This window comes from Callithrix jacchus, chromosome 14 (assembly GCF_049354715.1).
Source record: "Callithrix jacchus isolate 240 chromosome 14, calJac240_pri, whole genome shotgun sequence".
Lineage (NCBI taxonomy): Eukaryota > Metazoa > Chordata > Mammalia > Primates > Cebidae > Callithrix > Callithrix jacchus.
Window position 1 is genome coordinate 25,328,830 of NC_133515.1, and position 138,379 is coordinate 25,467,208.

A 138,379-nucleotide genomic window follows, 5' to 3' on the forward strand; every position below is an offset into this window, starting at 1 on the left:
AAGATGGCCTGCACCTGGTTCAGCTCAGTAGGAGCTGAGTTCTACCTGTGCTGTGACAGCAGACAAACAAACCAAGTCAAGTCTACTTTTCTACTCTATTAATCTTCACTTTGGTTTCATATGTCATCCATAGTTACATTTCAAAATGCATTTCAAAGTTATGAGTCTTAATTTGATATATATTTAGTCTACCTTTTTTAAAATAACACTGCAGGAAAGGAGAAGTTAAAACAGTAAGACAACATTTATTTATTACTCACTGAGAAGCTGATGATTTCCATAGTTACACTAAATGAAGTTTATCCTTTGCAAAAGCTCCCCAGACCACCCCAAAAGAAAGCACAAAAAAGTGGCCATTTTTTAATTGCTTGTTTTTCTTTGTAATTTACACTCAGTTTACTTTCTAACAAATAAATAATAAAAAGTCCAGATGTGGCAAATTGCTAAAGAAAGAAACCATCAGGCCATAGACATAAATATATTCTCTTCTTGGATTTTAGATCTCACAGAAGAAAATAAACATATGGTATGTCAGAGAAGCCCCAGGGCTTCCACACCTGCCAGAAAAGGGAGTTGCACCTCAGCAGCTAACCCAGGGCTCCGTTCCCCTTCGGTGAGAAGGGTTTTTGTGCAGCAAGACTGTGGAGAGCTCTCACTGTGGTGGACGTTCGGTAAAGGGACCAAGGTGGAAATCAAACGTGAGTAGAATTTAAGCTTTCCTTCCTTGGTTGTCTGTGTCTTCTGTACCCTGTCTATGAAGTGATCTGTAAGTTGACTCTGCAATCAGACTCTGATATCCTTCAGGGAAAATATGGAGATGAAGTCTGTAGGCAAACTCGAGAATTGATTGTACATTTTATATGAAGAGCAAGCAAGATTCAGCCATTGGGTGAGAATAACTTGTCTAAGTGATAGTTTCCAAAATGTCCTGAGGAACATAACATGTTCTGGACAGAGCCTTGGTCAATTGTCAGAAAGGGAGTTTTTGTGTAGGAGGGAGGTTAAGAGGAACCATTGTGTGTACACTTTCGGCCAAGGGACCAAGCTGGAGATCAAACGTAAGTACCTTTTTCGCTGATTCTTCGCTGTTTCTGTCTAATTGGATTGCTTTGTGTTTCTCTGTGTGGATTTTCATTAGTTGGATGTCAGGGACCTAACAAACTTCATTCCCAAGTTAGGTACAGAGGAGGGGAAAATATTCCACAGTAGGCTAGCTTGTGGCTGATTTTTAAGATTTCTAAATCAAAATAACTTCAGTGAGGGAAGGAGGCTTGCTGACCTTTTAGGGAGGTTTTTGTAAGGGGAGAAGTTAAGTTGAATCACTGTGATTTACTTTTGGCCCCGGGACCAAAGTGGAAATCAAACGTAAGTACATCTGTCTCAATTATTTATGACATTTTGGTGCCATTGAATCATTTGTGCAAGTTTTGTGATATTTTGGTTAAATTAACCTGGGAACCTAGAAGTAAATAGCGGGGCACCAGAAAATCAACTTAAAAAGCTGAGCAAATAGACAAATCACTGGATTCATGGGGAAAATGGAAAAGAAATAGCTAGATTTTTCTCTGAATGAGCAGCCTATCTCACATAATTAGCTTCAAGGGAGGTTTTTGTTGAGGGGAGAGGGTAAGATTCATCACTGTGACTCACTTTCGGCCAAGGGACCAAGCTGGAGATCAAACGTAAGTGCACTTTTCTAATGCTTTTTCTTATAAGGTTGTAAATTTGGGGAGTTTTTATGTTTGAGAGATTAGCTCAGGTCAATTCCAAAGAGTACCAGATCCTTTCAAAAAGTCAGATGGATAAGGGTCTGAAAATTAGTTCGTCTTAAGGAACAGCAAAGAGCTAGTCAGTTAAATGAGGCATCTAAATCGCAAGATTTTCTCTGCATCAGTCAGGCTAGTGATATGAATGTCAAAAAGAGATTTTTGTTGAGGGGGAAGTAATTAAGCTAATACTGTGGAACACCTTCGGCCAAGGGACCCAAATGGAGATTAAACGTAAGTAATTTTTCGCTATTGCCTTCTGAAATTCAGGTCTGATTGCCAGTATTGACTTTTAGAGGTTTAAATAGGAGTTTTGAAAAGATAGGTAAATGAGGGCATTTCAGATTTCCCATGGGTTGCCAAAGTTAAACTCAGCTTCAAAAATGGATTTGGAGACAAAAAGATTAAATTGTTCTAAGCTCAATGATGCAAAGCAAAAAAAAAAAAAAAAAAAATAGTGTAACTAAAAAGGAACCCTTGAATTTCTACGGAGCAAAAGTAAATTCATTTTTGTTCACTCTTGCCAAATATTGTATTGGTTGTTGCTGATTATGTATAATACAGAAAAGTAGAAAAATATATTTTTTAGTCTGTTTTTTTCCGTTTTGTTTGAGAAATTATTTTGTCAGACAACTATAAAAATCAATAGCATGCCCTAAGAAAAATGAAGAAAAAGTAAAGTGTACCTATTTGCCATGTAGAAGAGGCAACTTACTTGAAAATCAGCAGCAATGTCGTTTTTAGAGTCTGCATGAGAAATAAACTCAGAACAACACATTCTGTATGAATAAGGGCTTCACAGAGCTCATTTTTTTAAAACTCCGATTTGTACATTAGATTAAACATGAAATTATCTCGTATTGTAATGGTGGAAAAGTGGCTATTCCCAAAAGCTCAAAGTAAAGCATTTAAATGCAAAAAAAAGTAAATACTTGCATTTTTTTTAAATGATCCAGGGTCTGTAAAAAAATTAGAAAGATTTTAAAGAGTATGTTCTTTTAGTACCCTCTGTTACTACTTGTCTACATTTTTATTCCGCCAGGAAGGCCACGACACCACGAGCTGTAGACAGAGCCGCGGTCTTTCATGATTGAATGGCTTTGGTGGCCATGACACCGCGCTCCTGGGGCAGCCGCCTTGCCGCTAATGGCCATGGCCACCCCGCATCTGCTGGATTAACGCTGCCATAGGCGGCTTTCCTGATGCACAGTGATACAAATAATGCCACTACCAGAAATAGAACAGAAATGTAATAGGCACTAAGCTGGGAAAACTAGTGAAAAGACTAACTTATTAAAGACTTCAGAAAGAAAAGCCACATTCATTATGATATCTCATTAGTGCAAATTTCCATTAGGGGGTTGTAAAGAATTTAAAGCTTTTTTTTTTTTTTCAGTGCTATTTAATTATTTCAATATCCTCCTATCAAATGTATTCAAATAACAAAAGCTCAATCCAAAAAAAGAAATATGTAATTCTTTCAGGGTAAAATTCACACCCATAACCTGGCCACTCAGGGCTTGATCAATTCAGTTTGACTGAATCTGGCATTAAATGGCATTAAATATCATTAAGGTATATTAACTGATTTAAAAATAAGATATCTTTGGGACCATGCTTTTAATTTTCAAAAATGCCCATGTATGATTATATTTCAGTTGTACAAAATATCTAAACCTATAGCAATGTGATTAATAAAAAGCATATTTTCCAGTACCTTAATTCTGTGTTAGAAAAATTTTAATCTGAATATTTTAATTTCATAACCTCTAAAATAGCTAAATGATTTGTCATTGTGTTGCCATTGTTTATCCCAGCTGACTTCAAAAGTGATCTTTAAGGAGGATTATTCTGGTGTGCAACAACTCAGACTATTTTAGGGACCTTTAAAAGCTCTGTTAAAACTAGCTTACAACGATTCGAAACTATCTAACTGTCTTAAACTATTTCAAAATGATTTTAGAGCTTTTTAAAAACTCTTTTAAAGACTTTTAAAACTCTATTAAAAGCTAATAAGATATCTTGAAATAATTTTTGTATCAAATACATTAGTTGTTTAATGTTTAAATGCCAGATGAAAAATGTGAAGCTATCAAGAATTCACCCAGATAGGAGTATCTTCATAGCATGTTTTTCCCTGCCTATATTCTAATGAGCACATCATTTTACTACCATGGTTATTTTATACAATTATCTGGAAAAAAAATAGTAATAAAAGTTAAAAGACAAGAAAATATCTAACATAAAAGTTCATTCAGTCTTTCATGTTAAACTGCTTGGCTAACAGTGAATTTAGCTTAAAAAAAAAAAGCTATTCCTCTTATCTGTTGACTTCTCCTGGCAAAAGATTCTTATTTTTCATTTTAACTGCTGCTCTCACACCCAACGGCTGGAATCCCTGTGGAGGGGGATTTCCAAGAGGCCATCTGGCAGTTGCTGAGGGTCAGAAATGAAGCTAGCCATTTCCTCTTAGGCAGGTGGCCAAGATTACAGTTGACCTCTCCTGGCATGGCTGAAAATTGCCACATATGGTTACAGGACTTGAGGCCTTTGGGAGGGCTTAGAGAGTTTCTGGCACAGTCAGAAGGTGGAGAGGCTGGCACCACCAAGGCACAGAGGTAGGGCTCAGGGCCTGCTCTACAGGGAGGTTTTAGCTCAGCCCAGCCAAAGTAACCCCTGGGAGCTTGCTATCACATCATAGTCCTAGAAGAGGCACAGGGGAAATAAAAGTGAACAGGCTTTCCTTGACTCAGCCGCTGCCTGGTCTTCTTCAGACCTGTTCTGACTTCTAAACTCTGAGGGGGTCAGATGACATGGCCTCTCTTTGCTTAAAGCATTGAGTTTACTGCAAGAGGCGGCTGAATGAAAGAAAGGTAAGGTCAGAAAAGCATGCAGATGCCTCAGAACAGCTGCAGAGAGCTCCACCAAAATGATTTAGAACTTTCTTAAGGAAGAGGGGGAAGCTAGAAAGAAACTCAAAATCAAGATTTTAAATATACTTCCTGGCCTTATTGCTATAATTATCCAGGATAAGCATGCTATTTTCTGTCCCTAACATGCTCTGTGATTATCTCAAAAAACACACCCAAGTGCAGAATTTTGTTATTTAAACATCATCCTGTTTGCTTCTTTCCCAGGAGCTGTGGCTGCGCCGTCTGTCTTCATCTTCCCGCCATCTGAGGATCAGGTGAAATCTGGAACTGCCACTGTTGTGTGCCTACTGAATGGCTTCTATCCCAGAGATGCCAAGGTAAAGTGGAAGGTGGATGATGTCGTCCAGTCGGATAACAGTATCCAGGACAGTATCACAGAGCAGGACAGCAAGGACAACACCTACAGCCTCAGCAGCACCTTGACGCTGAGCAGCACGGAATACCAGAGGCACAACGTCTACGCCTGTGAGGTCACCCATCAAAGCTTGACCTCGCCCCTCACGAAGAGCTTCCGTAAAGGAGAGTGTTAGAGGGAGAAGTGCTCCAGGCCCACCACCTGCTCCTCAGTCCCAGCCTCTCCCCGTCCCATCCTTTGGCCTCTGGCCCTTTTCCCACAAGGGACCTACCCCTATTGCTGTCTTCCAGCTCATCTTTCACCTCATTCCTCTCCTCCTTCTTGGCTTTAATTATCCTAATATTGGAGAATGAATAAATAAAGTGAATCTTTGCACATGTGGTATCTCTTTCTTCATTTAATGGTTATTATCCATTGTTTTTCCAACTACTCGATTTCTCTTATAAGGGCCTAAATATGTAGTTGTCCTAAGGCACACCATCATTTATAAAAATTATCTTTCATTCTGTGTTACCATATCATCCTCTACAAGACACTCCTCCCTCAAACCCCAAGCCTCCTGTCCTCACACCTCAGTCTCCTGAGCCATGGTAGGAGAGACTTTCTTCCTTGCTTTCCCCTCTTCAGCAAGTCCTCAAAGTCCTTTTTAACAATGACAGTTCTTACAGTCACATATCCTTTGATTCCACTCAGTCTTCCCTGAGAATCTACCAAAGCAAATTTTCAAAAGAAGAAAACTGCTATAAAGAAAATCATTCATTGCATCACAATAGAAAATAACAACATGATAAAAGCTACCTAAATGAACAAACAATAGGGAATTGTTTAAGTCCATGATGGCACTTAGACTTAATGGAATGTTGTGCCTTATTTACACTTTTAAACACCTACTGACAGACCTCTGCCAAGGGCTTTTTGAGTATTTTCCACAACCTAATTTAATCCACACTATACTGTGAGGTTGATAACATTCATTAAAATGTTACAAACGTTCTATAAAGCTGAGAGATAAATATATTCTGTAACTCAGCAATCCCACTTCTAGATGACTGAGTGTCCCCCCCCACAAGAAACTATGCAAGAATGTTCAAAGCAGCTTTATTTATGAAAGCCAAATGTCCAACAATTGAATGGGTAGTTAAACACTAAATTTTAGTATGTTTATACATTAGATTACCCAATAAGGAGAATTAACAAACTACAACTATACCTACTCACACAGATGAATCTCATAAACATGGTGCTTCAAAAGAGAAACTCAAAGCAAAAGATATGTTCTGTATATTTTCACCCATATAAAGTTCAAAACCAGGTAAAACAAAATTAGAAATTTGGATGGAAATTACTTTTAGCTGGAGGTAGGGTGAGCTAATACCTGGGAGAAGACAAGAAGGGGCTTCTGGGGTCTCCATAATGTTCTGTTCCTCATTGTGGGGCTGTGCAGTTATGATCTGTGCATTTTCTATATATATATTATGCTTCAAAATAACTTCATATAAAGAACATCTTATGCCCAGTTAATAGATAGAAGAGGTGACTAGAAATAAGTAATACATCAAGACCACGTAGCTGGTAAGTGGGGGCCTGGGATCAAATAGCTACCTGCCTAAGCCTGCCCTCTTGAGTCCTGAATGAGGCTGCCTTCCAGGGCTCATGGTGCTAGACAAAACAACAGACCTGCTATTTTCCTGACATCTCTGCCCTGTTTGGCTAACTAGGAGCACATGTACATAGAAATGGAATGAAACAGACCTTCAGCAAGGCAACAGAGAACAGAGTTAACCCTGCCCAGATACTGGAAACCCATGTATGAATGCTCATGTTTGGGAAGGAGGAGGGGCACATGTAATACCAACCTTGACTCTTCCTCATTCTGTGGGGCACTCTGGCCCTGCCCCTCTCAGCCACTCATCCATCCAACACACCTTACTAAGCACCTCTCTCCACCTACACTCTGACGAGGGTTCAGAAGTAATTAACACAGCATCTCTTTACTCAACTGACTGACAATCCCTTTGTCTTGCACTGCTTTCCTTTCCCCTGTCAGTACTGGGACAGTAGGGAAAGCCAGTCATAGAAAAACTGCATAAGGAAGCACCTTGTCTTCCTGCCTCTTGAGAATATTGATGATTATCAAATCTTGGAAACTTTAGAGGTTTGAGTAGGGGTCAGAAAGACCCTATGATGTCCCTTCAAATGACATGAACATGTTCACTCATCCCTGGAGGCCAAATTGAATGATCAAAGGCAGACATAATCCAGTTATGAATTCAAACCTTCTTCTCAGAAGGCAACATTCTGAAGTGAGACCACCCATAACCCAAACAAGTGAAGACAGGTGCTGCAGGTGGAAATGTGTTCTTCAAAAAGGTATGCACAGCTCCTAACTCTTGGTACCCATAAATGTGACTTTATTTGGAAATAGGGTGCTTTTAGAGGTAATAAAGTCAAAACTATGTCATACTGAAATGTTCGTGAGGATGCAGTGAAAATGGATCATTCATATATTACTGGTGGGAATACAAAAGTGTAAAGCTACTCTAGAAAATTATTGTCAGTTTCCTGAAAAACTAAACAAAAGACACCTACCATATGACCCAAGAATTGTAATCCTTGGGAACTTGCCCCCGAGAAATAAAAACTTACATCCCCACAGAAACCCATACATGATTGTTCACATTCATGATTATTTGTTCTGGGCCAAAGCTGGAAATAGCCAGCCCATCCCTCAATAGGCAACTGGCCAAACAAATTGTAATATATCCACACCGTAGAATACTATGAGACAATGAAGAGGAATGAAGTATTGATACAGAGAACAACTGGAGTGATTCCAAAGGACTTTCTACTGGGTGAAAAAAGCCAGTTTCAAAGGGTCACATACCATGTGATTTCTTTTATGTAACATTGTTGAAGTGACAAAATTATCAGGATGAAGGACAGATTCGGGTTGCCAGGGGTTAGAGTGGTAGAGAAAGAAGAGTAGATGAGAATATAAAGGGAGATCTTTGTGATCATGGGATAATTCTGTATCTTGATGGCAGTGGTAGTTATAGACATCTAGACTTCATAAAATGACATAGAACTGTATGCACTTATTTTGTCAATGTCAAATTCTTGGTTTTAATATTGTACTGTAATCACATAAGAAGTAACCGTCAGGAGAAACTGGGTGCAGGACACATCAGACCTCTGTGTCTTTGCTACTTCCTGTCTTTGCTACTTCCTGTGAATCTATAATTATTTCCAAATAAAATTTTTTTAACTTTTTTTTATGCAGGATCTGTGTGGGCCCTAAATCCAATGACTGGTGTCTTCATATGGAGGAGGAGATTGGAGATGCAGAGACACATAGGAAGAATGCCACATGACCAAGGAAGCAGAGACCAGAGGGATGCAACTGGCAGCTAAAGCGCACCAAGGATTGCTGGGAGCCACCAGAAGATGGGAGGTGTGAGACGTCGTCCCCCACCTGTGGAAGTCTGACCTGCAGACCTGACTCAACAACAGATGAATGAATGCACTTTCAAACCATTACAGTGATACAAGTGGGCTAGGGATGGCCGTAGGCTGCTTTCAGAAGACAAAATGCAAGCAATCCACCAAGATCCCATGTACATCCACACATTTATTCATAACAGAGGTTCTAAGTCAACACACTGGTAGATAATTAACATGGTTAAAAGAGTGGTTTTACAAATGATAAAAGCTTTAGGTTCGGAGCCCAGAGAAAATACTATTAACAGGTAATTCCCTTTTGATCCTCCCTGGAGAGGGCCATCCAGCACAAAGTTAACATGAGTAAACAGAGACAAAGGGATGTGGGTTAAACAGACTTAAGCTGGGGAAAGCCTCTTCTCTATCTTCTCCCTAACTTAATGGACCAGCCAGCCGCCTCTGGCCTGCCTTAATAAAACTTCTGGCCTTCCAAAAGATGTGAGACTAATCTGTAACTTTTCCCAATATATCTTTAATATTTTGCCAACCATCCCAAGTGAATTCCAACATTGAGGATGGTTTCTTTTTCAGAGCCTCCAGAAAATGCTAACTCCACCCTTGCCTTGAATTCAGATTTCTGCCTCCAGACCTATAAGAGTATAAACTTCTGTTGTTTTAAGTTTCCTAGTGTGTGTTATTTTGTTAAGGCAGACCCAAGAAACTACTACAATGGGGATGGCGAGAAGAAAGTGTACCTCCCAAAAGCCCCCAGCAAGGGTTCACCTCCCCAAAGGTGGCTGGCCAAATCCACTCACAGAAATCAGGCTCCACAGGCCTGAGAGTTACTCAAATCCAGAAAGTTCAGGTCAGCATGAGTCAGAAGCCAAACAGACAAGAGATCCAGGCTGCTTCTCCTGAGACATGGTATGCTTTTGGCTCCAAAAATGAATTTTGGCCTGAGAATGCCCTTACTCTGCATGTAGAGCCTGTGTGGCCCTGAGCAAGTTTCTTAATCTGCATGGGCCTCCCTTTCTTACCTGTAAGATGCAGATAATGATGGTAATGCCTGATAGGTAAAGAATTTTGAAGATTAAAAGAGATAACACCTGTAAAAAGCTCACACTCTGGGGTTGTATGAAAAGCTTAGTGAGTGCCAGCTATCAAGTGAACACATGTGCTTTCATTGATCTTCAGGGTAGGCTACCTCTTTGGCTCCAAAGCTCCCTGGGTCCCATGGTAGATCTAAGGCAGAAGCAAAGCAAGAGAAAGAAAAGGAAAAGAATAAATCTAAGAGGGAGAGAAAAAGAGAAGGGAGGAGAGAAAAAAATGAGAAAAATATCCCTGCCAAGGAAAACCAGGAAGGCTGTCCCATGACACGCCCCACCTGTGATAGTAAGGGTATCCTTTCTCCAGGTCAGAGATGGCAGTTCAACATACCACGTGGCTCACCAAGCATGAAACAGTGGTCATTCTGAGAGAGAAGAGGCAGGCCCACACCCATAGCACAGAGCCACACGTCAACTGTGGGAGAGGAATGATGCAGGGACATGGGGAGAACAGTGTATGGGTGCCATGGAGACTAAGACACAGTAAGAAAAGTTAAAACCTCCTGATAGTGGGCAGTGGGGTTAGTATAACAATAAATGTTTAGTGTCACAAGATTAGGGTACTCCAAACGCCAACCACCACCTCCACCGACACTCGTATCAGCCACCTATACCATCCCAAGTATGCTTGGATACACAATTCCCCTGTTCCTCCCTCACCCTGTCTGTGAGATAAGGAGCTTCACTGGTCACTTCAAAGTATTTTTCTGGCTCTAATGTCTATACATCAGAGTAGGATCCTCTGTGACTTCAAAAAAGGACTGTAGCTTTCTATTTTTAACTTTTTTTTCTGTGAAAACAAGTTCTTAGAATTTGCCATGTTTCCTAGGGTTGGTGCTGATACATTTCCTCCACAAGTCCCTGAGCAAGTCGGTAAGTTGAACATATTATTTGGGAGAAAAAAGAAAGGGAGAAGAGAGGATGAGTAAATAAATTATAGAACAATAAATGGAAGATAGAAAGAAATTGGGAAGGGAGGGGAGGAGGAGGTGAAGGAGGAGAAGGAGGAGAAAGAGGAAGCAATGGCTGACTGACAGAGGTTAAGAAATGAAACAGAAAGAGGAAGGAGGAAGCCAGATTGATATTTGTGTGTTTCTTTGTCTTTTCACACTTGCCTTGTTCCAGGTATTGACAATTCCAAGATCTAACTCTTCAACTGCGTCCCTTCAACCTATCAGCTCTCTTCGTTCTTTCTTGAAACCTGTGCCCCAGTGAGCTCAAGTGCATGCCAGTTCTTTTCAGCTTCCCATAGAAAGGGCCTCTTGGGCTGGGTGCCTGTGCTGGGGAAGGGGAAGGAGGATTTTTTATAACAGTTATCTGGATGAGATCTAGCATTTTACTAAACTAAATTGTCAACCAGAGCAGCCACTGGAGAACCCAAGCCTGAGTCACTAGGACACAGGCCGGGGGCTCTGCAGCCCTTCCCGCACTGGGGGAGCACAGGTGTGTGGCCACCAGGGGTCAAGTCAGCCATTACCATGAGCATGGAGAAACATAGTGAATAAATCATTGGGCTGCTTTCCTTACATCATCCCATGTATATAATTGCCTGGGAAAATATGCTCACACATCATGATAGCAAGTCACTGCACTTCCGTGCTTCAGTTTTCCCATCTGAAACAGGGTAGAGGTCTTACTTGTAAGATTGTGGTAAGGATTAAATGAAACAATTCACATAAAGTTCTAAGCACCTGGCCTAGGATATACTAAGGAATCTATAAATATTCATTATTAGAATAGAAGGAGTAACTCAATGAAATTTGGCTATTGATTTCCTCCTTGAACTTGCTCTTCAGTCATAACTCTTTCAGCCTCAATGTGCTTGAACCTTGAATTAACTCACATATGTTCTAGACTTGATATCTAATATCCTGCCACTAGCCACACAGAGCTATTGATCTCTGGAGATGAGGTCAGTCCATATTGAGATGGGCTATATGTGTAAAAACACACCCGATTTTTAATATTTTGTACAATAAATATATGCAAAATATTAATATTTTATACTGATTACATGTTGAGATTACTCTGTATATATTGGGTGCAACCAAATATATCATTAAAATTGATTTCACAGATTGTTTTTACTTTTATAACATGGCTACCGAGAATTTTTAAATTGTATATGTGGATCATATTATAACTGTCCATATTCCTGCATAATTCTAGACTATTCTAGGTTAATATCTAGATACCTAGATCATTCTAAACTACTAAACATATCCTTGAAAATGATCCCAAGCTTTACACAAAGGAGTTTTGGATCTTGACATTAAGCTGGCCCATGAAGAAATGAAATAGAGTTCCCTGGACTCACACGCAGCACTTTGGCAAGGATTAGAATAAATTTTAATCAAAGGACTTTTCTACTTCAACAGCCCCACCCCCACCATTGTACAGATAAGAAAAGTGACAAAGAGATTCTCACTTCAGATTATTGAGCTCCTAGAAGGCTGGGCTTGAATATCCTGATAGTTCATTGTCAATTCATTTTTACCACTCTCTCTCCTTCTAGTCAATACTCTCCTGGAAATGCTCTCGATATTTTTTTCTTATAAATATGGGCATAGAAGTTATAACAATGTAAGCCATAATTACATAATTTCCTGAAAATACAAATATACCAGAACTCAAATATTGATATAACATTTTGTACAGAGTAAGAAGGAGGTTGACCTAATATATTTATAAATACTCATATATTTGTAGATATGACATATGATGTAGGAAACTGGAAGGAGGGAAGCCACTCCCAAGTTCCCCCTCACAATGGCAGCAATAGTGGAGGATATAGAACAGAACAAGGTAAAATCCACAGTACTTGACATTAGTGCTCTGACAATCCAATTGGACAGTCAAGCAATGGATAAGGAAATTGAACTCGCCGCATGAAACAACAGCATCAGACAGGAAAACAGTGTCCCCACACATGCGAAACACTGACCAGTCATCTGTAGACCTCAATCACAATTTCCTCTTCTTTTTTTTCTCTTTTCCCTAGGCTGAGTTTTGCTCTTGTTGCCCCGGCTAGAATGCAATGGTGCGATTTTGGCTCACTGCAACCTCCATCTCCCAGGTTCAAGAGATTCTCCTGCCTCAGCCTCCCAAGTAGCTGGGGTTACAGGCATGCGCCACAACACCTGACTAATTTTGTATTTTTAGTAGAGATAGGGTTTTACCATGTTGGTCAGGCTGGTCTCAAAATCCTGACCTCAGGTGATCCACCCACCTCGGCCTTCCAAAGTGCTGGAATTACAGGCATGAGCCACACATCCGGCCATAATTTGTTCTTTCACTCAGTAAGTATGTATGGAATGCCTGAAATGTGTCTTTGATGCTGGGGATATCAGGAAGGTAAAACTCCCTGCCTTTGTGAAGCTTATAGTCTACCTGCGGAGACAAATGATAAAGACTGATAAATTTTTAAAATATATTATTTTAGATAATGATGGGGTAAAGAGAGCATTAAAGCAAGGAAAGAGGGCAGGAATTGTTGGAGGAGCGTTATAAGTTTTGATAGGATCCTCAGAAAAGGTGTCACTGAGAATGTAGCATTCAGGTAAATATTTAAATGAAGTGGGAAGTAAACCATGTGGATAAATAGATAAGAACACAGCAGGAACTCCAAATGAAAAGTCCTGAGGTGGGCGTGTGCTCATGACACAGGGATATAGGGAGGGCAGGTCATGTCGGGTTTTGTGGGTTATGGGAAGCATTTCTTTTACTCTAAGTAAGATGAGGCTGGTAGGCTTTGGGCAAAATAATAATATTGAGGCCAGGCACGGTGGCTCATGCCTGTAATCCCAGCACTTAGGGAGGCTGAGGCGAGTGGAATTTGAGACCAGCCTAGGCAACATGGCGAAACCCTGTCTCTACAAAAAATATTATACAAAAAATTAGCCAGGTATGGTGGCGTGCACCTGTAGTCCCAGCTACTTGGGAGACTGAGGTAGGATAATCACTTGAGTCTGGGGAGGTGGAGAATGCAGTGAGCTGTGATTGTGCCACTGTACTGCCGCCTGGGAGACAGAGTGAGACCCTGTCTGGATAATAAGAATAATATCATCTGACATATATTAACAGGATTTCTCTGGGTGCTCTGATGAGAATAACCCTTCAGGGGTGGGATAGGAACAAGTGCAGAAGCCCCAGTTGGAAGCTGTTATATAATCCAAGTGGGAGGTGAAGCTACTTTGAAAGTAGCTCTGCCAGGAAGCACTGCCAGTGTGGATGTGGGGAAGAGAGAAAATTGAAGGAGGGGGACCTAGGGTTTCAGCCTGATGAATTGGAAGAATAGAGTTTTGTCAACTGAAATGAAGAGGTCTACAGGACATAGGCAAAGGTTTGGGAGCTCAACTTGAATCCATCTGGAATGGCCATTTTTCATTTTTGTTGGAATTAATTTTTGTGTATAGTATGAGGTGAGAGTCAAGGTTCATTTTTTCCATTTGAATGTGCAGCTGTTTCAGCACTGTTTTTTACTTTTTTTCATTTGTATATATATATATTTCATGAGCTGCGGAAATTTCCAGCACTATTCATGTAAAAAGACTTTTCTTTCCCATTAGACTGCTTTGGTGTCTTTGCTGGAAATCCACTGACAATGTAAGTTTGGTCTATTTCTATTCTATTTAATTCCCCTGATCAATTTGGTTATCCTTATGCCAATAGACACAGCTTTGATTACTGAAGATTTAGGAGCTCTGTTTTGAACATGTCAAGTCTGAGATGTCTATTAGACAACCAAGTGGAGACGTTGGGTGGACGCCTGACTATAAGAGTCTAGAATTCAGAAGCAAGAGGTCAGTGCTGGAGACATAAACATAATGTCATCACCACACCTATGGTGTAAAAAGCCCTCAGACTGGGAGAGAGTACCTAACAAGTACACATGAAAAGAGAAACCCAAGCACTGAGCCAGAAGGCCTTCCAGTGTAAAGAAGTTGGCAAGATGAAGAGAAATCAGATAAGAAGATTTAAATGGACTGGCCAGAGAAAGACATGGAAAAAAAAACAGGAGAGTGGTGTTACCCTAGGATCCGAGAGGGAAAATGTTACAAAGAGAAAAAAATGGATCAACGGTGACAATTGCTGTGACAAGTCAACAAAGATTAGGAATGGAAATAGGCCATTGGATTTAGACATATTGGGAATCACCAGTGAACTAGACAAGTGTAGTTTCTACAGAATGTCAAGGGCAAAAGTCTAATACAAATGGGTTCAAAAGATAATGAGAGCAAAGAAATTGGAGAGACAGTGCATGGACAATGCTTTCAAGGAGAGAATTAGAAAAGGGAAGGAGAGAAATGAAGTGGTAACTAGAAGGAGAAGGGGGCTCTACAGATGATATATTTTATCTTTTTTCTTTATTTTCTTATGTTTTAATATTTTGTTTATAGATGGTCCTGCACGATATGCAGGTGAATGTATATTTTAAATGGAAAGAAATGACAGTATTTTTAAATGCTAATAAGAATGATTTGGTATAAAGGGAAAAGCTGGTGCTAAAGGGGAGAAAAGGCTGGAGCAACATTCCTGAGTAGGTAAGAAAGGTGGAGGTATCATCCTTAGCCAGGAACACAGATCTTCATCCACAGAAACAAAGGAAAAAGAGGTGTCCAGGGCACAGATGCAGAGAGGTTCACAGGGGTGCTGGAAACTGTTTGTGATTTCTCCAATAAATGTGGGTCACTTTAGATTTCGTAGGTTTAGAAGCTTGGGAAGACCTTGAAAATTGAAGTAAGCAAATAAAAGCTCTAAGGAGGGTGAAACTAAGAGAAGGGAAGATGGGGAGAACATTGATTCTGACAGGAGAACATCCCTACCACCTGCCATTTCCTTTCTTGTTGGCTCCATTTGAAGATTCTCTCCCTGAAAAGACCCCCCGTAGACACCCCAACAGGCATGCCCTGGTTTTCTGAGACTCCTTGCTTCCCTGATTTCTCCCATACCTGCTGCCTTCCCTCTCCTCTTTCCATCCCACTTGTTCCTTTCCTGTTCTCAGATACACGATGTCCTCCTTTCTCCCTTTCTTTTCCTTCCCTCATCTCTGTCTCTTTCCCCAGTTCTTCTCATCCTTTGCATCTCTCCATTGACCTGCCAAGCTCTTCTCAGGGTCTGAACAGCCCTTACTACCCGTATCATGTGGTTATTGATCTCTGTACAAGAAGGGTCTGTCTTCCCAGCTCTGGATTCTTGCATCCCTGAAGCTAGCAAGATTCTCTGCATGCAGTCAGAAAAAGAGAGGGTCAATGGAGTGGAGAGGCAGAGAAGAAGAGGGGACTGACATTTGCTAGGACTGTCACCTGTATGACCCCCTATGCTGCCATAGTACACACTGAGGTGTTTCTCATTAGCCCTGTCTCATAGATGAAAAAACAGACTAAGAAAGATTGCATAATGTGTTTGGGATTACAGAGCTAGTAAGATACAGAATCACTGCTTAAACTCAGCTTGTCAAACCCAGGCTTCCATACCTTTTCCACAGTTTGCACAGTAAGTTCTGTGTTGGTTTCCAATAACACGGGTTTGTAATAATAACAGTTAGGTCTCAGTCAGCTCTTTTAAAACTAGTAAGATGGTCAGACTGAATGTTGAGTAAGGGCCTTTCGTCTTTATGAATCCCTCTTTAAAAATATACAAGCTTTTATTTCACCATGGGCCTAAGAACAAACAAGAAAGAGCCCCCAATTTATAACACTGCATTAAAATATTGATGATCAAAATGAGAAACAAAATAGGCATAAGGGAGACATATGCAATTGCCGACAGCTCTTCTATCATAGAATAACAGGTTTTTATTCTATGACAGTCATAATGAATACAATGTCTCAACACTGACGAGCATCATGTCACTCAATCTTCCAGCAACCCCTGGAGAGTCACCAAGCCTGAGACAACTAGGAGGAGTGTTGGTCTAATTTGGAAAAATGACTCATTAATCGAAGGCACCTCTTAGTACCCCAGCATCTTTCACCACCACATCCCAGAACTCAGGCCCAAACATGCCCCCAAACAGCCCCACCCCAGATTGGTTATTACAGAGTTTCATGGTTACTAGCCTGAGAAGATTAAAAAAAGTAATGCTACCTAATGAGGGAGAGTCCCAGGGACCAAGATAGCAACTGTCATAGCAACCGTCACACTGCTTTGGTCAAGGAGAAGACCCTTTGGGGAACTGAAAACAGAACCCGAAGCACAGCTGTTGCTTTCGCTCCCATCCTCCTCCAACAGGGCTGGGTGGAGCACTCCACACCCTTTCAGAACTTCCCAAGGCCCCATGCACCTGGGGCCCCCACAGCACCTTGCCAACACTGTGTCCAGCACTGGGATGGAAGAACACCAAACCCCAACCTTGTCTGATATCACTTCATCTAAATGCACTGCTCCATCTCCAGTCCTCCTAGGGTTCTCGCCTTGGAAAACCTCAACCCAGACTAGTTACTGTCCTCTAAGAGTTCTGATATGGTAACAGGTCCCATGCAGACTGCATGTGAGAATGAAGTTGTGGTCAAGCCAGTGCTTCATGAGACCCAGAGGTGTCCTGGAAGTATTTAAGAACATCAAGAAACCATTTATGTTGAATAGTTTGGTCATCTCAGAAAAGAGAGGCTGCAAAGAATAAGGATGAACCATACATAGCAACATTTCAGAATATATTTCAGTAAACTTCCTAGAGCCCATGACAGAAGCATTCTCTTCCACCACTTTCCCTTTCCATCCATGCATATAACCATCTGAACTTCTATTCACCCTTCTGTTGATCTTTCCTCAAGTCATCAGGCTCATTGTCAGCCCTTCTACACCAAACAACAACAACTCCAGAAATTTAAAAAAAAAAAACCTGTTTGTATATCTGGATGTATGAATGTCCACTTTCACTCAGTCCATAGAAATTTATTAGCATTTCCATCTACCTGGCTCTGTATGAAGATTTGCAGATAACATCGTCAACAAGACAGAACTCTTAACCTCAAGGAGCTCCTAGCCTAGTGTAGAAAGTAATCAGAAATTGCAACATGGAGCAATGGAGTTGAGAGGAGTGCCTAGAGAGCTCTATGTAAGCACACAGAAGGAGCACCTAACACATACTGGAGGCCAGAGAAGGTACACCCCTCCCGCCCCAACATTAGTCAACCTGGGAATTACCAAACATCAACAGTGTCTTCACAGATCATTCCAATGCTCCAGCCCTCTAATTGGGATGCCATGTGTTAGTGAGCTTTCACATGGGAATCTATCACCTTTTTAATCCCCTGTTGGTTTGGCATTACTTACTTATAATAAAGCAATAACAATAAACCTCTAACTCAAATCACTGTGAACAGCAAATGAAATATTGTGTATAATTCACTTCATACAGGGCATGGTGGAGAGAAGGTGCTCAATTCACAATCTTCTCATATTCTTAATTATTAACAGGTTCTTGAGTTCAATGGCGGAGCTCAGTGGATATTCTCCCTATAGTAATTCCACAAAGAAACCCTTCTTAACTTTGGCCTAATATCTTTGCTCCTTCCAATATGTAATAATACATTACAATCCTTCCATCCATCCTTACCTACTTAACATGTAAAAGTGAAAAAAGTTTCTCACTTCTGAAACCTGAAGAAACTGAGCCACAAAGTAAAGGCACTGTCAATATTGCATCTAACCCACAGGACTAAGGATCCAGTCGAGTTCATTGTATTTCCCTTCAGCCCATCCTGTCTGATGCCATGATGGAAATTTCAAAATGCTGCAAGATCAGGGTGGATGGTGGATTTCCCAAAAGACTAATATTTCATACTAAAAAAAAAAAAGAAATGTGCATCATCAGCACCAGTCATCAGTATATAATCTAAAGTGGTTCAGTCTATCTTCCCAGCCAAAAGACCAGTGAATTAAGTGTGTGTTTTGTATCTTTGTGGGAAAGGAAAATTCTGGACGAACTCTTTTTTGGCTACATGCCAAATGAGACCTTCCCTCCCAGCCTCTTGGTTCATGGGCAGGTAAGTGACAGCATGTTTACTGAAGTCCTCTAATGACTGGAACTAATTTGGTTTTTGTCCTTCATTGTGCAAAGATACAAATAACAAGAAAAAAGAATCATCACAGATAGAGAAGAAAAAGAAAATAAGCAGACAAACAACTTGAGGAATCAGAATATATTCAACCCAGTCTCTTACAACTTCTGACCCCACATATACTGCTGGATTCTTTTATCCTACAGACATCTATGAGCCCCTGGTCCATGTGCTAGAGACAGGGAGGCAGATGAGGAAAGGTACACAAGGAGGAGGAGGACATGGCAACTCCTGTCCTCATGGTGCTGAGCAGGATTTACAGACACTCACCATGAGCCCTTTTAGAGCTGCAGCCACCAAACCCAAGCCCAGATCTGTTCTTGGACCTGAATAAGAAGGATTTCTAAGCTTATTCCCATTCAATTTTCACTGTACTCTCTGTGTATTCTCAAGGATCCACAATTGAGTTTCCAATATATATTTTCCTTTGTCATCCACCAGACAATAATCTAGATGCAATGAAATTCTGAATTAAGGATCACTAATCTAAACAAATAATCTACCCTGCCCTTCAATATTCCTCCATATTTTTTAATTCTTTCTATGCATTTTGTTGTTTTTCTTGTTGTTAAGAAACAAAATATTCTGTGGGTGTGAGTGTGGGTGTAGACAGCATTTTATTTAGAAAATTGATGTTTATCATTTAATTCCATTGTATATGCAATTGAAGTAAATTTTTCAGAGGACCATGGGGAAGGATAATATACAGACCTTAGAAAAAGAGAAAGAATAATAGTGATGGGAATAATGAGAAAGAAGGAGAAAAGACAGAGAAACAGAGACAGACCAGGCAGGTTCTGAAGAGCATTGTAACCAGAGGCCCTCCCTAGGAGTGTCCTGGCTGAAGGCTTCTGAGAATTGCTGTGCACTGAGATGTTCATCAGCTAGTGTGCCACTCAATGCACCAGAGCTCCATTGCTGAATGATGTAATTTTTATTAGAGGCTCCACTATATTAACCAGAGCAGCCAGAATTTGAAAGATTTCCTCAGGTTGTAGCAATAGCAAAGAGAGCCACTCCAGCCAAAGAGCCACAAGGTTCTGAGGCTTAATGCCCACCCCTCCCACCCATCCTTTTAATATTGTCAGTGCTTGATGGCAGAGGAAGGATCTCCTAAATTGACTATTAATAAAACCCAAAGTCCTTGAAACAGGAGGAGCTAAATAAGTATATGTAGAAAATGATATAATCAACCCTTCCTTGCCCCTGTCCTGGTACGCACGCCGGCCTGCAGATGTGGATGTGTGCTGCTGCCTAGATATCTTCTGCAGATGGCTCTCTTCACCCTCAACCTCAACTTGGTTTTCTAATTGAAAACACATTTCCATTAGAAACTCTGGTGCCTTGTTGCTCAGAAATATAGTAACCCCTAATTATGATGTAAGGAAAAAGAATGAGCTTCTTTTAAGTCTATATTCTGAAGTAAGAATTGATAAATAAAATTAAACAAGTTCTTAAAAGTTGCATTTTCACTAGGAATACTTAATATGACAGTGGCAAATAGCATTGTCACCCATGTTATCAGATTCTTGACATATCCCAAAACAATGAGGGACAAATAGATTGTCAAATGTGACACTAACAAAGTTGTTAGTTTTATAATTCTTATGAGCAATTTACCTGCAGGTATCTCTGAACATGAAAGCCTGGTCCTATTTCCAGTTGACCTAAAAAAAATCCCGCCTCCCCTAAGAGACCGTCTGTGAACAATGAGAATCCTCCTGATTTCACCCAGAATTCACCCTCTCTTTGATTCCCCACAGCACTGTATTCACTACATACCATTCATCATTTATGTATTTAATTTGTCTAAGTTCCAAGTATTTCTATCTTTATTTTCTATTAAAATATATACTCCTAAAAAGCAAGGCCTTTTATCCATTACAGAAACTGTGCACCCAAAGGAATATTTGAGGATCACAACAGTAGTGGAAGACTTCTTTATTTTCACATTTCAGTCTATGATTCACCTACCATTTATTGAGGACCTAAACTAGAATTTTTACATCTTGATCTTTAATTCCTAGTGAAAATGCAACTTTTAAGAACTTGTTTAATTTTATTTATCAATTCTTACTACAGAATATAGACTTAAAAGAAGCTCATTCTTTTTTCTTACATCATAATTAGGGGTTACTATATTTCTGAGCAACAAGGCACCAGAGTTTCTAATGGAAATGTGTTTTCACATTAGAAAACCAAGTTGAGGTTGAGGATGAAGAGAGCCATCTGCAGAAGATATCTGGGCAGCAGCACACATCCACATCTACAGGCCTGTGTGTGTGCCAGCACAGGGGCAAGGAAGGGTAGATCTATTTATTGTAGTGCTTAGCATAAAGCATAGTCCCTTGGTCATGCAAGTATTTGTTGAATAAGTGAGTGAATGAATAAATGAATTGTTGATGATTGATATATATTTATAGGACCTTTATGGGGGTTGTTTTTCTGTGTGTGGGGTTGTTTGTTTGTTATTTGGATGCACCAGCTCACAGAGTGTGACATTACTAACCCAGTTTACAGATGAAGAAACAGGACCAGAAATATCAAGAGACTTGCCCAAGTGGAAAAGTCATCTGTCAGGTACGTGCCCACTGTTTCAAACCTTTTTGCTCCGCACAATCACCCACCTGGAACAACACCATTAGACTTGGTGTTCCAGGCCTCCCTGAAGAGCCCTACTGCACTGGCAATCCACTTCCCAGCTGTGACTTCAGGAAATGATCAGCTCACTCTCCTGCTGTCCTTGTGCAGCACACCCACCCTATGTTGCCCTGAGTTCCAAAGAATGCTTAAGGTAAAGATAGAAAATGACATCTTCCAGAGCCAGCCAGCTAGAAATGAATTTTCATTTTACATGATCCCAGATAATTTAGTCCATCTCCACCAATACCACCCTCACCTAGCACCATGGCCACTCCTGCCAGCTCTGTGTACACATGATGGGCACTTACACATAGAGTCAAGAGGATCAGTCCACTTTATTTGTGGAGTGGTTTGACGAGATGCAAGAGGTCATTGAGTTGTCCAGGAAAGGAGTGCCTAGTTGCCCTGTGTGTGTGTGTCTCTCTAGACAAATTTGGTAAACAACCTCATTTGATTATAAGAATAAATCTTTTTTCAAAAAAAACCATTCCTTATGAAGTTACTTCCAATATGCACTCTAAAAAGAAATATTAGATCTATAAAAATTTCAGGGTTTATGTAAAATATTGATAGTATTTTACTCAAGCTAGGACTTCTATAGATAAGAGAAAGAGTCTCAGAATCACTGAGAAATGTGTTGTTTTGATGAGCGCCCTGAGAATGCAGGACACAGTGAGGAAATACAAGCACACAGATATCACATCTATCCTCAAGGAGCCTGTTAAGAAGAAAAAATACAACCCTTGCCAAAAAAGAAAATTTTTGAAGGATACAAACAAGGGAAAATTCTATTAGTGCAAATTGGGCACTAACGTTCTAAGAAGAGCCAACTAAAAGTAGCAGAATGATGAAGCTAGATTCAAATTAATAAAAAATTTACATTAAAAATGAATTCATAGACTAGAAAGACTGGAGAAAAGGAGTCAGAAAAACCAGACTACCCTCTTTATTTTAACAAATATTAAGACTGAGACTTAGAGAAGCTGACTGACTTTCTCAATACTGTTAGTACTTGGGGTTGAACCCAGACTAGAAGCCACTTCTCGAGGCTCTCTGTCCATTTCTCCTTCCTCTACATTCTCAAGCAAAATTAGACAAGGAGGCCCTGAGAAGTTGGCACATGGAGTAAGAAAGAGCCCCAAGCTTCTCAGTGGCGGCAGGAAAGACGAGAGGTCAGCGTGAGCTATCCTGTCTTGTTAACTTCTAATTCAAGGGAGAATGATTTGATCATTAGATTTATTGGTACAAACACCCAGCATTTTCTGGACTGGTTAGATTGGACTCGTTTGTATCAGATTGGCTTGCATAGGGTTGAAATGAGTGACTTGAATCAGATTAAAAACTGGAAGATCACCAAGGGTCACAGTTGTGTTACATCTCTTCAAATTGTTTTATTTAATGAGAACCCACCTACTCAAGCTCTGGAAAGCCAGCCCTAAGTATATACTACTACCCACAGGACAGGCCACTGCGTGGAGTCCATGTGCTCCAGAAAAGTCAAACACTTTTAAAGGAAGTTCACAGGAAGTTCTGTTGAAAACAAAGGCTCCATCTGCCAAAGTAAAATGTAAATCACCTCTGGAGTTATCTGTTTGCTAAGTTGACAGCTTTTTCTTAAAGGAATAGGTGCCTCCATTAGAGCTGACCCATTCATGGGAGAACGAGGCATTTTCTAAAGAAATGGCAGAACAAATCCCTGAGGCCTAATATCAGGGCTCCCAGAACCTCTCCCTTCCTTCAGATTCAATATCAGGTTACAGGGAACTTGAGAAGGAAGATCCACAGAAATATAAATGGAAGAGAGAGGATTCCATCACCTACTGGATTTGTTATACTTTTTTCTCTTAAAAAAAAAAAAAAAAAGTCATTCAAAGACAGAGATGATGATGAAAACCAGAGGGGAAATTCTGCCACAGAGAAAGATGGAACCTTCACCCAGGGACTGGTATATTATGCAATCCAAGTCATTATTCAATGTGAAATTATTCAAAATGTTTGGCTTATGAAGCAAAAGTCCAATAAAAGGAATGTTTTTGAAATTCATCCATAAATTCATAACCCTAACACATCTATTTTTTAATTTCCCACATTATATTCTTTTCTAACATTTATCTGAATATCTTTATACATAGCCATAGGGTCATTGACACCATTCCTATAATTCTGTGTTCAACTTCTTTCACTGGCTGCTGTTTCACAGCCTTCTTGTTGCTCCTTATGCATCATATGGACCATTTTGGGTGGTGCACATCATTCTCTCTTATTAACAGTGCATAATTCATTTAGCCTTTTCTCCATTGCTGGAACCCAGAACTTGTAGTCTTGACTTTTTCTTAGGATAATCAGCTATGCTGACACTTCACTCTCCAAAATTTGACTCAGAGACAAAGCTTTTAAAAATTTACCCAATCTTCATGGGATACCTTGTCCTAAGTGTAGAAATGGAAGGATTTTCCTGATTTCAGCCATTTTCTGTTTCATACGTATTTATTTTGTCGTATCTAAAATATTGCTAGCTTTTCTTCCTATAGGAGATAGCTTTTAAAAAAGATAAAATGTTGCTAGCCTCTTGAGATCAGAAGACCCATATTAAACTTATTTTTCAGCCTCAAAGCTAATCAATACCTAGAAGTCATGAATGGAGAAAATGGACCTTATTATTTGACCCTAAGTGAACAAGCATTGTCTGAATGCCTAATGTGTATCACTTGCTAAACAATGCTAAATCCCCTCTCATATGATTCACACCATAAGTAAGGTATTATTATTCCTAATTTCCAAAGAAGGAGACTGAGGTTCAGGGACTACGGTCAGAGATGGTTGATGGTATAGAGGAAATATGATGTCAAGATGGTGAGATGATGTGCTTTAACCAAGAATAAGTTTTTGTCCCAGCTACTCCTGCTGGAATCATATTGCTGGGAGAACTAAATTTCTACTTTTATAGAAACTATAAATTTCAAAATGTAAGCCCTAGTCAGAAGCATGGACATAAAGATTATCCAACTAGGAGGGACCCTTGAGATTACGAAGAAAAGTCCTGTATTTAACAAATGAAGAAACTAGAGCAGTCAACTGACAATGACAGGAAGTCAAGAAAATGCCATGATGAGGGAAGAGATCATCATCATTTCATTAATCTGATCAACAGGCAAGGGAGCAAGGGAGTTTCCACTGTGCCACGTCACATGAAAGAAGGGCTTCTATTTTAAGAGCCTGGCTGTGCACCTGCTCTATCCAGATGGGCTTGGCGAAAAAAGAAATGAAAACTGACTTTTCTCACTATGGGCCTGGGGTGAGGGTCCAGGTCACACATTTCTTAAGCAAAATGGAGGAGCCACATGTCACTGTTGTGCTCCCATGGGGGTGAGGAGCCTTTGCTCCTAAGATTCCTGATTTAGTTACTACAGACCTTGTCCTCATACCACCAAGGGGGAGAGTAAGACAAAATCCAGGCAGGGTCTGTCGAACACCCTGGCTCATGTGTAGTCCCACTGTGTGCTGATGGAGCAGGAGGAACAGGAAGCAGGAGAAGGTGCAGCCCAGCCAGAGGGTAGAAGCAGGGCAGTTGAGAGCTCATGCTCCTTGCTCAGCATGTCCAGGAAAAAGAAATGGTTAGATCTTGGAATAAATTGTCAAAGAAAGCAGAAAGTATTTTAATCATAATGTATTTGGTTTAATAATAAATGTGCAATTAAAAGACTCTAAGCTTTAGAGCCAGACAACACTGACTTGGAATCTCTGCCACACCTTGGGTGACTAGCCTTGCTCAAGTTACTAACACTGTCTAAACCTCAGTTTCCTCATCTGTAATTTTTTTTTTTTTTTGAGACAGAGTCTCACTGTGTCACCTAGGCTGGAGTGCAGTCGCCTGATCTCAGCTCACTGCAACCTCCATCTCCCAGGTTCAAGACATTCCCCTGCCTCAGCCTCCCAAGTAACTGGGACTACAGGTGCCCACCACCATCCCCAGCTAATTTTCGTATTTTTAGTAGAGATGGGGTTTCACTGTGTTGGCCAGGCTGGTCTTGAACTACACACCTTGTGATCCACCCACCTCAGCCTTCCAAAGTGCTGGGATTACAGGCTTGAGCCACTGCGCCTGGCCCCTCATCTGTAAATTTTAAAGATAATAACAGAGCACCTCTTTGAAAGTTATTATGAAGGTAGTGACAACATGACAGCACCTAGGGTAGGACCTAGGTAAACCGCTCTTTTGTTACTTTTATCAACCTACATGTGAACATTGCTTTACATTTTCAAAGTTTGGACAACATACTTTACTAATCTGTTTCTTCATATCAGAGAATAAGCAATAAGTCCTATCTTCAGAGTTCCACCAGTGACAGAGGCCACTCTGTAGTATCCTCCTTTTTCCAAGAACCTGCCTCTCAAATTTGAAAGATTTTGTAAATGTTAGTTTTAATCATTCATTATATCCCCTTGCTCTATCAAAACCAGATGATTTAAAATCTGTTGAGAGCAGTTATCAAGATCCACAAACACTTATTTCTTTAGCAGAAAAACAAAAGAAAGAAAGAAAAATACTTGATGCAGAGCTAAGGAAATTGCCAAAATTTGTTAAGTAACCTCAGAAAATTCCATGTTAGCTGCCTCACTTCAAAAATGAATTAGTATAGTTAAAATAAATTGAATAGACTTTAAAAGACCATGACTGAAGTAAGATAAAGCTAGTAGCTCTGGTTTCCTTTTCTTAATTATTTTCTTCCTCTGATAATTCAGAAACCACTTCAGAATCTCACAACAAATTACTGCAGTACTATAAAGGGGTAAAAGTGTTGATGAATTAAAGCTGTATTTCATGAAACATCAAATAAACCTTCTTTTCCATATTCATATTTCTCTCTAAGAGTCTATAAACTATAAAAGACTCTACAACTGTAAGGTACTGTTATGATTATGATTTTTTTTGCCTCTGATTTCTGAACTAGGGTATTTTCCCTTTAGTCAACTCTGTTCCCTTTCTGCAGAAGAAGAGCAAACATTGGATACTCACTATGCAGTCATAAAAACAGCAAACTGAAGTCTTTCTCAGTTACTACCTTGTTAATCGGGCATGTCATTGGGCCTCAGTTTCCCTGTCTGTAACATGAGCGGGTTGGACTGCGTGAATGTGAAGCTCCCTAACACATCTAAAATGCTGTGCTATGATTTCTGCAAGGCAATAAGGAGAACTTTTAAGGTCTTTTCTTTGAACATGATTTACAATCTACAATGTGGAGATAACCACTTCAATATGAAAAGAGGCCTGGGGTCTGGCAGCATTTCTTTTAGAGACGAATTTTTCCAAATGAAAATTTCACCAAATGAAAAAGCATTTAGAGAGGCACTACTCTAAGGAAGATAACTGGCCAAAGAGAAACTGAAATAATAGCTCTGCCAGAAACAGACTGGGCCCATCATGCAGCTTGATCCACAACTCCCCCAGTGTGCATGGCCTTGGGCTTCCACAAGCCCTTTAGGAATTTACCACTTAAAACATGTGCCCACCTTCACAGACACTAAGAATACACCTAGAGAGTCCAAGAACAAGAATAGGAGATGATCCAGATTATTTTGACAATGTAGTCGGAAGGAAACATAAATTAAATCTAGAAATCCCTGAATATCCTGATTTGAGTGGACAAAATTGCCAAGGTAACTGGTCTAGTTTCTCTTCATCTTTGCTGTGGATTCCTACTGAGTGATCGCTACTCCAACATACATGTTTTGAGATAGTTAAGTGGCCTAGGAAATAAAACTTTGGAAAATAGCACTGGAATTGAAAACAAACTTGGTTCTGGTCCTGCTTTAATGCGATTCTGACTGAGTCACATAACGCATCATCTAAAATAAGTCTCAGTATAAAATTGGGGATAGAATCACCTGCACCTTCTACACAATGTTGAGTAATGGTGACACTAACAATGATCAAGAAAACACTTTTTGAGTGTATTGAACATGACCTTCTAAAGATAGCTCCCGGAGATGGTAGCAGAATTTTTTTCATGAAACATGGCATGCCTCCCTGTCCCTGCCAACAACGGGAACCAAAAGTGTTTTCTCTTTGTGTGATGGACTCGTAAGTCTACCTTCCTTCTGACTCCACATTCAGTGTTCACTTAGGACTGTGTAATTAGGAAGCATTTCCCTCAACTCCCTCTTTGAGTAGAAATCTGCAATCATAGAAGCAAAAAGTCAAAGTTTCCACTTTACTGTTCAGGGTTTGTGACAAAAAACTTACAGCATCCGACTATCAAATAGAACAAGCACCAGACCTGCAGCCCAGAAGAGTCAATTATTCTTGTTTCTCAGTAAGAGAATATCTGTAGAATTTCAATATCTGAGGCTTAGACATTCGTAGTAAATGTAAACACACAAGTATATATGTATGCCTATATTCTAATTCACCCTTGAGTACTTCTTTTTCTTTCTTTCTTTTTTTTTTTTTTTTTTTTGCTGGTTGGAGAGGACAGCAATAGAGATGTACGGAAATAAACTGCAAAATAATCCTCACATGGTTGGAAAATAACACTTGTAAAACATTTAACTGGCATTGTAAATCAGTATAATCTTTTGAAAAGGGATTTAGTAACACATAACAAAAGTTGCTAAAATTCTGCTCCCTTTAACCTAATAATTTCAAGAAAAGTAAAAGTCAATCATTAGAAAAATTCTAAATGCTCCATGACAGGAGAAATGACCGAGGAAATAATGGGGAGCCAACTCAGTGGGGAACTTGCAGCCGGTTGAGAGGAGGCCCCTGAAGTCTAGGTGACAACATGGAAAACAATCAATTAACTAGGCATTTATAAAGTACGGAATTCCATACCTCTTACAGTGAGCTGTATGTAGAAACATACGTATTTATAAACAAAGACTGAAAAGAGAACACAGACAAAAATGCTAAGACTATTGCTGCATTATAGTGCAAGATTGCGAATTTTTTCTTTAAAATTTTTATTGTTAAAATATTATTTTTATTATACAGTAAGTAATATTCAGGAATGGGAAAGGAGGCAGAACAACCTGCCAGTGTTGCATAGCAGAAGTAAGAAATAAACCTTCGCCTGATTTTCAGACTGAGATGGAAGCAGGCCCTCCCACGCCAGGCCCTGGGAGGATCATTCCACAGCCCCAGAGACCCTGCTCCTGCAGCCAAAGTAAAATGCTCTCACTAACCAGATGAACATAAGAGCTAACTGCTTCCTAACAATTTGAACTGAATGATCCAAAAGGTAAAAATTCCCCAATACTGATGAAATTTTAATAGTCACACAAACGATTATCAAGAAAACACTGCAAGCTAATTGAACATGAGCTTCTAACAACAGCTTCCAGGAATGGTAGCAGAATTCTGTTTGAGAAAGGCAACATGCCGTGCCTTCTAATGTTTGACTTTGAAATTCACTGAAATTATTGAGTTAAACAGAGTGGAATTTTAGTGGCTTTTGAAATGTGTTACTAAATTCCTTTTCAAAAGGTTGTACTGATTTACAATGCCAGTTGAGAGGCAAATGCTTCTTAGAATCATAAATGATCTTTTATTGTCAAGTGCCATGTAGAGCCATAAAAATAAGTTTAGATATTCTACATTGAGAACTGAAAATACTTTAGATTCTGACAATTGTCTAAAATATTAATAAATTAACAAGGGTGTTCCGGGCACAGATGTATGTTGAAGTTAAAGTCACTTCTCTCTAATTCCTCACTTAAATTCGTCTAGTTCCAGTCTTGAGAGTATGCAAAAAGGCAAAAGTAGGTATAAAAAACTGAAGAGCATCAAATATTTTTGATTTGATTATTGAAAATGTTTCCATTTAACTTTTGGAAAGGTAATGCATGCATTTGGTAAAATATTCAAACAGTGCAAGAGAGTAGCCATGAGAAGTAATTCTCTCTACCAGTCCATCTACCCCAGGCTAGGAAATGTTTAATGAAATATTTTGGCTCTAAAGTAGGTTTTTAACTCCAAAACCGGTATGTTCAAATAGACACAGCAAGAAGCTAGAGCTTAGAGGTATAACTTATATAAACTCTCCTTTCAGAGCCAAATAGTTCTTGAACTACTTCTAAAACCAAAACTTTCAGAATTTGTTTAGAATTATCCTTACTATGAAATTCAGATAATAAACGTGTTCATCATTTTAATTATAGAAAATTATTCAAAAAATACGTTCTAGAATGCAATCTTTTACTTATATGAATATATTTGGGATCATTTACTTATTGTCATTATTTTTACTCAGATACAGGCTCAGAATTAGAAATAATCCAGTAAGCTTCCTATAGAAAGGGGCATACAGAAAATATATTTTGCCTATAAACCGAATTTATAATTAATGAGAACTTGTGTGCATGCAATTAAAAACAAAATCTATAAAGTTACTTAGAGAAAGGATTTTTCCTTTCCTTCTCAAAACTTTTCAAAACAAATATAAAATTTTATATGCACACATGTCCTATGATACAGCAATCTCTTTTAGGAATAAGAGTGTATTATGATGAATTTTTATTGTAAATTTCAATAAAACATAAGAATGTACTAAAAACTCAAGAAAATTGTACTTAAAAAAGGACCCAATCTCCTTTGAGTGTCACCCCAGAAAGCACAACGCTCAGCTCTGACAGGTCCCTGAAGAATGTCCAAATCAACATTTGTAAGCATTGTCAGCCTAGGATAATGCTTATTTACAGCAATTCAACTTGTCTCACCTGCAATAATTTACTTTGATGAAATTCTGCTTCTTCACAATTAAAATTGCATCCACGGCCCTGGTTACCCTCAAAAATTCTATTTTGCTGACACATCTCTTTATTTACATTTCACCTAAGTAAACTTTTTCGTGAAATGATTTTAAGTCATTATCTAAAACAGCAAAGCACAGTTATACAACCTTCTATGTGTATTGGAGGAAAAAATGGTCACACAAATAAACGTGCACTCTCTCGAGTTGGGGAGGAGGCAAGAGGAGGGGGTTGAGAAAGACACACCAGAAAGAATTACATGAAATTATCCTTCCTCCTCACTGGGCCTCCCTTGGATTGTCCAATAATACCCCCCGCCACCCACCCACACACACACACACATACACACACACACACACACACACACACAGAGCAAACGGTGAGGGACACACAGCCTGGGTGGGACTCAGGAGCCGGCTCTTACCCCAGAGTTTCTGCACAGGCAGCAGGTCAGCAGCGCGCACTGTGGGAGCCCTAGTGGCAGCCCAGGGCGGCTTCTCGTAAGGCTGCAGCTGCATTTTGGCCATGTCCAGTATTTGGAGTTTGACCTCCCCCAAGAAGCCTCCCTGCTCCCTAGGATAACCTGCTCTGACCTCTGAGGACCTGTCTGTAAATTTCCAGGGAAAAGCATCTGCCTGAAGGGTCTATGAAGGGGCTTGAGGCAAGTAGGGAGCCCAGCCCAGCTAACACTTGCAGCCATGAGATGGCTTTGTGTACCTAGGGGAGCAAAGATGAGGACTAGGCGAGCACAGGCCCCAAACGTTCACAGTACACATCTCACAGCAAAGAAATGTACTCTGGCCACTTCATAATGCAGCTCTAACTATAGCTGGTGCTTTGCTGGTTTGTGGCCTGGGTGGTCTCCCAGAGCCAGTGGCTTTTGGTGAGATGGCTCTAAGAGACAGCAGAAATTCTCATATACGAAGCCTTGCACGCAGCGATTTGAGTCTTACTAGGGGAAAGCCACGATGGGTTTTATGGAGCATTAACTGTGATACGCCATCTAGGGCTGAGAGCTCTAAGCAGTGACCACTGGCACCTCTGTGCAAGTGCCCTTAGGCGACACATAATGAACATAGTGAGGCTCTGGGCTCAATGGACACCTGCGCCAATCACCAAGGGCCCTCAAGTGCCAGTGGTGCTTGGCTTGGCTTTCTCATGCGTCCTGCTAAGGGCCTGCCTGAAAAGGGAGGAAGGGTCAGCTCTGAGATGGAGGCTGACAGAGACAAACCTCTTGGGGGCAGGAACTAGCCGACAAGGCGACACCGGCCCTAGGGTCTTGCTCTGAAATGCACGGAAATCCCAGCCACAATCCGCCAGTCAGGGAAGGCCTTGTGCTAGTCTGGAGCGCCCCCTGCTGGCCCCATGCAGCCAGGACACCAGCCCTTTTAGGGCCACCGACTAAAGCTGGAAGGAGCACAGGGAGACACAGCATCTAAAACTCGGTTGTTTAACAACATCCCATCCATCCCCACAATACACATTATCTTTTTTTTTTATTATACTTCAAGTTCTGGTGTACATGTGCAGGTCATGCAGGATTGTTACATAGGTATATACATGCCATGGTGATTTGCTACATCCATCCCCCGTCACCTACATTAGGTATTTCTCCTAACGTTATCCCTCCCCAATCCCCCCACCTCCTGCTATCCCTCTCCTAGCCGCTCTCCCCACCCCCCAACAGGCCCGTGTGTGATATTCCCTCCCTGCGTCCATGTGTTCTCATTGTTCAACACCCACTTATGAGTGAGAACATGCAGTGTTTGATTTTCTGTTCTTGTATCAGTTTGCTGAGGATGATGGTTTCCAGCTTCATCCATGTCCCTGCAAAGGACATGAACTCATCCCTTATTATGGCTGCATAGTATTCTATGGTGTATATGTGCTACTTTTTCTTTATCCAGTTGATGGGCATTTGGGTGGTTTCAAGTCTTTGCTGTTGTAAACAGTGCTGCAATGAACATACCTGTGCATGTGTCGTTATAATAGAATGATTTACAATCCCTTGCTTATATATCCAGTAATGGAATTGTTGGGTCAAATGGTACTTCTATTTCTAGATCCTTAAGGAATTGCCACACTATCTTCCACAGTGGCTGAACTAATTTACACTCCCACCAACAGTGTAGAAGTGTTCCTATTTCTCCACATCCTCTCCAGCATCTGTTGTCTCCTGATTTTTTAATGATCACCATTCTAACTGGCATGGGATGGTATCTCAATGTGGTTTTGATTTGCATTTCTCTAATGACCAGTGATGATGAGAATTTTTTCATGTTGGTTGACTGCATAAATGTCTTCTTTTGAAAAGTGTCGGTTCATATCCTTTGCTCACTTTTTGATGGGGTTGTTTCTTTCTTGCAAATTTGTTTTAGTTCTTTGTAGATTCTGGTTATTACCCCTTTGTCAGATGGGTAGATTGCTAAAATTTTTTGCCATTCTGTTGGTTGCTGGTTCACTCTGATGATAGTTTCTTTTGCTGTACAGAAGCTCTTATGTTTAATTCAATCCCATTTGTCTATTTTGGCTTTTGTTGCCATTGCTTTTGGTGTTTGAAGTCCTTGCCTATGCCTATGTCCTGAATGGTATTGCCTAAGTTTTCTTCTGCCACAAACACTCTTTCCATTTATTTAATTTTAATAATATTGTTCAGGTTCTTTAGAAAATACAGAAGAACCTAGGAAAGTAAAAGCCATATATAGCCCCATCAGAAAAAGTAATTTTAATATCATTTAAGATGCATCATGTTTATCTAGTCAAGATAATGCTGTGTGGTGGTCATTGTCCATCTACTCAGATCCATTTCCTGTCCAAGATCCCATTGGCAACTGGAGTCTGGCTGGATATGGCCAGTGGGAGACACCAGCAAGAGACTGGGTAGTGAAAAGAAGGGATAAGGCAGAGTACTTGTCCCTCTCTCTGCTGCAGGGAGAATTTTTGCATCAGTAGCTGCATCACCTACATGATTCTAGCTGCCACCAAGTGCCCAGCCTCTGGGCTCTCCCAATGCTACTTTCTGCAGCCCTGGGGGTGGAGTGGCTTCCTGGTGTGACTCATCTCTGGGCTGCTTCCATGATGATTGGGTCTCTGCTCTTCATCACCTGTGAAGCATTTCCCACAATAAATTTCTGGTTGTTTGAAATGTCCAGGGTGATTTATTTTCCCCACTGGATCATGAGTGATGTCATGTGTATAATTTTTGGTTAATTTATTACTTAACAATGTATCACTCAATATTTTTCCATTAAGGTTTTCCTATAATCGTCCGTTTTTTTGTTTTCGTTTTTTCAAGATAAAGTCTTGCTCTGTAACCCAGGCTGGAGTGCAGTGGCGCTATCTCAGCTCACTGCAACTTCTACCTCCTGGGTTCAAGATATTCTGCCTCAGCTTCCTGAGTAGCTGGGATTTATAGATGCCTGCCACTGCACCTGGCTAATTTTGTATTTTTAGTAAAGACAGGGTTTCACCATGTTGGTCAGGCTGGTCTCAAACTCCTGACCTTGTGATCCACCTGCCTCAGCCTCCCAAAGTGTTGGGATTACAGGCATGAGCCACCACACTCAGCCAATCATCAGTTCTTTAAGACCTTTCTTTTTTTCTTTTTTTTTTAATTTTTTATTGGATTATAGGTTTTGGGGTACATGAGCAGACCATGCAAGACAGTTCCGTAGGTACACACATGGCAGTGTACTTTGCTTTTCTTCTCCCCTTCACCCACATTTGGCATTTCTCCCCAGGCTATCCCTCCCCACCTCCCCCTCCCACTGGCCCTCCCCTTTTCCCCCCAATAGACCCCAGTGTTTAGTACTCCCCTTTCTGTGTCCATGTGTTCTCATTTTTCATCACCTGCCTATGAGTGAGAATATTCGGTGTTTCATTTTCTGTTCTTGTGTCAGTTTGCTGAGGATGATATTCTCCACATTCATCCATGTCCCTACAAACAACACGAACTCATCATTTCTGATTGCTGCATAATATTCCATGGTGTATATGTGCCACATTTTTCCAATCCAGTCTATTATCAATGGGCATTTGGGTTGATTCCAGGTCTTTGCTATTGTAAACAGTGCTGCAATGAACATTCGTGTACATGTGTCCTTATAGTAGAACGATTTATAGTCTTTTGGATATATACCCAGTAATGGGATTGCTGGGTCAAATGGAATTTCTATTTCTAAGGCCTTGAGGAATCGCCACACTGTCTTCCACAATGGTTGAACTAATTTACACTCCCACCAACAGTGTAAAAGTGTTCCTTTTTCTCCACATCCTCTCCAGCATCTGTTGTCTCCAGATTTTTTAATGATCGCCATTCTAAGTGGCGTGAGATGGTATCTCAATGTGGTTTTGATTTGCATCTCTCTGATGACCAGTGACGATGAGCATTTTTTCATATGATTGTTGGCCTCATATATGTCTTCTTTTGTAAAGTGTCTGTTCATATCCTTTGCCCATTTTTGAATGGGCTTGTTTGGTTTTTTCCTGTATATCTGTTTGAGTTCTTTGTAAATTCTGGATATCAGCCCTTTGTCAGATGGGCAGACTGCGAAAATTTTTTCCCATTCTGTTGGTTGCCGATCCACTCTAGTGACTGTTTCTTTTGCCGTGCAGAAGCTGTGGAGTTTCATTAGGTCCCATTTGTCTATTTTGGCTTTTGTTGCCAATGCTTTTGGTGTTTTGTTCATGAAGTCCTTGCCTACTCCTATGTCCTGGATGGTTTTGCCTAGATTTCCTTCTAGGGTTTTTATGGTGCCAGGTCTTATGTTTAAGTCTTTAATCCATCTGGAGTTAATTTTAGTGTAAGGTGTCAGGAAGGGGTCCAGTTTCTGCTTTCTGCACATGGCTAGCCAGTTTTCCCAACACCGTTTGTTAAACATGGAATTCTTTCCCCATTGCTTGTTTTTGTCAGGTTTATCAAAGATTGTATAGTTGTATGTATGTTGTGTTGCCTCCGGTGCCTCTGCTTTGTTCCATTGGTCTATATCTCTGTTTTGGTACCAGTACCATGCTGTTTTGATTACTGTAGCCTTGTAGTATAGTTTGAAATCCAGTAGTGTGATGCCCCCCGCTGTGTTCTTTTTGCTTAGAATTGACTTGGCTATGCGGGCTCTCTTTTGGTTCCATATGAAGTTCATGGTGGTTTTTTCCAGCTCTGTGAAGAAAGTCAATGGTAGCTTGATGGGGATAGCGTTGATTCTGTAAATTACTTTGGGCAGTATAGCCATTTTCACGATATTAATTCTTCCTAACCATGAACATGGAATGTTTCTCCATCTATTTGTGTCCTCTCTGATTTCGTTGAGCAGTGGTTTGTAGTTCTCCTTGAAGAGGTCTCTTACGTTCCTTGTGAGTTGTATTCCAAGGTATTTTATTCTTTTTGTAGCAATTGCGAATGGCAGTTCGCTCTTGATTTGGCTTTCTTTAAGTCTGTTATTGGTGTAGACGAATGCTTGTGATTTTTGCACATTGATTTTATATCCTGAGACTTTGCTGAAGTTGCTTATCAGTTTCAGGAGTTTTGGGGCTGAGGCAATGGGGTCTTCTAGGTATACTATCATGTCGTCTGCAAATAGAGACAATTTGGCTTCCACCTTTCCTATTTGAATACCCTTTATTTCTTTTTCTTGCCTGATTGCTCTGGCTAGAACTTCCAGTACTATATTGAATAGGAGTGGTGAGAGAGGGCATCCTTGTCTAGTGCCAGATTTTAAAGGGAATGCTTCCAGTTTTTGCCCATTCAGTATGATATTGGCTGTTGGTTTGTCATAAATAGCTTTTATTACTTTGAGATACGTTCCATCGATACCGAGTTTATTGAGGGTTTTTAGCATAAAGGGCTGTTGAATTTTGTCAAATGCCTTCTCTGCGTCAATTGAGATAATCATGTGGTTTTTGTTTTTGGTTCTGTTTATGTGGTGAATTACGTTGATAGACTTGCGTATGTTGAACCAGCCTTGCATCCCTGGGATGAATCCTACTTGATCATGATGAATAAGTTTTTTGATTTGCTGTTGCATTCGGCTTGCCAATATTTTATTGAAGATTTTTGCATCTATGTTCATCATGGATATTGGCCTGAAGTTTTCTTTTCTCATTGGGTCTCTGCCGGGTTTTGGTATCAGGATGATGTTGGTCTCATAAAATGATTTGGGAAGGATTCCCTCTTTTTGGATTGTTTGAAATAGTTTTAGAAGGAATGGTACCAGATCCTCCTTGTGTGTCTGGTAGAAGTTGGCTGTGAACCCGTCTGGACCTGGGCTTTTTTTGTGTGGTAGGCTCTTAATTGCTGCCTCAACTTCAGACCTTGTTATTGGTCTATTCATAGTTTCAGCTTCCTCCTGGTTTAGGCTTGGGAGGACACAGTAGTCCAGGAATTTATCCATTTCTTCCAGGTTTACTAGTTTATGCGCATAGAGTTGTTTGTAATATTCTCTGATGATGGTTTGAATTTCTGTGGAATCTGTGGTGATTACCCCTTTATCATTTTTTATTGCATCTATTTGGTTGTTCTCTCTTTTCTTTTTAATCAATCTGGCTAGTGGTCTGTCTATTTTGTTGATCTTTTCAAAAAACCAGCTCTTGGATTTATTGATTTTTTGAAGGGTTTTTCGTGTCTCAATCTCCTTCAGCTCAGCTCTGATCTTAGTTATTTCTTGTCTTCTGCTGGGTTTTGAGTTTTTTTGATCTTGCTCCTCTAGCTCTTTCAATTTTGACGATAGGGTGTCAATTTTGGATCTCTCCATTCTCCTCATATGGGCACTTATTGCTATATACTTTCCTCTAGAGACTGCTTTAAATGTGTCCCAGAGGTTCTGGCACGTTGTGTCTTCGTTCTCATTGGTTTCGAAGAACTTCTTTATTTCTGCCTTCATTTTGTTGTTTACCCAGTCAACATTCAAGAGCCAGTTGTTCAGTTTCCATGAAGCTGTGCGGTTCTGGGTCGGTTTTTGAATTCTGAGTTCTAACTTGATTGCACTATGGTCTGAGAGGCTGTTTGTTATGATTTCAGTTGTTTTGCATTTGTTGAGCAGTGCTTTACTTCCAATTATGTGGTCAATTTTAGAGTAGGTGTGATGTGGTGCTGAGAAGAATGTGTATTCTGTGGATTTGGGGTGGAGAGTTCTGTAAATGTCTATCAGGTTTGCTTGCTCCAGGTCTGAGTTCAAGCCCTGGATATCCTTGTTGATTTTCTGTCTGGTTGATCTGTCTAGTATTGACAGTGGAGTGTTAAAGTCTCCCACTATTATTGTGTGGGAGTCTAAGTCCTTTTGTAAGTCATTAAGAACTTGCCTTATGTATCTGGGTGCTCCTGCATTGGGTCCATATATGTTTAGGATCGTTAGCTCTTCTTGTTGTATTGATCCTTTTACCATTATGTAATGGCCTTCTTTGTCTCTTTTGATCTTTGTTGCTTTAAAGTCTATTTTATCAGAGATGAGAATTGCAACTCCTGCTTTTTTTTGCTTTCCATTAGCTTGGTAAATCTTCCTCCATCCCTTTATTTTGAGCCTTTGTGTATCCTTGCATGTGAGATGGGTTTCCTGGATACAGCACACTGATGTGTTTTGGATTTTTATCCAATTTGCCAGTCTGTGTCTTTTGATTGGTGCATTTAGTCCATTTACATTTAGGGTTAATATTGTTATGTGTGAATTTGATACTGCCATTTTGATGCTAAGTGGCTGTTTTGCCTGTTAGTTGTTGTAGATTCCTCATTATGTTGAAGCTCTTTAGCATTCAGTGTGATTTTGGAATGGCTGGTACTGGTTGATCCTTTCTATGTGTAGTGCCTCTTTTAGGAGCCCTTGTAAAGCAGGCCTGGTGGTGACAAAATCTCTGAGTACTTGCTTGTTCGCAAAGGATTTTATTTTTCCTTCACTTCTGAAGCTCAGTTTGGCTGGATATGAAATTCTGGTTTGAAAGTTCTTTTCTTTAAGAATGTTGAATATTGGCCCCCACTCTCTTCTGGCTTGTAGTGTTTCTGCTGAGAGATCTGCTGTGAGTCTGATGGGCTTCCCTTTGTGGGTGACCCAACCTTTCTCTCTGGCTGCCCTTAGTATTCTCTCCTTTATTTCAACCCTGTTGAATCTGACGATTATGTGCCTTGGGGTTGCTCTTCTTGTGGAATATCTTTGTGGTGTTCTCTGTATTTCCTGCAATTGAGTGTTGGCTTGTCTTGCTAGGTGGGGGAAATTTTCCTGGATGATGTCCTGAAGAGTATTTTCCAGCTGGGATTCATTCTCTTCGTCCCCTTCTGGTACACCTATCAAACGTAGGTTAGGTCTTTTCACATAGTCCCACATTTCTTGGAGACTTTGTTCATTCCTTTTTGCGCTTTTTTCTCTGATCTTGGTTTCTCGTTTTATTTCATTGAGTTGGTCTTCAACTTCAGATATTCTTTCTTCTGCTTGGTCAATTCGGCTATTGAAACTTGTGTTTGCTTCACAAAGTTCTCGTTTTGTGTTTTTCAGCTCCTTTAATTCATTCATATTCCTCTCTAAGTTATCCATTCTTGTTATCATTTCCTCGAATCTTTTTTCAAGGTTCTTAGTTTCTTTGCATTGATTTAATACATGATCTTTTAGCTCACAAAAGTTTCTCATTATCCATCTTCTGAAGTCTATTTCCGTCATTTCGTCACAGTCATTCTCCGTCCAGCTTTGTTCCCTTGCTGGTGAGGAGTTTTGGTCCTTTCTAGGAGGCGAGGTGTTCTGGTTTCGGGTGTTTTCCTCCTTTTTGCACTGGTTTCTTCCCATCTTTGTGGATTTGTCCGCTGGTCGTCTGCGTAGTTGCTGACTTTTCGATTGGGTCTCCGAGTGGACACCCAGAATGTTGATGATGAAGTATTTCTGTTGCTTGGTTTTCCTTCTACCAGTCTAGCCCCTTCGCTGTACGACTGCTGAGGTCCGCTCCAGACCCTGCTTCTCTGGGGTGCACCTCTAGCAGCTGTGGCACAGCGAGGGATGCTACCAGTTTCTTTTTCTGCTATCTTTGTCCCAGGATGATGCCTGCCTAATGTCAGTCTTTTGGCTATAGAGGGGTCAGGGAGCTGCTTGAGGAGACAGTTTGTACTTTATAGGGGCTTAATTGCTGAGCTGTGCGCTCTGTTGTTCCTTCAGGGCTGTTAGGCTGCTGTTTGATTCTGCTGCAACAGAGCTCATTAAAAAACCCCTTTTTTTTTTTCTCAAATGCTCTGTGTTGAGGGGTTTGGGCTTTATTTTTGGATGTTTGATGAGGTGTCCTGCCCAGCTAGAAGGCAGACTAGCCACTGTTTGGCTGCCGAGGCTCCGCCCTGCTGTTGTGTGATTCGCCCTGTTCCTGCAGGCTCTGCTGTGGTCTCCGCCACGCCCTGCGGCGGAGTCTCTTCTTTGTAGCGTGTCGCCTCAGCAACGGCAGGCTGCGTCAGCAGTGGGCGTGTAACTCAGTAGGGACGGGTTGCCTCGGCAACCGCTGGCTGCGTCAGCAGTGGGCGTGTATCTCAGTTGAGGCGGGTTGCCTCGGCAACGGCTGGCTGCGTCAGCAGTGGGTGTGTATCTCAGTTGGGGCGGGTTGCCTCGGCAACAGCTGGCTGCGTCAGCAGTGGGCGTGTATCTCAGTTGGGCCGGGTTGCCTCGGTAGTGGTGGACGCCCCTCCCCGACAGAGCGTCTCGGACCGTCTGCTCGGGATAGTTTGAAATCGCGGTTTTGTTCGTCCCACTGGGTATCCCAAACGATCTGTCCCTGCAATCCCCTGTGCTGGGCTACTGTCCAAGTCTCGTTCAGTCTCAAGTCCAGCCCTCTCAAGTCTCAGGTTGCCAGTTCAACAAGGCACCCGGACAAGTGCACCCTGTGGGGATTGCTGGGTAGGGCTGGCCGCAGCCGCCCCGGCTGCCTGGCGTCCCGTGTCTTTTTATACTTGGGAGTTTCCCCGTTCTGTGGGCAACAAAGATCAGTCTGGAAATGCAGCTCTGACTCACCGTTTGCGGATTCAACGCGAGCTCCAATCCTGGGTTGTTCTCATAGCGCCATCTTGAGTCCTACTCTCAAGACCTTTCTTAAGGGTTGCTTCTGCTTATTATCTTATTATGTCACATCTTAATTGTCTCGTTTCATTGAAGTTTCCAATTTTTACTAAAATATGAACATCTTTGTGCACAAATTTCTTTGCTTACACTAGATTCCTGAAAGTGACAAAGAATGACTCATTTTAAGATCTTAGTACATATGGCCAAAAAATCTCCAGGAAAAAAAGGTTACATAAATTTACTATCCCACTAGTGTTTCTTCTGCCACAAACACTTTTTCCATTTATTTAATTTTAATGACTTGTTCAGGTTCTTTAGAAAATACAAAAAATATAGGAAAGTAAAAGGCATATATAGCCCCACTAGCAAAGAAAAGTTAAAGAAAACTTGTCTCACCACACTCTGCAGGTCTGATTAGATAAATTTGCAAATTGTAAAGGCAAAAACAAAAAGGCATCTGGTTGTTACCATTTTAATTTAGATGTGTTTTGTTTTTATTGTGAGATGGAATATTTTTCAGGAGTTTATTACCCACCTGCATTTCCTCTTTGGTACATTATCTTGTTCATTTTACTGTACAGTCCTCAGTGATTGTCTTATTGACCAACAAACCAGTCAGCACCCTTAGAAGCAAACAACAGAAGCTACCTCTGGCTAAATTAAGCAGAAAGAGCATATATTAAAAGGGTATCATGCAACTCCAAAGTGAATGGGAAGTCTAAAAAATTAGGCTCAGAAAACAGGTGAAAACAAGGGTAGCTGGTAAGCTGGAAATATGGCCAAGGTCCTACCCTAAAATATTCTGGGAAAAAATGTCACTATTGATGCTGCTGTCTAAATGCTATTCCTGGCACTGCTGCCATCCACCACTGGATTGGATGCCACCAGCTGAATGAACTTTAACTCTTCTTGAATATTTGTCTTTCCCTTCAACAGACAAGTTGCAAATCCTGCATTCATTCCTTCCCTCATCAGGAAGTGGAGTCTATTGCACCACCTCTTTGAATCTAGACTGACATTTTTGCCTTACTGTGAGCAACAGAAATGGTAGCAGAAGCATCTCTCACAACCAACCCTTGCTGTACCTTGAATCTGGGAAGAAAACATTCCATCAGCTTTAAAGAAAGTCCTAAAATAAGCTGGGAAGCCTCCCTGAACCATTTCTATAGACTCCTAACTGATGCCCTGGCCCAGACTCTGTCTGCCCTGTTCATCCTAGCCTCCACCCCGCAGCCAGCAATGGCTTTGATCATGCTACTCCACTGCCTAAAGCCCCACTGGCAAGTTAAGTCCAGAGTCCTTAGCAACAGTGAACACAATTTTTCATTACATGGCTCCTGCCTTCCCTTCTCTTCTCTCAACACCTCCCCAGAGCCAGCATTACTTGTCAGCCCTCAAAGTTCCTCGAATTTACCTGTACCAACCACATCCTCATTCACCCTTGTCTTTGCACATGCTATTCCCTCTGCATGGATGCTCCTTCCCTCCTCACTCCTCCCACCACGCTGCCTGCCTGGTGGCCTTTTAGTCTTCCTTCCAGATTCAGCAACTACAGAAATTACTAAGAAAGTCATACATGTATATATAAACACAAACATATTTTTTAAAAAGAGGAATTATGATGGTATGAAAAATTTTATATATATACCTGAAGAAAATAAAGGAGGAACAGTGGAACGATGACAACAAAAATGAGACATTTGTCCACACAAAAACTTATTCGTGACCGTTCGTAAGAGCATTATTCATTAATAGCCAAAAAGTAGAAATAGAACAAGTGGCCATCTGCTGATTAATGAATAAATAATATCCCATGCAATGATATTATTCTGCGATAAAAACATAATGAAATACTGGTACATGTGACAACATAGATGAACCTGAAAACATTATGCCAAACAAAAGAAGAAAGATACAAAAGACAATATATTGTATGATGCCATCCATATGAAATGTCTGGCAGAGGCAAATCTACACAGAAAGTAAATTCATGGTTGCCTAGGGGATCTAGGGGAGGGGGAGAAGGAGCATTCTATGAAAATAAGGAGTTATTTAATGGACATTCCATCTCTTTGGGGTGATGAAAATCATCAAGGGTGGTGATGGTTACACAACTATGAACATATTAAAAGCCACTAAATTATATACTTCAAACAGGTGAATTGTACAGTATGCTCATTATATCTAGATAAGACTGATTTTAAAAGTTTAAAGTTTAAAAACTTTTTACTTTAAAAAAGCCTGGGCAAGATGATGAGACCTCATTTCTACAAAAAAATATATAAAAATTATCTAGGCGCGGTGGTGCATGCCTGTAGTCCCAGCTACTCGGGAGACTGAAGTGGGAGATTCATGTGAGCCTAGGGAGGTTGAGGTTGTAGTATGCCATGATCACACCACTGCATTGCAGCCTGGATGACAAAGTGAGACCCCGACTCTAAAAAAAAAAAAAAAAAAAGACCCCCTTCCACTCTCTCATGGAAGCCTGTCTTCCCCTCCTAAACTCCATGTGTCTCTCTATTCCCTTCTACTCAGTGTGGAAGCTGCTTTCCTCTCCTGGATTCCATCTTTTTGGATTCTCTCACTCAGTGTGAGACTTAGATGGTTCTCTCTCTCTCCTTCTCCTGTTCCTCTCACTCTTTAAATAAATCACTTCCTACAAACAAAATAAAGAAATGAAAATTTAAATTTCTTAAAACGATTTTAAGAATTTAAGAAATTTCTGAAAAAGATGACTTCCCCAAGTAGAAGATACACACGTGTGCACACACACACACACATCTTAAGTAAACCCGTACCGCATATCACATGGACATATGCAATTATTGTATCAATTTTCCTTTAGTAAATTCCAGAACAAACGTCGTAAGTCATTTTAAGAAAAATTTCATTCTGGAAAAAACTCATACATGGATCCCCATGCACCCATGGTTTTTCTCTCCTTTCCACACTCCCCACCAATTATTTTCAGGGAGCCATTTTGCACAACTCAATGTTCTTAATTCCAAACCCCAAAGAACCTAGAAAATACAAGTCTACAGCTGTCAAACAGTAATTTAAAATGTATCAAGTGTTTTATATACAAGTAATTTTTTATATTTTTGGTATAAATTAGTTCATTTACTCTTCAAAAGAATACTAACAGACACTATTATTTATAGCCATTTTACAATGAGGAAATTGAGGCTTTCAGATGAAACAGTGTCCTCCAAAAGCTAGGAAATAGGAGAATGGAATTTCAAACTTAGGTTACTATCTTCATCATACTTAATCTTTTTCAGAAAAAAACAACAACAAAAAAGAACAGTATATTGCCACCAAAATATTCATTTAACTTAGAACCTGAAAGGATGGGCTTCTTTTTCCTGGAGTTAAGGTCAAAATGTCATCTGCTGGAAGCACAGATGAAGGTTTCAGTTCAAATTGAGGCTACTGAGTGGACCTCTCTGGGGTAGCTTTCCAACTGACTGAACTCTCTGTGGGTTCTAGAAACATCTTAAGACTACAGAACTCCAGACTTGCTCTAAGAAATTAGAGCCTTAAATAAGTCAGAATGGGGCTATGTATGTCCCTCTTGAATTCTAGCTCCGTGCTCTCCAATGCCATAGACACTCACCATGAGTGACCACGGAGCACCTGGAAAGTGGCCAATTCAAAACGAGATGTGCCTAAGTTAAGTACACATGGCATTTTGAAGACTTCAAAGAAAAAATATGAAATACGCCTTATGTGTTAAAGTAGTAATACTTTATTTTGTTAAATAGAATATTTTACTATAAACTGAATTTTGCCTGTTTCTTTCAACTTTTCCAGTATGAAGACTAGAACATTTAAGGCTGGCATTTCTATCAGGCATTGCTATTCCTGTTCACACCTGTGCTGCTCTGGGCCCAGCTCCTTGTGGGCTCTCACCTTGTGAGTGCTTCTCATGGGTTCACAAAGAACCCAGTGGCAGCATCACTGGCACAGAGGCACAGGGGCCAGATGTAGCTAAGCCCAGAGAACCAAGCCCTGGAAACTTCAAAACTCACTGGTGACTGGAAACTGGTCTCACCCTACACCAAGAACAGCTTCTGAAATAAAGGAAGACACACACCATTCCCCTAGTTGAAACTCAAGTTGGAAAACCCCCAAACCTGGGAACTCTCAAAATGTATTCTCTCTGCAATCAGGGAGCATTCAGAGATATTATTGCCACTGGGTTGAGGCTGAATGAGATGCAACCAGCCAGGACTTCAGTTCTGAGACAGAGCTGCTTCCTCTCCCATCTTGCTGCTGAACAGATGGTTCTCAGTGATTGGGCATAATAGAATGGGGTTTCAGCACTGATCTTATTCATCATCAGTCTACATAATGCATGGTCCAAAGACAGCAGGCTTTCCTTTCCCGGGAAGCCTTTCTTTCCCTCTTTGGATTCTGCCTCCACTGCACCAGCCATGTGAACTGTCACACTTCCATCCCTCCCAAAACACCATTACAGATGTTTATTTGCTGAGTCCAACTTGGGCACATTTGAATACTAGGCTATATTGGAGTGTTTTGCTGCCATGCAATACAACCCAATTACTAAAAAAGCAAAGGCATTGAACCTATGTTTAAAACCTCAGCTCATCTGACTACTGGGTTAGTGGAGAGTGAAGGCTGATGCAATCCTAAATCTGGCAGCTTCAGCTACTAGGTGTGACAGGAAGTGAGCAAAGTCAGGCATCTGAGAATCAAGTCACAAGAAATGGTTGTCATGGCATCAGTGAAGTCTGAGGGCTGGTGACATCTTGGGGTATCTGGGACCTGACTCCTGCACCCCAGTGCTAGGTACACACAAGTGCTCATTATCAGTTAGTCAAAGGGACTGACAAACTCTGTCAGTGAAAGGGTGAAAGAGTTGTTTAAAGAATGCCCAGGCCCTCTGGATCCTAGGGGATTCTGCCATATCTCCAGAGAGAGAACAATGTCACCCTTGACGGCTGGGAGCTGGCCTAGCTCTATCACTCAGACCTCAATGTTGCTATAAGCTGGCCTGGCACCCACAGCCAAGCCATGATGTTCTCGTGTGGAACACAATTTCACACAATATCAACATCAGACAAGGCCAGTCTGTGACTAATGGATGAAGACAAAAACAAGACCATAATCACATAGACAAACATTGTCTACATCACAAAAATTGCCCAACATCACTAATGAATAACTTCCTTCTTTACCAATGGTAGCTTTAGGCTCACTCCATTCTTCTTACCTTCTAGGTAAGAACAGTTAAGATTTCCAGTTATATTATTAGCCCCGCTTCCTGACGGCATCCAATCCAGAGCTAAGCTCTGCTTCCTTGGCCTAAACTCTCTAAGTTCTAAGGCTGAGATAACTGCAGCTGCCCATGGCATGTAATTTCCCTTATTCAACAGGTAAATCCAACTTTGTCCAACTGTGTGTGTGTTCCGAATGATCTCTGGCCGAAAGGAATGAACAGTCCTCAGCCATAAATGACCCTCTGCAGACTAGCAATGCCTCTGGTAGCCACTGTGCCTAAATCATAGGGAGAAAGGAGGAAAAAGAAAACAGACAATGGAAGAGAGAAATCAATGGTTGTCAGGTTCCATTCCAGAGTGACAAATAACGATGACTTCTACAAAGGCCTCCTTCCTGTGGCCCACCCGAGACTATACGCAATGTGCTACTCTTTCCTCCTACTAAAGATGACAGAAATTGATCATCATAGGATTAACCATGAGCCTACGCACACAACCCAACCATTCACTAACTCCAGTACTTTAACAAATTATTTGTTTCTCAAGTTACAACTGATGGACACAATTAAGGAACACAAACTATTCAAAGACCTATAAACACCTTGAAGTAGGAACAAGGCCTAGAATCAGAGAAGTCTGGCTTGCTTTCCAGTGTATGACCTGAACCTAAACTAAGCCTCCGTTTCTCACTCAGCAAGTTAAAAGAACAAACACCTGATAGGGGAGATGCCATGATCATGAAGGTGGTTTTCCCAGGGCGAGCCTTATCCATTGCACTCCAGATGTGCTGACTCCCTGCAATTTCCCCAAATGTGGGAAACTCGACTGTGTAATTTGTGGTAGTAGGGGACTGCGTTCATGCTCTCCCCTGGTAATAAAAATAAAATAATTTTTTAAAAAAAGGACAAACACCATAAAGGTGACATGAGATAACAATGCAAAAAACCACATAGTGCCTGGCACACATTCAGGTTCAAATACGATAGCTCCCCACCTCCCCTCCTTGCCACTTCAGGATAAAAGGTTGAAACTACTGAAATATAATAGTTCAATAAAAATACTACATCAAAGCAAAGCACTGCCCCTAAAATGAAAGGTACCTTCTTGGAATGATTACTCCAAAAGTAGCTTTTCTGTGAAACTTGCCTGTCTCCATTAGAATTTTCCCATAAAAAGTTGCAACACACCATCTCTGGCACTTCTTAAGACCAATGTAAGAGTATCCTCCCAGACACTACAAAACCTCCATCCTGAAGACCAGGGGATCCCAGGCTGGTTCAGCCACTTACTAGCTCTGTCTGTGACAAGTGACTTAACCTATTCAGATCTGTTTCTCTGCCATAAGCTGACAGCAGCTTATTTGACATTAAATAAAAGTGCTTTGATGGAGTCAAAGCCAGCAAAGACTGCACGTCGGAAGCTGTCGCCAGAGTCACCTGTCAACCACTTTCCCCACTCAGAGTCCATCTCTTGCCCACCTGCCCACTGTGTTCCTCCAGTTCATCATTCCTCTGTCAAGGGGCCTGTCAGGCTCACCAGGCTGGAAGCCTGTGGAGCACAGGCAGATCTTAACCATCTGTGTCCCATCCTCTCCCTCCCACTAGTGCCCACTAGGAACTGGCCAATGATGGAAGCTCAAACAGTTTATCAATGAAGAATATAAAAACTTAATGAGAAGCTATAGCTGAAACCAAATTGAATAGATTTTATTCAAATCAGTGATTTTCCTCCTTTGATACTTCCCAGAGTGTGACTGCATACCTTGGTTATAAACATTCCCAAAAACAAAGTGTGCAGCTCACCCTTGCCCCTGAGATTCATCATTAATCACATGTACTAGCATGTGGGCTACATGAAAATACTTATTCCATGTAACTCCCAGAAAGATCACCTTTAATGAGTTTTAATGAAGAATCTTTACTCAAAATGTACCTTGCTGTATGTGTGCCTAAAACATAGGTGTTTTGTTTTCTTCAAGAGAAGGAAAACCTAACTTCGACATTCAAAGGAACTGCAGATCCGTCACAGGTGCGAATGCTTATGAAACCCACAGAAAATTTACATGTGATGTGGTGCATGCAGGTGTTTTTCAGAAATTCAGCTTAACTTTGTTGTTTATCTTTATTCCTAAATTTAATCCAGACCACAAGACCTTTCAAGGGTTATTTCAAAAATTAGCTTTATCAAGATTTCTCAGCTAAGATATAATGCCCATTTTGTGTAAAAATTATAACCCAAACCAAATAAAAGAAAAATAAAGCACTCCTAACAATAGGTTTCCTAACAATATGAAAGGCAACTACTTTTAAAGAGTACTTTGAGAGTGAAGAGGGAACTCTGAAAGAAATAAGCAACTTTAATGCTTTCTCTCCTGATTAACTTTTATTCTGCAATTTGATTTAGCAAGAATTCAGACGCCAGCAAGTCTGATTGAGCCTTGTCTAGAATGTTCACTGAGCTGCTCAGGCCTTTCCTTTCCCCATGAGGCTCTTTTCGGAGAGTTGACTGTTTATTAAGCAAACTGCAGATTAGAGTTGGGGGTGCTAATGAGGAAATTCAGGTTACCTATTTGGCTGATTATCAGCTTCCATGACTGAACAAGTTTTGACTAATATAAAATGTGGAGATAATCTGTGACTTTTGTTCATCTGTATTAGCCTTCATGAACAAAGAAAATTAATACCTTGCCTGACAAAGGGCTATAGCATATTTCCTTAGATAACTGACATATATGGAAAATAGCTTTCCCAGAAATAATGGAAATATTTACCTATTCTTTGGTTCAAGATTTCTTGAGTGAATTCCACCCCATACAGATCTGATACACATTGGGTAGGCAAAACTGATTCCCCTACGTCTTGGCTTTCCTTCTGTGGCCATTTAAATTCAAATTCTAAAGTAAAGACAAAAGAGTCAAAATGGCACCACACTGTTTTATTTCAACCTGCAAACAATATAAAGAGGTAAGGACTTCTGACACCAAACCATGCAAGAAGTAACAGAAAAATATTAACAACAAAAAGTAAATCATTAAAAAAAAAAAAAACAAGTACTTCACATTTCACAGCAGTGCTTTGGCAGTACTGGCAAGCATTTCTGATCAATTTCTTCCAACAGCAGGGATATGAAGAAACCCCCAAATATGAAAATATAACCACATTTTCTCCCCAGGAGTTTACATTCCAAGTCATTCCATACTACACCGCTCCACTCCACAGTTTTGTAAACCTGATCTTAAGATATAACCAGGTATTATGTGTGCTCACAGTGAAAACTAACTAAAAACAAAACAGAAGATGGCAGACAAGTAAACAAAGTTTCCAGTAAGGCATCAGGAATTCACTGCTGGCTGAGCCCCTCATTTTATCAGCTTAAAGAAGTTTTGATTTTCATTTCTCAGCAAACCCAATATTCAGAAGCTTTACCAGCAGACTCAAGTCAAAGGTTTTAAAGACAGTCCACCTCTCCTTTTTTTTTCTTGGTAAATGTTTCATATAAAACATGACATCAAGTTCTACTTTATTAAAAAAACTGAATATTTTAATAGTAAAAATATATGTTTATATTTCTCTTTTTAAAAAGACATTTAATAACAATACTTCATAAGACTGGATTTAACTCCCCCTCCCACTGTCCCACCCCATCCCTCACAACCAGTTGTCCACACTGGCAGAAATACATTAAGGCAAAGGCTCCTGGAGAGGTATGTCCACCTTGGCTGTGGGCTGGAGACTCAAGATGAACACACTCTGCTCCTCGCAGGGTCAAGAGAAAGGCTTCTCCCTCATGTTAACTGAGCCATCCTGCATCCCGAAGTAGACTCTCTCAGCCATGTTGATGAATAGGCCTGTGTCCACCACACCTGCAAGACAAAGGACAGAAAGAAACATTATGTTTCAGTCTCCCAAAGCAAAAGACACTCAAAGACCACAGTCACGAGAAGCAATTGTCATAAACAGCACTAGAATAATGACAAATCTAAGGCCTTTCTCTCCCACAGAGCAATGAAGAGAGATTCTGATTATCTTTATTTCTTCTTGCCACCTCTTTCTTCCCTCCTTGGCTTTCTTTCAGTACCCAAACATGCCAAGCTTTGTCCTTCCCTGAGGCTTTGTTCATGCTGTTCCCTCTGCCTGGACAAGTCATCATGAAGCACTTCAAGGGGCTGGCTCGTCACTGTCATTCAGACATATCAGATGGCAAGTCATCCTCTATCTAGAGATCCTCCATGACTACTGCAACCAAGGAGCCCCACTACCAGTTATTTTCAATTACACCATCAGCCTTGAAAGATTTCCTCAGAGGGGGAGGAGATATTTGCAAAGCGTAATACCTGACAAAAAAACACACATCAAAAATATAAACTTATAATCAAGAAAAAGACAGAATCCCCATAGAAAAACAGACAAAAGACTTGAACAAGTACCTCACAAAAGAAGCTATCCAAAATGGCCAATAAACATTTTATAAGATGCTCAAATTCATATGCTGAAAGGAAATACAAATTAACATTACAAGATACCACTATACACCCACCCACCCGAGTGAGTGTAATGAAATTCTGCTGGGATGCAAAGACACTCATACCCATTGACAGTGGAGGCTGAGCTGGCAAAACCACTTTGGAAATGCTATGAGTACATCTTCCAAAGCTGAACGTATTCATATCTAACCACTCAACAATTCTATCCCTAGATATGCATACAACTGTTAGGCATATATATGGTCATCAAAAGACATGTATAAGATGTTTATAGTGGCACTTTTCCTGTTAGCTAAAAACTGATAATATCCAAATGTCCATTGAGAGCAGAACAGAGGCTGGGTATGGTGGCTCACGCCTATAAACCCAGGAGTCTGATGGAGCTCCAGATGGAATTGATGGAACCCAGGAGTTCTAGACCAGCCTGAATAACATAGCGCAGAGATGGCAGCTCAACAAAAAAAAAAAAAAACACAAAAATTAGCCAAGCATGTTGGCATGTGCCTGTAGTCCCAGTTACTCAGGAGACTGAGGTGGGAGAATAACCTGAGCCCAGGAGCAGTGGTTGCAGTGAGCCATGATTATGCTACTATACTCAAGCCTGGGTGACAGAGTAAGTTTTTGTCTCCAAAAAAAGAAAGAAAAACAAAAAAATAATAGAGTAGAATAGAGATATAAATTTTTTTTCACACACATACAGATGATGGAATATGATTCAGAAATGAAAACACTACACACAACCTTTACCAAAAACATTTACATATACACACACATACTTCAATGACATAACACTTTAACTGTAAGAGAAAAGGTATGATGAACCAGGTATGCAGGGAAACAGACACCTGCACACACCGCTGGTAGAAAGGTTAAGTGAATACAAGCTACGGATGGCAATTTGGTTCCATCTAACAAAAAGCACAGACACATTAATCCTTTCAACCGGTGATTCCCTGCTAGCAAAAATGAGCAAACATAAATGACCACTAGTGGTGACTCAGTTTAGTAATGATGTTATATAGCTGAAGAGAAATACATGCAGTTATTCAGGAAAAAAAAAATGGAGCAAGGAAGCTCTTTGTAAGCCAATATGTAATAATCTCCAAGACAGAAAAAGCAGAAAACAGAACATGTATAAAGCATGCTACCACTAGTGTAAAAAGGGGTGGGGTGGGAGGAGTTGTAATATGTGTGTTTATGAAAGACTGTTCAAAGGCCACACAATTTTGATAACACTGGCTGCCTCCAGACAGGGTAACTAGTTGATCAGAAGAGTGACGAGCAGGACTTGCCCCTGTTTAACTCATAATTTTAAACTACATAAATTCAAAAGGATAAATAGAACAAAAACTTCCAGGAAAATGCCATATAGGGACCGGACTAATGTGCAGCTCCTCCTCGGATGGACAAAACAGCATGTAGAGACTCACACTGTGAACATTTGCTCCAAGAACCACCACAGAAACATACCAGGAAAACCAAAAGAATTCACAAACCCTTTGAAAGAAGTGGCTTGCTGCTGCAAACTCCACAAGACAGTCAAAAAAGTGTGAGTTCCCAAAGTGTGAGAGGGGAAAAAGTCTACCTCTGAACAAACATCCCCACTGGGGAACCTGAAAAATTCAGATCACAGGAGAAGGATTTAACCTTACCTAGAGCTGAAATGGATTTAGAGAGCTGAGCAAACTGTAAAAGTAGAAGCAGCAGCAGGAAGAGCCCTGTGGGCACTCCTGGTCCCCAGCTCGAGCCTAGGGAAGTCATCTCCGGCTTTAACTCACAGGGGTTCTTGGGGAAGAAAAGTCAGCCACCAGAATTTGGGAGGGGCCACAGGGTAAAGGAAGCTTCTAGCTGAACTCTATAATAATTTCAAATGAGCACAAATTTTCCTGAGCAGAATCCAAAGGGGGGCAAATGGGATGTGCAATAGAAGTGCAGAAGCCACAGCCGAAGATGCAGGCAGGCAGGGAGGGGCAAGGCCTGAGAGGCCTGCTTGCTTTCTCAGCAGGGAGGCTTGTAGCCTGAGTCAAGGTCTCAGCCCTGCTCACCATGGTGGATATAAATGCAGGGCATGATGGTAGTGAAACTGGCTTTGCTGGCTGTGTGGCAGTTGGGTGAGGCCTGTCACTGCTGGCTTTCCCCTACTTCCCTGGCAGTCTACATGAGACAGAAGAGGCAAATCACCCTGGCAACATAACACCATTGACTTGAGAACCACCCTGAATCCCCCACAGTGGCCACAGTAAGCCCCGCCCAAGGAGAGTATGACTCTGACCCACCTAACTCTGCCCCAACCTGATGGTTTTTCTCTACCCACCCTGGTAGCCAAAGACAAAAGACATAAACTTTTGGGAGTTCTATGGCCCTTCCCATCACCTAAGAAACCCGAATACTTATCCTGGCCAATGTAGGACAAGCTTGTATCCCCCCTATACTACCACAGCTGATGCTTTCTTGAAAGCACCACCTCCTCACTGGAGGCCAACTAACTCAAGCCATTATAGAAACTATTAACAGAACAACCCTGCTCCAAAGAAGGGGAAAACAACAGCTAATTCCAGAGCCTGCAACATCTTTGCTAACCAGAGATCCTGAGTCTGTCCACATGACAACTTCACTGCTAGCATAAACCAGCATTCAAGAAAACCAGTCTACTAAATAAAAATACAACCAGGGATTCCTACAGAATCCACTTCACTCTCCTGCCACCTCCACCAAAGCAGGGGCTGGTATCCACAGCTCAGAGACCTAAAGATAGATCACACCACAGGACTCTCTGCAAACGTTCCCCATCACCAGCCTGGAGTCCAGTAGCCCCACTGCGTGGCTACACCCAGAAGGGCACAACCACTGCATTCAGCTCTCAAGAAGCCTTATCCTTAGAGGAAGAGCACCCCATCAAGGAATCACCCCACTGGACAAAATAATCTGAACAGCATCCCTTGGGTTCCAGATCTTTCCAACGAAATAGTCTACCAAAATGAGAAGAAATCGGAAAACCAATTCTGGTAATATGACAAAACAAGGTTCTATAGCACCTCCAATAGATCACACTAGCTCTCTGGCAAGAGATTCAAACCAAGAAGAAATCTCTGAATTGCCAGATAAAGAATTCAGAGGGTTGATTATTAAGCTAATCAAGGAGGTACCATAGAAAGGTGAAAAACAACTTAAAAAAAATTTTTAAAGACTCCAGAGAACAGATATTATAAAGAAAAGACAATCAAACTTCTGGAAATGAAAGATACACTTGAGAAATGCAAAATCCACTGTGAAATTTCAACAACGGACTAGAACAAGTAGAAAAAAAAAACTTCAAAGCTCAAAGACACGGCTTTCAAATTAACCTAATCCAAAAAAGACAAAAGAAAAAAGAATCAAAAGAATGGACAAAGCCTCCAAGAAATTTGGGATTATGTTAAACAACCAAACGTAAGAATAACTCATGTTCCTGAGGAAGAAGAGAAATCAAAAAGTTTGGAAAACCTATTTGAGGGACTAATTGAGGAAAACTTCACTGGTCTTGCTAGAGATCTAGACATCCAAATAAAAAAGCTTGAAGAACACTCAGGAAATTCGTTGCAAAAAGATCACCACCTAGGCATATAGTCATCAAGTCATCTAAAGTTAAGACAAAGGAAGAATCTCGAAAGCTGTGAGGCAAAAGCATTATTAGGTAACCTATAAAAGAAAGCCTATCAAATTAACAGCAGATTTCTCAGCAGAAGTCCTACAAGCCAGAAGGGACTGGCTTTATCCTCCTTAACTTTAGCCTCCTTAAAGTAATTATCAGATAAGAATTTTGTATCCAGTGAAACTAAGCTTCACAAATGAAGGAAAGATACAGTCATTTTCAGACAACTGCTAAGGGAATTTGCCACTACCAAGCCAGCACTATAAGAAATGCTAAAATGAGTTCTAAATCTTGAAACAAAAATTCAAAATACACCTAAATAGAAGAACCTCCTTAAAGCATAAACTTCACAGGACCTATGAAACAATATCACAATGCAAGAAAAAAAAAAAAAAAGGCATCCAGGAGACAACTACCATGATGAACAGAACAGTACCTCACACTCAATATTAACACTGAACGCAAATGGCCTAAATGCTCTACTTAAAAGATACACAATGAACCGGGCATGGTGGCTCACTCCTGTAATCCCAGCACTTTGGGAGGCCAAGGCAGGCTGATTGCCTGAGGTCAGGAGTTCGAGACCAGCCTGCCAAACACTGGCAAAACCCTGTCTCTGCAAAAAATACAACAAAATTAGCTGGGCGTGGTGGTGGGTACCTGTAATCCCAGCTACTTGGGAGGTTGAGACAGGAGAATTGTTTGAACCCAAGAGGCTGAGGTTGCAGTGAGCCAAGAACATGCCATTGCACTCCAGCCTGGGCAACAAGGGTGCAACTCCATCTCAAAAAGAAAGATACACAATGGCAGGATGCAGAAAAATCCACCAAGTATCTGCTGTCTTCAAGAGACTCACCTAACACATAAGGATTCACATAAACTTACGGTAAAGGGGTAGGAAAAACAGAAAAGACAAAGAGGACATTATATAATGATAAAATGATTAGTCCAAAGAAATAAAAGGATACGTCCAACTATATTTAGTCCAATCCTAAATATATATTCACCTAACACTAGAACTCCCAAATTTATAAAACTGTTACTACTAGGCCTAAGAAATGACATAGAGGGCAACACAGTAATAGTGGGAGACTTCAATACTCCACTGACAGCACAAAACAGGTCACCAAGACAGAAAGTCAACAAAAACAACTACAATCTGGAACAAATGGCCTTAAGAGATATCTATAGAACATTTCACCTAACAACTACAGAATTTATATTCTTTTCATCAACATGGAACACTCTATAACAAAGACCATATGAGAGGCCACAAAACAAGTCTCAATAAATTTAAGAAAATCTAAATTACATCAAGTAATCTCACAGACATAATTAAAATAAATTGGAAATCAACTCCAAAAGGAACCCTCAGAACTATACAAATACATGAAAATTAAATAATCTGGTCCTGAATGTTCTCTGGGTCAACAATGAAATCAAGATGGAAATTTAAAAATTATTTGAACTTAATAATAATAGTGATACAACCTATCAAAACCTCTGGGATACAGCAAAAGCAGTGCTAAGAGGAAAGCTCATAGCCTTAAATGCCTATACCAAAAAGTCTGAAAGAGCATAAACAGACAATCTGAAGTCACAACTCAAGGCACTAGAGAAACAAGAACAAACCAAACTCAAAACCAGCAGAAGAAAAGAAATAACCAAGATAAGAGCAGAACTAAATGAAATTAAAACAAACAAAAAATACAAAAGATAAATGAAACAAAAGGCTGGTTTTTTGAAAACATAAACAAAATGGACAGACAATTAGCAAGATTAACCACGAAAAGAAGAGAGAAAACTCCAAATAAGCTCAATTACAAATGAAATGGGAGATATTATAACCATGGAAATACAAAAGATCATTCATGAACATCTTTATGTGCATGAACTAGAAAATCTGGAAATATGCAACACTCCTAGATTAAAGCAGGAAGAAACAGAAACTCTGAACAAATCAATAACAAGCAGGGATACTGAAACAGTAATAAAAAAAAAGTCAACAAAAAAATACCAGAACCAAGTGGATTCACAGCTGAATTCTATCAGACATTCAAAAAATTGGTACCAATCCTACTGAAACTATTCCAAGAGATGAAAAAAGGGGGAATCCTCTCTAAGTCATTCTATGAAGGCAGTATTACCCTAATGTCAAAACCAGGAAAGATCATAACAAAAAAAGAAAACTACAGACCAATATACCTGATGAACACAGATGCAAAAACCCTCAACAAAATACTAGCTAACAAAATCCAACAACATATCAAAAAGATAATACACCATGATCAAGTAGGTTTCATACCAGGGATGCAGGGATGGTTTAACACATGCAAGTCAATAAACGTAATACACATATAAATAATTTTAAAAAGTCATATGATCATCTCAAAAGATGAAGAAAAAGCATATGACAAAACCCAGCATCCCTTTACTATTAAAACTGTCAGCAAAATCGGCACAGAAGGGACATACCTAAAGGTAATAAAAGCCATCTATGACAAACCTACAACCAGTTTTATACTGAAAGGGGAAAGTTGAGGGCATTCCCCCTGAGAACTAGAACAAGACAAGGATGCCCACTTTCATCACTTCTATTCAACATACTACTGAAATCCTAGCCAGAGCCATCAGACAAGACAAAGAAAGGGCATCCAAATCAGTAAAGAGAGAGTCAAACTGTTGCTGTTCACTAATAATATGATTATATACCTAGAAAACCCTCAGGACTCATCCAAAAAGTTCTTAGATCTGATAAATGAATTCAGTAAAGTTTCAGGATACAAAATTAATGTGTACAAATCAGAGGCACTGCTATATAACAACAACCATGTAGAGAATCAAAGAACTCAACCCCTTTTACAACAACTGCAAAAATAAAATACTTAGGAATATACCCAATGAAGGAGGTGAAAATCTCTACAAGGAAAACTACAAAACACTGCTGAAAAAAAAAACACAAAGAAATGGGACCTATCCCATGCTCATGGATGAATAGAATCAATATTGTGAAAATGACCATGTACCGTCAAAAACAATCTACAAATTCAATGCAATTCCCATCAAAATACCACCATCATTCTTCAAAGAATTAGAAAAAAAAAATCTTAAAATTCATATGGAAACAACAAAGATCCTGCGTAGCCAAAGCAAGACTAAGCAAAAAGAACAAATCTAGAGGCACTACATTATCTGACTTCAAACTACATTATAAAGTCATAGTCAACAAAATAGCATGGTACTGGTATAAAAACAGGCATACTAACCAATGGAATCAAACAGAGAAGCCAGAGATAAAGCCAAATACAGTCAACTGATCTTCAACAAAGCAAACAAAAAGATAAAGAGGGGAAAGGACACCCTATTCAACAATGGTGCTGGGATAACCAGCAAGCCACATGCAGAAGAATGTAGCTGGATCCTCATCTCTTACCTCAAACAAAAAAAATCCAAGATGGATTAAAGACTTAAACTGAAGACCTGAAACTATAAAAACTCTAGAAGATAACATTGGAAAAACCTTTCCAAACATTGGCTTAGGCAAAGATTTCATTACCAAGAACCCAAAAGCAAATGCAACAAAAACAAAGATAAATAGGTGGGACTTAATTAAACTAGAGAGCTTCTGCAAGGCAAAAGGAACAGTCAGCAGAATAAACAGAAAGCCCACAGAGTGGGAGAAAATCTTCACAATCTATACATCTGAAAAAGGATGAATATCTAGAATCTACAAGGAACTCAAACAAATTAGCAAGAAAAAACCCCATCAAAAAGTGGGCTAGGAACATGAATAGACAATTCTCAAAAGAAGATATGCAAATGGCCAACAAACATATGAAAAAATGCTCAACATCACTAACGATCAGAGAAATGCAAATCAAAACCACAAAGCAATCCCACCTTACTCCCCCAAGAATGGCCATAATCAAAAAATCAAAAAATAATACATGTTGACATGGATGCAGTGAAAAGAGAATATTTCTACACTGCTGGTGGGAATGTAAACTAGTACAACCACTACGGAAAATAGTGTGGAGATTTCTTAAAGAACTCATAGTAGAACTACCATTTGATGCAGCAATCCCACCACTGGGTATCTACCCAGAAGAAAAGAAATCATTATATGAAAAGGCATTTGTATACACACGTTTATAGCAGCACAACTTGCAATTTCAACAATATGGAACCTATCTAAATGCCCATCAAGCAAGAAGTGGACAAAGAAAATGTGCTGTATATGTAGATATACATACACACACACACACATACGCACACCATTGACTACTACTCAGCCATAAAAAGGAATAAAATAATGGCATTCACAGAAACCTGGATGGAGTTGGAGACCATTATTCTAAGTGAAGTAATTCAGAGATGGAAAACTAAACATCGTATGTTCTTACTTATAAGTGGGATCTAAGCTATAAGGATGCAAAGGTGTAAGAATGATACAATGGACTCTGGGGACTCAGGGGGAAGGGTAGGAGTGGGATGAGGAACAAATGACTACACATTGGGTACAGTGCTTGGGTGACAGGTGCAACGAAATCTCAGAAATCACCACTAAAGAACTTACCCATGTAGCCAAAATCAACTGTTTCCCAACAACTATTGAAAAATTTAAAAAATTTTAAAACTCCCAAAGACAGCTCCCAATAAACAAATAGAACAAATAACATCGAGTAGTGATCCAGCACAAAAAGCCAACAGATAGAGCAAAGAGCTGCTGAACATAAATAAAGGTCCCTGGCACCAAACTGTTCCTATGCAACTGGATCCTACCAAAGATAAGCAAAGTAGCCACTCGAGACCCATTTTTTTCAAAATGTCCGAAATATAAGGAGAAAGGTTCTACTGATCCACAAGAGTCAAACCAGGCTCTGCAAAGGCTTTAAAGAAAGAGCAGAGATCAATGAGCAGCAGTCTAAGGTACCACTTTAGAGCAACTTCTCTTTAAATTACTGAGACACTGGGTGTGACTGGCCTCCCCCAACTCCCCAATAAAATACAGTGGAAAGGACAGAGGATGCTAAATGTGAACCTAAAGGAAAGAACTTCAGTAGCCCTGGCCCTTCAATAGAGAGTTACTCCGCTCTGCATGGAACCCAACAAAACATCCAAGAGAATTGTCCTCTAAGCGCCCTCACATACTGCGTATGAATGCACATGGAAACAGGGATAAACAGGGAAACTCACCCTCCTTCTCTTCTCCTGATATTGGTCCAGCCATGAATCTAATGGACTCAATCAGGAAAAGAGAAAATGAGAAAAGATACAGCAAACCACTCTGATCATCCTGTAGATACTGCATTATATAATAACTAGCCTCTTATCATTTTCCTCACTCTAAGTTCCTAATAAAACTCTGAACTTCTCTAGGATGCAGCTGCTACACACTTTTGTTTGAAGAATCACATATGAGGAAAATTTCCTTACAGAGGATATCCCAGAATCAATAAGCCAAGAAAGGTCTAACCAGGAGCAAGAGTGCCACCTAGTGGGCAATGCAAGAAATTCACCTATAGCACACCCACCTTTGAGCCCTTTCCTCCTGGGGCTCTCTGGGTTTGTTTGCATTATAACCAAGGGCAAGCTCTCTCATTTTACAAACGGTGATGTGCAAATTTTATCTCCCTCCTACCTTCTTGGCTCTTTAGTTCTTCCATTAAAAAGAGAACACTAACCAAGAGAATGAGTATAAGCCAACTCATCTTTTTTGACTTAACATGGTAAAAGACTGTCAAAGACTAAAACAAAATAACAGACTAAAGTAGAATTGGGGCCGGGTACAGCAGCTCACACCTGTGATCCTGGCACTTTGGGAGGCCAAGGCAGACCTTGAGCCCAGTTCAAGACCAGCCTAGGCAACATGGTGAAATCCCATCTCTACAAAAATTCAAAACTTAGCCGGACGTGGTGGTGTACATCTGCAGTCCCACCTACTGGGGAGGCTGAAACAGGAGAAATGTTTGAGCCCAGGAGGTGACCGCTGCAGTGAGCTGTGATCACACCACTGTACGCCAGCCTGGGTGACAGTGAGATCTGGTCTCAAAAAATTAAGAAAGTAGAAGTAGAAGAATTAGCTTTTCATTACACAGCTTATATTTACACTATTTCCAATGCCAACTAGCACAGGTGTATCTCAGAATCTTAGTATATTTAATAAATGGTAACAATAATACCTTTCTTTCAAAGGATATATTCAACCAACAAACACATCCTCTTCTGTGATGGGCACTGTTTTAACTCATTTAATCTACTCAACAATCTTATAAATTAACCCCTTCTATACAGGACGAAACTCAGGCACAGAGATGTTAACTAACTGCTAAAAGGTAACAAGCCAGAGCACAGCTAGGTTAGGATCCTCATCCAGAATAGTCTGCTCCACTAAACTGGCCTGATAGGTTCTGTCAGCCAGTTCTGGTCCAAGAATACTCTATGATAAGGAATACTGCCTGTCAGATTCTTAGTCTCACAATATCCTAAGAAGCTGATACCTCTCAAGACTGCCTCCTCCTTTTACTCCCCTGTATGAGCCCACTTCCTCCAGCCTGGATTAGGGCTCTAGCCTCATAACTCATCTCTACACTGCCCACACATCCTTAAGGTAGAGCCCCATGCTGGCTCTTACTCCATTATTCCCTGGCACAGCTGCATTAGAGGCTTCCCATGGCTCTAAATGTTCATTTCACATAGCCTCTCCTCACCTGGTGCTTCACAAGTGAGCACTGAACATTCAAGGTCTAATGGCAAACAACTTGGGGTGCCCATCTTGGTGCTGCTGTCTTTGGGCAAATGGCTTAACCTTTCTCGGCCAGTGTCCTCCTCTATAACTATCTCACCAAAGTGGGAATCAAAGGAAACATTTTTAGACACTTAACACCATGTCTAGTTTACATTATGCTATGGCATGGGTGAAGAACAACCTCTACACTATAGAATATCTTCACATTCCCCATAAGAAGACAGTTTTTGTGCACTCTAGACTCTTAGTATTCCTCTGGTAGAATTTAGCACATTCTGTCTTACCTGTAGGCATGGCTTCTATACAGACACACACAGACTTCTCCAGGTTTACATCAACTCTCCTTAAGGACAGATTACACGTCCTCTAGATTAAAGTATCCCCTGTAACACACAGGACAACATCTTGCCTGTGGCCATGCATCCAATGAATGTGGATTAACTGAGTCACCTTTCCCCCCTGCTTAAGAATACAGCCCACAAAAAGAGGTCACAATTCAGCTCCTGGAAGGAAAGGTTCTACCCAGAGATAATGACTTTATTTTAAGGCAAGCCCGCTCCAAACTTCCATCAGCTTCAGGACTATCCCAACACAAACAGGCTGTGAAATGCACAAGTAACAAAGCTGCTAGGTAAGCAACAATTGTTGGGGGAAGGGAATACAGCAAAGGAGGTGAAGTTAAAAACCCAAACACGGTATAAAGGGAATTCTTCTTTCCAACCAAGCCTTACAAAGCCCATGTCCATCATGCTTTCTGTGGCCAGATTTAGGAGCCAGTTATGAAGGGCATGGGTGTATATGCCTGGTAAATGCCACTCATGTTACCTGGTATCATTTTGATAGCTGTGTTCACTTCACTCCATTTGTGTACCCGGTCAAACTTCCAGTCCAAGATAAAATTCCCATTATCTGTCACCACAGGACCCTAGAAGGTAATTTTCCACAGTGACCAAGGATGAAGATACAAGTAGGCAGCGAAGGACAGGAAAGTAGAAGGGATAACCAAAGACAAGTCTGCATTTTAACCAGCTCCTACTTTGTGCTTTCTAGAAGGTGTGTTGTGAAATAGTAATAAGCAGGAGCTTTGAAATCCAACTTAGATTGGAGTCTTTTTTTTTTGAGATAGAATACAAGCCTCTTAACAAAAGTATCAAGTTATTTTTACTCACATGAGCTCCCACTATGACCATGTGAACATGTCACAATTATTACCACATTCCTATCTGATTTCTGGTTCATTGTTCTTACTTCCTTAAGTTGCTCCATTCATTGTTCTTACCTACTTCCTTAAATTACTACTTGGCTAATAAGAAAAAGGGCAAGAAACAAGAGTTCAAAAGATAGTAAGAACACTAGCAGCAACGTGGCTTTCAAATAAGAACTCTGGCAGGGTCAAGGTCAAACGACTTCTCCATTTTGTGTTGCATTTACTTCATGCGCCGACAGTCTCAACGTCAGTCTGAACGTCAGAGCACACTGTACAACCACTAGGAATAGAACTAGTTTATATAAAAGTCACTGAAACACTGCGGACAAAATATATCAAAATAAAAATGTATCAGGGTATGGTAACATCTTTTCTATATCCTCCAAACTTATTATGTAGTTACATATGTAACTCTAGTTAGCTTCTGGATTACTGTCTTTGCTTGTTTAAGTTTAAAAAGAGGGGAAAGTTCTGTGCAATCCACTTTGGAAGCTAAAGAGAAACACGAAAAATTTGGACCATCTGGAGTGTATTCCTGGGGAAGAGTTCACATACCCCAAGAAATTCTACTTCTTGTCACATTTAACCACAGAATGAGAGGAAAGAGGAGGGAGAAAAGAAGTTACATCATGGAACCTAAAAGACTTTCTGCTCCAAACAGGTTCCCAAAGCCAGTGTTTAACAGCTGCTAATCAAGGTGTTCCAGGGCTCAAGCACAAAGGTCAGATCACCTGACAATGTCAGAACCTGAGGGACAGAGAAAGAATCATTCCCCTATCTTTACAGAGTAGATGCACTGTATTAAGTGTGGTCTTGTCTACATGAGTTTGAATACAGAAACTAACACAAAGCCAATTCTCTAAAAATAAACAAAGACATCAATTAAAAAAAATAAATAAAACTCAACTGGAACAGAAGGGAGGATACCACACTGAAAACTTGAGTGCACCCAACACACCCCAGGCCCAGTCAGGCCACTCACAGCCTTGTTGACAGCCATTCGAAGTTCAACCACGCCCCCAAACTTCTGGCTCACAGCTCGGCTCACCGGGACGTAGGCCATTGGGATGACCTCAATGGGGATTCCCTTGTGCCACTGATCACCAAGATTCTTCGAATCTTTCCTGGAAAGGAGTCAAAAAGTACAATGAAAGTAAATAAGCTCAACAGTACAGGCAAACACCAAATTCAGGAATGGGATTAATTATATGGTAGGAAGGCAAGGAAAGTGATCAAGGGCAGTATACATGGGGCTTCAAATGAATTAGCTGCTTCACTATATAGGAAAAGAGCTATCTGAAATAAATATGATAAAAATGTTAAAATCTGATATTGCAGGCTTGTGGGTATGTAGGGATTTAATATTTACGCTTGTCCTATGGCTATATTTCGCAAGTAAATACACACATACACATATTTGAAATTAATATGCTCAGCACAAGTGCTTCTGACCAGACTCCTTGTCCAGTCAAAGACCATCAATGACAACAGTCACGTGCGGCAAACCATGACCCAAGAAGAAGCAGGGCATGCTGAGTCACTGCTGGTAGGCAGGGCACACCCTGTTTCCTCTGAGGCTCCCTGTGAGGATCCAGTGAGTGACATGACACATGAGAGCATGCTCTGCTAACAGGGTGACAAGCTGTTTCCCCCTTCCACTGAACACATGAAACAGTGTTAGAGATCCTGGCTGTAGATAACAGTGATGTAATCAGCAACATCAACCTTCAGCCTGGAAGCAGAACATAAGGCCTCCTAGATACTAGATACTGTACTAAGCCCTAGCCATCAGTCTCAGAGAGCCAGAGTTCCCGCAGCTCTCCATTTCCTCTTTCAGTAAAATGAAGATGAGGCTTGGGGGTGCAATCTGCCTCGTCAGTTGGCAGTTCAGACACCAGAAACTGTACCTAAAATCAGCGATCACGATGAAGCGACTAGCATAGCCAGCCACAATCTTCTCCTGGGTTAGGCAGCCTCTGCGGATAGGAAAGAAGGAAATGAACACAGGAGTAAGAAAAAAATCTCAGTTTGGGAACTAAGGTCAAATACAGGAATCCCAAATCTACTCAATCCCGACACTTAAAGAGAAATTAAACTTTTAATTTTTAAACGGACAGCCCCAATGCCATCATGCTGCTGCCAGTAAACGGACTATAGAAGCATTACCCTGTGTCTAGGAGAAACCTAGAAAGCAGACAAGGTTCCCATTCAGGCAAGGCATAATTCCATCCAAATGCATCTGAGAGGAAGCATTGTGTTCAAGGAGACGTCAGCTGAAGATGGCATGAATGGGAGGGTCTAGAAGCTGAGGAGGGCATGCTTTGGACAACCTGTCCTATAGACTATTTGCCAATGAGGGCAATGAAGTGGGGAGAGCCCAGAGCACTGAATCAGCAGATGTGGGTCCAATTCTACCTCTAAGGTTTAGCAGCTAAATTATCTCACTTCTGCAGTTGACAGGAAAGTGATTTAAACAAATGCTGTATCACTCAATAGTCTGCTTGATTATAGGAACCAGCAGAACAGAATTTCATGTTTTTCAACTCACCATTCCCATCACTTCCCAAATCAGCACTGAAGAAATACCCGATTAATGTTTTCCAAAGGAACAAATAATAACCCTAACTGCTCACAGAGGTTAGCACAGCTTTAAAGCAAAAGTCACACAGGGGTACCCACAGACCTAACAATCTAGCCCAGTATAATTTTGATTTGCCGTATAAGTTTTTAAAGCTTCAATCAACGAAATCCACAGATCCACAGAGAATCCATTACGATAAATAATCTCACTAAAGAGGCCCAGGTTGTCACTAAATTGCTGCTAATGACCAGAAATGCTGAGCTGGGTCTAAGGCCATATGCTATCAACATCCTAGGAGAAAGACAAACTTGCATATGTCACAGAGGCAACTGTTTATTCTGTATCCATATTGCTTTGCTAAAGATTAACAGGCAGATACTCTTTAGCACGAAAGCCCCTCAACACTCACCCGCCGCCCTTGATGAGATTGAGATCAGCATCTACTTCATCAGCACCATCGATGGCAAGGTCGATCTGTATGGGGGGAAAGTAAAGATACAGAAACCACTGAAGGGGATGCTCTGTGCTAAGTTAGAGCATGCAATAGCTCCTCAGATACTCAGCAGCCCCATTAACTAATTCTAGTACTCCCATTTAACAAATCAAAAAATTGAGCTGCAAGAGGTTAAGCTGCTCCACTAGGATCAAAGGGAAACAGCACAGAGCTTGGGACTCTAACCTGGTACAGTTTTTACCCACAAGACTATGTTCCCTTTTCTCGTTGAGGGGCTTCTCTGTGGTCAAGCTGCAGTTATTTAGAGCATGCATTTGCAGTGTGGTACCACCGCCACAAGAGGCAAATACTGGTTGTTTTTGGGGGAATAAAAAATCTTAGACATTACAATGAGTTTTGGCCCACCAAAGGGCCAATATAGTAATATCTGTGCTACTAAATTCCAATGACGGTGAGGAAAATGCCAAAGAAAAAAACTGATTCAGAAGTCTCTACTAACTGTGAGCAAACTCACAGGCAATTTCAACTGGACATCAAGATCAAATGAAGAGATACATAAGGAAGTTGATGTGTTCCTGAACTGGAAATTATTTGGGGCATTGCCACCAAGACCCCACTTGTCTGGGCTCACTTAGGAAGCTCCACCACAAGCCCCAAAAGCAGCTGAGGGGCAAACGAGTTCATCTAGCTTTCAAAATTCAAAATCAAGAAAGTGACACATTTCTCATCACTCATGGTACTCTGCAGGGACAATGTAGGAACCCCAAGTACATTTTTAAAGACAGCAAGCAGTATGCAGGGTCTATTCATGGTACAGTTACTAAATTGCTTGGTATGGCTGGCATGGCACAGGTATAAAAATACAGTTCCTACTGCAATAGGACTACTAAAAAAAAAAAATAAAGTTCCACATGGGTCAGGCTTGCTTCCAGCCTTTTACAGATTCTGGCCTTTGTCTGAAGTTATAGCTGGCACTGCCTTCCCCAAGCCTGCATTAACCCCAGAGCCAAGCTGCACTGTGGCAATTCTCTGGGGTATGGAAAGTGGCAACCTTTTCTGTCCGGGCTCCAGGCCCACCTTCAGCCCAAACCACTCTCTTCACAGCTGCTGAACACGTGATCAGCCTGTGCCCCTGACTCTGCCCACAGAAATCCCCAAGTTCTTCCCATAGTTCCTACTAACCCCTGTGAGGCCCATGTGTACCACAGAAACGTGGGTCACCAGGTCACCATCAAGTCTCAACCCCCAGACTGGTTTTCCAGGTGCCATTAAACTACCCCACTTTTCCTATCCAGCTTTGTTTTCCCTCTCCCCACCAGGCACCAATGCAGTCCATTCACTCTGTCCTATCACCCCAGCCAGTCTGAGCAATGTCCATATAGCCACACACCCAGGTGGAGCTGTTCCTATGGTTCCCACCTACCATTCTCTGGAATGTTCTCTACTGCCCTTGCCACTTGACCTTTACAGCTCAATTCAAACTTTACCTCTTCCCATGAAACTCTTCTAACTGGCGCTAATCTAGAATAGATGTCTGAGTTCAAATTCTGATTCTGTCACTTAAAAACTGGCCTGAGGAGTATGACTTACCCTTTCAATGCCTTTTTCACATCTATAAAATGGGAAAATTATGGTACCCTATTTTCAAGAATACTGGAGAATAAACAATTTAATACAGGTACAGCAATCAGAAAAAGTTGGTACATAATAATGGCTCAGAAAATGCCAGCTAGGGTACGTGATGCTGCTCACCCTCACCAACTGCAGTCTCCTCTGGACTGCCCCTGTGTTAGTCTTTACCACAAAACTTACTATGTTTTCAAATGTCCATGGCTGCCTCAGATGAATCTTCCTTACCTCCACTTAGGGGCAAGCTCCATGAGCTGGCTCACTCTTAAATCTCTGTACAAAGACCTGAAGAAGCCCTCGATGCAGCCCTGGGCCCACTTCCCTTCACTACATTCACACTGACCCCTCATGGTTAAACCACAAGGAATGGGGTAAAAACAAACCACCTCGGCACTTGTGACCTCAGCCAGAATTAACACTCAGGGTCCCAGGAGAACACTTAATGCAACTGACATTTTCCCTAGATTTGACAAGACATCTGGAACCCACAAACAAGTGACAGCCATGAAAAAGTGGAGAGAAACACTCAGCAGTCTGCCTCTAAGTGGTGATCTTACCTCTGGGTGTCGATCCAGGTCACTGAGGGTCAAGCCATACTGCAGGATGAGCTGACGGGCCTGTGGAGGACAGGGAAGAGCAGCAATGATCATTTACTTGAGCTCATGGCAAGGATTCTCAGAATTCTTTTGGATTTAAGCGTTCCACATCCTGCCCAGGCTCTCTCCCAAAATCCAGCATGGCCCACCAAGAGGTAGGAGATCTAGCCCCATGAATGGTAAAACTAACTGCTGATTAAACCTGGGAGCTGGAAAGAGGCAAACAGCACAGCAAAGACCATGTTCCAATGCAAAGCTAAGAGCTCCTCCTCAGTGACTCACAACAAAAGAGAATGCCATGGCATCCTAAAGCTTCTGGCAAAACAAGCATGATAAAAAATTCCTAACATAGAACCAAATACACAAAATGTCAAAAAAGCTTTTAAAGCAATCCAATGGTACAAAAAAAAAGACTGAGGAAGATCATTCTGAATTGACACGGAGTGATTTCCAGCCCATACTGTTAAGTAAATATGAAGAAAAGAATACATACACTTAAAAATGCCAGAATCCAGAGGAACTAAGTGAGGAAGTCAGCAAATTTAGCACAGTGGACTGTGAGAGACTTAGGATGTTTGTAAAATAAGTCAGCAACCACTGACTTTATAATCGTGCCTCTGAGCTAACCTTTTTTAAAAGGTGACAAAAGGGGAGAGTGGTGATTACAGCCATCACATGGCTCTGAGCAGGATTCGTGGCTGGAATAAAGGTCTCAAACCTTCATGTTTGAACACCCAAGTCACAGTGATGCAGGTTTATGTTCGTGTCATTGCTTATAATGCACAGAAACCAAAGGATGGAAAACTTTTTTGTAAAGACATACCTTCACAACATTTTCCAATTAAAATGAAAAGCACCTGAGATTAACTATCAGCAGGTACAGGTTCTAATCTTAAATGAGCCAGCCCTGTGACCCCTGGCAAATTTTCTCATCTATAAAAAGGTAGAGACAGATGAAATGACCAAGGCCAACCTTCTAATCTAAAATCCTAAGACTCTAAGACTAAAGCATAAAGATCTTGAAAATTGTAATGTTGGATACTGATTCAAACAAACTAAAGAGTATATTTTTAAAGGATAAGACAATAGAAAAACTTTGAACCCCAGATCTGATGTTATTAAAAATTATTGATGTTATTAGAAATTATTGCCTTTTGTTAGTACTGTTGTGATATTCAAAAGACTCCCATTTTCAGAGAGACATATGAAATATATTCAATGAAATGATATTATGCCTGGAATTTGTTTTGAAATAGCAAGAGGCCGGAGCACTATTTAGGTATGGATGAAACAGGACTGGCTGTGAACTGATAATTATTGAAACTGGGTGCTGAGTACACGGAAGTTCATTTTATTGTTCTCTCTTTCCAAACTTTGAAATTTTCCATAATAAAAAGCTAAAATAAAATGCTGGCCGAATAAGCAAGTTAAAAAAAAATTATTATTTTGTACTTGAGAAATGTATACTGAAAAGGAAAATACCCAAAACAGTATTGCTAGATTATTTTTTAATTCTTACATTTCTCCAAAAGTACTATTAGAACTATGCAGCCATTAAAAAAAAAAAAAAAAGGAGCTCATTTCCTTTTCAGGAACATGGATGGAGCCGGAGGCCATTATCCATAGCAAACTGATGCAGGAACAAATAACCAAATACCACATGTTCTCCCTTGTAAGTGGGAGCTAATAGAGGGTAACAACACACACTGGGGCCAACCGAAGGACAGAGGGTGAAGGGTGGGTGGAGGGAGAGGATCAGGAAAAATAACTAAGTGGGTACTAGGCTTAACACCTGGGTGACAAAATAATCTGTACAACAAACCCCCATGACATGAGTTTACTTATATAACAAACCTCCACACATGTACCCCTGAACTTTAACGTTTAAAAATATAAAATAAAAGAAGCATTAGAGAAACCTAACTTCAGATCTGAGACTATAAAAACATTGGAGAGTGGCCTGAAAGATGGCCCCAATAATCCTCACCTCCTGATATTCATCCCTTTGGGTCATCCCTTCCCACGCTGTCCCAGAGTTGGTCTGTGTGACCAATGGGAGGCACAAAGCAGAGGTGATGATATGACACTTCTGAGATTATAACACTGCAGAGGGAGGGCAGGGGTAAGGGTGCAGAGTGGCATACTTCTCTTTCTCTCTCTCCTCTCTCACATGGGGTATTAAGTCAATCACTAACACATCTAATAGCTGGGCACTGTGGCTCATACCCATATCCCAGCACTTTGGGAAGTCGAGGTGGGTGGATCACTTGAGGCCAGGAGTTCGAGACCAGCCTGACCACATGATGAAACCCTGTCTCTACTAAAAATACAAAAATTAGCTGGACATCATGGTGCCCACCTATAATCCCAGCTACTCAGGAGGCTGAAGCAGGAGGATCAGCTGAGCCCAGGAGGTGGAGGTTGCAGTGAGCTGAGATCACACCAATGCACTTCAGCCTGGGTGACAGAGCGAGACTCTGTCTCAAAAACAAAAAAAAAACCACACTGCTAACTGAAAAGGACATTTCAAAAATAGCTGTCATGTCCTGGACAAGGAGTTGGCTCTCCTTCCCCTAAAAGGCACATTATCTCTACTTCTTCTCTACCATATACTTACATGAATGTAGCATTAATTCTTTGAACATTTGTGGCATGCCAGGCACCATACCGGACACCAAAGATAGTTAACACACTCTCCATGCACAAGGGCCTCTATATTCTTATGTAAATGTATATACCTTAAATTAGGGGGGTGTCCAGTCTTTTGGTTTCCCTGGGCCACACTGAAAGAACTGTCCTGGGCCACACATAAAATACACTAACACTAACAATAGCTAGCGAGCTAAATAAAAGAAACACACACACACACACACACACACACACACACACACACACACACCCCTACCTCAATGTTTTAAGAAAGTTTATTAATTTGTGTTGGACCACATTCAAAGCCATCTTGGGCCACCAGTTGGACAAGCTTGCCTTAAATGATCATTACAACCAGCTGAGCTATGCCTCCTCACCACAACCACCAGCCAGCAACCCCAGTGCCTGACCAAAGCCTGACCAAAGCCTGGTTGGTGAGCACTGTCTATTTCTGCAGCTGGGAGGCCCACTGTGATTCCCCTACATATCCCCGTAACCCCACCCTCAACTTCTGCAAGCCCTGGGATTCTCCCAACTTCCCTAGCAGACAATAAGCAACACCTGAAGGGGAGCATCTGTACACCCTTAAAACAGTTCTGTGCCCCCCTTCACAACACGGGGCTCAGGAATTCTGCCAGTTTGTGAGGATGAAAAACCGAAGTCTGGGACCCTGTACAACGACTTCCAAGATCCCACTAGGACGGGACACTTTAAGTCTGTTCCCATCAGCAAGTTCTCCAACTCTCCCTTCTCCCCACCTGTGACTTGCCTCCCCCCGCAGGACCTCTTTGAGTGGTCCTGCAATTCTACAGAGAAGATTACAAATGGCAGTAGCCTCATCCTTCCTGTTAGGTTTAATTGTGTTCCCCCAAAAAAAGACCTATTGAAGTTCTAAGCCTCAGTACTTCAGAATGTGACATTTTATGGAGACAGCGTCTTTAGAGAGGTAATCAAATTCAAATGAGGTCATTAGAGTAAGCTCTAAATCAATATGATAGGTGTACACAGAAACAAATGTGAAGGTGCAGGCAGAGATTAGGGGGATGGGCCTACAAGCCAAGGAATACCAAAAGGAACCAGCAACCCACCAAGACAGTTAGGAAGAAGGCACAGAACAGATTCTCCTTCAGTCTCAGAGAACCAATTCTGCCAACACCTTGATCTCAGAGTGCTAGCCTCCAGAACTCTGAGACAATACACTGCTGGTTTTTTTTTTAAGCTACTCGGTCTGTGGAACCTTGTTATGGCAGCCTTAGCAAACCGATGCATGAAGTTCAACAAACAACCTGGGGGTTTTAACCCACCACTGGCTCAGTGAGCATATGCAGCCCCTGGTGCTCCACTGAGCTGCATCTGCCAGACACCAGAAGCTTCCAACTGGCAAGCAAAAGGATCTCCGGAGGAGTATGCTGAGTAAATACCCCTGCCTGCCTCTTCTGACCAGAGCTCTGGAAAGTGCAGGGGAGCAGGAAAGCTAATGATTAGCTTGTGATTCTGAAGCAAAACAAGAAACGAAGCCCACAGCTGGTACCTCTAAACATCTCTTGTGATTAGGGACAGTGGCACATGGCAGGCTAGCGGTACTTCTGTTTTCCCTTAATTTCACAATAAAACCTGAAAATGTAGTTTTATTATTTCACAAAATGTAGTTCTCGGGTTTTATAGTGCTGACATAGCAGAAGGGTAAACATTTTCCCTTCTACCACCTAATCAAGGTAGAATTGAAGGCAGAGTGAGCAATAAATACTGTTTTTGGTTTAAACAAGTTCTTGCTCTCCAGTGCTTTACCTTCTTCTTCACCCGCCACCTTTAAAATTAAAGGCCTTTAATTTTAAAGAGCAAATCTACCAAAATCATTTAAATCCCTGCAGGTTTACTTGTTTAAAAAGTAGGGCATGAAACTATTGGGGCTCAGAAAACAATACCTTAAAATAAAAGCCTCAGAAACACCCTCAGGAGCTGCCAGGTGGGTGTGGTAGCTCACGCCTGTAATCCCTGCACTTTGGGAGGCCAAGGCAGGCAAATTACCTGAGGTCAGGAGCTCAAGACCAGCCTGACCAACATGATGAAACCTCATCTCTACTAAAAATACAAAAAAAGTAGCTGGGTATAGTGCCACCCGCCTGTAATCTCAGCTACTTGGGAGGCTGAAGCATGAGAATCACTTGAACCTGGGAAGTGGAGGTTGCAGTGAGCCAAGATCAGACCATTGCACTCCATCCCAGTGACTCTCTCTCTCAAAAAAAGAAAGAAAAGAAAGAAAAAGAAAAAGAAAAGAGAAAGGGAGGGAGGGAAGGAGGGAGGATGGGAGGGAAGGAAGGGAGAAGAACAAGAAATGAATGAAGAGAAGGAAGAAAGAGAAGGAAAGGGAAAGGAAAAGAAAAAGAAAAGAAATATCTTCAGAAACAAAAGTTTCTCTCAATTTATCCTACGCTCTTGACTCTGGTGCCTTATGCTCCCCTGAGGACAGCCATAGAAACTAGAATCCTTCCTCAAAGGTCACAGAAACCACAGCCACTTTCCTTTTCTCTTTCCCTCAAAGACAGACGTAAAACTGTGAAAGGAAAATAAATCTTGGGGCCCCAAAAATCACTCAAGCTACGAACTGCTTAGGGCAAACCTGCCTCCCATTCTATTCAGTCATCCCTCTCTGCTCAGTCTGACTGCCTCCTTAGGAAAGACTAATCAGAAACTCAAAAGAATGCAACCATTTGTTTCTTGTCTACCTATGACCTGGAAGCCCCCTTCCAGCTTCAAGTCTTTCCACCTTTGCTTCAAGTTGCCCCACCCTACCAGACAGAACCAAAGTTTATCTTGCATATATTGATTGATATCTCGTGTCTCCCTAAAATGTATAAAACCAAACTGCTCCGACCTCCCTGGGCACATATCGTCAGGACCTCTTGAGGCTGTGTCATGGGTGTGTGTCCCCAACTTTGGCAAAATAAACATTCTAAATTAACTGAAACCTGTCTCAGATTTTCAGGGTTCACATTTTGGTAACCATGGAGAGATTCTGAGTGGAAATACCCCTGACCTTAACAAATCTCCTATCAGTGCTTGGCACTAGCATGAGCTAATTTTATGGCTCAAACCAACAGGACAATTAGCTGAGGTCTGGGAGTACCCCTCCAGAGAATCCCTGATCTCCCCAAATATAGTCAAGATCTAAAGTTTATCTTGCTGTACAACTCCCCCTTTTATTAGAGTTTTACTTGCTTCCAGCAAGGAAGGCAAGATTTCCTGTTTCCATGACGACAGAAGGAAGGCAGGTAACTCCTCTATGGAGTTTGAGCTCACTCCCAGCAGGGAATATGAATACAAGTTTTGTTTTTTCTGTTTGTTTCCTCCTGCTTCTAGCGTGGTAGAAAGGAGTTTTTGGCCTAAGACCTATCCCGAGGTAAGTCGCTGAATTAGGGTTACAGCCATCTGGTCTTAATTCCTCCTTACCATTAGAGCACACCGTGATAATATTGTTAGGGTTTTTGTTGTCGTTGTTGTTTGTTCCGGTCTTTCTCCTAACAGATTTGACCAACTCTACCTCACTTGGATCAAATCTTATTAAGAATTCCAAATGTAACCTTCTCTAATTTGGCTAAAATTCTTCGCAGATGCAAGAGGAAAAAAACAAAAACAGTGCGCTTGGTTTCTGTAATTTGCTTCCTGTCTCAAACAAACAAACAAATGTTCTTTCCTTTACTTTCCTTCTACCTTATACCTCCTTCCCCCGTTGCCATCTGCAGTACCAAAAAAAAAAAATCTAGGGATTTATAATGACTTGAACCCCTTTCAAGAATTCAGAACAAAGGTGCCACTCACCCCTTTTGGCGTGTTCTGCTTTCTTTGTGGAGTTCCAAGAGGCATGGACAGATTCTTCTTAGGTCTAAAGCTCTGTTTTCCTGTATTGTCTGACCTGACCTCTTTGGCTTTAGGGGCACCAGAGATTACCTTGTACCATAAGAGGATTTGACCATGGTGCGTATAATGGCAGAGAGCTACAAAGCAAGAGTCACTGAACACAGTTTACAGGAAGTGGTCTTGGCTGCTGTTTTTTTCTCTCCTAGGAAGGTGTTGTTTAAGGATCCTAATGCTAGTTCAGAAATGCATCCTAAGGGGATCTTCTCTATTTCTTTTTTCTCCCAAAATTAATCTTGATTTTAGCTTATCTGTGGGCAATGGAGCGAGAAACTGAGCTGTTGTTTTCACAGGTAAGAGAGACAGTTTTCTCAGCTCCAAAGAGAAAGGGCATTTGCTCCTCCCAGCGAAAAGGCAACCCGGGTGACCAGGAGCCTCATGGGAATGTCTGGTGGGTTGACACCTGCAGCGACCCCCCCCCCCCCAGTGATATACAGCAGCCCCACAGGGAAATCCCTAACAAGTTAATTTTTTAAAAAGGTTCACCCAGGAAACACACGTAAGGGCTGATCACCCAGCATTTTGAGCTCTCTCAGAGGTCACAGAACTCTGGAAGAGAGAAACTGAGAAACCTAAGAGTGCAGAAATGATTCAGCGCTGACACTCTGTGGAGTCCTGTCCACAAGCAGCACACATTGATCCACCACACAAAAATCCTAGGCCGGCCGGGCGTGGTGGCTCACGCCTGTAATCCAAGCACTTTGGAGGCGAAGATGGGCAGATGACCTGAGGTCTGGAGTTCAAGACCAGCCTGACCAACATGGTGAAACCCAATCTTAAAAAAAAAAAAAAAAAAAAATCCTAGGTCACAGCTCAGTTCCTCCTTTTAAGAAAAAAAAAAGTGGGAAATAATCTAAGAATGAGAAGAAAACAAAAAGGACCCCCTTTCAAGCACTCGGTAGGTTTTATGGCACCTCTACTTGCCAGAGTTTATGTAAAATGGAAGTAATGATACAAGATACATGAAAGAAATTATTTAGGCAGATAGTGAGGACAAAAAGTCCTTGGCAAAGTTCCTTTCTAACAAAAAATAGCCCAAGAAATTATTATTTTTTTCCTAACAAAGAGCAGTCTGAAAAATTGAGCTACAAACACAGATAAGCAAACTGGAAGGGAATGCTGGCAGCTCCGTCAACAGAAAACGGATACCTGGGAGCCAGGCATGTCCACCATGGAAGCTCCATCTTCCCTGTTTTTGTTAGTGCATGTACAGTAAGAAAGAAATGGGCAACATGGCACAGCTCAGGCAGAGAGCCCAACTGCATAATAAAAGATTAGAGTGGGGGCTGCCAGAAATTTGCACCCTATGCAAATGGCATACCTGGTCCTAACCAGTTTTCCATGTGCTATATAGATCAGATACCACCTCACCACCAGCTCATCTATAAAACACCCCTTGCATGTCACCACAAATCTGGCAACCCATTTTTCAGGACCCCTTTCTGTAGCAGAGCACTACTGTCTTTCTTTCACCTATTAAATTACCACTCTTAACCTCACTCTTTGTGTGTCTGTGTCCTTGATCTCTGTGGCCGTGAGATGATGAACCTTGGGTATTACCCCAGACAACAAGGTGGCTTCAGTAATATGGTCTTTGTGCACATTTACATTAAGGAAAAAGAGCCCTAAGGTCAACCTGCAAACTACAGAGTTGCTAAATCCTCTTTTTCTCTCTTTTTATTTTCTGCTGGTTTTAAATCCACTGTTATTTTTCTATTAAGATAAAAACCACTGCTTGGATCCAACTGGTTCTTTCTGCAAGTCTGTGAATTTGTATTTATCTCACGGCTAAAAGTCTGAAGCAAAAGGTATAGGATCTATGTCTGTGTGTATATATACACTTAAAAGACCTTTATAATATCTATAATTGTACGTTTAACTGGTGATTAGATCCGTTTTAATTTCCCTCAAGCACATCAGGTATTTTCTCTCCATACCTTACGACATAAATTTTGCTATTTGTTTCACCTGAGTTGTTTCCTTTAATATGCAAATTTAAAGCTATTTAGGTAACAACTACCTAGGATTGAAAAACAAGTTATCAAGAATTTGAAAGTTTAAAATGGGGTGGGGGGGGAAGAGTCTTTATGAATCTATAAGATGTACTTTGATCAGCCTAACACATCTACGTGTGTACACAATGTTTTATTACTGAAAATATATAAAAGAGCTCTAATTAATTGGCTTAAGAAGATAAAAGTACTTGAATCCATACTTTATCAGGAAAAGACTAGTCAAATACTTTTTCAAGTTTACATAAGTAAAATCTTTAATAAGCTAGCTTTAAAATTATTAGTAATGTTAGAAATGTCTTAAGAAATGCCACCATGCATTTTTGTTTGCATTTATTTATCAAGCAATTTCATATTTATCCCTGCCAAATACTATAAGGTGTTAAAGTCTGGCATAGGGGTTACAGCTATAAACCCAACCCAAGACAGAATGATCTTTCCTTGTGTAATCTTTAATAAATAAGACATTGATACTAATTTAATGAAAATAGCTACATCTCTAATTATTTAGTATAATTGCCATAACTTCTAATCTTGTGGCCTTAAGCAGTCTAGTCCACAAGCAGTAAGGTTTGTGATGGAAAGGACTGTTATCATCTTTGTTTCTAAAAGCTAAACTAAGTTTCTCCCAAAGACCAGGAATGAACAAGGACGGTGTAAAGGTTAGAAGCAAGATGGAGTCAGTTAGGTCACATCTTCTTCACTGTCTCAGAATTTTGCAATGGACTACTGCAGTTTTCTAATGACTATTGCAGTTTTCACAAATGATCTAGATAAATGATTAAAATAATTAGGTAAATGTAATAGGATAAATATTTGTAGACAAATTTGTCATAATTTAGAATCTAAAGTTTTATTATAGATATTTCATTATTTGAGCACCTTCCAGCAGAAATATATTGTAGGAAAGCATTCTAAGAAAAAAGTGTCCTTTTAAAAAGGTGAACAATTTTTGTCTGATTCAAAGCTTATTTAAAAGTTACGTATAAAACAAGGTAAAAGAAACCATGAAATAAGAGAGATGTAAAGAAAGATATAAAAATAAAGGGTTTTTTTGGTGAGAAAGCATAAAAAGAAACAATTTTATATGAGAAAGAATCTTGTATGGCTAATTTGCACCTCAAATAGAATGACTGGTTAAGATAGAGGTATGTTCAGGACAAACCAGAAAGTCCAAGCATGTCATGAATAGTCCAAGTCATAATAAAACGATTTATTTTAAAAAAACAAAACAAAAACTTTTATATGATCAAGCTGTCTATAATTAAAGAGAATTTATAACAGTCTTTCTGGAGATTGGGTTTGATATTTTTAAAAATATACTAAAGAATTGATTAGAACAATAAGTGATTTCTTAAGGGATTTACTCTTAATAAGTAGAGATTTTAATTATGTTTTTAAATAAATGTTATATTTTTAAAATTTATTTATTATGCTTTAAGTCCTAGGGACCATGTGCAGAACGTGCAGGTTTGTTACTTAGGTATACACGCACCGTGGTGGTTTGCTGCGTCCATCACCCATCATTTGTATTTAAAGATATAATGTTCTTTATAATCATATATTTTAATATATATCTACAATATACATTACATTATATATCTATATTACATATCTATTAATATACTAATATATTGTATATTAATTACATTAAAATGATTTTGACATGATTATATTAACATATTATCTTGAAATATAATTATATTAAATATATTTTTTCCATCTTTTTTTTTAATTATACTTTAAGTTACAAGATACATATGCAAAATGTGCACGTTTGTTACATAGGATGGTGGTTTGCTGCACCCATCAACCCTGAGACACAGGCCAGAAATTAAAGCTAGTCAACTCCTCAAGGCCAAGGGACTATCATGGAAGAAGTGGGTGTGTGAGATTGTAACGGCCAATTTTGAGAGATATCATAAGTTTAACTTCACTATAAATTAATCATTATCATCAAAAGCACACTGATGCAAGACCAGCAACGGGTGGCCTATGTCAGATTAACAAGGTTATCTTGATGCATTAACTGACTCCTTAATAAAATTTATAAAAGGCTTATGAAAGTTATATCTTATGTTCAAGATTAAAATTTTATAAATTGTTTATAAAATTTTGAAAAACAAATTTAATTAGCTTTTTATTTGGGCTTATTGTTTGGAAAATTAAGTCTCCTCTCTCAAAGAATAAAGGTGTTTTGCCTTTTCTTTTAAATCCCTAAGTTATCACTTTGGTTAAACGAATGACTTACTTTACAAAGACCTGTGATTCTATTTTGTTGATATCAAGTGTTTTAAACCCTTGATATTTGACAACTTTTCAAAATCAAGTTATAAATTGTCTTTTTCTGAATTAATCCTTTAAGATACTAGGTTCCCTAAAATCCAAAAAAAATGACATAATTTAGCCTATTTGGTATAAAAACTATACAGGAAGCTTGTCAAATACGAATGGTGTTTGCTTTTCTTTGGGCTGTATTTGTGTGAATGTTATTGGTATGTGTTCCAAAATTATGGGAAACTCCTGTAATTCCGATATGACTTAATGTACGTTATCAGTAATAACTGTTAAATTATTGTGTGCCACAGAGGTAACAAATTTCTTAGTCAATTGTGCCTCTGACTATGGCTGCCCTAAAACATTTTGTCATATATGACAATTGTCTTGTTTGGTCCTCTTTGGAAGGTGGTTTTATAATCAGCTGTAAAACTCTACCAGGTGTTCTTTAATGCAAGTTTCTCATAACTTTGGAGATTGTTAACGTCAGAATAAAGGAAAAACTTTCAGAACTCAGAAAGCTGAAATGTTATGAATATCAAGCAGAACAGGAATTAACTGCATGGACTAAACTAACAGAGGTCTGAAGTAATCATTTTAACATTTTGCTTAAAACCTTGCTGATCCTTTCTTTTGTTTTTCAGAGTCAAAAAAAAAAACTTTTAAGCTATTTATAGCTTTTAACAATTGAGTAAAGTATACTCTTATGAACAAAATTTGGAGCATACTTGTTTTTCTCTACCTGATTTCTATAAAATTTGGAAAGTGTGAGTATTCTTAGCTTATGACAATAGTTATTTGCATGAGTGCAATAAGAATCTGTTTTCATTTGTAACAAGGCGCAATTAAAGAAACTGGTTATTTTACCAAGGCTTTAACTGGAATGGTGTGCTTTCTTTAAAAGAATCAAATTTGACTTATAAAGCCAATAAAAGCCCCTTGGAAAAACTGACCTCATACCTGTACACAGTCCCTGTACAGGGTTCCCGGAACAAAGTTCCATCAAAGCCAATTTAAAAGCATGTGTAAAAAAAATAATTATTATTCTTGCTGCACTGTACACAAATAATAAGGCCAAATACCATAAAGCAAATCAGTCCTACCATGATTTGTCATTAGTAAAAATGGGAAACTAGAGAGAGAAAAATTGTTTCAAAAACTATAGTACACCTATTGTTAGATTCTATGTTTTTCAATTTTATTATTTTCTACAATTTGAACCAAATTCTAATTTTTCTTGACTACAAGCCTGCAAAATAATGTTTTCAGGTTTTTTTTTCCTTTTTCCCCATTGTTCCAAATTTGGAGTCACTAAAAACTAAGCTGTGCTTTCATAAAGTCCTGCAAACTGAAACTAGACAAATTAAACTTCAGAAGAAAATAACAGCAACCTATTTACATAAATAAGTCACTTTCATACCTCTCTACTAATGTATGGATTTCAGAATAAGTGGCCTCTATCAGTTTTCCAGGACTGTTCTTTTGTTTGTGGTTGCTTTTCTCCCTTCCTCCCCCTATTTTCTCTTCACAGGACATGAGACCTCACGACCTGCTAAAAATGAACTTTCCTAGTAACTCAGGACCTACCTGTCTAGGAATAAACAATCCTAGGCATAAGAGATCAGAAGAAACCTGAAACCAGAGACTCCAAAAGATTTCTTAAAAGAAGGGAGGGAAATGTGAAAGGAAAATAAATCTTGGGGCCCCAAAATCACTCAAGCTGGTAACTCTTAGGGCAAACCTGCCTCTCATTCTTTTTTTTTTTTTCTTTTGAGACGGAGTTTCACTCTTGTTACCCAGGCTGGAGTGCAATGGTGCAATCTCGGCTCACCGCAACCTCCGCCTCCTGGATTCAGGCAATTCTTCTGCCTCAGCCTCCTGAGTAGCTGGGATTACAGACACGCGCCACCATGCCCAGCTAATTTTTTTGTCTTTTTTTTTAGTAGAGATGGGGTTTCACCATGTTGACCAGGATGGTCTCGATCTCTTGACCTCGTGATCCACCCGCCTCGGCCTCCCAAAGTGCTGGGATTACAGGTGACTTGAGCCACCGAAGTCACCCTTCTACTCACTGAGATAAAATACATATCTGACTGCCTCTTTTGGAGAGGCTAAACAGAAACTTGAAAGAATGCAACCATTTATCTCTTACCTATGACCTGGAAGCTCCCTTCCCACTTGAAGTCTTCCCACCTTTGCTCTGAGCTGTCCCACCTTTCCAGACTGAACCAATGTTCATCTTGCATATGCTGATTGATGTCTCATGTCTCCCTAAAGTGTACAAAACCAAACTGTGCTCTGACTACTTTGGGCACATGTCGTCAGGACCTCCTGAGGTGTGTCACAGGCGCACGTCCTCAACTTTGGCAAAATAAACTTTCTAAATCACCCGACACCTGTCTCACATTTTGGGGGTTCACAAAATCTAGTATTACTCTAACTTCCTCCCTCCCCCAACTTTCTATGCAAAACCTGGCCATAAAGAAATTATCTCACATATTTTGTCTGACTGGAGGTAATAAGACCCCCATCCCAAAGACGGTTCTGCCCGATACCCAGAAGGAAGGAGTACTGCAGAGAACAGGAAGAATCTCAACCAAGGGTCTTGCCGGCTTTCTCAACTCAGTTTATATCTACTAGCATTAAATCATACCCTTTTAGTCCAATCATATCCTTACATGGCTATCGATACTTTGCTGAACCTAAGCATAAAAATGGAGAGTGTCCTCTGATGTGCAGAGTTCGCACCAAGGGCTCAAGACAGCAGCGTGACTTGCCTCAGTTTGGCTGCAGGACCTATCCGCACTCCCCATCTCGAGGGCTGTCAGGTGAGACAAAAGGCTTTGGGATGAGTCACTGAAGCAACAACAGAATGCTAAGCAAAGGTCTGCAGTTTATGAGGACATTGTGCTGTCTGTTTCCATGTCCGCATCAGTCTCTGTGTAAGCAATCAACTTGCTGCAATTGAGATGTCTAAGAGGAGCAGAGACCTCTGCCCGTATTTTCCCTGGAGCTAAGCCTTTGTTTTAGCGCCTGATGAAAAACAGGTTTAACCAGCCACTTTAAGGGCGCCATTGTATCTTTGAAATGTAAACTACTATCACAAGCCCCCTTAAACTGCTTTCTGAGCGGGTATCACAGGCCCCTGATAACTATTTTTTATGGAGTTTCTATTTCCTTTCTGTCTTCCCCTTTTCTGCTGAGATAAAGTAAATGTAAACAAGAAAAAAGGTATAAAAGCTGTAACCCACAAAAATAAATTTGCTGCGTTTTGACCATAATTTTCTTTTTTTTTTTGCCAATCAGTTTGAGCTTATAAGGTTGCTCAGGTTAGCCTTGAACTCATGACCTCGCCTTCGCAAGTGCCACGACCTCCGGCGGGTGCCACTTTGGACCCCAGACCATAATTTTCATGCAGCCCTCCAGACTCCACTTTTCTATATTCTTTCACTTCCGCGCACTTTCTCTCTCAGGTTGAAGGAGACATCTACGTTGACGGTCTCAGGGACTCCCGCTGGTCGGTAGTCCCCCGGCAGACGTGCCGGACCCCAACACTCTGATCCTTGGATCTTCATTCTGAAGGCACCTGTGCCACATAAAACAATGATCAAACACATTTCTATACCTTTTGACGTAATTTTCAGTGAACCTTCAGTGGGCAAAGGGGAAGTTTCCTCTTGGTACCCACAAAATATTTTCACTTCCTTTCAATCACTTCAGGAGACTGTATCTGGCTAAACTTAACACAAAAATAAGTTTAAGTTTGAGGGGGAAAAAAGTAACCTGAATAAGTGAATTTTAAAAGGCCCTGCGAATTCTCAATGACTCCTCCACCCAGTTAACTGGAATGGGCCAGCATTTTCCAGTCTGGATATTCTGTTATCAATTAGCACCATAAAACAGAGTTGGGTGAGGAGTGCTATCTTAAAGACGCAGGATCAAACTTCTAGGTAAAGACAGCAGTTTGAACACCAGCATTTAGCTCAGCTCTGTAAACCAAAAGGTATCTGAGACAGGTCTCAATCAATGTAGAGTTTATTTTGCCAAGGTTAAGGATGTGCCTGTGATAGACTCAGGAGGTCCTGACATGTGGCCCAAGGTGGTTGGGATACAGGCTTGCTTTTATACATTTTAGGGAGACATGCAATATCAATCAATATATGTCAGATGTATATAGGTTCAGTCCGATAAGGCAGGACAACTTGAGGTGGGAAAGGGGTCTTCCAGGTCATAAGTAGATAAGAGACAAATGACTACATTGAGTCCTCAATCAGCTATCCACTGAATACACAATTTTGCTCAATGAATCTGCATTTTTACATAAACAATAGGGTAGCGGAAGCAATCAGATAAGGATTTGTCTCAGGTGAGCCTCAGAATGATGGCTTTGACTTCTGTTTTTTGTCAACAAGGAATTTCCTTGTGTGCAAATTGTGAGGGTACAAAGCTTTTTATTATTATTTTTATTATTATTATTATTACTTTAATTTCTGAAGCACATATACAGATCTTGCAGGATTGTTGCATAGGTAGTTTGCGCCTCCACCCCCCACCCCCATCATCACCTACATCAGGCATTTCTCCCAATGTTAGCCCTCCCCATCCTCCCCACCCCCCACTATCCCTCCCCTAACCCCCACCCCTAACAGACCCCAGTGTGTGATGCTCCCCTCCCTGTGTCCATGTGTTCTCATTGTTCAACACCCATCTATGAGTGAGAACAAGCGGTGTCTGGTTTTTTGTTCTTGTGTCAGTTTGCTGAGACTGATGGTTTCCAGCTTCATCCATGTCCCTGCAAAGGACATGAACTCATCCATGTCCCTGCAAAGGACATGAACTCATTTTTTATGGCTGCATAGTATTCCATGGTATATATGTGCCACATTTTCGTTGTCCAGTCTATTGTTGATGGGCATCTGGGTTGGTTCCAGGTCTTTGCTATTGTAAACAGTGCTGCAATGAACACATATGTATACATGTGTCTTTATCATAGAAAGATTTATAAAATTTTGGGCATATACCCAGTAATGGGATTGCTGGGTCAAATGGTATTTCTATTGCTAGATCCTTGAGGAATCGCCACACTGTCTTCCACAATGGTTGAACTAATTTACACTCCACCAACAGTGTAAAAGTGTTCCTATTTAAGCTTTTTAATTTTGTAGCTATCTGGTTTAGCAAGAAAATGGGAGGCAGGTTTGCATGACATTGTTCCCAGCTTGATTTTTCCCTTGGCTTAATAATTTGGGTGCCTGAGATTTATTTTCCTTTCACAGCTCCTTTTCAAAACCTCTCTGAAACTACAAAGGAATTTTTCTTAAAGGCATAAACCTCACCAAAAAGGAAAAATAGCAAGAAATTTTAAAAGCTGGAACACTGATGCACAATAAATACAGGAATAAGAACAGAAAACCTAGGCCAGTACTAAAGAAAGCTAAGCAGTAACTAAAATATCACAGAACCTCCCAAGTTTCAGGAAGCAGTAATATTTTCAACTCTAGGATAGAAAGCCAACCTCACAGGGTTAAAAAGAATTCTGAACAAAAATATAGTTATAATTAAAGCATTAATCAGTCTGCACTTTGGCCCATTCCTTGTAACCAAAAGTCATATAGCACTAGATACTGATCATTTGTATCCTCACTGTTCCTAAAGATAGGATTTTGACATTAGAGTCATAGGCTTTTAAGAATTAATTGCATCCCTCATTGTTCTTACAGATGGGATCTCTGACATCAGAATCATAAGGCTTTTAAGAATTGCTTATGATTTTTTCAGATCCTGAATTCCAGCTGAATAGCTGACAACAATCAGTTTGAAGCCCCACTTCCCCTACAAGAGGAACAAAATCAGCATAACAGTTTCTTCATCTGTCCCTTGACTCACCCTACACTCTTTCACCAATCAAGCATCTCCATACTTCAACTCATTCTAAAACCCTTGAAATCCCCAGCCCCAAACTACTCAAGGAGATGAATTTGAGGATTCCTCCTGTCTCTTTGATTGGTGGCCATATGATTAAAACTTCCTCTGCTACAACCCAGTGTCACTGCATATTGACTTGCTGTGGTGCATTAAGTGACGAACCTACGATGGTTACAATAGGAATAAAAAAAGAGATTTGGTTGAAAGGCTCATTTAAAACCTGTTATATCTCTAATCCTCCCTCTGTACTTCCAAAACAGCATGGTGATTCTCTAAAGAAAGTCAAACAGCTGGTCTTAGAACTGGCTCGTCAAGCACATTTGAGGACAAGGGTACACTATCAGTGAGCTACTGCTATACAGCAGGTATCCCAGGACTTGGTAGCTGACAAACAACTCACATATTCGTGACCAGGTTCAGGAGATGCTGCAAAATGTTGTAGGCACTTTCTCTCATGTACCACAGGTATTGTATTGAAAACAAAGAATTAAAAGCAAGTTTAGAGCCAGAATACTGACACACATCTTCTAGTCTTCTTTACCTACTTGACTCCCAGGCCATATGTAGCCATGCATACCCCACCCAAAAAGAAACTAGGCAATCTTCTCTAGGATGTCTGACCATCCAGGGCAAAGACAAATGATCTGACATCAGGAGTTCCTCAAGGTAATGGCCTGACAGATAATCCTCAACCTGAGAGCTAGCTGACAATCAGGTAGCCCAGCACTCTTCAAAGGAACAGACAGGGGCTGGGCACAGTGGCTCATAGTAATCCCAGCACTTTGGAAGGCCAAAGTGGGTGGATCACTTGAGGCCAGGAGTTCAAGACCAGCCTGGCCAACATGGTGAAACCCTGTCTCTACCAAAAATACAAAAAAAAATTATCCAGGTGTGATGGCAGGTGCCTGTAATCCCAGCTATTTAGAGGCTGAGACAGGAGAATCACTTGAACCTGGGAGGCGGAGGTTGCAGTGAGCCTAAATCGTGTCACTGCACTCCATCCTGGGAGACAGAGTGAGACTCCTTAAAAGAAAAGGAATAGAAGGAAATCTAGGCAAAACCATCCAGGACATAGGAGTAGGCAAGGACTTCATGACCCAAAACCAAAAGCATTGGCAACAAAAGCCAAAATAGACAAATGGGACCTAATCAAACTCCACAGCTTCTGCACGGCAAAAGAAACAGTCACTAGAGTGGATCGGCAACCAACAGAATGGGAAAAAATTTTTGTAGTTTACCCATCCGACAAAGAGCTGATATCCAGAATTTACAAAGAACTCAAACAGATTTACAGGAAAAAAACAAACAAGCCCATTCAAAAGTGGGCAAAGGATATGAACAGACACTTTACGAAAGAAGACATATATGAGGCCAACAATCATATGAAAAAATGCTCATCGTCACTGGTCATCAGAGAGATGCAAATCAAAACCACATTGAGATACCATCTCACGCCAGTTAGAATGGCGATCGTTAAAAAATCTGGTGACAACAGATGCTGGAGAGGATGTGGAGAAAAAGGAACACTTTTACGCTGTTGGTGGGAGTGTAAATTAGTTCAACCATTGTGGAAGACAGTGTGGCGATTCCTCAAGGCCTTAGAAATAGAAATTCCATTTCTGGGTATATATCCAAAAGACTATAAATCGTTCTACTATAAGGACACATGTACACATTGCAGCACTGTTTACAATAGCAAAGACCTGGAATCAACCCAAATGCCCATTGATGATAGACTGGATTGGAAAAATGTGGCACATATACACCATGGAATATTATGCAGCAATCAGAAATGATGAGTTTGTGTCGTTTGTAGGGACATGGATGAATCTGGAGAACGTCATCCTCAGCAAACTGACACAAGAACAGAAAATGAAACACCGCATATTCTCACTCATAGGCGGGTGATGAAAAATGAGAACACATGGACACAGAAAGGGGAGTACTAAACACTGGGGTCTATTGGAGGGAAAAGGGGAGGGCCAGTGGGAGGGGGAGGTGGGGAGGGATAGCCTGGGGAGAAATGCCAAATGTGGGTGAAGGGGAGAAGCAAAGCAAAGCACACTGCCATGTGCGTAACTACGCAACTGTCTTGCATGCTCTGCTTATGTACGCCAAAACCTAAAATCCAATAAAAAATTAAAAAAAGAAAAAAGAAAAAAAGAAAAGGAAAAAAGATGAGCAGATAGGGAACAGACATAATTTAAAAGACCAAACAATCCAACAATATTTTGACTGTGTTAGTTGTTACATGACTGTGCTTATCAAAACTCAAAATTATACTTAAAAGGAGTGAATTCTGTGAAGTGTACCTCCCATGAACTGGAAAAAACAACTGAAGAAACTGGTACAGGAAGTCTCTTAAACAAAAAATCATTAACATCCTCAGAGAAGAAACTGGGGGGAAAAAAAAGAACAAGATCCCACTAAGAAAAATTTTCAGAAAATAAACAAAAAAGAACTGTTAGAAACTGAATACAAAGCTCTATAAAAGGGTTAGAAAAAGACAAAGCTAAAAATGAAGCAAAGGGACAAAATAAGACAGTCCACAAGCACCAGAGTCACAAGAAGCACCAAAGTCATCTAGAAAGATGAACCAGAAAAAGAGGGAAGAAACATCAAACAAATAACAGGGAAAATATTCCCAAAATTGCAGATTGTGAATATGCATGACGAGCTGTCCCAGCAAGTAACCAGCACAGTGGATGAAAACAGATCCACACCAAGACATATCATGATATTTGCAGAATGCTGGAAAAAAGCAAAATAATAAAAGGGTATATGAGTCTTTGGAGAATTAAAAACAGATTTTAGGCCAGGCACAGTGGCTCATGCCTGTAATCCCAGCACTTTGGGAGGCCGAGGTGGGCGGATCACCTGAGGTGGGGAGTTCGAGACCAGCATGGAGAAAAACGGTCTCTACTAAAAATACAAAATTAGCGTGGTGGCATATGCCTGTAGAATCACTTGAACCCAGGAGGTGGGGGTTGCAGTGAGCCGAGATTGTCCCATTGCACTCCAGCCTGGGCAAGAAGAGTGAAACTTTGTTTCAAAAAAAAGATTTCATACAAAGGTATCAACCTCCTGAACAGCAAATTAAAGACCAGAAGATAAGAGAGAAATGCCTTCAAAATTCCTAAGAAATTATTTAACATAGTGCTCTATAGAGTCAAATGATGAGAAAAACGTCACATAAAGGTATTTTCTTAGCCAGTGTGGAGACACACATTTGTATTCCAGCTACTCAGGAGGCCGAGGTGGGATGATGGCTAGAGGCCAAGGAATCAAAGCTGCAGCAAATTGCGATCACACCACTGCACTCCAGCATGAGTGACGGAGACACTCTCTCAAAAAAAGAAAAAAAAAAAAATCTTACTCATAGCTTGAAGAAAAAAGATGGAGGTTGCAGTGAGCCCTGATCATGCCATTGCACACCAGACTGGGTGACAGGGCGTGACTCCATCTCAAAAAATTTCTGTTAACAAATTGGCTTCCAAGTATGAAGTACTTTTACTCTCTGATCCATATATTAATATTACCTTCTTGGTGTAATAATCCTATAACATTAGTTCCTGAAGGAACTGAAGAGATACCTCATGAGTGTATTTTACTAACAGAACAGCTTTTGGTGCCCAGAGAGGCTTTCAGGAGACGCCACTGAAAAATGCTAATGTCATCTGATTCATAGATGAATCCTATATAAAGGATGAATTTGAAGAATACCAAACAGGTTGTGTAGTTGTGTCTCTTTTGGACATACAGACAGCAATCTCCTGCCTAAAGTAAAATCAGCACAGTGGGCTGAGTTGGTAGCACTCACCAGAGCTTTTCAATTGGCCCAAAACCAAACAGCTAATATGTATACTGACAGCTGTTACACTTTTGCTGTAGCTCATTACCGAGACCAGCTCGGCTGTCAAGACCCCTATCCAGGCGGCGCGGAAGGCATTAAGAAACAGACACCCAGATAGAACAGCGAAGTGAGACTATCTGGGAGCCAACAGTCTTCCAAGCTGAGAACTTCAGGGGCTGACAGCATTCCAGGCTGAGAGCCTTGAGCAGATTTATTCTCAGGGGCCCACGTATTTATTCTCTCTAAACAGGTGATTATTATCAACAAACAAGTGTTCTATGTTTTCTCATAGAACAAAAAATAAACTAGGCAGACAGCTGTTGCCTGCTTACCACTGATCAAAGACAAACTAGAAAGTATTCTCCACAAGGCAGTCACAGGGGCAGGGTCACATATTCCGTGCTTAAAGAATTGTTTTTAACTGGTGCATCATATACTATACTGTTTTGCTACTTTAGAATGCCCCAAACAGTTTTCCATTTGGGGAGCCAGCTAGGTTTTCCTTCCCATCATTCTCAGCAAACAATATAGTCCATCATACACTTGATAATGTCATAGAAATGACAAGGTAACTGCCTCTGGACATCCTATTAAACACCAGAGCTTTTCAACTGGCCCAAAACCAAACAGCTAATATGTACACTGGCAGCTGTTAAACTTTTGCTATATCTCATGACTTGGGAATGTCATGGAAATGGCAAGGTAAAATTCTCTGGACATCCTATTAAACATGGCTCTCAAAAGCCAATCAATTACCAAAAAAAAAAAAAAAAAAAAAGAGGCTATTATTAAGATTCCTGGACATTCCAAACTCAGCCCTTCAGAGAAAGTATTTTGTTGCAGCAGCCAAGAAGGCTGCTCTAACACTAATATCGGATGAAACTGTGTAAGTGGCTATTTTTTTTTTTTATTCTCAGTATCAAATGCTGTTTACATTCAGCTCCCGGCTATTTCTTTTTTTTTTTTTTAATGAGCTCCATCGAAAAGGAACTCCAAGTGGCTCAAGAAAAGGATTGAGAAAAGGAAAAGCAGATACGGCTAACAAAGGAGACACACTTTTCCTCCACTTGCAAATTACATTAAGGACTCAACAACAGACTTGTTTTGCCTTTGTAATTTATTTCAATTTCCTGTATTACGACATTTCTATCAGCTCTCACTAGGGACTTCAGAAAATGACTGCCTAAGAAAAACAGTATTTCTGGAAGCCTTCACCAACAATAGCTCATAAGACTTATGAGAAATGTGCAGTTTGTCCTAAACATAATCCAGGAAAGCCTCTTCATAAATATTAAGGGCATTTTCCTTTGCCCACCAGACCTTTTGATATCTGACTAGTGGATTTTACCCAACTACCTCCAACCCAGGATTATAAATAGGTACCGGTTTTGATTTGTGTGTTCTTTCACTGGGCTGAAACGTTTCCTTGCAGAAGAATCATAGCACACGCAGGAGGAAAATATCTGCTGAAGCAGATGATTCCCTATTGGGGAATTCCTTCCAAATTACATAGTGATAGAAGAACTCATTTTACTAGAAAGACAGACCACTCAATTTCTCAAATTTGGCCCACTTTCCAATATTTTCATTTTGTGTGCCATCTCTAGCCTTCTAGATTGGTGGAACAAATAAATGGAATAATAAAGATCCAGTTGGCAAAATTAACAAAAGCTTTTCATACTACTTGGCCCAAGGCTCTTCCATTGGTTTTCCTTAACCCAAGAGCAACTTCTCTTGGATAACATCAATTACCCCTTTATGAGATAATTACAAGTCAACCTATGAAACAGGATAGCAGTCTACCTGAACCAACTTTATTGAAAGGTGCTATACTCAGTTGTTGTTAAGGCTTAACTAAATGTCTTTCCCCAAAAACAAATTAATAAAAGATTTCAGTGCACTCCTGGGAGACAAAGATCTTAAATCTGTAATCCCAGCTACTTGGGAGGCTGAGGCAGGAGAATCGTTTGAACCCAGGAGGTGGACCTTTTTTTAACTGAAAAAGGCATCAACTAAAAGATTCATTTGAATCTCACTGTAAAAGACTCTATTGCTGTGCAGCAAAACTTGAAAGAGCTGATTCCTGGATTCACATTTCTCATTTAAAGAAAGCTCCAACAATTAAATGAGCTTGTAAGTTCACTGGAGACCTCCAGTTAAAGACCTCTAAGATTCCTAACACCTCTGAGGATGGGAAGCAAACAAGACCTGAGTAGATAACACTGCCCAAAATACCAGACCAGGCATGAACTCACAATGAATTTCTTCTGCATATACCTTTTGTTTTTGTATTTTCCTGTATGACTGAATGTCTACTGACACCCCCTCATTTGTTTGCTCCCCATTCCTCATACTTGGAAACTGCTAATATAACTGATGTGAAAGTAAGACAAACTTTTTTTTTTCATTATCAACAAGATACTGGAACCCTGACATCAACTTGTTCGAATCAGTCCAATGTTCCCATAGCCAATGGCATCAGTTTTTCAGGCGTAATACACTATCAAGAGGCCCCTCATTTAGAAAAAAAAATCCAGGAAGTTCTTCCAAATTCCATGCCTGGTCTGACAATTTTTAATACTTTACAAATAGAAGGCCAGGTGCAGTGGCTCATGCCTGTAATCCCAGCACTTTGGGAGACTGAGGTGGGTGGGTCAAGAGTTCAGGAGTTCAAGACCAGCCTGGCCAACATGGTGAAACCCCCATTTCTACTAAAAATACAAAAAAAAAAGTTAGCTGGGCATGGTGGCAGACGCCTGTAATCCCAGCTACTCGGGAGGCTGAGGCAGGAGAATCATTTGAACCCAGGAGATGGAGGTTGCAGTGAGCCCCGATCATGCCATTGCACACCAGACTGGGTGACAGGGCGTGACTCCATCAAAAAAAAAAAAAGAGAGAGATCACTACGTTACTGTGAATGCAGATGATCATTTACTATTCAAACTCCTGGATATGATGAAAGACATTTAGCTGCAGCTTATGTGCCCTACCATAGTATCTCTTGTCCTAGGAGCCAGGGACCTTGTTTTTATGGCTGGTCTATACAACATTCTAATGAAACTGGAAATCAAATAATTAGAGCTACTTGGTGGACAAGAATACCACCAGATGATAACTTGGGAATGTTACCAGTGGGAAACCTTACAGCATACTCAAACTAAACTATATCTAAAGGTAACTACTGCTCATCTCATCTTAACTTGGAGTACCCAACATTATTGCGTTTGTAACCTGTACGAAAATTACACTTTCATTATAAATGCTCAATGGCAACAACAAGTTTAGTGGATAAAACAGCACGAGCTAACTAAGGCAAAAAGAACCTTAAGTGCAATAAAGGCAGGACTTGAGATATTAGGACAAGTCGCAAATGTATTTAACAACAACAAAAAATTCACAGGAAAAGTCAATACTTACTAGTCTAAATAGATTAAAGGAAACACTCTTTCACAAGGAAGGTATGGGTTGGGAAGCTATATGAAAATATGACACTATTGTTAAGTAGGTAAATCAACTACTCAACTAACAAGGAGCCATGTCAAAACCCAGTGATGGGAAATAGCATGCATTGAAACTCAACAAGGTTTACTGATCATGCTAATCCAAATGGAAACTAAAGTGGCCTCTAAAACATGCCCTACCATTTTGGATGCAGAAACACAACATATACATTTATGTGAAAACATATGAACCCTCTTCTTCCTAGAAAATTACTACAAAGGATATGTAGCTTAATTCACTGTACTCCTACAGCATTAGCACCCCACATAGATAACTAGACATATAAACATAGAACTAGTAGGAATAGAGATTTTTTTTAATAATACCCATATTTTCCCAATGGGGAGTTGATGGGCCATATTAAATAATAATACTTGGAATCCAATTTTAGTTCTACATTGTAAACAAATCCAGGAAGTTGGTGCTGTCGCCAAAATGTCTGGAATCCTGAAATCACATAAATCCGACCCTTAATTTCTTTTATTTTTAATTTAAAGTTCCAGGATACAGTGCAGGATGTGCATTTGTTACATAGGTAAATGTGTGCCATGGTGGTTTGCTGCACCCATCAATCCATCACCTAGGTATTAAACCCTGCGTGCAGTAGCTATTTATCCTGATGCTCTTCCTCCCCCCGCCCCCCCAGACAGGTCCCAATGTGTGCTGTTCCCCTCCCTGCATCCATGTGTTCTCACTGTTCAGCTCCCACTTATAGGTAAGAACATGCAGTGCTTGGTTTTGTTCCTGTGTTAGTTTGCTGAGGATGATGCCTTCCAACTCTATCCAAGTCCCTACAAAGAACATGATCTGGTTCCTTTTTATGGCTGCATAATATTCCATGGCATATATGTAGCATATTTTCTATATCCAGTCTATCATTGGTGGCATTTGGGCTGACTCCATGTCTTTGCTATTATGAATAGCGCTGCAGTGAACATACATGTGCTTGTATCTTTATAACAGAATGATTTATATTCTTTTGGGTATATACCTGGTAATGGGATTGCTGAGTCAAATATTTCTGGTTCTAGGTCTTTGAGGAATCGCCACACCATCTTCCACAATGGTTGAACTAATTTACATTCCTACTAACAGGGTAAAAGCATTCCTATGTCTCCACAGCCTTGCCAGCATCTGTTGTTTCTTGACTTTTAAATAATCGCCATTCTGACTGATGTGAGATGGTATCTCATTGTGGTTTTGATTTGCATTTCTTTAACAGTGATGTTGAGCTTTTTTTCATGTTTGCTGGCCACATAAATGTCTTCTTTTGAGAAGTATCTGTTCATGTCCTTGGCCTATTTTTTAATGGGATTTTTGTTCTTAAAAATTTGTTTAGATTCTTTGTAGATTCTGGATATTAGACCTTTGTCAAATAGATGGCAAAAATTTTCTCCCATTCTGCAGGTTGTCTGTTCACTCTGATGATAGTTTCTTTCGCTGTGCAGAAGCTCTTTAGTTTAATTAGATCCCATTTGTCAATTTGAGCTTTTATCCTCACTCAAATCTCATCCTGAATTGTACTCCCATAATTCCCATGTGTTATGGGAGGGACCTGGTGGGAGATACTTGAATCATGAGTGGGGTTTCCTCCATACTGTTCTTGTGATAGTGAATAAGTCTCATGAGATCTGATGGTTTTATCAGGGGTTTCTGCTTTTGCATTTTCCTCATTCTCTCTTTGCCTGCTGCCATCCATTTAAGACAGGACTTGCTCCTCCTTGCCTTCCACGACTGTGAGACCTTCCCCAGCCAGGTGGAACTGCAAGCCCAATTAAACCTCTTTCTTTTATAAATTGCCCAGTCTTAGGTATGTCTTTATCAGCAGCATGAAAACGGACTAATACAGTAAACTGGCACCAGTAGAGTGGGCACTACTGAGAAGATACTCAAAAATGTGAAAGCGACTTTGGAATTAAGTAACAGGCAGAGGCTGGAACAGTTTGGAGGGCTCAGAAGACAGAAAAATGTGGTAAAGTTACTTGTTGAATGGCTTTACCCAAAATGCTGACAGCGATATGGTCAATAAGGTCCGGATGGAGATGAGGAACTTGTTGGGAACTGCAGCAAAGATGATTCGTTATGTTTTAGCAAAGAGACTGGCAGCATTTCACCCTTGCCCTAGAGATTTGTGGAACTCTGAAGTTGAGAGAGATGATTTAAGGTATCTGGCGGAAGAAATTTCTAAGAAGCAAAACATTCAAGAGGTAACTTGGGTGCTTTTAAAAGCATTCAGCTTTTAAAGGGAAACAAGAGTATAAAAGTTTGAAAAATTTGCAGCCCGATAATGTGATAGAAAAGAAAATCCCATTTTTTGAGGAGAAATTCAAGCTGCATAAATCTGCATAATTACCAAGACAATGGGGAAAATGTCTCCAGGGCATGTCAGAGGTCTTCACGGAAGCCCCTCCCATCCCAGGCCTGGAGGCCTAGGAGAAAAATGTGGTTTTGTGGGCCAGGCCCAGGTCCCTGAGCTGTGTGCAGCCTAGAGACGTGGTAGCCCGCATCCTAGCCACTCCCGCCATGGCTGAAAGGGGCCAATGAAGAGCTCAGGCCATAGCTTCACATGGTGCAAGCCCTAAGCCTTGGCAGCTTCCATGTGGTGTTGAGCCTGCGGGTACAGAGAAGTCAAGAATTTACATTTGGGAACCTCCACCTAGATTTCAGAAGATGTATGGAAACACCTGGATGCCCAGGCATTAGTTTGCTGCATGATTGGGGCTCTCATAGAGAACTTCTGCTAGGGCAATGCGGAAAGGAAATGTGGGGTCAGAGCCCCCACACAGAGTCCCTTCTAGGGCACTGCCTAGTGAAGCTGTGAGAAGAGGGCCACCATCCTCCAGACCCTCGAATGGAAGATCAACCAACAACTTACACCATGCACCTGGAAAAGCTTCAGAAACTCAATCTCAGCCCATGAAAGCAGCCAGGCAGAAGGCTGTACCCTGCAAAGCCACAAGGGTAGAGTTGCCTGAGACTCTGGGAACCCATCTCGCATCAAGCATGACCTGGATGTGAGACCTGGAGTCAAAGGAGATCATTCTGGAGCTTTAAGATTTGACTACCCACAATGGGTTTTCAGACTTGCATGCGGCCTATAGCTGCTGTGTTTTGGCCAAATTCTCCATTTGGAATGGCTGTATTTACCCAGTACCTATACCCCCATTGTATCTAGGAAATAACTAGATTGCTTCTGATTTTATAGGCTCATAGGCAGAAGGGACTTGCCTTGTCTCAAATGAGACTTTAGACTGTGGACTTTTGAGTTAATGCTGAAATGAGTTAAGACTTTGGAGGACTGTTGGGAAGGTATGACTGGTTTTGAAATATGAGGACATGAGATTTGGCAGGGGCCAGAAATGGAATTATATGGTTCGGCTGTGTCCCCACCCAAATCTCATCTTGAATTGTACTCCCAAAAGTCCCATGTGTTGTGGGAGATAATTGAATCATGAGTGTGATTTCCTCCATACTGTTCTCGTGGTATTAAGTCTCAGGAGATCTCACGGTTTTATCAGGGATTTCCACTTTTGTGCCCTCCTCATTCTCTTTGCCTGTTGCCATCCATGTAAAATGAGACTTGCTCCTCCTTGCCTTCCACCATGATTGAGAGGCTTCCCCAGCCACGTGGAACTATAAGTCCAATTAAACCTCATTCTTTTGTAAATTGCCCAGTCTCTGGTATGTCTTTATCGACAGCATGAAAATGGACTAATAGGAAAAGGATGCTTTCATTGGAAAGGGGAAAAATATGAGACTGTAAAGCTATTTTAGATCTTATTTGCAACCAGACAACATTTGATTTAAATTATACTGGCATTTCATAAAATACTGGGTTAATAGGAAAGTTACTTTTATGACAAAATAATACTTATAATAATATGGAAAATTGAAACTCAACCCTCCTCAAATTGTACTCCCAGCAGAAAATGAATGATCAAGCAATTTGACATTATAAATCATCAGCTAATTAAGTTCTAAATATGTCAAAGATATCATAAAGTACAAAAACAAACAAAGGGAGGAAAATTATTAGTCACAGACTATCAGAATCTATGTTCAAGATTCTTTTCTATGGTAATTGTTTCTTTACTTCATTGCCTTTACCTCAATGGACCTCTTAAGTTGCTCACCATATTGTTGATTATTTTTCTAATATTTCTATATTACAGATATTAAAATTACTGCAAAAATGTTACCAAAAGAATAAAACTCCAGCCAAAATTATGTTAGCTCATCAATTTGAACAGCCACAGAATGCATGTAAGGGTGGTCTTCTATTGTCTGCTTTTCTAATATTTTTCTAATATTTCTATGTTACAAATATTAAAAATGCTGCAAAAACATTACCAAAAGAATAAAACTCCAGCCAAAATTATGTTAGCTCATCAATTTGAACAGCCACAGAATGTATGTAAGGGTGTTCTTCTATTGTCTGTTTTATTCAACATACTCTTTCTTCTAATTCTGACCTACTGAATTATGACAGAAAGGGACACACTCCCAGTTTGCTCTGAGTCTGTGTCCCTGGTCTACAGTCCTCAAACTTGGCTCAGAATAAAATTAACTTTGACTTAAATCTATAGTGGCTGTTACTTTAACCTTTTGGGTCAAACCTAGTTGAGAAAAATTTAAAAATAGCAAGAAAAGCCTGTAGTTTCAAAATACTGGAGCAACTCTCCAATAACCTAAAAGAGCTAAAAGTATGTCCACATAAAGAGCAAAAAAATAATGGTGGTCGGGGTGAGGAGGTGAGAAGAGTGTGCTTTCTTGGTAGTGGTCATCTTGGGGAAGGTGAGGGCAGTGGCTTTTTTTTTCTTTCAAATAAAAACATTTGTATGGTTTCTTCAATCCACGTCCATATATAGCTTTAAAAATAAACACCAATGTAATTTATTAGGAAATAAAAATACTTGATGATCAAGTCAGTCAGAAACCTTGAGTATTTCGCTTTTCAAAAGCGAAAAATCCACCACAAGCCACCAAGGCCTTAAAAGTGTCTTCTCAAGACAGCAGGATTTTAAAAAAAGCAGCAATAAAAAAACACTTAAGGTATTCCTTTCAGTCCCCTGGATGACCATCCAGCTTGTTTAGGGTCTCCGAGAGATTTAACATCAAGGAAGCTCCAACAGTATGCACTCTCCTGACTCCCTAACCTGTCTACCTGGAATCTCTGCCTTACTCCCTACCATTAAGCTGATGCCATGTCTGTTTTAGAAGGAATCTTAACCTCCCTCCCTTCACCAGAGCTGGTTGCAGGCTGCCAGCATTCTGTGCCTCCAGGATTGGGAGGGTTCCAAGCCTAAGTCCATAAAGTCCCAGGAGTACCAGTCACTTATAAATCTCACCTCCTACCCCAGGGCGTATTATCATCTTGACTAATCTAATGAGAGATTATACGCATACTCCTCCCTGCAATGGCCAGACGTAGGATGAGAGTTGGCTCCATCTGAGCAACTGTCTTCCCTTCCACTTCCCAAAGCCTGCTCTTTCTTTCTCTATATTTAACTAGCTCCACTGCTTTCCTCCATCATTTCCTCCTATTTTATGATGTGCTTGCATTACTAACACATTGCTTAATTCCTTTTAGCCTGTTTTGTCTTTTTTTTCTTGAGACAGGGTCTCACTCTGTCATCCAGGCTGGAGTACACTGGCACAATCACAGCTCACTGCAGCCTCGACCTCCTGATCTCAAGAGAAATCCTTCCACCTCAGCATCCCACATAGCTGGAACTACAGGTACAAGCCACCATACCCAGCTAATTTTTTTATTTTTCACAGAGGCAGTGTTTCACCATATTGCCCTGGCTGGTCTTGAACTCCTGGGCTCAAGTGATCTGCCCATCTTGGCATCCCAAAGTACTGGGTTTACAGGCATGAGCCACCATACCTGGCCTAGCCTGATTTTTTTCACCTATAAATAGGAATAATATTCCTTGAAGATAGAGACCACCTGGCCATCTCTGCCTACTCTGTAGTGCCTAAACTCAACATGCATGGAAATATTCATTGAGTAAATAAACAAATGCACCTAAAACTACAATTCTAAGATGAAATCTTTGGTCAATAAACTCTCCCATTCCTGGACTCTCTGACCTAGAACAACCTTGAGATACAAGACAAGGCCATGTGTCCACAACCTCAAGGAACCAGAAGATAGAGCAGAAGCTGTCACAATGCAGATGGAAAGCAGGACATACCTGGAAGGAAGTGGGAATACAGACGAGGTTCAGATTCTCTTGCTTCACCCTTTCAGCTGTGGAAACAAAAGACATATTGAGAGTTTTTCACTCTCCTCACTTTATTTTTCTTGTCATGTGTTTACTCAAATCCAACAGGTAAGGGAAGGTCTATCTTCCACTGTCAGCTGCCTTTCTATTGGGGCGAGTCACGCTAGCTGTCTCAAGCCCTTGGCGCGAACACCGCACACCTTTCATTCTGTGTCCCCCTCCTTGGTGGAAAAGCTGGTGACTGTACTTCACACATCAGAAGACAGGGACACACGGAAGTCTGGAGAGGTAAGTACTGACCACAGAAAGCAATGTCAGTGTTTGCTATTGTTATGTGCCTGGCAATATTCTAAGAACTTTGTATGTATGAGCTCTTAATCCTAACAACCCAAAACTTAAGTTAAATTACTCTCCCCATTTGGCAGATAATGCAACTGAGGCTCAGAGAGGTAATGTAACTCGGTAGTTATACCATTAATAAATGGCACAGCTGGACTATGATCCCAGGCCATCTAGCCACACAGTCTTAACTCCCCTTTATTGTCTCTTCTAGGAAAATGCTAGAACTTTATTTTCACATTTTAGTAAAGAACATACTTATTTGTAGGCCCTAGAGGGTAGCTAAAGGAGACTTATTTTTTCATTTTGGATTTGTAACTTTCAGGAAAGTCTGATTTTTAAAAAAACGATTTCAGGAAAAAAACTTTTATTAAAATGTCAAGTCTTTTAAATCACTGAGTGCATCTTGGGAGGTTTGGGTGCCACTATTATAAAATTCATAGTAACTCCTGTGCCCTGAAAGTATTCTCCAGATACTTGGTTAAGATTGAAAGATATACAACACAAATGCTCCCATTTGGCCAATAAGGCTTCTAGAAGCCATCACACCAGCAGTAAAACCACACTCCTTGATGACAAAGTGTTCCTGGACTTTGCCTCCTGGGCCTTGCCCCTTGGCACCTAGAAGAATTCAGCATTCAGGCAGGCCTCTCCTCTGGGCTTTGTTCTTACAAACAAAGAGCAGGGCAGTAAAACCTGTTGAGCAGCCATAGGGGCTGATAATTCCTGAGCCTTTCCTAAGCATAGACACACCCTAATTGGTGTGAAATGAGCACCTGCAGGGACTAGGCATCAGGTGCAGGAGCCCCGCATCCATTCCAGGGTCATAGACAAGGCAAAACCACTGTGACCTCAATTATTTGCCTGAGGAAGTCTGAGACCACACACAGGACTTGACAGTAGAATGCCATTGACATGATTAAAATTATATCAGGACCTCAAGTCAGCTCTTCCCCTCCAGCTGAGCGGAGTAAACAAAGGCAAGGGCATCCTTTAGAGTTGGCTGAAGAGCCCCAAGTTTCCCTCTCTCCACAAAAGAGCAGAAACACTCAACTGACCTCAGGTAGTCCCATCTCTCCAGTTCTGCACAGCTGAAGCCAAAAGGACAATGCCACTTCCTCCCTCTCCTCTACCTCCCTACCCCATCATCATACACAAAACATCCAGCAAACAGTGCAAGAACATACCTATTCGCTGCACAGCATGGACAATTGTAGAACCACTTCCAATTCCCAGCACTTGATTATTCTGCCAAAAAGGGGGGAGAAAAAACAAAACTTATCAATACCATATTTTATTCCCTTGTCAGCCCACTTCCTAAAGCTATACAATTATTCTGAATAGCAATTCAGCAACACAGATGCAAGACAGGTACTGTGCCTATTTTACAGGAACATAAACACTGAACCTCAATGCTGTACTTTAGCCAATGCATGGCGGACAAATGATCAACAAGAACCTCCTCCCTTCATTTCTGACACTGTCAACACCACCACTTCCTCCCTACATTCTACCAAATAATTGGTGCAATTACTTGCAATTGAATAGCAACTTACGTAACCCTCACAGAAATGGCCTGCACATAAACACTTAAGGATTCCTGATCTTTCAAGCCAGCAACAGTGAGTTTTGAAAAGAAAAAAAAAAAAGAAAAGATTCCTGGCCAACCCCAAGGAGGTAATTAGAAAGAAAACACCTAAGAAAAACAACAGAGCATGGAGCCTGGGTAAGAGAGGAAAGCTAAGGTTTCTGGTTTCAGTGCCTTCCACAGGCACCTTCAAGTTGGTAGCACAAGACACATCAGGTCCACCATCTAGAGCTCTCCCAAAATCAGCAGATAAAGGGAGGGACTGAAGTAACTTCAAAATAATAAAGCATGTCAGCATCTGCCTAGGTGACACCAAGGGTGCTCATTTTGCATGAGCCTGCCTTAGAGAAAATGGGAAGAGAGCAAAGGCTTAGTTAAGAACATGAAAAATAGTCTTCATCTGCAATAGGAAGGATCTGTAATCGATGCAGCGCAATTCCTCAGTACAAAGTATAAGAAACAGACATCGCAATACTGAGCCTACCACCTTAAGAAATAGGGAAGGTACCTACAAACAGACCAAGGACAAAGTAGGAGCTCAGCTGAATCTACTAGACCACAAAGAGCAAAAAACAAGGCCAGGGGTACTAACAGGAACTAACATAGAGCTCAGTGCCTAAGCAACTTCCTGACATCTATCTCCTGTCAGTACAAGGCAAAACCAACAGAACACCAAAGCAGCAGCTAACATTTATGAAGCACCTACCAAAACGACTTAAAATTTTTAACATAGGCCAGGCGCAGTGGCTCATTAATCCCAGCACTTTGGGAGGCCGAGGAGGGAGGATCATGAGATCAAGAGATCGAGATCATCCTTTCAACAAGGGGAAACCCCATCTCTACTAAAATACAAAAATTAGCTGGGCATGGTGGCACACGCCTGTAGTCCCAGCTACTCGGGAGGCTGAGGCAGGAGAATTGCTTGAACCCAGGAGGCGGAGGTTGCCGTGAGCCGAGATAGCGCCATTGCACTCCAGCCTGGGTAACAAGAGTGAAACTCCATCTCAAAAAAAATTTTAATATAAAGCCAAATTTCACAACAATCACTTATGACCTAGAGACCCACTATCCCACTTTAGAGATGAATTCAACACTGTAAGGAAAAACTTAAGACTTTGAAATGAGCAAGAGACTACTGGATAGCCTTTCAATGGGATGTGGGAACCTGCTAGCATTGCATGACTCTATGAAGGTTTGTGACTTTGTCTTTAAGATATATGACGACTCTACAGAGATACCCTTTAACTTGCAGAAAACTGTTAACAAAGCAAGTAATTTTTGTTCATAGAAATGCAAATTAATACTATGTGAGATACAATTATTATCAGATCTTCTAAATTCATTTTAAGATTTTTTTTTACATTACATATGAGCTTATGGTTGACTTCTCCTGTTGTTATGGTTTAAACATCTCCACAAAAACTCATATTGAAATTTAACTGCCATTATAACAATATTAAGAAATGGGACCTTTAAGAAGTGATTAGGTGATAGAGCTCCACCTTTATGGGTGGGATTGGTGCCCACCCGTAGCACTTCAACATCTGTCTCTCTCACCAGATGCTGCATCTTGATACTGGACTTTGTAGCCTCCAGAAGCATAAGCCAAAAAATTTCTGTTCATTGTAGGTTACTCAGTCTCAGGTATTCTATTCTAGCAGCACAAAATGGACTAAGACACCTATGAATAGGTTCTACTACCTTTTCCAGTTCCCTCATTAATTTAGTGAGTTAAAATCTTTGACATATATTTATTTTATATATGTGTGATTTTACCTTTTTTAAATACACATATAAACAGTATCAATGCCCAACACACACATACAAACTCATTTTTTTCTTTTTGAGACAGGGTCTCTGTCACCCAGGCTGGAGTGCAGTGGCATGATCATAGCTCACTGCAGCCTCAAACTCCTGCGGCTCATACAATCCCACTGCCTCAACTTCCCACATAGCTAGAACTACAGAAACATGCCACCATGTCCAGCTAATTTTTTAATTCTTTTAAGAGACACAGTGTCACTGTCACCCAGGCTAGTCTCAAACTCCTGGCCTCAAGTGATTCTCTCACCTCTGCTTCCCAAAGTGTGCTGGGATTACAGGATGAGCCACTTTAATCGAATAAGCGACTTCAGAAGTTAAATTTGATGAAACATCAATCCACTTCAAATTTCTTTTTTTTTTTTTTGAGACAGAGTTTCGCTCTTGTTACCCAGGCTGGAGTGCAATGGCGCGATCTCGACTCACCGCAACCTCCGCCTCCTGGATTCAGGCAATTCTCCTGCCTCAGACTCCTGAGTAGCTGGGATTAGAGGCACGTGCCACAATGCCCAGCTAATTTTTTGTATTTTTAGTAGAGACGGGGTTTCACCATGTTGACCAGGATGGTCTCAATCTCTTGACTTCCTGATCCACCCGCCTCGGCCTCCCAAAGTGCTGGGATTACAGGCTTGAGCCACCGCGCCCAGCCTCAAATTTCTTAAGACTTCCAACAACTGATTAACAATTAATTTACTTGACAAAGGAAAGCCCATAGTAAAACTTTTTAGGAAGAAGAAAAGTCCTGAAGGTCCCTCAGGACAAACAGGGCCACAACTAAAATCCTTCATTCCCCACAGGACAAAGGCCACAGTAATACTTAAAGTCAGCCCCTAGACCCCACATTTAATATGGTCCTTCTCAAAGTTAGACTACGGCTCTACTAAAGATTAGAAAGAATGACCAACAAGTAGAGATTAAAAAAATAAATAAATTCAATGTCCCCACAGCCACATACGTGTATACTAAAAATGCTTCTGTAGCCTCTCCTACCTACAGATGACTTTATCCAACAACTTTCGTGTTACTGACCTGGTGGAAACTGCTTTTACTAACTCACAGTTCCAAAGTCACTGAATATACCAGGGGCTTGGGCTGTCAGAACAGGGCTTGCACTAGGTCAGAATTCCACCTGTGCCGATGCTCTCAAGGAGGCAACGTGTCTAATAAAGTTGTTTAGCTGCCTGGACAAGCCCCAAAGGCAAGGACTTCAAGACAAGTAAATAATACATTACAACACAGAAACATTCAAAAGGGCTAAATATATCGATATATAAATCTTCAAGTAATGAAAAAATGTCTTACGTCTGATGTGGAAAAACTCAAACTTTTTCCTCTGCTCTCACACCACAACAATCATCAACATAGAAGACTTCTGTGACCAAATGTATGGGGGTTTCTCCCCATATCCCAAGCAAGCAATCTATCCTGCAGCAGACACCAGCTGGGTATCCTCCAATTCAATTTCAACACTATCTACCTGGAGATACCATCACGTCCCACTCGTTGAGGGCTCAGTTCCCAAGATTGCCTCCTCCTTCCCATCAAATCCAAGTCCAGACCTCCAGAACTTCTGACTTTCCAGCTTCAAGTTGGAGTTTCCACAACCCCTTCTCTGGGTTTAATTAACTTGCTAGAGTGGCTCACAACTCAGGGAAACACATTTACCAGTTTATTATAAAGGCTATGATGAAGGATACAGATTAAGAAATTCATAGGGCAAGACATGTAGGAAGGGGCACAGAGCTTCCACGCTCTCCAGGCACACCATCCTTCAGGGACCTTCACATGTTCTGCTCTCCAGAAGCTTCCAAACCCTGTACTCTTGAGCCTTTTGGAAAATTTGTCGAATAAGCATGATTGGCTTTTGGAAAAGACCAGGAATTGCAAGGGCCTAGAAATGTGATTGGACAAAAAAGGGTACAGATTGACTGGGGAAACCCTGTAAGTGCTGTCTGTTCAGATTCTTCACCTATCTGTACAGCATTCCTTCCTCCAGGGTATGGAACAGGAACCCTTCTGAGATGGGGATCTTATGACCTACGATAAGACAACACAGGTCACAGAATTTCTTTACAGTCAGCTCCAAGACAGAAAAGCACTGGGGAGAGAAAGGAGCAAGTGAAAGGAGGACAGGAGAAGGTGTGAGAGGGAGATTTTCTTCTGAGGCCTAAAGCACCCCATATATAACAAAAGATTGCAGCAAGGGCTATGGGTGTTATGAACCAGAAGCCATGGGTAAAAACATTGTGTGTGTGTGTTTAAAATATCACACTAGTTAAACTTAACCTGACCTTCACACTTGACCTGAAGCTAGGAAGTCTAGCTTTACAGTAATTCAATCACCAAACTCCTGGTTACCAAGCTTATCCATACATTCATGTCACTCACAGTCCCCAGAAGGCAGGTAGCAGAGAGACGAACTTGGATGAATCAGACAAGCTCTGTACAAGGCTCCTTCTTTGCCTTTTGGAAGAGACCAGTAATTGCAAGGGCCTGCCAAGCCTAAAGCTCTTCAACCACGTAATCGCTGAGGCCTTGGAATCAAATGACTGGCCTAGGAATCAGTGCCCTTGCCAAAGCCAACCAGAGGTGACCAAAGACTGCCTATGATGCAGCCCAACAGCAGAAGACTACCAACCAGGCCCTGCTGGAGGAGTGGCCCCATTCTAATGGGCAATATTAAACCACATGTATGTGCAACATCAGAACTTCACTCAGCTTGTCGAATGGAGTAACTTTGGAAATACATACTACTGCTAACCAACTAGAATCATTGTCCATCAGCTTCCTCAACCAAGCCAGTCAAAAAACAAAGCCCAAGCTCCAAAGAGAACAAAGGGATGAGGCTACAGATGTTCAGAAGAAAGTAGATCTGCAAAGCGACCCATCCTAGATGGCTACACCCCCAGAAACAGACAGAGCTGGGTCCAGGGTGGCTATACAAACGATTCACCTGAGAACTCTCAGTCTTCCATCCACCCAGACATGGAAGTTGTTACCATATTGGAACAACAATGGACTAGGGAACAGGAAGTGCTACTCCCCAGAAATTCTATACAAAGAGCCTCCAATAACCCCAATACTTTCATATTTGTGTCCACACTGCACACAACTGAACAAACATTTACTGGGCAGTCCCCACTGTGACCAATGCTAAATGAAGGTTAACTACCCTCCAGGAGCTTACCCTTTAAGGCGCTGGAAGAAATGAACACACAGATGATGAGAACATAAAATACAACATAAAGCATGCAAGTGGCATGAAGTGCTACAGAATCACAGAGAAGAAATCTCCCTCTCCTTAGAATGCTAAGGCAAAACTGAAAGGAGGAAATGGCCTTTAAGCCAAACCCTGAAAGGCATACATGATTTTAACAGGTGCCCCCGAAAGGCCAATGTAGATCTCCCCAAAATCACCTGCTAACTTCATGAAATGATGCGGTCAGAATCCAGTGTTTTGGGGCTCTAGCCTAAGGTTAGGGCTTGCAGATTTTTATTTAACCAAATACATAACTATAATACAAGTGTCAGGGAGATGTGCCACCAAATATTAATGTAAATTCGTTAACAGGAAAACTTGGATATTGGGCTTTTCTAATTGTATTCTCATGTGGATTTCATTTGTCCGTTAGCTATTCACTTTATGCAGATATTTTGAATTTTCAGCTAATTGTCTCAACTTTACAACTGAGGCACTGAATCCCAAAGGTAGGGTCAAATTAATACATTTTACATTATCTCTGTTAATCCCCATAGAAAATCCTATTGCCAACCAGACTTGCAACAAGCTACACCAGAACAGGGCAGGAGTGGAAACGGTAGAAGGGCACACTGGTACATCCCTTCTACAGAACTGGCTGAGCCACAGGTTACCACACTGGCCACTCCCACTCAAACAGGCTGTGGTGAAGCTCATACAACATCATCTAAGCAAATTAATTATGTAGAGCAAAGCATTAACAGATGTAAAGAACTATCATCAGAAAAGAAAGGGGAAATCTAATACCACTTTCTAATAAGTAGAAATGGGAGATAAAAAGACAGTAAGACCAAGGAAACTACACCACAGGGCAGACATACTCCACTAGGTTTCCTTATTATAATTAACATAACTAACTTGATTGGTGACAGCAAAACCACTTGGATTATAAAAACTCCACTAATAGCACCATATCCACCATTTAACAAACAAGTAGGGGCCACGGCCTGAATAAATAACAGCTAAACATCTCCGCAGCCCGGCTTTAAAAAAAAAACAAAAACAAAACAGCATCCTCCAGACTTAGTCCACCCCGCCCTATGGAAAGAAAAAGGTATGAAGCCCCGGGTCTTCCCTTCCCTCCAGGAGTACAGTCAGGGGCCGGTGCGCACCAAGCCAAGAGCCTCCTTCAACTCAAATTTCAAAGTACTAGCAAACCAACTCTCCGCTGGCTTCCGGGTCCGTAAAGAGAAATGAAAACCGCTCCGCAGCCCCAAAGCCCACCATATTCCTTTTGTTGATACGGAGGCCACAAGGCAAGTGCCTCTAGCCCCCACTACAAGCATCAGACGCCACCAGGCTCCCCTGTGAAAACTGCTCCAGCTGGACAAGGAATCTTTAGAAAGCTCAAGTATAAGAAGATTCGCCCCTAACCGATTCTACTTCTAAAAGGTCTTTAAGGAGCAGGGAAGAGGGGTCTAAACTCCGGTAAAGTGCACACCCTCTACCCTCTCACTTAGCACCCGCCCTGCCAGGAGCTAGGCGCGCCCCGGCAGTACCCAGAAGGCGCAACAGGAGCCCAACACGCCGAGAACATGTGCCCCACGCCCCGAGGAGCTCACCCTCACGTGGTTCTCCACAGCCGCGCGACCCGCCAGCTTCTTGGCCTCCTCGGCCTTGGACATCGTTGAGGGGGCCGGGCGGACGCTGTTAGAGTCCCCGCAGCTGGTGCTTGTGTTGCCAGCACCGCCGCGGGTCCCGGACTGTGCACGCCCCGGCAGCCGCACGTGGGAACCCGGGAGGTCCCAGCTGTTCCCTCCTCCGCCTGAGACCGCGCCCCCGGCCCTCCCGGGCAGCGGGGCCAAGACCCGCCCGTAGAGGGTGCTGAAGGGCCCGGGGCGCTGCATCCCGACGCCTCGCTCAGGCCTCCGCTGAGGTCCCGCCCCTGGCTCGTCCGGAAGTCTGGTCACTTACGTACACGGTTTGTGTGCCCTGCTCCGTGGGCCTTGCTGGGAAATGTAGTTCTATCGCTTCAGCGACCCGCATCTGCGCCTCAGTCTGGACTACCAATCCCATAATGCTCTCCGTGACCGGATGCGCAATTGCAGGCGACGGCCTCTGGCGCGTCGCTCTATAAAGTACGCTTAGACGCGGGAAGATCCGTTTATGGCTCCTTACTCGAGGGACGTGTGCTTATGTCACCGTTAGGGATGTTTTTCATCTGGGAAAGGACTGTTAGACTTGACCCTGTTGTTTCTCCCAGCAGTGAGAATGTGGCCATGGACTAGACCTCAGAGTAGTGACTCTTCCGTAGACGACACGGCCCTTTGGAGGTGACTACTCCCTAGGAAACTCACATGCGACACCGGCGCCAGCTGGTTTATCTAGACCAGCACAGGCCCAAGGTCACAAGTTGAGAAGTACTTCTTGCTGTAGACAGTCTTCTGCACCTGGTAGCTGCACCTTGCTCCACCCATTACAAGGACTTTCTATGAAAACAGATTTCTCTTTATTCTCTACCTTTGAAGGTTTCTTGCTGTTGAGAATAATTAAGGGATGAGGAATTCTTAACTGCCCCCATTTTACAGAAGAAGAAACTAATGCTGACCCCAACCTTACCGACCACCTGGAGGCCCATACAAACACGTGACCTTTGTGTTTCTCAGCTATTAGTGGAATCCTTTCTGTCTGTTCATGAACTCATCTTCAAATGCATTCCAGGCCTTCAGAACTCACGTGTGCAAGTCCCTGGTATGGGCCACTGCTACTGCCACTTATCACCTAGATTTTCTAACTATGCTGTGCCCCCTGAGGCCGGGAGCTCCTGAGTCTTCACCTTTGTCTGTAGGAGGAAAAGCTGTTTGAGATAACATTTGAATATTTGAATCTCAGCACTTTGGGAGGCCATAGCAGGTGGATCACCTGAGGTCAGGAGTTTGAGACCAGCCTGGCCAACATGGTGAAACCCCATCTCTACTAAAAATATGAAATTAGCTGGGTGTGGTGGCACATGCCTGTAGGGCCAGCTACTCAGGAGGCTGAGACGGGAAAGTTGCTTGAACTGGGAGGTGGAGGCTGCAGTGAGCTGAGATCACACCACTGCACTTCAGCCTGGGTGAGACACAGTGAGACTTCATCCCCCCCCAAAAAAGTGGATACTGTTATTCCCATTGGCATAAAAGAAGTCCTCACTTAATCAAGGTCACACTGCTTATAAGCAAAGCTGGGATACAAACCTTCGGTGATTCTAGGACCAAACCCTGATCTAATAGAATCACCTAGATGGGGATTTATTAATTACCCCACCACATCACCAATATAGCACGAACTTTGTGTAAGCCACACATGTAATGGCTTTTCTCTTTAAAGCCACAAGTAATAGCAGTAAATCTTAAGACAAAATGGTTAAGAAGGGGAAAAAAAACTATAAATGAGGAAGTACTAAATGAAGGTAAGTACACAGGTTTTGGATGTTGGACTAGATTCAGGGTCTGACAAAAGTAAAATCAATCTACTTTATAAGTTAATCCACTAAAAAGCCTTTTTTCTTTTTTTTGAGTCTTGCTCTCTTGCCCAGGCTGGAGTGCAGTAGTGCAATCTCAGGTCATGCAACCTCTACCTCCTGGGTTCAAGAGCTTCTCTTGCCTCAGCCTCTCAAGTAGCTGGGACTACAGTCATGTGCCACCACACCCGGCTAATTTTTTGTGTTTTTAATAGAGACAGGGTTTCACCATATTAGCCAGGATGGTCTCAGTCTCATGATCCATGCACCTCAGCCTCCCAAAGTGCTGGAATTACAGGCGTGAGCCACAGTGCCCAGCCAAAAAGTCTTTTTTTTAATTACAAGGACAAGGACCATCTCTGTGTCTTTCCAGTTTTAGTTTATGTGCTGCCAAAGTGAGCACTAACAAGTCTTTTTTTTTTTTTTTAACTAGATTGCACTAGAAAGAACCATGTGGGGTTTATTCTTCCCTCTTTCATGAAACCTAACAAAATTAGGTTATGATTCCAAGAAACTCCTGGAAAAGAGTTCTCAGGGCCAGAATGAAGGATCCTAAAGGACAGAGCCCACCATCCTGCCCTATTGATAATGGTGAGAGGTAGAGCCTGGGCCTGCATGGGCTTTAGGTATCCACTCCCCTGATATCTCTAGTGTGGTCCAGTCTGAGAGGAAACAGAGGCAATGGGGACTGTGGCACTTCACTTAATGCTTGTGTATTAGTCTGTTTTTGTGCTGCTGATAAAGACATACCCAAGACTGGGTAATTTACAAAAGAAAGAGGTTTAATGGACTTACAGTTCTATGTAGCTGGGGAAGCCTCACAATCATGGCAGAAGACAAGAAGGGTCAATTCACGTCTTACATGGATGGCAGCAGGCAAAGAAAGCTTGTGCAAGGAAACTCCCATTTTTAAAACCATTCGATCTCCTGAAACATTCGCTATCACAAGGACAGCACAGAAAATACCCAACCCCAAAATTTGACTATCTGCCACCAGGTTCCCCCCAAAATATTTGTGAATTATGGGAGTTACAAGATGAGATTTGGGTGGGGACACAGAGCAAATCATATCAGCTGGGATGTAGGCACCACCGGGAAGATACACAGCCATCATTGTGTGCCTGCCAAGGCTTCAATGAAACAAGAAACACTCTTGCTTTCCACTTCCTCACCTCTATTTTCTCTCCCTTCCCACTCTTATTTTCTTCAAAGTTTGTACATTTTGAAGGTGATTTCCGTGGGAGACTGTACAGAGCTACAAACTAGATGTTGAAATGGATTTGAGGATCCTGCCAGAGGCTGAAAATAAAATGCTGACTCATATATATCTCAGAATAGAGTTTGGCTCCCCCTACTTTCATTCAGCAGTTTCACTCATTGAGATATAACAACCCAACTTCACACCCTCCACTCTCACACCCTTAGAATGACCCTTCGGAGCCTCCATTTTTTGGCCTGCCTTGCTCCATCCCCTTTTCAGAAGGGCAAGTTTATTGTCTACTAGCAATATTGACTAAGGCCTTAGAAGAGGACTTACTTACAGTGGTCTAGTGATCAAAACAAGTCATTGTTAATACATCAGTGTTACTACCTTGCTGTGCATGTAACACTGGAAAGCAGCATAAAGCAATCCATTTACCAAAACCAAATTTTACTGCTAGTTGACCAACGCCATGTGGTCCTGAGAAAAGTGTGTCTAGAACAATTTCTTACAGCTTGTGTCTAGAACAATTTCTTACAGCTATGTAAAACTATTCCCTGCTTAAGGATCACCTGCCTTTTGACATGTTTACACCAGTGATTGTCAACTTGGAATGATTTTTGTCCTCCCCTCATGGGGATATTTGACAATGTCTGGACGCATTTTTCATTGTCACAACTGGGAAAATGCTACTGGCATCTAATGAGTCAGAGCCAAGGACACTGCTAAACATCCTACAGTGCACAGACAGCCATGCACAAAAAGAATTTTCCCAACCAAAGTGTCAATAGTGCTGACATTGAGAAAATGCTTTAAAGAATCTTCAGGTAGAATTACACGAGAGGCTATGTTAGCAGTGGTGAATCCATATGGATCTGCAGCAACCTCAATTCTTGCCTCCACAGAAGAAAGGATTCAACCAAGGGGCATTAGGGAATCGGAAAGACCAGGTCAAATTTTAGAGCAGGAATAAAAGTTTGTTTAAAAGCTTTAGAGAAAGAACAAAAGGAAGGAAAGTCCACTTGGAAGAGGGCTGAGGAGGCGACTTGAAAGACAAGTGCATGGTTTGACTTTTTGACTTAGCATTTTATATGTTGACAAACTTCCAGGGCTTGCATTTTTTCCTTCCCTAATTCTTTCTCTGGGATGGACTGTCTGTGTGTGCAGTTGTCTATTATCCCTTGGGAGGGGAGCATGCATGGTGTGTTTATGGGAGTTGTATACATGCTCATTTGAAGTGTTCTTCCCTTATCAGTTGAATGTCCTTAGGAGGCTATGTACCAGTTCAGCTTTGCCATTTTGCCTTTTAATGCACATGCTTGAGCCCACTTCTGCAACTCCTGAGATCTTATTGGGAAGCTGCTGATTACCAGTTTCAGGTTTTTTCTATCTTTTGGGAGACTGCTTTTCTCTGGTACTGGCAGCAATCAATTATTATTTTAGTGAGGCAGTTAACAGCTGCCTGACCATCATGTGATGGTCACCTGACATTTGTTGTAGGGGTTTGGGGGAGCCCTCTCCAGCCCTGCTCATGCCCAACTAGCTACCCACTGTAGAATTTCTCCTCTCAAGATTCCAAGACCCCAATTATTTGGGGAAAATAATCAGTCTTCTGTAACTCCCTCCTGCTGACAGAGGGCCAGTGGCGGTGGTTTTGTGGGTCTTTGCCTCTTGCTAGCTTTCAGGGCAGGAGGTGGCTCTGTGGGTTGATAAAAACAGTATTCAGCTAGGTCCAAGGGAGGCAGGGGCAGAAATTTATCTTTGTCATGTATCCCTGATGGATAGTCTAGGAGTACCCTGTAAGAGGGTGACTCTTGAATATTGAGAGGATGGTATTCCTCTCCGAAGATTATCTGGAGCTTGATGGCCTGAAGGTGAAAATAGACAAATTGAGCTATTAGATTTAGTAGAATGTTAAAATGAAATAAGGAGGTGAGGACAGCTCCAAAAAATCCCAAGCCTGTGGCATGCTCATGTAGCTGGTGGCCATAGTCATGCCTGCTAAGACTTGAGTTTATTGGGTTTCTAGCCAATTCAAATATGTGCCCAGAATTAGAATATTGATCCAGATTTTTATGTTACTCATCCCTTTTGTTTCTTCCGAGCTGCAGCCAGAGATCACTAGTTGGCTCACAGGAATGAGGGTTAGTCAAAATTGCTGTCAAAAACTCAAAAACAGCTGATGAGACTAGAATCTAAGAACAAGTATACCATAGTTTTTGAAACATAATTTGCCAGGCATGATGCTCATGCCTGTAATCCCAGCACTCTGGGAGGCCAAGGCAGACATATCACTTGAGGTCAGAAGTTCAAGAACAGCCTGGCCAACATGGTGAAACCACATCTCTACTAAAAATACAAAAATTAGCTAGGCATGGTGGCAGGCATTTATAATCCCAGCTACTCAGATGACTGAGGCAGGAGAATCACTTGAACCCATGAGGCAGAGTTTTGAGTGAGTCAAGATCATACCACTGCACTCCAGCCTGGGTAATAAAGTGAGACCCTGTCAAAAAAAAAAAAAAAGAAGAGGTCAGGCACGGTGGCTCACACCTGTAATCCTAGCACTTTGGGATTCTGAGGTGGGTGGATCACCTGAGGTCAGGAGTTCAAAACCAGCCTGGCCATCATGGTAAAACCTCATCTTTAAAAAAAAAGAGAGAGAGAAAAAATTTTCTCTCCAGTCCTCATTTTTGTTAAAAACAAATCATAACAGGACTGATTTGTTTGCAAAATAAACTTTAGTCTTATTATACTTGGCCTAATTATTTGCATAAAGCCCAGGAAGAATAATTAATTGCCATATAGACTTCTTTTTAAATTGGCTTTGATGGAACTTTGTTCCGTAAGGAATCTCAGATAAGATGTCTTCTTTTTTTTTTTTAACTTTTTTTTTTTTTAAAGATGGGGTTTCACCATGTTGGTCATGCTGGTCTTGAACTCCCGACCTCAGGTGATCCACCCACCTTGGCCTCCAAAGTGCTTGGATTACAGGTGTGAGCCACCATGCCTGGCCAGATAAGATGTTTTCAAAGCCTTAAGCCCAGCTATGGGTTGGTGCCATCAAATACCTGTTGAATTGGATGAATTCCTCTCCTCCTGAGGTCCCAAGATAATCTGGGGCTCCTAGGCCTGTCAGAAAGTGGTATTCTTTACTTACCACAGGTCAGGAACCCTGTACAGGGACCATGTAGATAAGGTATATGGCTAGTTTTCCTTGGGGGCTTTTATTGGCTCTGTAAGTCAAATCTGATTCCTTAGAGAAACGCACACCATTCCAGTTAAAGCCTTGATAAAATAACCAGTGGCTTCAATTTTATTCTTGCAAAAGAAAACAGATTCTTATTGCACTTATGCAAATTACTATCTTGCCATAAATTAAGAATACTCACAAATAATTTCCAAATTCTGGGGAATCTGGAAGAGAGAAATACACTGCATATTTTGTTTACAGGAGTATACTTTACTCAATTGTTAAAAATTGTAAATAGCTTAAAAGAAAAGCTTTCTTGGCATTGAAAAACAAAGGATCAGCAATGTTTTAAGCAAAAAGTCATAAAAGGATTATTTTAGTATTTTATTTCAGTCCATGCAGTTAACTTCTGTTCGGCTTGATATTCACAAACATTTTAGCTCTCCATGAGAGTCCTGAAAGTTTTCTCTTCTATTCTAATGTCACAATATCCAAAGTTATCAGAAACCTGCATTTAAGAGCACCTGTTAGATTCCTATAGCTGATTATAAAACACCTACTAAAACAATTCTTTAACGCTCTAAAGTAGGCACACAAAAAAATCCATATTCTCACACCTTCTTATAACTTTTTCCCAAACAAGAGCACATTCTACTTTCCTTACACACCTTGCATGTTAAACTATTTTTCCACTAGACTCAAGTACATGTTACACTGTTAATTCTTAGCAGTTTTTACTCTCAGTAAAAAATCTGGTAAGTACGTGATTCTCATTATGTACTAGGTTTGGAGCTTAGGACACCAGACAGAAGTGCAGATAAGGTTTGACTCTTCAGCATAGCTGGGGGGTGTAGCTAACTCTGCATGTTCCCAACCCTTACCTAGCTTTAATGCAGGCAAGTTGTACAGTTAACAGTCATAGTGGCAGTTTGTGAAGCATTTAGAAGGCATAATAACTTTTAAAATTGTATAACATTTGTTTCATAAGTTCCCTTTCACAAATCTTTTTTTATGACTTACACAGTCATAAAAAACTACAACATGCTTGGACTTTTTTACTTGTCTTAAACATCCTTTTTTTAAAACTACCATTTTACTTTAGGACAAGAATTTACCATACAAGGTTTTTTTTTTTCCACACAAAATATCTTATTTATATTCTTCCTTACCAGAAATACCACTTTATCTTTATAACCTTTGAATTAGACAAAAGTCATTTTCATTCTCTTAGAAAGCTATGATTTGTACTGCATGTTGCTATGTGAGTCCTGTGGAGGGGGAGCAGATAAGGAGGTTATCTACATACTGTAAAATTTATCCCCCCTCAAGAGTTTGCTTGGTTAGATTTTTCACTTGTCTGAATAAATGTGGGCTATTTCTAAACCCCTGAGTCAGGACTGTACAAGTTAAAGTTATTGGTTAAAGAATTTGGTAATTTTGTGGGGAGACATAGGGCTATCAGAGAGAGATGAATTCAGAGGTTGGGTAAATATTGAGTGAGCACCCATTTTGGAAAGTATATTTTTGCCCCAAAGAAGTGTGGGGGCATTACCAGGGACTGGTGGGAGAATAGCAATTGGTCCCTTAAGTAATATAAAGGGAGGCTAGGCATGGTGGCTCATGCTTGCAATCGCAGCACTTTGGGAGGCCAAGACGGATGGATTACAAGGTCAAGAGATCAAGACCATTTTGGCCAATATGGTGAAACCCCATCTCTGCTAAAAATACAAAAATTAGCTGGGTGTGGTGGCATGCTCCTGTAGTCCCAGCCACTTGGGAGGCTGAGGCAGGAGAATCACTTGAACCTGGGGGAGGGGGTGGCGGTTGCAGTGAGCCAAGATTGTGCTACTGCACTCCAGCCTGGAGACAGAGCAAGACTCTGCCTCAAAAAATAAATAAATAAATAAATAAAAATAAAGGGTGTGAATCTTTTCTTTTGGAGAGGGGTACCATTTGCCCCCGTTGCCTGACAGGATATGGAAGAGAGTTGCTCAGAGAAGGATATTAGCACAAAGTAGGCAGCTCTTGAACCCAAAAGGGAAATTTATAATATTACTTGCCACCTGCAGAATTGCCCTTGGCTTTGTCCTATTGATGACGATGTGTGATTTGGAAGGCAGCTGGAGCAAAAAGCACCTTCAGCTCAAGTTTATCAGGGATTGGGATTCTGTCCCAAGGACCCTTTGGCCCTTCAGGGCAGTCTTGTTTCCAGTGGCCAAGCTTGTGGCAGAGAGGCAAGCCATTAGAGGTTTTTTCTCATTCATCCCGTTAGGGCACTTTGCCTTCCAGTGGCCTGGCTTCTCACGCCAATGGCAGTTACCTGGAGGAGTGCCCGTAGGGCAACCTAGAGAGGGCTGTTGGGCTTGCAGAGCAGCCAATATTTGAGCCTGCCTCCTTTCTCTGTTTCTCTTTTTTCTTAGCCCTGTCCTCCTTATTCTTCTCTCAGTTATAAAAGACTGAGGAGGTTAATCTGAGGACCTCCTGCACAGGGATACTGAGTTCTAAGGCTGACTTTTGCAATTTCCTCCCAGTTTGTTATTAAGCCAAATAGTATTACAAAGGAAAGCTAGTTTTTTGTTTTAAGGTTTGGGAAAATCAGACTTTTCCCAGTTTTGGAGGGGTGTATCCAAGGGGCATGTTCTGTAATATGGAGATGCTATGACCCATCTACAAAGGGCAAACAGAGGAGAAAAAGTGGGGGAAAAGTTTTTTCTCTACTTTCCTATTATTCTGAATGAGGCCCCATTGTCCTTAGGGTTTCAAATTGAACAGGTCTTATCACATACCCTTGGTCTATCTCATCACAATTACCCACTTGAGAATAGAGGAGATACTGAAGTGAAGAGTGGACCCTCTGTCATCCCTGAGGTTCTGGAATGAACTTGTCTTACTGTGGACCCCTAACCTTGCCTTCATCTCTGTTCTAATGGTAATCTGTTAGCCTAGGACCAACCTTCATCTCTGTCCTATGGGTCTCTTGCTCCTGCTACCTTGGGCCAGCCTGTATTCTTGTCTCCATGACCTAATAGTGACTCTTGCTTCAACATTTTAGCAGCAAAAAGATTATCTCTTTTCTTACATTCTTACCTCCCATTTCCATGTTCCTTAGGTAGATGAGAAGCCTGTTTTTCAGCTAACCGCAGTGAGGGGCTAGACTTCCCTCCCTTCAAATATGACCTTGAAGGTCTTAATGCATGTTAAGAAATGCATGGAAGTGATTAGAGAAATGGAAGCTACAGGAGCAAGTGGGAGAAAGAGAGAGAAATACTCAGGGAAAGCCTTCATATGCTCACAAAAACAGCAGCCCTTGGATTCAAAGGGGCAATATTTATTTGCCCTCTTCACATAAGGGAGTCACTGCCAGATGACTTGGGGCTTGGGGTAAGAACTTGCAAACGGTGAAGGAAGAATTTGCCCTCCTCCTAGTGGGTACTTACTCAAAAAAGATAAAAGCAAGTAACTGGGATCCTTAAAGGGCCAGAGTGAGGCCCTATTGCAGGCAGACAAATTGCTTCAAAAGCCACTGGAAAACTCGTCCCTGGGATATAACAGGAGCAAAAAGCATATGGTAAGTTACAAGGAGCTGGCAGAATTAGAGTTCCAATTAGTGTCTCCCCTGGGCAGTGTGCCAGCAGACAGGAGAAAGGTGGAAGGTCATCTGAGCTGGTAGGCTAAAAACAAGTATAAATCTCAGAGGCCGTCTGCAAGGGAGCATGTGTCTTTTCTGCTGTGAAAATTCAGCAAGAGCCACAGACACATGAATAACAGGGAGTGTATGTTTAAGAAGTCATGTGGCATGTGAAGTGAAAGCAAAGAGGCAGACTTGCCCCCGAGGCAGATGATCTGGGCAAGTGTGCAAGTCCATTTCAGAACACGTACAGAAATCAGGAGAATAGACACTGCAGGTTCTTGGGGAAAAGCTGATTTTAGCTGAAAAAGCAGAGGAAAACCCAGACATTGCATGGTTTTAGACTTTAGCCCTACCACTTTTATGAGCCTCCTGCCCTGGAGGGTCATTAGTTCTACTCGTTGTGGACCTAAGGGTCCTTCCCATCCATGTGAGCCACCATCAGGGTGAGCTGAGAGATCAGCTGAGAGGAGCAGAGCCATTGTAGCTGAGAGGAATTGTCATGGGGTTGGTTAGTAAGCAGGAGAGCAAAAAGGAGAAGTAAACCATGTACAGGGGTTGAATCCCTCCAGCTGAAGCAGGCAAGGTGTATAGGTCTCTTACCACTAGGGAACTTATCCAAGTCATACAGCATCAAAGTATCTTAGTGGTGGCGAATCCATACAGGTCTGCAGCAACCTCAAATCTTGCCTCCTCAGAAGGAAGAATTTGACTGAGGAGAGAGAAGGCAGGAGAGATCAAAGCAACTTTGGGAGCAGGAATGAAAGTTTGTTTAAAAGTGTTAGAGAAGGTACAAAAGGAAGGAAAGTCCACTTGGAAGAGGGCCAAGCAGTTGACTTAATATATCAGTGCTTGGTTTCACCTTTTGACTTAGGGTTTTATATGATGGCATACTTCCAGGGTCTTGCATTCTTTCTTCCCTGATACTTCTTTTGGGGTGAGTTGTCTGCATGCATGGTGGCCTTCTGGCGGTTGGGAGGGGAACATTCACAGTGTGTTTACTAGAGTTGTACACATGCTCACTTGAGGTGTTCTTCCCTTCCCAGTCGAATGTCCCTAGGAGGTTATATATCAGTTCAACTCCACCATTTTGCCTCAATGTGCATGCTTGAGCTATTCGCCCAACTCCTGACATCTTATTATGAAGCTACTGATCATCAATTTTAGGTTTTTTCTATCTGTTGAGAGACTGGCTTCCCCTGGGGCTGGCTGCAACCAACTATTTTAGAGAAACAGTTAGCAACTGCTTATCACCTGATGGTCCCCTGACATTTTTGGAGGGGGTTGTGGGGAGCCCTCTCCTGCCCTCCTCATGCCTGACTAGCTACCCACTGTAACACCTTGTCTATCTTGTGCAGTTTGTTTCACCTGTTTCATTCATGCCCAGAACTCTCACATGATCATCTTCTCCAGACCTATCTTACCCCCAAGGAATTCCCTAGCTTCTAGTACCCCCACCCACATTAGCTTTTCCCTATTTGCCACAGCACTCTGGAGCTCACCTCTTTGTCAGTGTTGTCATTTAGTTCCATCCATTTTTTTTTCCTCTGGATAGAACTGGAAGAAACTTCAGATCCATATGGGTGGAAGAGGAGGAAGATAAAGGAAACCAAGCTTTGTCAGTTTGGTGAGGTAGAGGTAAGAATCAGACATCCACAAAAAGGTCAGTCCTTTCCACACTGTCAGAGGAATCAGCTGTGGCCCTGATGCCTGCACTGTTGCTAAAGGGCCCCATCTCTGCTCAGTCTTGAGCATCAGCTTAACTTACCAGTTACAATGCCCTGAAAAAAGGGGATGGATGTGCATCCCACCTCAAGAAGGAGGTGAGAGGAAGAAAACAGACCGTACTGCCACTTGTAGGTCAAGATGGCCAGGGGGAGACCTATGTTAATTTGATCTAAATAATTATAAGCTTGTTTGACTCAGAGTACACTTAAGTTTATACACTGAACTAAACTATATTATTGGTGCAGTTAATTAGAAATCAAGAGGCAACAGGAGGCCTAAGGTAAAGACCATCCGAGAGCACAGTAACACCAGGGAACACCTCGAGGTGGTTGCAGAGCAGGGAATACTGCTCTGGTCCCACAAATGTCTTCTCAACATGGAGTCTGCTTGAGGGCCTCATAAAGAAGGCTTATGGAAAGATCTCTAAGGAGGGAGGCTACCTCTGCTCATAAGATCCAGGAGGGTCTTTGCATATGGGAACTGGCAAGGAGGAGAAAAGCCTTGCAGGGCAGAGATCACCGAACACCTCAGGCTCTGCCTAGGTTCTCAGAATACGGAGTAGTTTTAATTGCTCTATGTCCTCAATGCTTGGGAGATAAAAACCCTTTGATGCACTGGGAGTGGTCAGACCCAGTAACTCCTAATCCGCTATACTTCTGATGCAGCTGCACTCTGATAACAATTAACAATCAGGGATAAACCCAGAGTACTAGTTTAGCATGTCTTAGAAGGATATCAGGTGCTCTCCCCACCCTGGCTATCTTACCCATGCCTTCACCCTCCCCTTCCACTCCCATAAGATCAATGAGATTGTGCACATAATAAAGTGTTTGGAGCCCAGAGCTCAGGGCCAATGCAGTTGCCATGCTTGCATTTGTCCCCTGGACCCATGCTGTAAATTCTACTCTTGTGTCTCTGTCTTTATTTCCTTTTCTCAATCCCTTGTCACTGCCGGGACTAAGGGCACCCATGAACGGGGTTGGGCTAGTCCCCAACAGCCACTTAAATATATACTTTTATATTCTCTAGAAAAGTCAGAGGGGAACTTTCTAAGACTGGACCACACATCCATGGATCTTGTTGAGTCCGAGAAAATGATCACCAAGATGAAGGTCTCAGAAGCAACTCTCCAGTCTCTGCCCCTTCTTTCTCCCCCCAGGATAGCCGCAGAAACTAGAATCCCTCTTCCCCAAAGCAAGTCATAGAAACTAGTACCCCTTCCCCACAAAGCAAGCCATAACGCCTAAAAATATTACTCCAACATTACCCCACCTTTCTGTGTAAAGATTGGCCATAAATAAATTACCTGACCTACCATGTAGGGATAACCATTCCAGAGAGGTTCTTGCTCCATACCCAGAAGGAAGGACTGCTCCACAGAGAAGCCAAGAGTCATCTAGGCAGGTAGGCCTTGCTGGGTTTCCCCACTCATTCTGTTAGCATGAGATCATATCCTTTATATACAATCATATTTATTTGTGGCTATCCATACTTCTTGAACCTAAGCATAGAAATGGGGCCGTTTTTCCTATATTTTTGAGTCTTCATTCTGAAGGCTGCCATGTGGTATAAAATGATGATCAAATAAATTTGTACTCCTTTTCTGCCATTAATCTGCTTTCTGTCGATTTTCAGTGAAGCTTCAGAGAGCTAAAGGGAAGCTTTCTCTGGGCCCTTAGAACGTTCACAAAGCTGTCTCCCTTCCCTCATTCAGGTTTAGCCTCAGAGGTCTTCCCTGATTTACTAATAAAGTACTGAAGTGAAAAATTTGCCCAGAATTTTGTCAGCAAGTTGTCTGTAACCGCCCATATTTGGAGACTGTCCCTATTTTTGTTAGTAACTGCCTCTTTCTGCTTCTGTACATCAGCTTATTGCTTACTAACTGGGAAACCTTAAGAGAAACTGCCACATTGTCTAAAACCTGCTGCGTTGTCTAAAGTCCTGAGTTCCTTCCCCTGCCCCTTTGCCTACAAAAACTGTGTACTTTTCTTAGCCAGGGTCCAGACTTTTGGGTGCAAACCCTTCTGGGCCCGCCAGCGTAATAAAGTGTGTTCCTCCGATCCCCTCAGTGTCGCTTGGGTTAGATTTTCCAGAACAGTACCACTGCCCCAATCCTCAGCCCTCCCATTTCCCCCCGACTCCCATCAGATCATTCTATCGTGCTCTGTCATCATCTTGTTACCAAGAAAGAAAAATAGTTCAGAGCTGTCTGAGGAACATGAGGTATATAAAATATATCAGGCCCAGAGAGACATGTGTATGAGACTTCAGCCACCCCACCTTCTCCTGCACCCATCCCCAGAGGCAATTGTTTAAAGGCATTTTGTTTTTTCTTTCCTTTCCTTTAGTTTCATAATGTAACCTACACCCATTATCTTCATATTCCTGGAACTTGTCATACAAAGAACAACTATATAGGCAATCACCATTCAACATTATTTCTATAAACCAATGAGAACCCTTGACAAACAACTTTGTATCAGGTGTATGCTAGCACTCCTGGCTAATTTTTGTATTTTTAGTACAGAAGGGGTTTCACCGTGTTAGTCAGGACGGTCTCGATCTCCTGACCTCATGATCCACCTGCCTCAGCTTCCCAAAGTGCTGGGATTACAGGCATGAGCCACCACGCCCAGCCTCCAAATATCATGTTGAATTATAATCCCAGTGTTGAAAGTAGGGCCTAGTGGGAGTGATTTTTTAAAAAATCTGATCATGTTATCTTTGTTTAAATCTTACAATGCATCTCACTGTTTTAAATTTAAGTCCAAGCTTCTTAACAAGGTATGCAGGGGTTTTTCCATGAGCTGACCTCTTTTTTCCTCAGCGTCATCCTCCTCCACCAGCCCCCTTTTACCATCCAAACCCCAATCATAGCCAGCCAGTCCAATTTCCATATTGTGCCATGTTTTATCATGTCTTCATGCCTTTGCAAAAACCAGTGCCTCTGCACAGAATGTCCTCACTATAACCCCCTATCCTCTCAGTCTTCATCTTCATCTGGCTAAGTCATCTTCTAAGACAGACAAATATTTATGTGTATATGTATATAATTGCTGTACCAGGGTACCAGGCGAAAAAAGAAATAATTGCTATTCCTATTTTAACCCACTAGGGGGCAAGCTCCTTGAGTGCGGAGCCTGCATCTATTATTTTTTACATCTGTATCCTCAGGGCTTTACACCGACCGGCACCAGTAAGAGATTACTGGATGGATGGATGGATGGATGGATGGATGGATGGATGGATGGATGGGTGGATGGGTGGATGGATGGATGGATAGATGATGAGTAGATAAAATCATCATGTTAAAATCCCAGTACAGCGTGGTGGCTCACTCCTATAATCCCAGCACTTTGGGAGACTGAGCCAGGCGGATCACTTGACACCAGAGGTTTGAGACAAGCCTGGCCAAGATGGTGAAACCCTGTCTCCACTAAAAATATTTAATATTAATACAAAAATTAGCCAGGTGTGGTGGTGCCCACCTGTAATCCCAGCTTCTCAGGAGGCTAGGGCACAAGAATCACTCAAACCCAGGAGGCAAAGGTTGCAGTTAGCCAAGATAATACCACTACATTCCAGCCTGGGCAACAGAATGAGACTCTGTTTTAAAAAAAAATAATAAATAAATAAATAAAATCCCAGTACAATCAATAAATTGTACAATTGCTTACAGTTTATTATAATATGATTTAATTGTTGTACAGTGTAATGGTATAAAACTGTATGGTATAGGCCGGGCACAGTGGCTCATGCCTATAATCCCAGCACTTTGGGAGGCCGAGGTGGGCGGATCACAAGGTCAGCAGATCACAAGGTCAAGAGATCGAGACCATCCTGGCCAACATGGTGAAAACCCATCTCTACTAAAAATACGAAAATTAACCAGGCATGGTGGCACTGTGGTCCCAGCTACTCAGGAGGCTGAGGTGGAAGAATCGCTTGAACCCAGGAGGCAGAGGTTGTAGCGAGCCAAGATTGCACCACTGCACACCAGCCTGGCAACAGAGAAAGACTCTGTCTCAAAAAAAAAAAAAAAAAAAAAAAAACTGTATGGCATAATAGATAATGAAAATAAAGGCTGGGTGCAGTGGCTCAAGCCTGTAATCCCAGCACTTTGGGAGGCCAAGGCGAGTGGATCACGAGGTCAAGAGATCAAGACCATCCTGGTCAACATGGTGAAACCCCGTCTCTACTAAAAATACAAAAAATTAGCTGGGCATGGTGATGCATGCCTATAATCCCAGCTACTCAGGAGGCTGAGGCAGGAGAATTGCCTGAACCCAGGAGGCAGAGGTAGCGGTGAGCCGAGATCGTGCCATTGCACTCCAGCCTGGGTAACAAGAGTGAAACTCCATCTCAAAAAAAAAAAAAAGGAAGAAAAAGAAAGAATTGAGTTAGAAGAACCAATTTTTGCTCCTCTCTTGGTCACAAACTGACAGAAGTTGCTTGCATTTCTTCACTCATGACTCTTTCTCTGCATCACTCCAACATCTTGGTTCCACGGTCACATCTTCTACTCACTCTGATCTCCTGTATCCCTCTGACAAGGGTCCTTGTAATGACACCCAGCTCACATGGATAATCCAGGATCACTTCCCCATCTCAAGAATCTTAATTTAATCACACCAGCAAAAGCTCCTTTGCCATATAAGGTAATATTCTCAGGTTCCAGATATTAGAATGTGGACATTATTCAGCTTGCCATTGATAACTATAGGAAAAAGAAAAAAAGGTTGAGCATGGTGGTTCATGCATGTCATTCCAGCACTTTGGGAGGCTGAGGTGGGCAGATCACTTGAGGTCAGGAGTTCGATATCAAGGCTGCAGTGAGCAGTGACTGTGGCACTACACTCCAACTTGGGCGACAGAGCGAGACTCTGTCTCAAAAACAAACAAACAACAACAATTAAAAAAAAAACACTTAAACTTCACACTTTATACTAAAGTTAACACAGAATGGATCACAGATTTATTTATTTATGAGACAGGGTCTTGCTCTGTCTCATAAAGTGTTGCTTAGGCTGGAATGCAGCAGTGTAATCTTGGCTCACTGCAGCCTCAAACTCCTGGGCTCAGGGCATCCTCCCACCTCAGCTTTCCAGGTAGCTGAGATGACAGACACATAGTACAGGCACCAATTTTTGTATTTTTTGCTGAGAGGGGTTTCACCATGTTGCCCAGGATGGTCTTGAACTCTTGAATTTATCAATCCATCCACCTCGGCCTCCTAAAGTGCTGGGATTAGGAATATGAGCCACAGCTCACAGCCCCAGTTTTGTATCTTGATCACAGTGATGGTCATGTGTATTTATCCATGCGATAAATATCTGGTTTAATATCATCTGGTTTTGATATTAAACTCTAGTTATATAAGATGTAACCATTTTTGCAACTTCCTGTGACTGTATAATTATCTCAACATAACATGTTTAAAACATACAGGTATATTGCATATAAACTGTACTTTAATAAAGTTACTTCTTATGAAGTGATCTGTTAAATGTATGACAAAATGCAGTGTAACAGCCTGAGATCATACTTTGGAGCCAGAAAGAACTGAGGTTGAATTGCCTATGCCCTTTATTTTCTTGTTTAATCTTAGGGAAGCACCTTAACCTCCTAAGTATCCATGTTAGCATCTGTAAAATTTAGATAATATTATTCATATTACAAGGTTGTGGGAGAAATCTTTATATAACATCTAGCTCACTTAAATATTCTACAGATTTTAATTCTCTTTTCCCTTTCCCTCACCCCGTTGTGAGATTACTTCATGTTCAAAAATTCACAAATAATTTAAAAATATTATTTGTGAAATTTATTTTAGTGGTTAAAAAGTATAGTCATAACCTAAGGAGTCTCCAGCTTTTCTTATGATTCTATGCCCAATTAATTCACCTAACAGAAATTGTGCTTTACCAGAGAGCAATGTTACGAGTCACCACCAGGTGGCAGACCATCCTCCCTATTGACTGATAATTTGGTCACCGGAGGTGATGGTAATCACCTATATTTAGATTATGAAGTCTTTCTGGGTTTTCCTGCTGTAAGGAATTTCTGAAACAGCCCAGTTTCTTCAGATTTTCTGGCTCTGAATTTTTTAAAGTGATCTGATAATATACTCAGCTAAACTTTGTTCAACAGCTTATCAAATCTTTATCAAGCTCAGGCAACAGGTGCTGTAGAAAGGATTTGGAGTAAAAACCATATTAAATGTTCAGTGTGTGTGGCACTTGCTTTTAGGGTGTGTTCGTGTGTGCGTGTGTGTGTGTGTGTGTGTGTATTGCAAGGTATTTTTCTAACAAATCCTCCTATGTAACCTTATCCAAGGTATTGCAAAAAGTATTTGTTTTTCTTTGTATCCAACTTCTATGACTTAGACAAAGTTAAGGGAATTAAACTGAGTGGTCAAAGGTGATTCAATTGGATTTTTCACTGTTGAATTTCCTCAAGAGATCTCAGGGTAACCAACTTTCCCTAGTTTTCCTGAGACTTGCCCAGTTTTTGATCTGAACACCCCATATTCCAAAAAACCCTGGAAACTGGGACAGTTGGTCACTCTACCTAAAGTTAGCCTCTCTTTCTCTCCCAGTCCAAGGAGTATCAGAATGAGAAATGGGAGTGAATTTCAGAATGACCTTATCCTGTCTTTTCACTAAGCCTCTCCTGTCATAGGCCCCATCAATCAGGACACCATGTCTAACTGCCAGGTGGACCTAATGCTGCCTTTGAATCTTGGGACAGCATTCAGCATAAATATGAGTCAGAAAAGCCTGGAAAACTCTGGTGATGGGGTGGAGAATAAATTGGGGTGAGAGGCTTTAGTTTGGGTCATCAGAAGACCACTCTGAGAAAGTGACATTTGAGCTGAACCCTGAAAGAAGGGAAGGGGGCAGATATCCAAAGTTCCATGGGGCAAGGCATTGCAAACAGAAGAAGTAGCAAGTGCCAAGGCCATGCAGTGGGAAGAAATGTAAGGAGTTGGTGGAACCAAAAAAATGCTCAGTGTGGCTGGAGCAGAGTGAGAAGGAGAAGAAGGTAGGAGATGAATTTGTCAGGGCAGGGAGCAGCTGGTTCATGGAAGGTCTTGTGGGTCTTGGTAAGGAGTATGGATTTTGTTCTTAGTAAGGAGAAGCCACTGGAGATCTTAAGAGGAAGAAGAACATGATCAAGCTTATGTTGTAAAAAAAAAAAACAAAACCCCATGGGGCTAAAGTGGGGACAGGCACAGCGTTCAAGAGGGACCGATTGCTGAAATAAAACTCATGGTATCAGACTGATGAGAGCCCCTGTGCCATTATCTAAGAGCACACGCTGCTGTAGGGGAGAGAAGGTACTAACTTTTCCTCACCCATCACAAGGTTCACGACTGATTCTCCCATGACAAAAGACAGATTAGCAAGAGAAAAGCATACAAGTGTATTTCACGTAAGTTTCATGAGAGCCTTCAGAAATGAAGATGCAAAGAAATGAAGAAAACTGTATTTTTATGGACGGCCATGCAGAAGTATGATGGGAGGACCAAAGGGTATGATCTGATGGTAACAAACTGAGGGAAGTGTAGCAAGGTTGGTTTCTTCAGATTCTTCTTGGAGCTCCTGTGTAACCTTCCTTTTCTCCAAGTGTAGGATGGGCACTCTCACATGAGGATGTTAGGACCTGCTTCAGGGGAAGCTCAACTTAGTTTCATGGTCTGCTTCCAAGGATAAGAGATGAGGGGAAGGTAAGAGAGGTCTGCCTGTTTTTGCTGTTTTCTCAAATGCCAAGTTGCCATATTTTGTCCTGAACCTCATAAGTGCCAGCAAGGAAAGACAGCTGCCACCAAGAAGAGCTATCCAACTGGAATCTCACTCCAGTTTCCCACACCCTACTTTGGAGCCAAGAAGCAGCTCAGGCACCCAGCATTAGGCCTCACCAAGAGCAAGGGATGACTCCTCCAGAGACAGCCATGAAGCCCCTTGGACACTGCTGTCTATATGTCTTTACCCAGAAAGCATGCAGAAGAGGGAGAGATGAGAGAGTGAGGAGATGTGGTCAAAAAATGAGAGAAACTGGAAAAGCACGAGCACATTTTAGTGCTCTTCATCCTGAAATAGCCAGCAATACATACTCCCCCATCTCACTAGCTTTTCCTCTTCCATCCATCTGATGCTGGAGCTGAGTAGAAGACTATTGGAAGTGTCTTGCAGAATCTCAGAATGCAACTACCATCATTCTTGAAGTGAATAGGAACATGAATGGGAAATCTGCCAGCCTCCCCCAGCAGCAGCATGGGCACATCCTGACATGCCAGGCTATCAGGGTGTCAGGTTTTAAAAAAGAATAAAAATGGTGGCACCCGCTGCCCCAGGTAGGGGGTATTAGTGAGAATTCTGGTGGCAAAGGCAAGATCTCTGAGAGAAATAGCTAGAGAGAGAGAGAGATCTTTAGCAGTTCCTCAAATGGTCATACCATCTGCTCTTCAGGGCACCCATTTTACCCTTGAACTGGGCATAGGCATTGATTCAGGAATGAAACTTGTGGGTGAGAGGAAAGAGGAAATGAACTGGTCAGCTCATGTTTATAAAAACACTCAACCAAACACATTGTTGGTCTTCAATATTCCACCCCTCCAAGGCCAAGAAACCTGTGAACCACACAGCTCTGCTTTCTGCTATGAAGAGTGCTGAGTTAAGTTTAGTTAAGAGCTGCTACCATATAAATGCTTGCAAGGAGTTAAGGCGATTGAGAAAAAGTGAATCACCTGGGCCAAGGGGCTCTCCTGGTTGATGTCTGGTGGAAGGGCTAGGAGTGGGGGAATTCAGGGACAGAGAGGTCGAGGAGGGAACGAGGCCTCAGCATGGGGTCCAGTGAGTGTGTCCACATACAGCCATACCTTAACAATGGATTTGCTGCAGACTGGGTCAAGTTTCCAAGGTAAGCACCACTCATGGCCAATTGCATCTGTGGCTAGTATGTTTGATCTGGCAGGGACCAGGGTGGGAACAGACACAGGCATCCCATGAGCATGACTCATACCTCTGCTATTGACAGCACCTGAGAATGAGAGCCCCTGAGAAGATCAGCAGCTGGGGAAGGCAAGAGAGCTGCCACCCAGTCACCTTTGGAGAACCTAGATCTGGACTGGACTAATCACAAGTTATTGTTGGACAGAGTCATTCTCTCCTCCACCCTCAGTGGGGTACAGTTATTTTACCTGTGATACTTAGGTCTATAAAAATAAGACTTCTGGGCAGGCACCGTGGCTCATACCAGCACTTTGGGAGGCCAGGGTGGGTGGATCACTTGAGGCCAGGAGTTGAAGCCCAGCCTGGCCAACATAGCGAACCATCTCTACTAAAAATACAAAAATTGGCAGGGAGTGGTGGCAAAGACCTGTAATCCCAGCTACTCCAGTAGCTGAGGCATGGGAATCGTTTGAACCTGGGAGGTGGAGGTTAGCCTGACATAAAGTTTGCATAAGAGATGGTGGATACATGATTGAATCTTTCTTTTAATTTATAGGCTACTGTCACTTCTGACGTGGTCCCAATTAATAACACCCCATCATGATATTTCTACCATTAAATTTGGTCACCAATATATTTATATGTCTCCCTTCCCACTCACCTGTGAGCTTTTAGAGGGCAAAATGATGGTGTCAGACATCTCTGGAACCTAGCACTCTGCTTGATACATAATAAATACCCAATGACTGTTTGTTGTATAAGTCAATGACTGTATCCTAGTGCAGGATTTTCTGTTTTTTACCTTTATGCTGCTACCATGGACTGCTTCCAAGTGATAATTTACTTTCTGCTCTCATGACCCTGAGTCAGAGACTTAATGGAGTCTTCTTAATAAAATCAAAACCCAGATCCTCCAAACCGGACACTAGACCGAGATTCTCCATGTGAGGTGGGGGCATGTGGGCCATGAGGTTGCACCCTTTGGTCTAGTTCCTCTGCTTGCCCAGCTGTGAAAAAGCTCTTCTTACTATACCTATATCAGAGCTGAAACATGCAAACCCAGCTTCAAGAAGGACTGGACAGTCATACCCAATACTTTTGTTATGAGGATGCTTTTTCCACTTATGTAGAGAAAACCTTGCCAGCATCTACTTGTTAGTAATTGGTTTGTTGTTGTTGTCTCACTCTGTTGCCCAGGCTGGAGTGCAGTGGTGAGATCTCGGCTCACCGCAACCTCTGCCTCCTGGGTTCAAGCGATTCTCTTGCCTCAGCCTCCTGAGTAGCTGGGATTACAGGCACACACCACCATGCTCAGCTAATTTTTGTATTTTTAGTAGAGATGGGGTTTCACCATATTGACTAGGCTGGTCTCAAACTCCTGACCTCAAGTGATCCACCCACCGTGGCCTCCTGAAGTGCTGGGATTACTGGTGTGAGCCACCACTCCCCGGCCTGGTAATTGTTTTTCTAGTATTTGTTGACTAATAAAACTCATAATGAAAAATTAATAAATTCTCCAATGATTTAAAAGATATTTGCATTTTATTAATCATGCTATTTCTACATTCATTAGATAGATTGCCATATGTGATACATTGTTTATTCAGCCCATAGCCAAAAGCTTGGTGATCCTGTGGGTTTTCCAAACTCTCGTCCCTCTCCAAACCTCATGTCCTAACTCTGCGGTCCCTTGCATCCCAACCTGAGGAACCACAGAGTTATAAAAAAGAAGGTAGCTTGCCTACAAGATAAGGCTTGACTCCAAACTCGGGAGCCCCCTGTTTATATGAGATTCTAGTAAAATAGTTCCACTCAGGAAGCTTCCCTTCTTTACCTCTCAACTCTTGCTTCTTCAGTATCAGCCCTGGGTCTCCCCACCCTTCCAGAAAGGTGTTCTTTCAGGATCCCCAAAGACATATTTAATTACTTCAGCAGTTCTTAGAGGTTAGATGCCAGCTCCAAGGTTTTAGTAAAATACTTATTTTGTCTAATATAAACTAAAACTAAGCAAAATAAAAGACAAGGGCTTTCTGATATAAGGAGAGTCCCACACTCTTTAAATAACCCTAGCCAGGCATGGAGGCTCACGCCTGTAATCCCAGCACTTTGGGAGGCTGAGGCAGGCGGATCACTTGAGGTCAAGAGTTCAAGACCAGCCTGACCAACATGGAGAAACTTGTCTCTACTAAAACAAAATTAGCCAGGCATGGTGGCAATGCCTGTAATTCCAGCTACCCAGGAGGCTGAGGCAGGAGAATCGCTTGACCCTGGGAGGCAGAGGTTACAGTGAGCCGAGATTGCGCCATTGCACTCCAACCTGAGGAACAAGAGCGAAACTCCGTCTCAAAGAAAATAACAAAACCCTAGATGTTGTCATGTATATCCATGAGAATTCTACTACTTTTCTCCTTGTAAGCTATTTCTATTTTGACCTCAGTTTTACCTGTATTCCAGATGTTACCTTTGACTCATTCGAAGTTACTGGTTTGCTATCTTATTACGACACCTTTTTGACGATTGGTCAAAAAGCTTCAGAAAACAGAATTCACTCTAACTAGCTTATTAGTCCTGTATTAACTAGCTGTATAAATGAATATCTGAGACTGGGTAATTTATAAAGAAAAGAGATTTATTTGGCTCACAGTTCTACAAGTCATATGAGCATGGTGCCAGCTTCCACTCAGCTCTGGTGAGGCCTCAGGAAGCTTAAAATCACGGTGGAAGACAAAAGGGGAGCCAGCACATCACATGGCAAGAGGGAGCAAGAGAGCAGGGAGGAGTTGCCAGGCTCTTTTAAACAACCAGCTCTCATGTGAACTAATAGAGTGAGAACTCACTTATTACCAAAGGGATAGCACCAAGCTGTTCATGAGGGATCCATCCACATTACCCAAACAATTCCTGCTAGGCCCACCTCCAACACTGGAGATTACATTTCAACATGAGATTTGGAGGGAACACACATCCAAACTGTATTGCTAGCTTATACAGAAACACACATCCACACCATATCACTAGTTTGTGCAGAAAGTATTTAGAAGCTTACAGCATTGTTGGAGGATTTAAAGACATAGAACCTAGATGGAGCATTCAGAAATAACTCCCAAGTTTGAAGTAAGCAAATAGGTGACCAGGGCTCTGCTACATTTTGGAGCCCTGTCACACAGCCCTCCTCCCCCTCCAGCCAGTGCTGGCACTTCTAATTTTGCCCCCTTTCCCACTTAACTCAGTTCTGAATTCAAGTTTCACATACATGCTTAGGATTGGTGGGATGAGAATAAGATTCAGAGCTCTAGATGCAAGGGGAAATGTTTTTAGGCTTCTTGCCTCTACAATACAGGAAAGTACACAGGAAGAGGCCGAAACAGAAGTAGAGGAGCCAAAGCACAGCATCTCCTGCCTGTGGACACCCTTCATCTTGATTTTACCCCCAACTGGAGGTCTTGGAATCCCACCCAGATTTTCCAGGACTTTGCTAATCCAGTGTAATCTGTGAACCAGTAGGTTAAGCACCACCTGGGAGCTTTTAGAAATGCAGCCACTCAGGCTCCATCCCTACTTCATTAGAATATGCATTTTAGTAAGATCTTCAGGTGATTTGTATGATATTAAAGCTTGAGAAATAACAGTTTGACTCTCAACCTTGACTTTGCATTGGAATCACTGGGGAAAGTTTAAAAACTACCAATGCCTGCTTCCCATCTTCAGAGCATCTAATTTATCAGTCTGAGGTGGTCTGAACATCAGCTTTTAAAAATATGATACGCTCAAAGTTAGAGAACTACTAGCCTAAGAAAACAGAAACCGTTGCTTTGGGCTTTGCACAATAATCTTGGTGCTGAGTGTTCACCAGGCTTGCACTTCACTGGCTCATGGAGTTTGAAGGCCAGGACTTTGTCAGCCTGCTAAGGGTCTCAAGCAATCACAGAGTTATGTTACTCTTCACAGAATTTGCTATTTAGTTTAAGAGACCATGGAATTCAGAAAGGTGCTGAAAACTAAAATTTCCAAATTACCATGAAAAATAAACTCCAAGATGAAGTTGTAAACAGGACTATACCTTTTTCTTAAAGACTCCTGCTTGGCTATTTAACACAACACCTATCACATTACATATGTCCATTTAAATGCCACAGAAGGCTGGGCACAGTGGTTCACACCTGTAATTTCAGCACTTTGGGAGGCTGAGGTGGGAGAATCACTTGAGGCCAAGAGTTCGAGACCAGCCCGGCCAATATGGTGAAACCCTGTATCCACTAAAAACACAAAAATTAGCTGTATGTGGTGGTGGGCACCTGTAGTCCCAACTACTTGGGAGGCTGAGGCAGGAGAATTTCTTGGTCCCAGTTGCAGTGAGCTGGGATCACACCACTGCATTCTAGCCTAGGTGACAGAGCAAGACTCCATCTCAAAAAAATAAAATAAAGTAAATAACTGCCACAGAAGGATACTGACAATGTACTCTGTTTCTTAATTGGTACAAATGCTTCCACACTGGTCAGAGTCGTAAGAGTATTCACTGCACAATTATAAGTTGGATTAGAACAAATTTTTATTGTGATCAGCCTCTTGGGCTCCGTGTCATGGGCCACAGTAAACAAGTGGTCCATTGCATTCTACAGCAGTTAAACCCTGGGTTTAGTCCCAAGACAGACCCACATTATAACAAAAATTTTTGACAGAATGACATCCAAGAAACATTCATTGAACATGTGGTGGTGTGTTTTACAGAATATTCATGTATACAATGCATTTTCTAGACACTCAGAAATATTTGCTGGCTTTGGATATGACTGGTTTTTCATTCGAAGTGAGTGAGATTGCATCTACAAAGACTGAAGGATGCAGCGATATAGGTGACAAGTGTTGTCCATTTCCCAAAGTGTATGGACATGTCCCCTCCACCTCTCTGGCATTTACAGCTCCATGGCCTTCCACAGTTCATCTTGAGGTCATTTTTGATCAGACAATAGATTTAAGTGCCTACTGCTCTAATCCCCTTTGTATACAGTGCTTAATAGGCAGAATTAGAAAAGTTAACATTACACAATGGACTAAGATGCCTGAGCTAGTTTATTCTGTAAAATGAACAAGTAGTATCAAAATTAGTTTGGGTGTTGGTCACCAAGCACCATTTAATGAGAGGGGCTAGAAAGATTAGGATTTCAGAATGGGAAGAGAAGAAATAAAATTAGGAGAATATTTGGTAGATCGAATTATGAGATACCAAATGATTGTCTTTATGAACCTGAAGTTGAGAACCTAAAGGTAGGTCTAACCAAATCACTATGGCTAAAAATATTCTCTGCCCCCGTCTGGACCCAGAGTTTGATACAGGTTGCCCTGACCTTTTGTCCCACCTGCCTTTCCTAGCATACATTGACATCCCCAAATCTTCCATGAGTCTTTTCATTCAGTCTCTAGAGTCTGGAGTGATTAGATGGTGTGGTTGCCTCTGTGCTATCCACCGGCAGCCAACAACTCACTCTCCATTTCCATGTTGGCTTTCTGTTGAGTTTTTAAGAATTAAAGCTTGTATTCTTTGAAGCATGAAGAAGCACTTTGGGAAAAGGGCTTTAGAGATAAAACTACAAAATTTCAAGCCAACTAACGTTGGTTTAATGGATTTAAGAGAAGGGATCTGTCTACTTTACATATCACCTTGGCTGTACTTGAGTTAAGTGTTTAGTTAGGGCCTTATGTCCATGAAGTCAGATGACAGAAAAGGACAAGCAGCCTGAGAAGAAAGTCACTCAAAGTGACCTAGAGTCTGGCAGATTGGGCCCAACTCCACAGTACATCTGAGGAGGGGTGAGGGTTACTTTTATATGTCCACTAAGCTAGGCCATTGTATGTAGCTTTTTGTCAAGTACCAGTCTAGGTGTTACTGTGAAGGTACATATATTTAAGAAGAGATTAATATTTGAGGTAATAGAGGTTGAGTAAATGACATTACCCTCCATTATAGGGTTGGGCCTCATCCAATCAGTTGAAGGCCTTAAGAGAAAACACTGAGGTTCTCCTAGGAAGAAGAAATTCTGCCTCCACGTTGCCTTTGGACTTGATACTGAAACATCAACCCTTCCTTAAATTTCCAACCTGCCCTGCAGATTTCAGTCTTACCAGCCCCAACAGTTATGTGTGACAATCCCTTAAAACCTCTCCTTCTCTCTTTCTGACACACACACCCACCTGCATACACACATCTGTTCAGGCTCTCTGGAGAACCCTGACTAATTCCAGAGGAGACCCTCCCCCAGGTCCGACTCTCCTCCATCACTCACATCTGGCATGCCAGTGTGTTGTATGCTCTGAGAAGGGGAGAAGCATAGCACAAAGGAGGAAAACCATGGCACAGGGACCCTGAGGCTCTCCTAAGAGCAATCTCTCTGAAATGTGTTTCCCTGCTGGCCAGAGAGAAGACAGCTTGGTGCAGAGCCATCTGGAACATGTCCATGAACAAGGGCAGGCAGTGAGTGTGCAGAGAGGAACAGCAGCAGCGTTGGGGCAGGGCCACATGAGCTGGGGTATGGATTTGAATGTGGGAGTTTAACTGTCCCTCTAGCCCTTTTGTTCCCTAAACTATAGAAGAAAGGAAACGTAAGTAAAATTGCTAACTGGCCAAGCCTTGGAGGCATTGGAACTATACCTGTGAGCATCCCAGAAATATATGTAGTTGAGAATCTTTAGAAATATGTTGTTCTGTCAGACCCACTGACTATTAAGTTTTATAAGATTACTATCAATCAAACTTATTTTGAGGTCACTTGCTCCTGGCACTTGGACAAGCTAGTTATATTTACCTGATATTAAATCAGTTGGACAATATGCCAGCACAAGTAAAGAAGCTGCCTAGAAATGCAGTGTCCTGTGCTATTGAAGAAAGATAGTTACTTTGTCATGAGATTGGCTACGAAAATAGAATCACGTTCTCAGCAATATACTCTCAGTTCGTCTCTACCCCTCGGTTAAGCAGAATAAAATAAAAGTCTCTTGACTTCTCAGAGACTTGACAATACACATGCTTTGTGAATTTTCAGGATATTCTGGATTAGCGTGAACTGTGTTTCCTAAACTTGTTTGTCCATGGAACCCTTTTTCAAGAGGTATTTTTCTGGGACTCGAGTTTCATGGAACACACGAACTGTGGTCATGTTCCTTTAAAGATGCTTTTCTTATTATTCTCCAGCTCCAAACGTTTTCATTCTTTTTGCTTGCGGAACAAATCCCTTAGTCTGACATGAAAGGCCATTGGTGATCAGACCCTCTCCTCTACAGCTGTATCTCCTACAATTTCTCTTCAATGATGCACTTCTCCAGCCAAATTTACCATTCCTGGAACCTGAGTCTCATGCCCAGCTTTTCTAAAAGCTTTGTTGGCTTTGTTCTGGCTCTTAAATCCTCATGTCCAGAAGTCCCATCCTGGTGCATGTGCACAAAGGGCCTTCTGGGTTTTAAAAAGAAATTAGTAGAGCTGCCAGTTTCTTGGAGGCCCTTAACACCTTTGAGAAACTTAATCTGAACTAAGACCCACTTGTAGTAGCTGGGTTTTATATACAAAAAGTTTCCCTCTTATGGTTTTGGTAGTTTATATGTCTCAGTTATTCAGAGGATCAATCATAGATTTCCCCTTTAGCCACTAGTGAGAAGAAAAAAACTCAAAACGTCTCTGGTATTGTCACAAACTGAGATGCCAGATGCCTAAATGCCTGTATAGAGTAGTACAAGGTGGCCAGGGCTGGTATGGAGTTTTTAGGAGGTGCTGATTCAGTAGGTGCTGTGTTGCTGTGCTTCAAAAATTTTATTTCTGAGAGAAGATTCTCTATCTTCTCTTCTTCCATCTTCAAAGAGTGTTAGTTGGATTTTATGTCTATCTTCCTTGCTGAGCTGCTTATAGCTCCCAGCTCATTCAAGTTCATGATGTGTGTGGCCTTTTGACTTAACAATTCTGAGGAATGTGAGAGGCCAGAACTGTGTATAACTGCCCTTGTTTCTGCCTTCTTTCCAGAACAAAGAATTTTTCCTATCAAATGGCAGTTCTCCCTACCCTTGTCCCCAAAGAGGGAGGTGGCAAGGGAAGAAGGTGGAGAAGGCTCCACCTCACAGCCTCTCTCTGATCTCACTTTTTCAGCTTCTGCCAGTTCTCCCGGAATAAACTGATAAATAAAAGCATGTGATCCTCTGAGCCCCACCCACGAGCATCCCAGCCACAGCCGCAGCTGCCTTAGGCCATTTCAGAAAAACACATCAGAGTGGCTATTGGCCTCGCTCAAGGGTCAGGTGACTGTCACTCTACTGAAAACACACTTTCCAAGCCAATCAAGAACAGTTTATTATAAGCACACGTTTCCTGCTTTGGGGATTCAGAAACTGCAAGAAAGCTGCTTTCAAAATGAAAGAAGGATTTCAGGAAGCTACAGACTGCTGGGAAAGGATAGAATAGAAACATCTCACCTAAAGTACAGCAGTAAGAGGGGAAGCCCTTGTTCCTGTAGACAGGCTCAAGGGGCAAACTTAGTGAGTCGACCACCATCCGCTGCAACTGGGCCCTTAATTGATCATTTCACTCAGAATGTGGTTGGCAGAGGAAGGCATTAAAGCATGGGATAGTACCGGCCTTTACTGAACTCCTTTTTCTTCCTGTAAACTCTTTAGCTCAGCACCAGGAGAAGAGTGGAGGCCCCATATTCTCAATTCCAGAACAAGCCCAGGCGAAGACTCTCCGTTCCAGTCATTCATTTCCTCATTTGTCATTTATATTGTCAAATATTTAAGAAGTACCTATCATGCGCCAGATGGTCCATAAGGACTGAGGACACAGCAGTGACCCAGAGAGCCTGGAACTCCTGAGTCATCCAGTCCCTTATCTTCCTGAATAGAATGTGGGCCATACCCTGGCAGGGTGCAGCCCTGACTTACTGTGCTTTAGAATTGGCAGTATTAACCAGTCACTATGCTGCCCACAAGGAATAGATGTGCAGGTCTTTTTTTTTTTTTAGCTACAATTCAAGCTGAGATTTGCAGGTCTTAGGAATGCAAATAGATGGAAATGTAGAGCCATATGACTTTAGTGTCAGAAAGGACTGTCAAGATTATCTCTCAATTTCTCTGTTTTCTGACTCCCAGCTCTGTATTGCTTCTATTATACTCATGAGCATGATGCAACTGACTCATAAGCAATAACATATCCACTTTAAATGATTTTTCTAGCTCTAGATCAGCACTGATTTAAACTATTTTTACCAACTGCATTACTTTTTGAGTTCACTAAATGGAAATTCTGTAACCACAGACTAGTGAAGGAGGGTTAAACATTCCCACCATAAACATTCAAAGCTAAGGATTAAACACATGTTCTTGATAATATTAGTGCTCCAGTTTGATTAAAATAAATGTAGTCATCACAGGAAGAGAAGGGGTAGGAAGGAAATGGATAAAGAAGTTGAGCTTTCTAAAAATGCCATGATCTTGTCACAGTGACTCAGGATCATTGCAAATAAAGCAAGATTGGAATTCTTAAATGCTGTCTCCTTAGCTTCTCATAGCCACTCTGCCAAAGGTTTTTGATCTTTCTGAAAACTGATGAGTAATAATAACAGCCACCCATTCTCCAGGTTTCGGCAATCAAGCTTCAGAATATGAAAACAAGAAATTATGAAATTATGAAAGGCACATTTTCTATTTTTATCTTTTGGCTCATATGAGAATAAAGGGCCTTAGGACAGGAGGCACCCAGAAAAGTCATCTTGAAGTTGGTATTTAGCTAGAATTTATTGTATTGTGTATTTAAGACTATCCAAGAAAAAAATTCTATGGCTTTCTGGAGAAATTACTCCAGTATTTAGTAACTTCCTTAACACTCACCTAAAGCTTCTCTAATATATCTGGTTTTATGATTGGAGTTTTACTATGCCATATTTTCACAATTCAGCATCACAATGTAATAATTATCAATAGGCAACAGGAGCCTCTCAAATAGTGAGTTGGTGGTGCAGGTGAATCGGTGGTGCAGGTGAATTGGGAAGGACAAAAAACCAAAACAAAGCAAAAAACACAGTCCTCTGTAACTAGGCCCATGGAAGGAAACTTCTTTGGCGGGAACAGGTAGCAGAGCTCTTGCCCTGAGCTATTGTGAGTCACTGCACATCCTCCTGTCCAGAAACCTTTCATGTCGTTTCTTCTCTTCTATAAGTTTAAAGTATATTTTTAATGTCCGGGGAGTTTTAGCTCTGTTGAACAGAAAAGGCTGGCTAGTCAAATGTCCTCCATTTCTCTAATGTCGCCTTTGCTTCTCAGGCTTCACCAACCACAAGAAAGTCAAGGGCCCAGATTACCTTCCAAGGCCCACTCAGTCTTTTGGGAACTCCAGCTCCATAGCTGCCCATGCTGAGGCCCCACCCCAGAGTTCTTCCTCTTCACAGTAGTAGACATCTGTTGTTTCTGTCTGCCCAGCATCCATCTCCCTATTTAGCTGATAAAGGAACTCAGTTTCCCTTAGGAACACTCCCCTCCCCACCCACTATGTGTAATCATGAGGGGACTATTGACCAAGGGCCCTGCCTTCCTCTAGCTGGAAACAGACTCACAATCCAAGCTAGGTCAACAGTCCATCTCTCCAGAGAATGTAAACTTTGATAGTGTAGTTCCAGGAAGGAAAATTGAGGCAATTCACTCTTGAGAGATTTACCTTCCTAGATTCCAAATCTGCTCTGGTTGCTGTACTTTTTGGAGGCTTGGCTGTTTAGCTTTTTCTTTAATTTTGTGAGCTATCCCATATCCTTCCAACAACAATATATCTTTAAAAATTTTCTTTACAATGATTAGAGTTGGTTTCCGTGGCTTGCCACAGAAGAGTCTGGACTGACATATTCCTCAAAGACTTAGGGACAATTATCCTAAGATAGAACAAAATACAACCAGCCACAGAATCAGAACACCATGGAAAAACAGCCCTATTTTCCTGGCTGGGCAATTCACCTCCTCCAGTTTCTCAAAGGCCTGGAGCTCCTGGCAGGATAGTGCTGCTGATTCAAATTCACATTCAGTCCACTCCAGACCAATGCTTCTGGACAGCTCTGACTCTCCAGGGTCTCTTGTGACAACAACAATCTCCCTTTACACCACAGCTTGTTCCAGCTCATTATGCCTTAAGTAGGATGCCATCTAGGAATCACCATATTTTCTACCTGGTCAGGAATGGCTAACACTAGAGGCCTTTTAGATTAATGTTTATTTTAGCAATTTAGGACAAGCCTCCAGGAGCTCAGCTGAAAATCAGTTCCAACTGGAGTGGCACATGAAATGAGAGTAAGGTTCTAAAGACAGAACTATGGCAAACCCACATAGGACTGAAGGACTGAAACCATCTCATGCAATGGAATGCTCTATGGCAGTGAAAAAAATGAGGAAGCTTACTATGAGCTGGAACTGAAAGATTTCCAAGATACAATCTCTTTTTGAAATTTTTATTGTGGAAAATTTCAAACATGTGCAAAAGAACACAAAATAGTACAATGAAGCCCCACAGACACACCTCCCAGCTTCAACTGCCATTAACTCAAGGCCAATTTTTCCATCTATACCCTTATCCATATCCACCCCTTCTCTTCAGATTATTTTGAAGCAAATCTCTAACATCCTATATGTATATATATATAGGATGTAAATATATATAATAATATATTTTTTGAGAGAAAGAGTCTCATGCTGTTGCTCAGGCTGGAGGGCAGTGTTGCAGTTATGATTCACTGCAGCCTCGATCGCCTGAGATTGCATGATCCTCCCATCTCAGCCTCCTGAGTAGCTGGGACAACAGGCACAGGTCACCATGCTCACCTAATTTTTGTATTTTTTGTAAAGACAGAGTTTTGCCATATTGCCAAGGCTGTTCTTGAATTCCTGATCTAAAGCAATCTGCCCACCTTGACCTCTCAAAGTACTGGGATTACAGGTATGAGCCATACACTTAGCCCCTTAGACATATTATTTTACCCACAATGATTTCAATATATCTATCTCTTCAACACAATCATAATACTATTATCACACTTAAAATTAACTATAATTCCTTGGTATCATTAATATTGAGTTCAAACTTCCACTGTTTTACTTGTTTGACTCAAATCCCAACTAAGATGCTGTGTCCAGGATCCTCAAGATCGCCCCTAGGTTCAGGTGGTCATTAGAAGCACTCACAGGACCTATACTCATGACTATGATTTATTACAAGGA

The 138,379-nt window shown here is 41.4% G+C and overlaps 1 protein-coding gene, 1 long non-coding RNA gene, 1 other non-coding gene and 1 gene segment (V, D, J or C); 3 read left to right on the plus strand and 1 right to left on the minus strand.

Moving 5' to 3' along the window:
* Nucleotides 1-5,429, plus strand: part of LOC118142851 (immunoglobulin kappa constant-like) — an 8,547-nt gene extending 3,118 nt beyond the window's left edge. Inside the window, 2 exon segments of the C gene segment in view lie at nucleotides 501-698; nucleotides 4,904-5,429. Of these exon segments, the coding sequence occupies nucleotides 501-698; nucleotides 4,904-5,229 (524 nt within the window).
* A 40,581-nt stretch (nucleotides 5,430-46,010) lies between these two features.
* On the plus strand, nucleotides 46,011-46,175 carry LOC118147648 (U1 spliceosomal RNA). The gene has a single exon (XR_004734090.1). It is a non-coding gene; the product is annotated as a U1 spliceosomal RNA (small nuclear RNA).
* A 2,048-nt stretch (nucleotides 46,176-48,223) lies between these two features.
* RPIA (ribose 5-phosphate isomerase A) lies at nucleotides 48,224-105,889 on the minus strand. Its single transcript, XM_002757521.6, has 9 exons — nucleotides 105,565-105,889; nucleotides 98,522-98,582; nucleotides 96,966-97,021; nucleotides 66,595-66,654; nucleotides 64,364-64,428; nucleotides 63,281-63,349; nucleotides 62,356-62,497; nucleotides 60,992-61,091; nucleotides 48,224-49,166 (listed from the first exon to the last, which is right to left on the minus strand). Exons 1-9 carry the CDS (start codon nucleotides 105,847-105,849, stop codon nucleotides 49,069-49,071), a joined length of 936 nt encoding a protein of 311 aa, XP_002757567.1. The 5' UTR covers nucleotides 105,850-105,889; the 3' UTR covers nucleotides 48,224-49,068.
* Nucleotides 105,890-106,070: 181 nt separating this feature from the next.
* LOC118147251 (uncharacterized) lies at nucleotides 106,071-119,059 on the plus strand. Its single transcript, XR_004733451.3, has 3 exons — nucleotides 106,071-107,393; nucleotides 117,022-117,104; nucleotides 118,224-119,059. It is a non-coding gene; the product is annotated as an uncharacterized LOC118147251 (long non-coding RNA).
* Nucleotides 119,060-138,379: the final 19,320 nt, after the last annotated feature.

Excerpts from the sequence above, each read along its gene's own strand:
- RPIA (XM_002757521.6), bottom strand. The coding sequence starts at position 105,849 with ATGCAGCGCCCCGGGCCCTTCAGCACCCTCTACGGGCGGGTCTTGGCC. Across the intron at positions 64,429-66,594 it reads ACCTGGATCGACACCCAGAG|ATCGACCTTGCCATCGATGG; the intron begins GTAAGATCACCA and ends CCCCCCATACAG. Across the intron at positions 61,092-62,355 it reads GAATGGCTGTCAACAAGGCT|GGTCCTGTGGTGACAGATAA; the intron begins GTGAGTGGCCTG and ends ATTACCTTCTAG.